Source organism: Natator depressus, chromosome 10, assembly GCF_965152275.1.
Source record: "Natator depressus isolate rNatDep1 chromosome 10, rNatDep2.hap1, whole genome shotgun sequence".
Lineage (NCBI taxonomy): Eukaryota > Metazoa > Chordata > Testudines > Cheloniidae > Natator > Natator depressus.
In genome coordinates, this window is record NC_134243.1 from 39,427,405 (window position 1) to 39,562,743 (window position 135,339).

The following is a 135,339-nucleotide window of genomic DNA, read 5'->3' on the forward strand; positions in this document are numbered from 1 at the left end:
CAGGCTGGGTTTGCGGTAGGCCAGCAGGATGGGACACAGCCTAGGCTTTGCTCTGCTGTGCTTGGCAGTCGGTGGGGTGGCCTGTTACAATCCCTGGAATTTCTCTAAGAATGACTCAGCCATCTGGAGACACCCCCCCCCCCCCCCCCAAGGCCTGAGCCCCCTCGCAGAGAAGCCCATGTGTCCTCTCTTGCCCAGCCCTACCCCTGGGCTCAGGTTGATGCTTCCTAGCTCAGGGCTGTGTCTTGGTTGCAGCCTGTCACGGTGCAGTGTGAGAAGGCTCAGATGGTGATCACTGTGCACTGGGGTCTGTTTGCGACGGAGCAACTGATCAAAGCTGCTAACCTGAGTCTTGGCCTGGTCGCGTCCCTTAATGCTGCAGAGAACATGGTGACCTTTGCAGCTGGGCTCCATGAATGTGGCAGCACCTTGCAGGTAAGGCTGTTTCATACAAACTATAAGACCACAGTGGGTCAGATGAGGGGCCATGTCCTATCTGACCCCAATACTGCCCCCTCCCCGCAATGTGTTTGATTAGCATTTACATTAGCTTTTATGTTGCCTCCATTAATCAGCTGGAGTTTGAGGGAGAAGAGATGTTTGTAATCTTATCTTACTGCAGCTAATTGTTGGGCAACAGTAGAATTCCTACGGTGAACAGTTCTTAAACCAGGAATTTTTGTGGCTTTAATTAGTGTCAATGTGACTGTTTAGATGAAGAAGAAGAAAAGGCCATTTTATTCTTATGAATGTTCCTCTCGCTTTTTGGAGAGCAATTCTAAAATATCATCATTTAACACGTCACATTATTTATATGACAGGTTTCAGAGTAGCAGCCGTGTTAGTCTGTATCCACAAAAAGAAGAGGAGTACTTGTGGCACCTTAGAGACTAACAAATTTATTTGAGCATAAGCTTTCATGAGTTACAGCTCACTTCATTGGATGCATGCAGTGGAAAATACAGTAGGGAGATTTTATATACACAGAGAACATGAAACAATGGGTGTTACCAAACACACTGTAACGAGACTGATCAGGTAAGGTGAGCTATTACTAGCAGGAGGGGGGGAGGAAAAACAAAAAACAAAACAAAACCCTTTTATTATTTATATGATACATTCAATGAAAGGTTAAGATCAAACAGCTAAAAATAGTCACAATTTAAATAAAGAAAAGTTTTTAATTTTCATTATACAAACACTTTTTTAAAAAAAGTGACTTTCAATACTTTTTAAAAAGTGTCTAGTTTCATGGTGGTAATGTACCAAAAATATGTGTTCACTTCACTGCAACAGGCCTCTTATTCCCTTTGTGTTGCATAAATATCCCTTTGTGTTCAAAGGGATATTCTGCTATCCTTTACATGAGTACTATCTCGGCCATTATCCTACAAGCATTTACACACATGCTTAATTTTATATTGATTTCAGTGTAACTACTCATGGTGCTAGAGCAAAGTGTGTAAGAGTTTGCAGATAGGGGCCCTAGTATAGACAGTGGAGTTGCACATATGTAATTGAAAGCAATATTTTGATCTTATATATTTTTTTAACCTCAAAAGACTGGCTCATGGGACCTGTTGGCCACTTCTTGTTTATATTCTGCTTCTAGCACTGGCCAACTTCTGGCTCTTCAACATAACTGAGTTAAAACTGCACAACACTTTCAAAAATCTGGAACTTGACAAAGTTTGGCCATTCTATAAAAAACTGGTCCAAAAACCAGCAACAATCTTTTGTGGCAAACATAAGAAAAAACTTTGCAATCTTTTTGGACCAGTCCTAATCTTCAAAGCAAGACAAGGGTGTACAGAAAACAAACAAACAAATTAAAATCAGATTAAATCTCTCCAACAGCGTGCTCTGTATATGGAGCAGAGAACATTCTTTCCTGACCCTCAGGCAATAAAATGCATGCTGAAGTATATTTCATTATAATCTTAGCTTGCCTTGCTATGAATGCTATCACAGTAATAAAACTTTCCAGCCCTTAAAAAAAGTCTACATTATTTGTGTTGATGGCTTCTTGAAGGGGAGTCAATTTTATGGGCTGTTTCTACACTGTTAGAATGTTTTTCTTTAATTTCCTTTTAACTTACTACTACTGTGAGTTTCCCCTTGCTCTCGTTAAGTTAGGAAGACAGATAAACTGATCAGTTTATAGTGTGCCTTTCAGAATGTTGAATACCACAATCCATCTAATTGCTTGATAGTTGTGTTGGATTCAAGGTTTGTTTGGATTTTAGCCTTATAAGAAGGCTTTGTAGTCAACCTTTGATCACATGATGCTTAAGGAAATAACTAGGCTTAGAGCATAATAAATGGCAAAATGCTCAGGTATTCAGTCTTAGGAATGTTGCTGTCTCATGATGTATCATGCAATTTAGTAGAATTCAAAAAAGCTGCAAGAGTCAGGAGAAATCAGTAATTCTCTGGGTTGTAATGGAATGGTGTCTAGATCATCCCAGTCTGCCCAGAATGTAAAAAGTAAAACCATTAATCCTATAACTAGTGAGAGGTGGCAGCTGTAAATGGTTATGCTAATTATTCCCTTTAAGTAAATCAGACTTACTGTGTCTAAATTAGAGAGAGGTCTTTTCTATTAGGTCATCTAGTCCAGTCCCCTGCTATTGCTGGATTGTTTCCTATAGGGAACTGTTCACTAACACATGCTCACTTTCTTTTTATGAGTCTCTCACTTGTTTTGGTGTATTATAGGGCTACTTACCTCCAGTAAGCTAGAGTAGCTGTCCTCTTTCTGTAAGGATGTGGATATATGGTGAGGGCACTAAAGGCCATCCTTTAGGCAGATAGATTCTGGACTGCCAGGGGCTCCAGTGCTGTGTTATCCAGTGTTCTGATGAAATCTTATCCGTCTTGAGAACAGCACCACTGCTTGGGCACAGAGAGGGTGTGTTTGTCTCCTCTCACCTCTAGAAGTCTAGCCTCTGGATTTTCTGTCAGTTTGATGGGGAATATACTGCATCACCAGCATACAACAGGAAGGAAGTGAGATGTGTTGGCCTGTGCCCCATAAGAAACTTCAGAGGGGGAACTAGAATGAATAATGGTCTGCATGTGGGTGGTGAAGGAACCATCCTAGACAGAGGATGGTTTAGACACAATTTTTATTTCTCATTGAAATGAGAGAGCCCCTTACAAACACTCCTGTGAAAGTGAAAGTGAATTGTTCACATGCAGACTGAAAAGGTACCATTTTATTTGGGGTGTCTCTGTTAAGAAGTAATCAGAATTCTCTCTCTCAACCTCAATCTACCTGAAAATTGTTGCAATCAATACACTTCTGTGAAATGTTTAGGCTTCGAAACAGCACGTTTTGAGGAAAATACTGTTCATTAATGTTCCAACCAGCTCCGCTCTCATCCCATCAAAGGGATAATGTGTGGTTCTTGCATTCTGGCCTTCCTCTGTCTCCATCTGCCCATCAATCTCACCCTACTCTGCACAGCTACACTAAACACTTGCATGGAAAATGGAGACATAATCTAAATGAATTTGTTATAATAAGAGAGAGGCAGCTCATGGCATATATTCTCATTTTTGCCCTCCACCCCCACCTCACACACCCTGCACTTCTGCTGGTAGTATTCCAAGGGTCAGGCTAATATGGTGATAGCTACTCCCTGCTAAACCACCACTCTGATACACCAATTACTCCGGTGACTCCTATATCCCTCATGGCTCTCACTAAAGAAAACACTGGGAAACTTGTCATTGTTCAAAGCCTCCCACGTCTGCTGTTGCCCAACAATTAGCTGCAGTAAGGTAAGATTACAAACAACTCTTCTCCCTCAAACTCCAGCTGGTTAATGGAGGCAAAATAAAAGCTAATGTAAATGCTAATCAAACACATTGCGGGGAGGGGGCAGTATTGGGGTCAGATAGGACATGGCCCCTCATCTGACCCACTGTGATCTTATAGTTTGTATGAAACAGCCTTACCCGCAAGGTGCTGCCACATTCATGGAGCCCAGCCACCTCTTCCACGCCACCATCACTTTTCCCTGCGTAGTAGACACCTTCAGGCCACTCAGCGTCATCTCCTCCCTGGGCTGTAAACTGATAAACCTTTAATTCTCTGGAATAAAAGGGCTTTAGAGAATTAATATGGTACACCTTAAGCTTTCAGTTTGAGGTGGGGAATGCTATGAGATAATTAATAGCTCCCAGACACTCTTGGACTGTGAATGGCCCTTCCCACGACGTTTCCATTTTATGGGCCTGGAGCGCCTTTAAGACCATGACCTAGTCCCCTACTTTGAAGGAACGCTCTCTGGCATGTTTCTCATACCAGGCTTTTTGCTCTTTTTGAGCATCCTTTAGATTTTCTTTAGCAAGGGCTAAAGAGGTTCGGAGAGTGTTTTGTAGGTTGGTTACAAAGTCCAGAATGTTAGTTCCTGGAGAAGGTGTAAACCCCTCCTATTGCTGCTTCACTAACTGTAATGGCCCCTTAACCTCGTGGGCATATTCAAGTTCAAATGGTGAAAACCCTAGACTGGGATGTGGTACAGCTCTGTAGGCAAAGAGCAACTGCTGCAACACTAGGTCCCAATCATTGAAGTGCTCATTTACAAATATACGTATCATAGCCCCCAAAGTTCCATTAAACTTCTCCACCATGCCATTTGTTTGATGGTGGTAAGGAGTGGCAACCAAGTGATTTACCCCATGAGCTTCCCAAAGGCTTTCCATAGTTCCTGCCTGGAAATTAGTCCCTGCATCTGTGAGGATGTCGGAGGGCCAACCTACCTTGGCAAAAATGTCTGTTAGTGCCTGGCACACACTTTTAGCCCTAGTGTTGCTTAGAGCTACTGCTTCCAGCCATCGGGTGGCAAAATTCATGAAAGTCAGTATGTACTGCTTTCCTCTGGGTGTCTTTTTCAGAAAAGGACCCAGAATATCCACAGCTACTCGCTGAAATGGAACCTCAATGATGGGGAGTGGCTGGAGAGGGGCTTTGACCTGGTCTTGGGGTTTTCCCACTCTTTGGCACACCTCACAAGACCGGACATAGGTAGAAACATCCTTGCTACTTTTAGGTCTGTAATTGAATGACCAGAGATATTGAAGTGTTCTCCGTCTGGTTTTTGAATGTTATAATTCTTGATGTCGGATTTATTCTTTTACATAGAGACTGTGCAGTTTGGCCAATGTACATGGCAGAGGGGCATTGCTAGCACATGATGGCATATATCACATTGGAAGATGTGCAGGTGAACGAGCCTCTGATAGTGTGGCTGATGTGATTAGGCCCTATGATGGTGTCTCCTGAATATGTGGACACAGTTGGCAACGGGCTTTGTTGCAAGGATGTTCCTGGATTAGTGGTTCTGTTGTGTGGTGTGTGGTTGCTGGTGAGTATTTGCTTCAGGTTGGGGGGGCTGTTTGTAAGCAAGGACTGGCCTGTCTCCCAAGATCTGTGAGAGTGATGGGTTGTCCTTCAGGATAGGTTGTAGATCCTTGATGATGAGCTGGAGAGGTTTTAGTTGTGGGCTGAAAGTGATGGCTAGTGGCGTTCTGTTATTTTCTTTGTTGGGCCCGTCCTGTATTTTCCCCCCCTACTGTTCCTCACACGTTCTTGTCAACTGCTGGAGATGGCTGAAGGTGACAGCTAGTGGCGTTCTGTTATTAACACCAGTGTCTGTCTCTTTCCAGATGACCCCAAACTCCCGGGTCTACAGCACAAGCCTGTCCTACAACCCCAGCCCTGCCAGCAACCCAGGGATCCTGAGAACCAGTCCAGCTGTGCTCCCTATTGAGTGTCACTATCCCAGGTGAGTGCCTGAGATGCTCTGTCCCTATTGCTCAAGCCCAGTCCCTGTTCTGGGAGCAGGTTCAGCGCCTGAGGTTTCCTCCTCTCCCATGAAGGACAATGTGAGCAGTAGAGCCATCAAGCTGACATGGGTTCCCTTCAGGACTACCCTGTCTGCAGAGGATAGGATGGGTTTCTCCCTGCACCTGATGAATGGTAGCAGCCTCTTGGAGCCAGCCTATGCAGTGGTTTGGATTCCCCAATGACTGCAAAGGGGTTATGAGGCTTTCCCCTGTAACAAATCTCTCTGCACTCTGCTTTTTCCCCACCTAGGGGCTTGCACACTGTCAGTAGATTGTGGGCCACTCTTGGGTAATTTGAACTGACTGCAGGATAGTTTGGGAGGCTGCTGTGGCTCTCAACAAGTTCTCCCTTATGGCTTTGGGGCTGGGGTAATTCCTGCTTGTCTACTAGCTGCCTCTCCATGTCCAGCAGCCCTGCTGTTTCCAGCTCCTCTATACCATGCTGGCAGCAACTGCTTCCCACCCACCCAACAGCTAGTCCTGATTGCTATGAAATAGCAAGGTGCATGGGAGCAATAGGGATCTATCAACTCTCCTCTTGCAGTGCTCTTGAAGAACTTGCGTTGCAGATGACTGGAGTGCTGAGAGATCCTTCAACGGATTCCAGCTTGGGGAGGTTGTGCATATCCAAGCTGATGTCAGCACTGGGAACCATGTGGCTTTGAAGCTCTTTGTAGACAGCTGTGTGGCCACCCTGAGCCCAGACAGGGACTCCTCTCCCCAGTATGCTGTCATTGACTTCAATGGGTAAGAGCTGTGGTGTCCCTTCCAGAGGATATTTATTACTATACCTGTTACAGACCCAGAGGCAACACGTGTGTGTGTGTGTCTGGGGGGAAGCACGTGGGGTCATGTGCCCCCCAGTGTTGCTACTTGGCTTGTACTGAGCATGCTTGGTAACAGCTGCTGAAGCTGCTGCCCTCACTCTGTCCCTGCACTGTTGGCCAGTACGAGTTGTCTCTGTGAAGACCTATGCTTCATAGGGAATCCCACTGACCCTTGACTCTTGTGTCTGGCTGCCTGGTCGATGGGAGATCAGATGACATCATCTCAGCCTTCGTATCCTCTAGGCTCAGGCAGGACCAGTACAGGATTTACCATGGCACCATGGCACCGGGCCCAGGCTCCAAAGGGGCCCCGTCCTGGCCTGCTCTTCTATGTCTCCCGCCCACCACTCTATCCTGCAGGGGCAGAAGCTTGGTCCTGCCAGCTTCTGCTGCAGTGCAGGCTCCACCAGAAGCCAAGCTCCCCCTGAGGGGACTAACATGAAGGGGAAAGGAGTCCAGGAGAGCTGGCTGTATTTCAAGGAATCCCTGTTGAGGTTACAGGGACAAACCATCCCGATGAGTCAAAAGAATAGTAAATATGGCAGGCGACCAGCTTGGCTTAACGGTGAAATCCTAGCAGATCTTAAACATAAAAAAGAAGCTTACAAGAAGTGGAAGGTTGGACATATGACCAGGGATGAGTATAAAAATATTGCTCGGGCATGTAGGAATGAAATCAGGACGGCCAAATCGCACCTGGAGCTGCAGCTAGCAAGAGATGTCAAGAGTAACAAGAAGGGTTTCTTCAGGTATGTTGGCAACAAGAAGAAAGTCAAGGAAAGTGTGGGCCCCTTACTGAATGAGGGAGGCAACCTAGTGACAGAGGATGTGGAAAAAGCTAATGTACTCAATGCTTTTTTTGCCTCTGTCTTCACGAACAAGGTCAGCTCCCAGACTGCTGCGCTGGGCATCACAATATGGGGAGTAGATGGCCAGCCCTCAGTGGAGAAAGAGGTGGTTAGGGACTATTTAGAAAAGCTGGACGTGCACAGGTCCATGGGGCCGGACGAGTTGCATCCGAGAGTGCTAAACGAATTGGCAGATGTGATTGCAGAGCCATTGGCCATTATCTTTGAAAACTCGTGGCGAACGGGGGAAGTCCCAGATGACTGGAAAAAGGCTAATGTAGTGCCAATCTTTAAAAAAGGGAAGAAGGAGGATCCTGGGAACTACAGGCCAGTCAGCCTCACCTCAGTCCCCGGAAAAATCATGGAGCAGGTCCTCAAGGAATCAATCCTGAAGCACTTAGACGAGAGTAAAGTGATCAGGAACAGTCAGCATGGATTCACCAAGGGTAGGTCATGCCTGACTAATCTAATCGCCTTCTATGATGAGATTACTGATTCTGTGGATGAAGGGAAAGCAGTGGATGTATTGTTTCTTGACTTTAGCAAAGCGTTTGACACGGTCTCCCACAGTATTCTTGTCAGCAAGTTAAAGAAGTATGGGCTGGATGAATGCACTATAAGGTGGGTAGAAAGTTGGCTAGATTGTCGGGCTCAACGGGTAGTGATCAATGGCTCCATGTCTAGTTGGCAGCCGGTGTCAAGTGGAGTGCCCCAGGGGTCGGTCCTGGGGCCGGTTTTGTTCAATGTCTTCATAAATGATCTGGAGGATGGTGTGGATTGCACTCTCAGCAAATTTGCGGATGATACTAAACTGGGAGGAGTGGTAGATACGTTGGAGGGCAGGGATAGGATACAGAGGGACCTAGACAAATTGGAGGATTGGGCCAAAAGAAACCTGATGAGGTTCAATAAGGATAAGTGCAGGGTCTTGCACTTAGGACGGAAGAACCCAATGCACCGCTACAAACTAGGGACCGAATGGCTAGGCAGCAGTTCTGTGGAAAAGGACCTAGGGGTTACAGTGGACGAGAAGCTGGATATGAGTCAGCAGTGTGCCCTTGTTGCCAAGAAGGCCAATGGCATTTTGGGATGTATAAGTAGGGGAATAGCGAGCAGATCAAGGGACGTGATCGTTCCCCTCTATTCGACATTGGTGAGGCCTCCTCTGGAGTACTGTGTCCAGTTTTGGGCCCCACACTACAAGAAGGATGTGGATAAATTGGAGAGAGTCCAGCGAAGGGCAACAAAAATGATTAGGGGTCTGGAACACATGACTTATGAGGAGAGGCTGAGGGAACTGGGACCGTTTAGTCTACGGAAGAGAAGAATGAGGGGGGATTTGATAGCTGCTTTCAACTACCTGAGAGGTGGTTCCAGAGAGGATGGTTCTAGACTATTCTCAGTGGTAGAAGAGGACAGGACAAGGAGTAATGGTCTCAAGTTGCAGTGGGGGAGGTTTAGGTTGGATATTAGGAAAAACTTTTTCACTAGGAGGGTGGTGAAACACTGGAATGCGTTACCTAGGGAGGTGATAGAATCTCCTTCCTTGGAAGTTTTTAAGGTCAGGCTTGACAAAGCCCTGGCTGGGATGATTTGATTGGGGATTGGTCCTGCTTTGAGCGGGGGGTTGGACTAGATGACCTCCTGAGGTCCCTTCCAACCCTGATATTCTATGATTCTATGACTCCCCCGCCTCTTCCCCCGAGCATTCCACATTCCTGCCCCTCTCCCTCCCCCTCCCAGCGCTTCCCCCGCCACTGAACTGCTGTTTGCCAGCGTGAGGGAGGGGGAGGAGTGGGGCTGCAGTGTGCTTGCTGCTCGGGGGAGGAGGTGGAGAAGAGGTGAGGGCAGGACCTTGGGGAAGGGAGCCGTGAGCTGCTCAGGGCAGGGGGCTGGGAGCACCCTCATGACCCCAGCCCACACCCCCAGCCCTCTGCTCTGACTCCTGCATCCCCCTCACACACACTCACAACTCCAGCCCTGACTCTTGAACCCCCCACACATACCCAGCCCCGCCACACCTCATGCCCTGAATCCTGCACCCCCCAACCCAACCTGAGCAGCAAACAGGAGCTCCTGTATCCTCCCACACATTCCCACCTGCACCCCTCACACAAAACAGGAGCTGCCTCAGGTAAGCGCTCCACACCCCAACCCCCTGTCCCAGCCCTGAGCCTCCTCCCTCACCCTAAGTCCTGGCCAGACCCTGCACCCCAACCCCCAGCCTGCTCCTGCACCCTAACTCTCTCCCAGACCCTGCACCCTCAGCCCTGAGCCCCCTCCCACACCTAAGTCCTGGCCAGACCCTGCACCCCAACGTTTTATACGTTTTTTTAATAAAGCGCTCTCACCCCAAGCACTTTGCAACAGTTAGCTAACGGCACAAGCAATATTGGGAAAGATCACTAAGTGGTCTGCCGAGACCCTTGGTGATTTTCAAGTGATCTGTGGAAAAATAAGTTAGACTACAAAAGCAATCAAGGTACTGCACTTTATTTTCATTTACTTGCTATTACTTATAGGAGGAGGATGAAGAAAAAAAGCATGAAAAACGGGGGCGAGGGGAAGATAAGAGAGACTGTTCTTTTTCTTGGCTGGGTCCCAAGGAGGGGCCCCAAAAATTAAGCTGAGCACAGGGCCTGGGGGCCCCACTAACTCTAAATCCACCACTGGCTGTCACGTCACCTGGGCTGGGGATACTGTGTCGACTGATCCCCAGAGTCTCCAACCTACCTGGGCAGTACAGCAGACATTGCCCTGCCCATAGCTCCTCTCCAGTCCCTAGTCCACCTACCACTTAAGGCTTAGCCCTCTCACTTGTAAAAATGATCGCTTGCCCCCCCGCCCCATTCAGGCTTTCTGGCACCCCTGTTGCCAGGTATTCAGCTTTAGACTGGAAACTCCAGTAGAAAACGGGACCCGAGTGTCCAGTTAGCAGTGCTGACTGGAAACTAAAAGTCCGGTTATAGGAGTAACCACATTAGCCTCCGCTCCTCCCACTCCCAATACCCAGCCCAGAGGACTGGAAAAGAACCTGTCCTGCTGCTGCTGGATGTCACAGAGTGTGGGGGAATCAGGTCCTGCACCCCCCACACACTTCCTGCGATTCACCGTGACTCTCAGCCAGCCAGTAAAACAGAAGGTTTATTAGATGACAGGAATATAGTCCAAAACTGAGCTTGTAGGTACAGAAAACAGGACCCCTCAGCCTCCCTCTGTTTCCCCAGCCAGCTCCAAACTGCAACCGCCTCCAGCCCCTCCTCTGGCTTTTGTCTCTTTCCTGGACCAGAAGGCCATCTGATCTCTTTGTTCTCCAACACCTTCAGTTGGCACCTTGCAGGGGAGGGGCCCAGGCCATCAGTTGCCAGGAGACAGAGTGTCAGCCATTCTCTGTGCAGAGAGCACCACACCTGCCCAGGGCTCTGCAACAATCACACGCCCTTATCCCACCACCTAGATACTTAAGAAATGCATAAGGGAAACTGAGGCACCCACACAGTATTCAGAGACAACATTAAGAACTTTCCCATTTCGTCACACTGGAGGAGGGGCAGCTCAGTGCAGACAGAGATGAAGAGAATGGGCTAGAACCAGGGAGAAGGTATGTACCCGCTCTATGTGGGCAGGGGCCGGGGGAGGGGGAGGGATCCTGTTTACCCCCTTCCCAGCCCTGCTGTGCTTGCAGTTTACTCCCAGCCCCTCCCTTGCTCCAGGGACCAACCCTAGCTCCCGCCCTGCTGTGCTTTTGCCCCTGGCCCCTACCTTGCTCCAGTCAGCAGGGACTAATTCTCCCCCCATGTCCCACTGTGCTTATCTTGCCCCGGCACCTGCCTTGCTCCAGCTGGGGACCAATCCTTTCCGCACCACCATGCCCCGCTGTCAGGGTGAATAAAAATCAATAATTTTTTTAAATTAAAAAAATTGGATTTTTTATTTAAATCAGATTTTTTTGATAAAATGCTTTTTTCCTCAAAAAGCATATCTAAAGATAGTTTTAATTAAGATACATTATAGCTCAAAGATATCTCATCATGGAATAGGGATTATAAATTCTAATTCTGTAGTATCAGACAACATATTCATGCAATGTTTAAGAAAAGTTTTGTAAATGAGTTCTAATAGTTCATGGATTAGGGACCCAATCTTATAGGGTTCCACAGGCTTCTGTATAGGTTATTTAGGTTAATCTTTCTGTCTACCCAGTGGGACTCAGTGCTCAGTCTAGAAGATACCATCAGAGATGCTTAGTTTTGCAGTTCTCAAACTGTGGATTTGTGTCTCCAGAGGTAACATGCTTGTTAACAGCAAAAAATGTTTTTAAATAAATTAATATATAGAGGTGAGAAATAACAGATCTCAACTCTATTGTCCCTCTGCAAATTTGTGTACACAGAGTCAATCCCTTACCTCTCTCTAAAAGTGAAAAGTTTCAAAAAGTTCAATGAATAGAAGATTGTTGAGGGCAGAATAGATCTGGACAAAGAGAAGAAGTCTGGAGATAAATGTGAGACGCGAGGGACATATGCTTTTTTGTTAAAATATTATGTTTGCTGTTGACGAAAAAAATCCAGAATACTTAATGTTTTTGTTTTAGTTAAATAAAACAATTTAAACGTCTGTCTGGTGATGTTCTCCTCCTAATACAGCGTTGCAAGAAAATCCTCCAAATATTCATGATTAACCTGTTGAACTGGAGACAGTTCACCTCCCAATGACTTCATAAATATCTGCTTCAGTTACCTTTGGTAAATGAAATAACCAAACAATCATTCATTTTCTGATATAGCTGTAAAACTCATCTGAAAAGTTTTCAAAATAAATCACTGTTTAAAAATGTATAGTGTGTACCTTCTAAAAATGAAACCTACATCCATCTCTGAGTTGTGAAGAATATGTATTAAGGTTATAACACCCAACAAGAATGCAATTTTATGTAGAAAACTATGATTAAATTGAGTCTTCCTGACTATTGATTTAAATCATGATTTAAATGGATCCTGGGAACTACAGGCCGGTCAGCCTCACCTCAGTCCCTGGAAAAATCATGGAGCAGGTCCTCAAAGAATCAATCCTGAAGCACTTACATGAGAGGAAAGTGATCAGGAACAGTCAGCATGGATTCACCAAGGGAAGGTCATGCCTGACTAATCTAATCGCCTTTTATGATGAGATTACTGGTTCTGTGGATGAAGGGAAAGCAGTGGATGTATTGTTTCTTGACTTTAGCAAAGCTTTTGACACGGTCTCCCACAGTATTCTTGTCAGCAAGTTAAAGAAGTATGGGCTGGATGAATGCACTATAAGGTGGGTAGAAAGCTGGCTAGATTGTCGGGCTCAACGGGTAGTGATAAATGGCTCCATGTCTAGTTGGCAGCCGGTGTCAAGTGGAGTGCCCCAGGGGTCGGTCCTGGGGCCGGTTTTGTTCAATATCTTCATAAATGATCTGGAGGATGGTGTGGATTGCACTCTCAGCAAATTTGCAGATGATACTAAACTGGGAGGAGTGGTAGATACGCTGGAGGGGAGGGATAGGATACAGAAGGACCTAGACAAATTGGAGGATTGGGCCAAAAGAAATCTGATGAGGTTCAATAAGGATAAGTGCAGGGTCCTGCACTTAGGATGGAAGAATCCAATGCACCGCTACAGACTAGGGACCGAATGGCTAGGCAGCAGTTCTGCGGAAAAGGACCTAGGGGTGACAGTGGACGAGAAGCTGGATATGAGTCAACAGTGTGCCCTTGTTGCCAAGAAGGCCAATGGCATTTTGGGATGTATAAGTAGGGGCATAGCCAGCAGATCGAGGGATGTGATCGTTCCCCTCTATTCGACACTGGTGAGGCCTCATCTGGAGTACTGTGTCCAGTTTTGGGCCCCACACTACAAGAAGGATGTGGATAAATTGGAGAGAGTCCAGCGAAGGGCAACAAAAATGATTAGGGGTCTAGAGCACATGACTTATGAGGAGAGGCTGAGGGAGCTGGGATTGTTTAGTCTGCAGAAGAGAAGAATGAGGGGGGATTTGATAGCTGCTTTCAACTACCTGAAAGGGGGTTCCAAAGAGGATGGCTCTAGACTGTTCTCAATGGTAGCAGATGACAGAACGAGGAGTAATGGTCTCAAGTTGCAATGGGGGAGGTTTAGATTGGATATTAGGAAAAACTTTTTCACTAAGAGGGTGGTGAAACACTGGAATGCGTTACCTAGGGAGGTGGTAGAATCTCCTTCCTTAGAGGTTTTTAAGGTCAGGCTTGACAAAGCCCTGGCTGGGATGATTTAACTGGGAATTGGTCCTGCTTCGAGCAGGGGGTTGGACTAGATGACCTTCTGGGGTCCCTTCCAACCCTGATATTCTATGATTCTAAATCACATCTACCCTGCTTGCTATGCTCTTGCCCCTGGCCCCTTCATTCCCCGGGGGGCCCACAAATATGTTTGGCGTCAGGCCCACAAAAAGTTAATCTGACACTGGGCAGGACATACTGCAGTTCATGGTGGATGTGTTCAGGTTTGCAGGAGATGCTAGAAATTTGATAAGGACTCATGGAATAAGAGGGAAGGTCCTTTTATGGATCACTGACTGGTTAAAAGATAGGAAACAAAGGGTCGGCCAGTTTTCACAGTGGAGAGAGGTAAATAGCAGGTTGCCCCATAATCTCTACTGGACCTGTGATGTTCAACACATTCATCAATTATTTGTTTGCCCATTTTTCCAATGAGGTAGCAAAGTCTGCAGATAGCTAAAGCCAAAGCAGGCTGTGAAGAGTTACACAGGGATCTCACTAAATTGGGTGACTGGGCAATAAAATGAGAGATTAAAGTCAGTGTTGACAAATGCAAAGTAATGTACATTGTTTTCCAATCAACTATGCATAAATATGGTGTCATAAATATAAAGAGAAGGGTAACCACCTTTCTGCATACAGTACTATAAAATCCGTCCTGGCCAGAGGCAAAGTCCTTTTACCTGTAAAGGGTTAAGAAGCTAAGATAACCTCACTGGCACCTGACCAAAATGACCAATGAGGAGACAAGATACTTTAAAATCTGGAGGTGGGGGGAAACAAAGGGTCTGTCTATCTGTGTGATGCTTTTGCCGGGAACAGATCAGGAATGCTCTTCAGAACTTCTGTAAAAAGTTAGTGAGCAATCTAGCTAGAAATGCGTTAGATTTCCTTTTGTTTAAATGGCTGAGAAGATAAGCTGTGCTGAATGGAATGTATATTCCTGTTTTTGTGTCTTTTTGTAACTTAAGGTTTTGCCTAGAGGGAATCTCTATGTTTTGAATCTAATTACCCTGTAAGGTATTCACCATCCTGATTACGGAGGTGATTCTTTTACCTTTTCTTTAATTAAAATTCTCCTGTTAAGAACCTGATTGCTTTTTCATTCTTCTTAAGATCCAAGGGTTTGGGTCTGTGTTCACCTATACAAATTGGTGAGGATTTTTATCAAGCCTTCCCCAGAAAAGGGGGTGTAGGGCTTGGGGGGGATATTTTGGGGGGAAAGACATTTCCAAGTGGGCTCTTTCCCTGTTCTTTGTGTAACACTTTGGTGGTGGCAGCATAACTGCCAAGGACAAAAGGTAAAATAGTTTGTACCTTGGGGAAGTTTTAGTCTAAGCTGGTAAAAATAAGCTTAGGGGGTTTTTCATGCAGGTCCCCACATCTGTATCCTAGAGTTCAGAGTGGGGAAGGAACCTTGACATATGGAGTCTAAATTAGTTCTTGCTACTCAAGAAAGAGATCTTGGGGTCATTGTGGATAGTTCGCTGAAAACATTTGCTCAATGTGCAGCAGCAGTCAAAGGAGCTAACAATGTTAGGAACCATTAAGAAAGGAATAGAAAATATCATAATGCCACAATATAAATCCATGGTATGCTGCCACCTGCATGCATGTTCTGGTTGCCCCATATCAAAAGAGTTGGGAAAAGGTACACAGAATGACAACAGTGATAAGAGGTATGGAACAGCTTCCATCTGAGGAGAGATTAAAAAGACTGAGATTGGTCACCTTAGAAAAGATGAGAAAGGGTGGGGATATGATAGAAGTTGGTAAAATGATGATTGGTGTGGAGAAAATGTTAAGGGGTGAACACTTCCCTATTCACAACGCAAGAACCAGGGGTCACCCAATGAAGTTAATAGGCAACAGGCTTAACATAAATGTAAAGTGTTTTGTCACAATACAGAGGCAGCCTGTGAAACTCCATTGTCAGGGGATGTTGTGAAGGCCAAAAGTACACCTGGCTTCAAAAAAATTAGACCAGCTCATGGAGGATGGATCCATCAATGGCTATTAGCAAAGATCAACCCCATGCTCCAGGTATCCCTAAATCTCTGCCTGCCAGAAGCTGGGACTGGATGACAGGATGGGTCACTCAAGGATTGCCCTGTTCTTTTTCCTCTTAAGCATGTGGCACTGGTCACTATTGGAAGGCAGGATTCTGGGCTAGATGGATCATTGGTCTGACCCAGTACGGCCATTCTTATGTTCTTATGAGATGCCTTCCCCCTCCCCTAATCCACATTTAAGATTGACTCTGTCCATGGGTTGATTCCTCTATTCCCACTTCCCCTCCAGATCTATATCACCTGCCATCTGAAAGTCACTGCAGCTGAGCAAGCCTCAGATCCCTTGAACAAGGCTTGTTCCCTCAACAAAGCAGGCAACATATGAGTAGCTGGCGTAGAGCCGTTGGCAGGCCAAAATCTGAACTTGTGACCCTTCCAGACACACTAGAAAAGATTTGGCTTTTCCACATCTTCAGTATCTCGGGAGTGTGGTGACTGCTGGACCAGAATGGGCAGCCTGCTTGACTGTTATCTAATGTGCTCAGACAGTAACTTCCTATAGCATGGCACGCAGAAATAGATTTCTAGGAAAATCTAAGGGTTGAAACAGAGCTGCACAATTTGCTCTCTACAGTACATGACAGTCCCTCTGTTCCAGCTGGTCTCCAGTGGAAGGCATCAGAGGGGGCACATCTCTCTGCAGCTGCTGTGAGACTGGGAACTGTGGGTTGCTTGGAGGACAGTGTGGGAGAGTGAACCCTCTGGACAGATGGCCGGGGAGGCGCTTCCAGAGAGATGTGCCCCCCCAAGCATGGTAGGTTCTCTGTACAATGCCTGCATTGCATTCTCTAGTTCATGGGGTGGACACACCGATTCCAGCTGAGTCGGGTCCATTCTGTTCCTTGTGGCATCATCCCAGTTCCAGAACTGGTAAGTTTCAATCACTACTTAATTGGGGGTATTTCTTTCCTCCCCTTCCAACATAGGTGACTCGGAGGGGGAAGCAGAGGCTGATGTTGCTGTTGGACCCTTGTTCATCCTTAATGCAGCTGAAGGCTTAAGGTTTCAAATGGAGGCAGTGAAGATGTCGTTGGAGGGTAAGGAGACTGCTGGCTGGGAACGGAGTGACCAGCTCCTGCTTCAAGTTCTAATCCACTTTCTCCTCCCCAGGTCCAGAAGAGCCCGTGATGATCCTGGGGTTATTTGCTGTGGCTCTACCTGTAGTTCTGTCCCTTGCTGCCCTGGTAACCATGATCATATGCAGAAAGCACAGACACTCCACTGCCTGAGCTGTCTGGGTTGTGTAACTGCACAATAAAGAGTGAAATCATTATGAATGGTCTATCTGGATTTGTAGAATAAAAGAGATGGGGGAGGGGGAGAAAATACCATTGCCATTCAATAGCCCTTTTTCCTGGGCTCTGGATGAAGAGTCTGAACTCACTGATGGTGATCTTTGATCCTTTCCCGGTGGGGTGGGGACTGGGGACAAGAGAGGTGGTTCCTGCCTCATTTTGGGCTCATTAGCTGGGCTTTGGACACTGTCTTCAAAGTGCCCATGGTCCAACAGCCACTTGTCTAGGAAATTCCAAACTGCTCCAATGGCCCAATTTCCACCCCACCCACCTGCCAGTGGCATTCAGAGTGCAATGTAAGCAGTAGTGTAACTGAGGATAAAATGAGTTTCTACCACTGCTTATTGGGAGCTAGAGTTCACGTTGTACCCACTCTTCTTACCAATCCACCACTGAACATAAGGATCAGAGACCCTCTGGGTGCCACCTAAGGTGAGGCAGTCCAGCTGGTGGCTCCAGCCTCCCTTCCAGCAGGGTCTGCATAAAGGTGTCAGAATGGAGCATGAGCTAAACATGAACAGCTGCAGCCCTGAGGGACTTAGGCTGAGAAGCACTGCTTACTTAGCCTATCGCCAAGACCCAAAACAGGGATCATGCCCTCCCTTGCGGGGGTCTTCAGCAGTTGGCCAGTTTTTCCTTTGTATGGCTCTGGAAAGCAGGCACATTCATCCTCCTTTGATCCAGGTAGAACTGCTCTAAATCTTTCATGGTGGGTCCCCTGTCGTGGCCATTCTTTACAAACAATAGACAGCATCCACTTCCTTTTATCTATTCCACATGTGGAAAATTTGGGCTGGTGATTTGATTCTATGCTGACCCTCTAACTCTTCCTCAGCTGGACTCTAGAAGGGGGAGGGATAGGGTTGCCAACTTCCTAATAGCACAAAACGGAATGCCCCTGCCCCACCACTTCTCTGAGGCCCCACCCCCTGCTCATTCTCCCCAACCCTCACTCACTTTCACAGGGCTGGCTTGGTGGGATGGCGTGAGGGCTCTGGGGTGGGGCCAGGGATTAAAGGTTTGGGATGCAGGAGAGGGCTCTGGGCTGGGGGGGTCGGGGTGTAGGAGGGTGTGTGGGCTCTGGCCGGGCAGTGCTTACCTCAGGCAGCTCCCAGAAGCTGCCAGTATGTCCGGCTCCTAGGCCTTACTGGGAATTCTGGGAGGGGGGCAGGCAGAGCGGCCTGATGGCTCTGTAAGCCCCTGTCCGCAAGTGCCACCCCCACAGTGCCCATTGGCCACGGTTCCCAGCCAATGGGAGCTGCAGACCAGGCACTTGGAACAGGGATAGCGTGCAGAGTCCCTGTGGCCACTCCTGTGTCTAGGAGCCGGACATATTGGCTGCTTCTGGGAGCTGCACGGAGCCAGGGCAGTCAGGGAGCCTGTGCTGTCGACCGGACTTTTAGTGGCCCAGACAGCAGTGCTGACTGGAGCCACCAGGGTCTCTTTTCCACTGGGCATTCCAGTCAAAAACCAGATGCCTGGCAACACAGGGGGAGGAGGAAAATAACCCTGGGCTTTTGCTTTCTTTCACTCAGTGACATAAAGGAAGGTAATCAAAACCCCTTTCCCAGGGAAAACATGGTGGTTTTAGCAGTTCCTACTTCAGCTGCAGCCCTCAAATACTGATTCCTGTTGCTGTCCTTGGCTGGTGACAGCCTCTAGTACCCTCTGGTGCACTCAGACATTCCCCAACTCTTAATCCAGCAGGCTCAATGGCTGTGTGGCTGGATCCCGTTGCAACAGAACAGGAGGGCAGGAAGACCAGGCAGGCTCCACTTTCAAAATAGCTTTTTTGATTGCTGCTGCACATTGAGTGCCTGTTTTCAAAGAACTATCCATGATGTCGCCAAGATCTCTTTCTTGAGAAGTAACAGCTAATTTAGATCCCACTATTTTATATGTATAGTTGGGATTATGTTTTCCAATGTGCATTACTTTACATTTATCAACATTGAATTTCATTTGCCTTTTTTTGCCCAGTCACCCAGTTTAGTGAGATCTCTTTGTAGCTCTTCACAGTCTGCTTTGGACTTAACTATCTTAACTAATTTTGTATTGTCTGCAATCTTTGTCACCTCACTGTTTATCTCTGTTTCCAGATCATTTATGAGTATCTTGAATACCACAGGTCCCAGTACAGATCGTTGGGGGAGCTGTTGTTTACCTCTTTCCACTGTAAATACTGCCCATTTTATTCCTCGGTTTATAGGACCAATAACACTGGCTGCTGTGCACTGCAATTGTCTTCCTCTCTGCACCTCTTTTCATCAGCTCCTAACACAAGGGACTAATGATTCTAGAGAAAAGCAGTGTTGCCAACTCTGATTATTTTACTGTGAATCTCACAATTTTCAAACTGGATACAATTAACTTGAATAAAGACTGGGAGTGGATGGGTCATTACACAAAATAAAACTATTTCCCCATGTTTATTCCCCCCACCACCACCACTGTTCCTCAGACATTCTTGTCAACTGCTGGAAATGGCCCACCTTGATTATCACTACAAAAGGTTTTTCCCCCCCCCCACTCTCCTGCTGGTAATAGTTCACCTTACCTGATCACTCTCGTTACAGTGTGTATGGTAACATCCATTATTTCATGTTCTCTATGTATATAAATCTCCCCACTGTATTTTCCATGAATGCATCCAATTTAGTGAGCTGTAGCTCACGAAAGCTTATGCTTAAATAAATTTGTTATTCTCTAAGGTGCCACAAGTACTCCTTTTCTTTTTGCAAATACAGACTAACACGGCTGCTACTCTGAAACCTGTCATTATGCAAGGCACTGACTTTAGCCGTATGGAGTGGAAATCTATCAACTTCATGAAAAAACTCGTACAGATACAGACAGACATCATCTTCCTTTCCAAATGCAAACAGATGGACATCATACGAAAAGGACTGAAGGTAAAAAATCCATTACAATCTACAGACCACACAGACTATGCTGACAGCTTGTGCCACATGCTCTCAAAGAAACTGCGGAACGACCTGATCAACATCCTCTATAGCAAACAGGGAAAGATTAAGAATGAGCTCTCAAAACTGGATACTCTCATAAAAAAACAACCTTCCACACAAACTTCCTTGTGGCTGGACTTTACAAAAACTAGACAAGCCATTTACAACACACACTTTGCTTCTCTACAAAAGAAAAAGGACACTAAACTACCACATGCCACAAGGGGCCACAACAGTGGTTCCATTAACCCACCCAGCAATATTGTTAATCTATCCAACTATACTCTTAGCCCAGCAGAAGAATCTGTCCTATCTCGGGGCCTCTCCTTCTGTACCTCCACCCCCACGAACATGATATAGTTCTGTGGTAACCTAGAATCCTATTTTCGACGTCTCCGACTTAAGGAATATTTCCAACACACCTCTGAACAACATACTAACCCACAGAGAGCTTCCTACCAAGACTACAAGAAGAAGGATTCTGGGTGGACTCCTCCTGAAGGTCGAAACAACAGACTGGACTTCTACATAGAGTGCTTCCGCCGACGTGCACGGGCTGAAATTGTGGAAAAGCAGCATCACTTGCCCCATAACCTCAGCCGTGCAGAACACAATGCCATCCACAGCCTTCATCCAGACCACACCACACGATTCATTGTCTACAGCCAACCTCTACAATACAACCACATTTGCTCCAACCCCTCAGACAGAGACAAACACCTACAAGATCTCTATCAAGCGTTCTTACAACTACAATACCCACCTGCTGAAGTGAAGAAACAGATTGACAGAGCCAGAAGAGTACCCAGAAGTTACTTACTACAGGACAGGCCCAACAAAGAAAATAACAGAACGCCACAAGCCATCACCTTCAGCCCCCAACTAAAACCTCTCCAACACATCATCAAGGATCTACAACCTATCCTGAAGGACGACCCATCACTCTCACAGATCTTGGAAGACAGGACAGTCCTTGCTTACAGACAGCCCCCCAAACTGAAGCAAATACTCACCAGCAACCACACACCACACAACAGAACCGCTAACCCTGGAACATCCTTGCAACAAAGCCCGTTGCCAACTGTGTCCACATATCTATTCAGGGGACACCATCATAGGGCCTAATCACATCAGCCACACTATCAGAGGCTCGTTCACCTGCACATCTTCCAATGTGATATATGCCATCATGTGCCAGCAATGCCCCTCTGCCATTTGACATTGGTCAAACTGGACAGTCTCTATGTAAAGGAATAAATGGACACAAATCAGACGTCAAGAATTATAACATTCAAAAACCAGTCGGAGAACACTTCAATCTCTTTGGTCACTCCATTACAGACCTAAAAGTGGCAGTTCTTCAACAAAAAAACTTCAAAAACAGACTCCAACGAGAGACTGCTGAATTGGAATTAATTTGCACACTGGATACAATTAACTTAGGCTTGAATAAAGACTGGGAGTGGATGGGTCATTACACAAAGTAAAACTATTTCCCCATGTTTATTCCTCCCCCACCCCACCCCCACTGTTCCTCAGACGTTCTTGTCAACTGCTGGAAATGGCCCACCTTGATTATCACTACAAAAGGTCTCCCACCACCCCGCTCTCCTGCTGGTAATAGCTCACCTTACCTGATCACTCTCGTTACAGTGTGTATGGTAACACCCAGTGTTTCATGTTCTCTGTGTATATAAATCTCCTCACTGTATTTTCCACTGAATGCATCCGATGAAGTGAGCTGTAGCTCACGAAAGCTTATGCTCAAATAAATTTGTTAGTCTCCAAGGTGCCACAAGTCCTCCTTTTTTTTTGTGGATACAGACGAACACGGCTGCTACTCTGAAACAATTTTAGGGATTTTCTTAATGCCCCCAAACATTGGAATCCCATTTTTACCAAATAATCTGTTTTATTTTTGGAAAGTAAGTTTCTAGCCCTCTTGGCTACACAGAAAAACATGGAAATGTGGATCCTAAAGTCTCATAAATGAAAAGCCAAATAAGAAAAATGCTGCCATTATTCCTTTTTCTAAATCTCATGATTTTAAGCCAATTACTAGATTTTTGGAGGCCTGACTCATGATTTTTGAATGTCTGGAGTTGGCGAAACTGGAATCGAAACTGGAAGGTTCAGGGCAGTGGTTGTGATTGGGCCCCAGCTGCCTGCAGTGTAGGGAAGGCTATTAATTACCTGGGCAGTGGGGAGCTGGCCTTAGGTTAGGGGATAAAGGGCCCCAGAGCAGCAGTTTCCCTCCAGGCTGGGTTTGCTGCAGGATGGATGGATCGATCGGGCACAGTCTGGGCTTTCCTCTCCTGTGCTTGGCAGTCGGTGGGGTGGCCTGTTACAATTCCTGGGATTTCTCTAAGAATGACTCAGCCATCTGGAGAACCACCCCTGAGCCCCCTCGCAGAGAAGCCCATGTGCCCTGTCTTGGCCAGTCCTACCCCTGGGCTCGGGTTGATGCGTTCCAGCTCAGGGCTGTGTCCCTGCTGCAGCTTGTCATGGTGCAGTATGAGGAGGCTCAGATGGTGATCACTGTATGCAGGGATCTGTTTGGGATGGGGCGACTGATCAAAGCTGCTAACCTGAGCCTTGGCCTGGCCGCCTGCTGGTACATGTCTCTTAATGCTGCAGAGAACATGGTGACCTTTGCAGCTGGGCTCCATGAATGTGGCAGCACCTTGCAGGTAAGCTATGAGATCACAGTGAGTCAGATGAGGGGCCCTGTCCTATCTGACCCCAATACTGCCCCCTCAATGGATTTGACTAACACTGCATTGACCATCTGGTGTCCCTGTATCTGTGGGGTTGACTTTGCAGCCTTGGCTGTCTATGCTTTTCTTGTAGAAGAGAGAAGCTCTGCTTACAAACAATCCCCTTCTGAGGGGATGTACCTGGAGTTGCTGCTTACCTTGTATGGAGGGGGGTGGCTGCAGAGACAAATGGCCTACCTCTATTTTGGATGGTGGGGTCTGGACTGAAGGGCACTCCAATGCTGTGCTATGTATCTTGATTCAAGTCTTGACACAAACTCTTTCTGTCTTGAGAATGGCACCACCACTTGGATGGGCTGTGTCTTGTCTTTCCCCCTTGGAGGCTTAGCTGCAGTTTCTGGGTGGTCGTTTCCTGTCTGAGTTTAGTGGCCCATATGCTGCACCACAAAACAAGCAGGAAGTCAGTGGTGTTGGGCTGTGTCTCCATAAGAATGCAGTAAGAAATGGCGCTAGAATGAGAACTCTTCCCTTACCTGCATGCAGACAAGAAATCTCAGCTAGTCCTGGATGGAGAGTGACAACTCCTGCGGTTTTGAAATGTCACCATCTTTCCGCATTGACACTAACCTTTGATTGTTGCTGTGAAATTGAATTGTCAGATGGAAAAGGCCAGACTTTGATTAATTTGTCAAGCCCCTCTCGGACCTCTGGTATCTTTCTTCTCAAAATCACTGTGCCTCTGCAAAATGCATAGGCTTTGAAACTGTGCATGTTTTGTTAATGATACTTCCTAGAAATTTTCTGACCAGAAATGTGAACACCTCTTCCCGCTCCCTCCCCCCGGCCCCTGGCTACTTCTACAGTCACCTCTCAATCCCACCCAGCCTGCAGCAACAGCACTGATGGCTTGCACAGAAGAACTAGTGCTCAGGAGCAATATGGAAACAAGCTTGTTAGTAGAGTTTCTCTTTTCCTCCCCACTCTCTATCTCTTTCTGCAGGCTGGTCTCACTGAGTGTCAGGCTACCTGTGTATTGGTCACTCTTCTATCCTAAATAATCACCCTGTGATACGAGCTCTTCCTCCTATGTCCCCCTTGGCTCTCACTAAAGAATCGTTGGAATCTTAGCACTGTCCAAAGCCTTGAACTTCTAATTTCATATGAATCAGCCCATTGAACCTTGGCAGTCTTGTTTTCATGTAATAACGCCAGTGTCTGCCTCTCTCCAGACCCCAGACTCCCTGATCTACAGCACAAGCCTGTCCTACAACCCCACCCCTGCCAGCAACCCAGGGATCCTGAGAACCAGTCCAGCTGTGCTCCCTATTGCATGTCACTATCCCAGGTTGTTAGGGGGCTTATTCCTTCACCCACTTACTTCCCTGGTCCTTCTCCCATGAACCAAGAGCAACAATACCCGAAGTCCAAAGGTGCAAACAATTCAATGTTTATTGGGGTGAACTTCCAGAAAGCATGATTCCATTTTCCTTCCTTAGTGTCCCCCTTCCCAGCTCTGACACCACAGAGCCTTACACCTGTGTCCCTGCTCCCATTCCTGCCCTTAGCCAAACATGATTCCAATTTCCCCACCCCCATTCCCTGTTTCCATTCCTTCCCTCCCCCCACTTCCTGGAGTCATGCTTTGGATGCACCAATGATTGCCAAGTGAGCCTTGTGCCTGTGGGGGAGTGTCTGTCACACAGCCCTCTCCTTCTCCCTCGGGGCTGTCAGTGGAGAGTGGTGAAGGGACACATCCCAAGTTCCCACGTTTGGGTAGTCTGACTGCAGTGTAGCTCCTCAGGCAGCTGAGGCACTCAGCAAGGTTCCCCTTATGCATCAGGGCAGTAATTCCAGCTTGTGTCAACCAGCTCCTCTCCACAGATCCATGTGGGTGCTGGGCTGTACGCTGCAAGAGGAGCTAAGCTTCCACCTACCCAACACCTAATCCTGATAACTAAATGAGAGCAGGGGGCATAAGGACTCCAGAGGGGCTACATATGCTGCCTGTGGTGCTCATGGAGAGCTTGCCTTGCCGATGACTGGAGCACTGAGACACCATCCAAAGGATTCCAGCTGGGGGAGGTGATGCATATCCAAGCCAATTTCAGCACTGGGAACCATGTGGCTTTGAGGCTTTTTGTGGACAGCTGTGTGGCCACCCTGAGCCCAGACAGGGACTCCTCTCCCAGATATGCAGTCATTGACTTCAATGGGTAAGAGCTGAGGATATTCTTCTAGAGGATATTTACTGATGTCACTGGTAAGGAATTACTCTTGCTGGGCATCTTGCTAGGCATCTTAGTGACCCTTGACTCTTGTGTCTAGCTGCCTGGTGGATAGGAGATCAGCTGACACCCCCTCAGCCTTCGTATCCCCCAGGTCCAGACAGGACACACTGCAGTTCATGGTGGATGTGTTCAGGTTTGCAGGAGATGCAAGCAATTTGGTGAGATGCCTTCCCCCACTCTCTGTCAACACCTAATAGGGCTGTTAAGACTCTGTCCCCTCGAATGACTCTATTCCTACTTCCCCTCCAGATCTATATTGTTAGAGAGCTTATTCCTTCACTCTCCCACTTCCCTGGTCCTTCTCGCATGAACAGAGAGCAACAATATCCGAAGTCCAAAGGTGCAAACAATTCAATGTTTATAGGGGTGAACTTCCAGCAAGCTTAAATCCAAGTTCCTTTTTCCTTATTTTCAAATCCCAACTTACTTTCTGTTTGCCCCTAATTTATATAGTAATATTCTTAGCTGTACCTTAACCAACCATTCTACTGAAATTTACCAAACCAATCCTAACATATTGTAACATGATTAGCTAACCAGTTGTATCCCACCACCTTAATTAGTTTACACCCAGCAAAATTAATTATACAGCAGACAGAAACAATCACAGAACCAGACAGAGACCATGCAAATAAACAATAGCAAAGTGGGAACTATAATGACAAAACAACACAGAAGTGAGGATTTCACAACTACATCTATAAAGACATAAGGGTTTCCCAGCTGTGTCTATGGATAAGTGAGTTCTTACCAGACAGAAAACTATCAAACTAAATTTCCTTTTACATTTTCTAGGCTCTTCCCTTTCTCTGGAGGTGATAGATTGGATCACCTTCCTAACAGCCCCGTATTGACTAGTTTGGAATGTGAGGTGGTGACCGTTCGCTTCCCAGCTTATGGCTGCCTCTGCTGCTTAGCCAAAGGCATTGGCCTAAGAACAGGGCCTCAGACTGTCACAGTGAGAGAAGGCCCTTACACAGATTCTTTCTTGTGTACCTCTATTACTAGCTAAATGATAAACATATACCTAAATTATAGGCCTTTACAGGCAGGCCTGAATATCTATATCCTAACATATATTACCTGTCATCTGAAAGTCACTGCAGCTGAGCAAGCCCCAGATCCCTGGAACAAGACTTGTTCCTTCAACAAAGCAGGCAACATGTGAGTCGCTGGCGTTGAACCTTTGGCTGGTCTTAATCTGTTCCCCTTCCAGATGTTGCAAAATTCAATTCTCTTGTACGCTCTCTATCTTAGAAATTGGCTGAGAAGTACTTGGATATGGGAGGGTTTAAAACTGACCAGACAAATGGGCAATGCTCGAGACAATATAGTTTCTGATAGTGACAACTTAAAACATGTATTCATGTGGAGAAGACTAGTAGGAAAAAGCTAATAAAGCATTGAAGAGCTGCACAGTAACTTGCTACAGTAAATAACTATCTTTTCTTTGTTACAGCTGGCTTCCAGTGGAAGGCACCAGAGACATCTGCAGCTGCTGTGAGACTGGGAACCGTGTCGGCTGGCTGGAGGACAGTCTGGCAGAGTGAACCGTCTGGACAGATGTGCCCCCCAGACATGGTAGGTTCTCTGTACAATGCCTGCATTGTATTCTTTAGTGCATGGGATGGACACCCCTATTCCAGCAGAGTTGCGTCAGTTCTGATCCTTGGATCATCATCCCACTTTGGAACTGGTGCATCTAAATTGTTACTAATGGGTTATGGGGTGTGTGTGTGTGGCGGGGGATTTTCAGCCCCTTTCAATACAGGTAATTCTCTGACAGAAGCAGAGGCTGATGTTGCTGTTGGATCCTTGTTCATCCTTAATGCAGCTGAAGGCTCAAGGTTTCAAACAGAGACAGCAAAGATGACACTACAGGGTATGGATGCTGCTGGGTGGGAAGCTGATAGTTCTAGTTCTAACTATCCACCCATGGTCTCCGCCCTCAGGTACATGAGAAGAGTCTGCAATTACACTGTGATGGGCTGTTGTGGCTCTGGCTGTAGTTCTGTCCCTTGCTGCCCTGCTAACCTTGACCATATGCAGGAAGTAGAAGAACTCCACTGCCTGGTCTGTGTATGATGTGCAAATCTGTACAATAAAGAGTAAAGCCAGCTTAACTGGGGTCTGTGGCTGGATTGTCTGGGCCAAAATTGGAGGGAGGAAAATGTTTGTGACTTAATAGGAGCTGGAGAAGGATCAAAAGGGTCCTGAACGCTGACTTATCAGTGCAACATTCCTTGCTCTGGGGGGATGGGGAGAGACAGATCCAGTGCCTGTCATTAGGACGAGTGAGGGAGAGACCTTCAACAGCCTCCTTGGAATGTTGACACTCTTGCAATGCTCATGGCCCAGCAGCCATGTGCTACTCTGCCTCATTCTCCAGGAAACCGTGCCAGACTGTCCCTGCTCCAGTCCCTGCCTACTAACCATACACTTGCTACACAGAAGTTAGAGGCAAATGAGATGACTGAGGCTGGGGAAGGTTTTTCCTGCCTGGGGCAACACAACGGTCAAGCGCCTGGTTGCTACTGGCAAACAGTCTGTGAAACCTTCCTGGGGGGAGGGGGTGGAGGCAGGCAATGCACCTGAGTCTGTCTCTTTCTGCCCAAATGGAGGCCTAGAAGCTCTTCCCTCGCTCCCACCCCTCTTGATTTGCTTGGGAAGGGAGTACAGCAAACTTCCATCCTCTCTAAACATATGCCCTGCTGTCTTTTTATGGGGCAGGCATGTATGCTACAGCCCCTTCCATCTACTCCAGTCAGGGGTCAAGCTCCTTCTCTTACCTGTTAATACTATCTCTATTTTGTAATACTCAGGTGCTCTCGGTCCTTCATAAATGGATCCTGAAGAGTGGGGACAGTGGCTTGCCAGGTCTCACCCCAACAGACTGGGAGGGTAGAGATAACAGCTGGTCTTGTATCACTATACTTTGGATGCAGTGCTTGCTGAATGCCCCTTGAAGACATCTCTCTCCTGGACTTCAGGCAGTACAGGCCAACAAGGAATACAATAACACCTACAACTCTCCCTAGCACTTATTCCACAGTTGCTCTAGCAGTGAGTTGCAAAAGTGGAGTTGCCTCAGCCACATAAGCCAGATTCTGATTAAATAGAGGAAAGAAGCCATAAGGTGGGGAAGGAAAAGGGCATGAGGGATGGGGTGACATCAGGAACCCCAAGTCTCATAGTTCAGGTGTTGGTGGTGATTGCCAGGAGATCCCTCTCTTGGGCCTATTTAGTCAGTGACAGGCTGGGTCACTACAAAAAATAATTTTTCCCTCTGATATTCACCCCTTCTTGTCAACTGTTGGAAATGGGCCACCTCCACCCTAATTGAATTGACCTCATTAGCACTGACCCCCCCACTCAGTTAGGCAACTCCCATCTTTTCATGTGCTGTGTATTTATACCTGCGTACTGTATTTTCCACTCCATGCATCTGATGAAATGGGTTATAGTCCACAAAAGTTTATGCCCAAATATATTTGTTAGCCTCTAAGGTGCCACAAGGACTCCTCATTGTTTTTGCTGATACAGACTAACACGGCTACCCCTCTGAAATCTAGGCAGGATGCCTCTCAGGATCAGGAAGGCCCAGGGGTGTGGTGGTGGGTCCCAGGATATGGGGGTGGGGGCTGCCATGGTGGTGAAGCTCACTCCTTCCATTCCATCCTGCTCCCAGGGTGCACCCGGCTCCCACTGCTGGAACCCTTCAGCTTGTCATATCAGGCCATGACTTCACCAGGAGCCTTGAACATTCCTTATCACCGTTCTTTTCACCCAAACAGTTCAGTGTGCACCAGCCTATTGTCTCCAACTTCCAATGCCATCTATAAACAATTGTGTGTAACAGGCAGCGTGGGACTTTTGTTACCTTGGACAGTTTAGAGAACAGGCCTCTGATGGCCAGTTGGGTCTGATTCTCACTGTTTTCCCTGCCCCAGGGTCAGGGCAGTGGCTGTGATTGGGCCCTGGTGGCCTGAAGTCTAGGGGAGGGTGTTAATTATCTGGGCAGCTGGGAGCTGGCTTTAGTTCAGGTTATAAAGGGCCCCAGAGTAGCAGTTTCCCTCCAGGATGGGTTTGCTGCAGGCAGGCAGAATGGGATACAGCCTGGGCTTTGCCCTCCTGTGCTGGGCAGTCAGTGGGGTGACCTGTTTCAATCCCTGGGATTTCTCTAGGAGTGACTCAGCCATCTGGAGACCCACCCTGAGGGCTGAGCCCCCTCGCAGACAAGCCCATGTGCCCTCTCTTGCCCAGCTCTACCCTTGGTCTTGGGTTGATGCTTCCCAGCTCAGGGCTGTGACCCCACTGCAGCCTGTCACGGTGCAGTGTGAGGAGGCTCAGATGGTGATCACTGTGCACAGGGATCTGTTTGGGACAGGGCAACTGATCAAAGCTGCTGACCTGAGCCTTGGCTCGGCTGCCTGCCAATACACGTCCCTTAATGCTGCAGAGAACACAGTGACCTTTGCAGCTGGGCTCCATGAATGTGGCAGCATCTTGCAGGTAAGCATCCCTCAGAAGCTCGAAACCCCCTCTTGCCATGTTGTGGTGGAGGAGCTGTCAAGAGCGTCCACTCCTCTGCTTTGTATGTATAATTCTACATCCAGTGTTCTAGATATATGTGAAGTGTTCTGTGCAGTGCCTGAAAGAACTGATGGCTCTGTGCTTGTGACCTGATGGCTGTGGGTGGTGTGCAGCTGTGGGTGTCTCAGGGCCTGGCTATAAGTCCTGTCTGAGAACATATGGGAACATAGCTTGTACAGAAGCATGGTAAGCTGTTCTTTTGTGCTCTCCAAAATATGGGAGGAAAGGCTGGGGGGAGGGAATCCTTCTAGAGAGAAGATGACAAAAACCCTCAGTTTTGACTGTGTAAGTGATGGCTGGAGAAACATCCAAGCCTGTCTTCAGCCTATGGGTTCAACCAGTGGCTCTTGGTTCTGCCACGCTGGGGGCGGGGGTGGGGATGGACCATTTGTTAGCAATAGGGAAGGGCAGAGTGGCTGTGACATTCTGGGTCCTGTTTATGACCCTGTTGGAAGGGGGTTGTGACTCCTGGGCTGAGAGCCCCCTGGGTTACACCTGGGGTCCTTGTGTCCCAGGAGCTTACCTGGCTTGAAAGGCTGAAGTCTAGAGACTAAACTCATCCTAGTCTGAGTATAGCTACTGCTCCCTTCCCATCCCTTGACTCTCTCTGGAGTTCCCCTCGTCCCCATGGCTGGAATGGTTTGCAGCGATTGGTTGGTACCAAATCTCTCATTGGTCTGCTTCCTGGTCTCCTTGTTGCCAGCATGGGCCTCGCACAAAGATAACATGCAAATTCATTAACCATTCCCAATCTGGAAGGCAGAGTGGTGCTGGGGTGGGATTCTGGCCTACTGGGTGATGTTGGGCAAGTCACTTCCCCTGCTCAGTGCCTCAGTTTCCCTACTTGTACACCGGGGCTAAGTTATTTCCTTTGTAAAGTGCTTTGAGATCTCTGATGAGAAGATATAGGTAAGAGGTTGTGATTGTTCCAGTTAGGAATAAAACCCCCCTTCAGAAATGCAAAATCTCTGGTGGGATGCAAATTCTAGTTCTCGCATAGCTCTGCTGGGACCATTTGCAATTTGAGCCATTGGTTAGTTACATCAGCTTTGATTTTTGTTTCTGCTCTCTCATTGAGAGCCTTAATATACTATAGTTACTAATGACTTACTGCTGGGGCAAAATTCATCCCCAGGCATGACTAAAGCCCTCAAAATAGGGTGTATCTAGTGCATGGGCCTTGCATTGGCTCAGTTCACCTCTAACAAATAACGAAGCTTAAAATTTACTGTCCTCTCAAGTCTTAGCAGCACAAAGAGACTCAAATGTCTGGGGCAGCAATTACTAAGGCTTGTAAAGGGGGGTCAGAACTTGCTGTAGGATTCAAACATGCCCTTTACCCTACCTTCCTTTCTGTCTCTGCCAATGTGTGACAGAGTCTAAGCTAGCATCAATGTATGTCCAAGAAGCCCCCGCAGTGTGAAGTCTAGCAGCTTAGATGCCTTCTAAATTCCCCTTCAGTTGCCTCTCGACTTGACCCTTCACTTCCTAATACCTGCCTCATGTGCAAAATGTTAAACATGTATCTGAGCAGGGTGGAAACGTGGGGATATTGTGAACACTTTTCATTAAACTTCTCTAAAGCAGAGGGGAAATGCCAATCTTACTGTGAGTCTTTCAACATCTGCCTCTTCCCAGATGACCCCGAACTCTCTAGTCTACAGCACAAGCCTGTTCTACAACCCTACCCCTGCCAGCAACCCAGTGATCCAGAGAACCAGTCCGGCTGTGATTCCTGTTGAGTGTCACTATCCCAGGTGAGGTGAGACTCTAATCCTGTCCTTGCACTTAGTGGCCATTCTGGGGTCTGTCTTAACCACTGGGCCTATCTCTCCCAGGAAGGACAATGTGAGCAGCAGAGCCATCAAGCCAACGTGGGTCCCCTTCAGCTCTACCCTGTCTGCAGAGGAGAGGCTGGATTTCTCCCTGCGCCTGATGAATGGTAGGTGGGAGGTCCTGTCACCCTCTCATCAGACATGCCAATATCTGTTACATTGGACCCACTCTCTAGCTTCAAAGGGGTTGGGAGCTTTCCTGGAGCACTAGGACCCAGTACAAAGCTGGGCAGCTCTCAGCACTAGCCACTGACCCCATACTGCAGGAAGGAGACTTGGATGGCAGAGCCAGAATAATCCACAGACCGTGCAGCGTTTCCCAGCCAGCTTCTCTCGTCCCTGCGGGGATATCCCACTAGCTTGCATTCCCACCTGCAGCTCTTATCTGCCTGTCTTCCATCTAGACACTCTTCATCTCCTCCTCCAAAGGCAGCGACTCCTCTCCATGCCAGCCCAGGAGCGAGGGGTCTATAGGGAACCATACCATCTGCCTGTGGTGCTCATGGTGAACTTGCCTTGCAGATGACTGGAGCGCTGAGAGACCCTCCAATGGATTCCAGCTCGGGGAGGTCATGCATATCCAAGCTGATGTCAGCACTGGGAACCATGTGGCTTTGAGGCTCTTTGTGGACAGCTGTGTGGCCACCCTGGGCCCAGATAGGGACTCCTCTCCCCGCTATACTGTCATTGACTTCAATGGGTAAGAGCTGGGGCCTTCTTCTAGAGGATATTTACTGCTGTAGCTGGAGAGGATCTATACATGGTTAGCACCTTATTGACTATGACTCTTGTGTCTAGCTGCCTGGTGGATGGGAGATCAGATGACACCACCTCAGCCTTTGTATCCCCCAGGCCCAGGCAGGACACACTACAGTTCATGGTGGATGTGTTCAGGTTTGCAGGAGATGCCAGCAACTTGGTGAGATTCTTCCTCCCTCTAAACTCAGACTAAACAGATGTTGGTGTCCCCTTGTGTGCTCCTAACCCCGCTATTCCCCTTCCCCTCCAGATCTATATCACCTGCCATCTGAAAGTCACTGCAGCTGAGCAAGCCCCAGATGCCTTGAACAAGGCTTGTTCCTTCAACAAAGCAGACAACATGTGAGTAGCTGGAGCACAAAACATGAGCATGAGATGAGACAGTGGAGATCTGACCTACTGCATGGCTTGGATCTAGAGGCAGGTCTCGTGCTTACTCTCTGAATATAGGATATTGTTTGGTCCAGGGACTGCTGGGCTGCGGCCCTGGGGTGAAGGATGCTGCTTGTTCACTAAGGATATGACTCTGATGTAGGTCAGGTGTGACATCAGTCACTGGAATTACACATCTGACACACAACATGCTCTGAGGAACTGGGTAGCTGCTCCCAGGATCAAGCTTATTTTTGTGGGGTGGTTGCAGAAGGGGCCTCCTCTATGCAGGATTTGCATTGAAAACCTTCACCTTAAGCTCCCTTCAGTGCCAGTTTTTCTGTATTAACTTAATTCAGGAAGCCATGGTGGGGAATCCTGTCTACAGCAGTTACTTGGCCTGTGGCCTGGCGGAAAAATAAACAGGTCTAACTATAGGTAATTGCACTCCTTCTATTCCAGCTGGTCTCCAGTGGAAGGCACCAGACAGATCTGCAGCTGCTGTGAGACTGGGAACTGTGGGCTGGTTGGAGGACAGTCCAGGAGAGTGAACCCTCTGGACAGATGGTCAGGGAGGCGCTTCCAGAGAGATGTGCCCCCCAGGCATGGTAAGGTCTCTAATGTGTATATACTTCAAACTGAGATGTTCAGCTCTGGCTCTTCCAATGGGGCTCTATCCCAAATCCAGTGTCTAAGGTGTTACTGGTGAGTTTCTCTTCCATTCTCCATCCAGGTGGCTCCTGGGGGAGAGAAGATCAGGCTGATGTTGTGGTTGGACCATTGTTCATCCTTAATCAAAGCTCTAAGGGTCCCTTAGAACACCAGGTGGAAGCACCACAGGGTAAGGCATCTGCAAGCTGTGACATGGCTGAAATGCCCATTGTTTCAGTTCTAATGGCCTTATTGTCTCTCCACAGGTGCTGCAGAGGAGCAGGTCACAAACTTGGGCCTGGTTTCCATGGCAGCAGCCATAGCTCTGGCCTGGTTTCCATGGCTGTGGCTGTAGCTCTAGCCTTTCTCGTCTTAATTGTTCTCCTAGGCAAAAAAAGTGACTGTTTGCTTCCTTGGCTTTACTCTTGTGACTTCTCTAATAAAACATGACAATGGGATCCTGTGCTAATGCTGAATTCCTACTGGTTGCTCTGTAGGTGGGAGGAGAATGAGCTCTGCTGTGGATTGGGCTCTGGTGGGGGAAGGCATGCTTCTCTTCTGATGAAGCTACCCCTGAGAGGGAAAAGTGGTGTGAACAGGTAATGGAGATGGGTAATGCCTGGCCATCAGGATAGGGAGAGCTGCAAATGACTCTAACTCTATAACGGAGGCTTTTTTTTTTTATCTGATAGCGATCTGGCTGTCCAACTTTCACTGAATGAGATGGGAACTGGGTACATATTCTCTGCAGTGGCTCTGAAACTTGGCCTACCATAAATACATGTAATTTATCCCAAGCATTGCCAACCGGGGCTATCTTCATACTAACGAGAACCAACTACATCAACTGCCCCAAGTCCATCCCTTCTGCACATCCATGTAGCAACAAACAAAGTCATTAGTCTCTTTTCCTTTCGCCCCCTCCACCCCCCCAAATCCTGAGGCAGAAGTAAACCTAGACCATCTCTGACAGGGGTTTGTCCAATCTGTTCCTCCAGCAATGGGAAGACAGCCTCTTGGAAGCCTGTTCCAGAGCTTAACTCCCCTTAATGCTACAAAGTCTTTCCTAATAAATAACCTAAATCTCCCTTGTTGCACATTAAGCCCATTACTTCTCTACATCCATAGAAGGTAGGACAAGAACAATTGATCCCTGTCATCTTTACAACAGCCTGTAACCGATCTGAAGACTTATCAGGTGCCCCCTTGGTCTTCTTTTTCTCAAGACTGAACATGTGTAACTCCCTAACCTTTCCTCAGTGGCCAGGTTTTCTAACCCTTTCATAGCTCTGAACTCTCTAACTTGTATACATCTTTCCAGAACTGGCTGCAGTACTCCAGCTGAGTCATCATCAAAGCTGAGCAGAGTGAGACACTTCTTGTATCTCACCTATGACACCCCTCTGGTTGCCCCACCCCCCTTTTTTTTCAACTGCATCACACTGTTGTCTCCACTTGTGATCCACCCTAAGTAGGGGAAGGAAGTGGTCTGAAACAGACAGACAGCTTCTTCCTCCCCACCCCAGCAAGCTCTCTGAAGTGCCAGTGTGTAACCACTAGAATTGCTTAAGGCTGGGGCAGCTGCAAACTGGAAGGTGCTAAAGCTGTTTTCCCTAAGCTGCAGAAAGTGAGTGTGAGCAGGGGAATCCTGTCCTCCACTGCCACCTTGTGGGGAAAGAGAGTTAGAGACTGGAGGTCGTGGAACAAAAGCACTTCATCGCTGAAAAAGTCAACCCTAGCATGACCTTGATTAGATAATAGGCCAAATTACACTCACTCTCCTACTGCCCCCTCATCACTCTATACTGAGACACGCGGCTGGTCTTTATGATCTCTTTCAGGCTGTGGGTCCACTTGTGAGGTGCGATCACTCAGACTGCCTTTGATGTGCTCTCCTGCTGTATAAGGGCATGTGCACTAGTGCCACTAATGCTGAGGAGATGCAAGAAGTTGGAAAGTCAAAATAGAGGAGGAGGCAACTTTAACAGACCACCTCTTGAATAGCCCTTAGCTCCTCTCATCTGGCCCTTCCCCATGGGAATAACATCCATTTCATAAAAAGAAAAAAGAAAAGGAGTACTTGTGGCACCTTAGAGACTAACCAGTTTATTTGAGCATGAGCTTTCATGAGCTACAGCTCACTTCATCGGATGCATAGCATATCGTGGAAACTGCAGAAGACATTATATACACACAGAGACCATGAAACAAAACTTCCTCCCACCCCACTGTCCTGCTGGTAACAGCTTATCTAAAGTGATCATCAGGGAGGGCCATTTCCAGCACAAATCCAGGTTTTCTCATCCTTCCCCCCCCACCCCCACAGACACACATACAAACTCACTCTCCTGCTGGTAATAGCCCATCCCTCTTTGAAACCTCTCTTTATAATGCACATGATAATCAAGGTGGGTCATTTCCAGCACTAATCCAGGTTTTCTCACCACCACCCCCCCCACACACACACACACCCCCCTCCAAAAACCACACACACAAACTCACTCTCCTGCTGGCAATAGCTCATCTTACAATGTGCACAGCAATAATCCAAGTTTAACCAGAACGTCTTGAGGGGGGTTTGTAGGAAAAAAACAAGGGGAGATAGGCTACCTTGCATAATGACTTAGCCACTCCCAGTCTCTATTCAAGCCCAAATTAATAGTAATCAATTTGCAAATGAATTCCAATTCAGCAGTTTCTCGCTGGAGTCTGGATTTGAAGTTTTTTTGCTTTAAGATAGCGACCCTCATGTCTGTGATTGCGTGACCAGAGAGATTGAAGTGTTCTCCGACTGGTTTATGAATGTTATAATTCTTAACATCTGATTTGTGTCCATTTATTCTTTTACGTAGAGACTGTCCAGTTTGACCAATGTACATGGCAGAGGGGCATTGCTGGCACATGATGGCATATATCACATTGGTTGGAGCCCCTCAGACAGAGACAAACACCTACAAGATCTCTATCAAGCATTCTTACAACTACAATACCCACCTGCGGAAGTGAAGAAACAGATTGATAGAGCCAGAAGAGTTCCCAGAAGTCACCTACTACAGGACAGGCCTAACAAAGAAAATAACAGAACGCCACTAGCCGTCACCTTCAGCCCCCAACTAAAACCCCTCCAACGCATTATTAAGGATCTACAACCTATCCTGAAGGATGACCCAACACTCTCACAAATCTTGGGAGAAAGGCCAGTCCTTGCTTACAGACAGCCCCCCAACCTGAAGCGAATACTCACCAACAACCACATACCACACAACAGAACCACTAACCCAGGAACCTATCCTTGCAACAAAGCCCGTTGCCAACTGTGCCCACATATCTATTCAGGGAACACCATCACAGGGCCTAACAACATCAGCCACACTATCAGAGGCTCGTTCACCTGCACATCCACCAATGTGATATATGCCATCATGTGCCAGCAATGCCCCTCTGCCATGTACATTGGTCAAACTGGACAGTCTCTACGTAAAAGAATAAATGGACACAAATCAGATGTTAAGAATTATAACATTCATAAACCAGTCGGAGAACACTTCAATCTCTCTGGTCACGCAATCACAGACATGAGGGTCGCTATCTTAAAGCAAAAAAACTTCAAATCCAGACTCCAGCGAGAAACTGCTGAATTGGAATTCATTTGCAAATTGGATACTATTAATTTGGGCTTGAATAGAGACTGGGAGTGGCTAAGTCATTATGCAAGGTAGCCTATCTCCCCTTGTTTTTTTCCTACAAACCCCCCTCAAGACGTTCTGGTTAAACTTGGATTATTGCTGTGCACATTGTAAGATGAGCAATTGCCAGCAGGAGAGTGAGTTTGTGTGTGTGGTTTTTGGAGGGGGGTGTGTGTGTGGGGGGGTGGTGGTGAGAAAACCTGGATTAGTGCTGGAAATGACCCACCTTGATTATCATGTGCATTATAAAGAGAGGTTTCAAAGAGGGATGGGCTATTACCAGCAGGAGAGTGAGTTTGTATGTGTGTCTGTGGGGGTGGGGGGGGAAGGATGAGAAAACCTGGATTTGTGCTGGAAATGGCCCTCCCTGATGATCACTTTAGATAAGCTGTTACCAGCAGGACAGTGGGGTGGGAGGAAGTTTTGTTTCATGGTCTCTGTGTGTATATAATGTCTTTTGCAGTTTCCACGATATGCTATGCATCCGATGAAGTGAGCTGTAGCTCACGAAAGCTCATGCTCGAATAAACTGGTTAGTCTCTAAGGTGCCACAAGTACTCCTTTTCTTTTTTCTTTTTACGAATACAGACTAACACGGCTGTTACTCTGAAACCATCCATTTCATAGAATCATAGAATATCAGGGTTGGAAGGGACCTCAGGAGGTCATCTAGTCCAACCCCCTGCTCAAAGCAGGACCAATCCCCAATTAAATCATCCCAGCCAGGGCTTTGTCAAGCCTGACCTTAAAAAACTTCTAAGGAAGGAGATTCCACCACCTCCCTAGGTAACGCATTCCAGTGTTCCTCTGATCCTGACCCAGCAGCAAATGAACATAAGAAGGGCCATACTGGGTCAGACGAAAGGTCCATTCAGCCCAGTATCCTGTCTACTGACAGTGGCCAATGCCAGGTGCCCCAGAGGGAGTGAACCTAACAGATAATGATCAAGTGATCTCTCTCCTGCCATCCGTCTCCACCCTCTGACAAGCAGAAGCTAGGGACACCATTCCTTACCCATCCTGGCTAATAGCCATTAATGGACTTAACCTCCATGAATTTATCCAGTTCTCTTTTAAACCCTGTTATAGTCCTAGCCTTCACAACCTCCTCAGGCAAGGAGTTCCACAGGCTGACCGTGCGCTGTGTGAAGAAGAACGTCCTTTTATTTGTTTTAAACTTGCTGCCCATTCATTTCATTTGGTGGCCCCTAGTTCTTATATTATGGGAACAAGTAAATAACTTTTCCTTATTCACTTTCTCCACACCACTCATGATTTTATATACCTCTATCATATCCCACCCCCCCAGTCTCCTCTTTTCCAAGCTGAAAAGTCGTAGCCTCTTTAATCTCTCCTCATATGGGACCCATTCCAAATCCCTAATAATTTTAGTTGCCCTTTTCTAATGCCAGTATATCTTTGTTGAGATAGGTTCCTATTTTTAAGAAAGGAGAAAAAAAGTGATCCAGGTAACTACAGGCCTGTTAGTTTGACATCTGTAGTATGCAAGGTCTTGGAAAAAAATTTTGAAGGAGAAAGTAGTTAAGGACATTGAGGTCAATGGTAAATGGGACAAAATACAACATGGTTTTATAAAAGGTAGATCGTGCCAAACCAACTGATCTCCTTCTTTGAGAAAGTAACAGATTTTTTAGACAAAGGAAATGCAGTGGATCTAATTTACCTAGATTTCAGTAAGGCATTTGATACAGTGCCACATGGAGAATTATTAGTTAAATTGGAAAAGATGAGGCTCAATATGAAAACGAAAGGTGGATAAGGAATTCGTTAAAAGGGAGACGACAGCAGGTCACAGTGAAAGGTGAACTGTCAGACTGGAGGGAGGTTACCAGTGGAGTTCCTCAGGGATCAGTTTTGGGACCAATCTTATTTAATCTTTTTATTACTGATCTTGGCACAAAAAGTGGGAGTGTGCTAATAAAGTTTGCAGATGATACAAAGCTGGGAGGTATTGCCAATTCAGAGAAGGACTGGGATATTATACAGGAGGATCTGGATGACCTTGTAAACTGGAGTAATAGTAATAGGATGAAATTTAATAGTGAGAAGTGTAAGGTCATGCATTTAGGGATTAATAACAAGAATTTTAGTTATAAGCTGGGGACGTATCAATTAGAAGTAACGGACGAGGAGAAGGACCTTGGAGTATTGGTTGACCACACTGTGATTATGAGCTTCCAATGTGATATAGCCATGAAAAAAGCTAATGCGATCTTGGGATGCATCAGACAAGGTATTTCCAGTAGAGATAAGGAGGTTTTAGTACTGTTATACAAGGCACTGGTGAGACCTCATCTGGAATACTGTGTGCAGTTCTGGTCTCCCATGTTTAAGAAGGATGAATTCAAACTGGAACAGGTACAGAGAAGGGCTATTAGGATGATCCGAGGAATGGAAAACCTGTCTTATGAAAGGAGACTCAAGGAGCTTGACTTGGTTAGCCTAACCAAAAGAAGACTGAGGGGAGATATGATTGCTCTCTATAAATATATCAGAGGGATACATACCAGAGAGGGAGAGGAATTATTTAAACTCTGTACCAATGTGGACACGAGAACAAATGGATATAAACTGGCCATCGGGAAGTTTAGACTGGAAATTAGACTAAGGTTTCTAACCATCAGAGGGGTGAAGTTCTGGAATAGCCTTCCAAGAGAAGCAGTGGGGGCAAAAGACCTATCTGGCTTCAAGATCAAACTTGATAAGTTTATGGGGGAGATGGTATGATGGGATAACATGATTTTGACAATTAATTGATCTTTAAATATTCATGGTAAATAGGCCAAATGGCCTGTGATGGGATGTTGGATGGCGTGGGATCTGAGTTACTACAGAGAATTCTTTCCTGGGTATCTGGCTGGTGAATCTTTCCCACATGCTCAGGGTTCAGCTGATTGCCATATTTGGGGTCGGGAAGGAATTTTCCTCCAGGGCAGATTGGCAGAGGCCCAGGGGTTTTTTTTGCCTTCCTCTGTAGCATGGGGAATGGGTCACTTGCTGGAGGATTCTCTGCACCTTGAAGTCTTTAAACCATGATTTGAGGACTTCAGTAGCTCAGACATAGGTGAGAGGTTTATTGCAGGAGTGGGTGAGTGAGATTCTGTGGCCTGCATTGTGCAGGAGGTCAGACTAGATGATCATAATAGTCCCTTCTGACCTTAATGTCTATGAGTCTATGAGATGAGGGGACCACATCTGTATGCAGTATTCAAGATGTGGGTGTACCATGGATTTATATAAGGGCAATAAGATATTCTCCGTCTTATTCTCTATCCCTTTTTTAATGATTCCTAACATCCCATTTGCTTTTTTGACTGCCACTGCACACTGCATGGACATCTTCAGAGAACTATCCATGATGACTCCAAGATGTTTCTCCTGATTAGTTGTAGCTAAATTAGCCCCCATCATACTGTATGTATAGTTGGGGTTATTTTTTCCAATGTGCATTACTTTACATTTATCCACATTAAATTTCATTTGCCATTTTGTTGCCCAAATGGAGTGATGATGTGAAAAGGGGAGGGGTAAATGATTGTGACTAAATTGGCCTCCTATAAGCTGGGATGGGACTGGAAGAAAGCAGAGGTTATACCAGCTAGGTTTCTCTGGAGTCTCTCCTTTTGATTCTGCTGGCATTGAAATTTGGTAATATAGACCAATCCCCCTGAGCCTTATCCAATGTTAGAAATATTTCTAAATTTAAAAAAGGTGTAAAGCCCTCCTGCTCACACTGCTACTGACTGTGGTTAGCAAAATCTTGCTGTTGCCGCTTATACACTTGTTGCACGTCTTTTTAAATAAAATCCTGCCCACCTACAACTTCAGACAGCTGCTGGTAGACTGTGGGCTTTTGAAGGACTTATTTTGCTTGTGATGGGTTGGATCACAGAAACCCCTTAGGAACTGCCAACTGATGTGCGAAGACTACCTCTGAGCTCATTTCCCCTGGCAGCTTGGGACTTCAGAACCCTGCCTGGTTGTGCCAGACACGCTAGCCTGCTGCAAACACAGACCCAGGTCTGAACTACGTCCCACAAACTGCAGGCTTAACTGAAAACAGCTTAAGAAGTGCTCCTGTCTCCAACACTCATGTACCCAGCTCCCAATGGGGTCCAAACCCCAAACAAATCCATTTTACCCTGTATAAAGCTTATACAGGGTAAACTCATAAATTGTTTGCTCTCTATAACACAGATAGAGAGATATGCACAGCTGTTTACCCCCCCTCCAGGTATTAATACATACTCTGGATTAATTAATAAGTAAAAAGTGATTTTATTAAATACAAAAGTAGCATTTAAGTGGTGCCAAGTAATAACAGACACAACAAAGTGAATTACCAAGCAAAATAAAATAAAACATGCAAGTCTAAGCCTAGCACAGTAAGAAAATGATTACAGATGAAATCTCACCCTCAGAGATGTTCCAGTAAGCTTCTTTTACAGACTTCTAGTCTGGATCCAGCAATCACTCACACCCCTGTGGTTACTGTCCTTTGATCCAGTTTCTTTCAGGTGTCCTTTAGGGGTGGAGAGGCTACCTCTTGAGCAAGCTGAAGACAAAATGGAGAAGTCTCTCAGGGGCTTAAATAGACTTTCTCTTGTGGGTGGAGACCCCCCTCCTCTCTCCTATGCAGAATCCAGCTGCAAGCTGGAGTTTTGGAGTCACAACGGCAAGTCACATGTCCATGCATGACTCAGAACTTTACAGGTGGCAGCCATTGTTCACGTGCTACCTTGAATGTCCTCAAGTAGACTTCTTATGTGGATTGGAGTCTTCCAAGGTTCCATTGTCCATTAAGTGTTTCTTGATTGGGCACTTAACTTGCAAATTCCTTTCTTAAGAAGCTGACCAAATGCCTTACTAAGGCTATTTAAAATCAAGCAAGTACAGAGCCAATATTCATAACTTCGAATACAAAAATGATACATGCATACAAATAGGATGAATAGATTTAGTAGATCATAACCTTTACAGAGATATGTTACATGGCATATGTAGCATAAAACATATTCTAGTTATGTCATATATACATGCATAAGCATATGTCCGTAAAGCATTATGGGGTGCAATGTCACATTGCTAATCTGAGGTACATGAATCCAACTCTTTCCCCCATGCTTTGATGCTCATTTGTCTAAAGTTTAGATGCTTTATTAAAAAAAAAAGTTCCAGTATCTATATTTAAATCCCTGCTTATGAAATTCACAAGTAGCTACTTGCTTTCAGCTACAGCTCCTTAGCTGGTGCAAATCTGTGTAGTTCTATTGACTTCAGTTGATCAATATTGACACCAGCTCAGCATCAGGTCCTGTTGGGACAATCAGGTTCCACCAGTAAGCTGCCAATGACAGGCTAGGCCTGCCCTCTGTTTTGGCTGCTAGCAGCCAGAGGATATTCTGCCTGGTGCCACTACCACTTGGCTGAACCACAGCCAGAGTAAAATCAATGGCTTTCATTACAGTAGCCATGAAAACCAGTGTCTTGGCCTCACTTCAACTGTGTGGGAGAACAATAATGGATGCAAGGAGAAGGTGAAAACTTAAAGTTTTCTAACATACAGCTTATTAGAAAGGCACTGCAACTTATGGGCCCAGTACTGCATGATGCAACAGCATATACCTAGGGTACTTTATGACCCCCTTGACAGCCATCTCTGACTACTTCCTATCTGTCAGGTATTGAGGTAGGACAGTGCTGCTCTCCCCTTTGTACAGGTGGGGCACAGAGCAGTTCAGTGACTTGCTGAAGGTCACTCTGGCAGCAGGGAACTCTATCTGCTGTAAGAGAGAAAGCAACATGTAGTGGGTATGGGCGTGACGTTCCCCTCTGTGTTATCTGGACCGGTGATCTGCTAGGTGACTCCAATCCTCGACTCTGGGAGCCAGGCTTACCCTGCTCTGCTGTAAGAACCCCCACTCCTGGGCTGTTCATGCACAGCCTCTGGCATGTAAGCTGCTCCTTGGATTGTGCAACTGAATGACACTAGCCAATACCTCCAGTCCCAGACACAACCCTAGGAACCTCCATCCTGCAGTGTCCAGTTATGCCTGCTGGACGCTGCAAGCTTATATGAGTTTGTCAATTTAACAAAGAAATTGATATGTACCAGGCTTGTTATCCCAAGGGGAGTCTCTGACACGCTTCAAACCAAACACACTGCTTCAGGTAGAATAAACAAACAAATGTATTAACTATAAAAGATATATTTTAAGTGATATTAAGTGATAGGCAAAAAGTCAGTTAGTTACCAAAATAAAATAAAATAAAATAAAATATAAGCACACAGTCTAAACACTCAACCCTATTAGACTGGGCAACATCTAGATTAAGCAGTTTTTCTCACCCCACTGGATATTGCAGTTCTTAATATACAGGTTGGTTCCTTAAACCTGGGCCAATCTCCTCTGTTGGAGTCTTGTCTTCTTCTCAGGGTCTTAGTTGCTTGCAGTGAAGGTGGGGGGCAGGAGAAGGGCCCAGTATGTGTTCACTCTGTATGTTTTATACCCTCAGTCCATGTGCTTGGGGAGCACAAGTCCAAGCATGTCTGGGAGGCATTGCTGAGTCTCTCCAAGCAAGGAGAGACTGGTGTGGCCTCATGCAGGTGAGTCATTGCATTGTAGCTCCCTTGCTGGACAATGGCTGTTGATGGGTTGTTTGACACCCCACCTGGGTGTTGGTTACTTTGCTTGCTGTTGCCTCTGGGGAGCTAATATCTGGCTGATTCCCCCAACTTACAGCATGTTTTAGTGACCACCATACTACATAATTCTCATAACTTCATATGCATCAATGATACACATCTATGGATAAAGAAATTACTTTCAGCAGATCATAACCTTTCCCCTGATACCTTACAAGGCATGCTTTACATGTAAGATCACAATTATATGAAAATAAGTAACATGGGGGTTACAGTATGCTCCCCCAAGGTATAGAATGTCACAGTGGGTTTAATGCAATCGAAGAGTGAGAACAGACAGCGGGGAACGGGAACTCCCTTTGTTTACCCTTGGTGATTGCTGGGTGTCTATCTTTTGGGAGGCCAGGAGGATTAATGGCAGGCAAGTGCTGTGGGCTCTTCAGCCTGAAGTGGGAGGGGATGGCTGAGGTCAGCAGGAGCGCTGCTCGGCACTGGCTATAGATCAGATGAGTCTAGTGGGGCAGCACTAGGGACTCTGACATATTGTTCTCACATAGCCCATTTATTATCCCCATTTAATGGCATGGGAAACTTTCAGCCCAGCAAGGTGAAGTGCTGCACCTCAGAATGTGGTTGGGAGCTTGGGGCAGAGCTGGCAATGGAAAGGCCCAGCTGCTGGGACAGGATATGTGGAGGTGTGTGGGTACAGGCAGAGTCAGGGCTGGGTGCCAGTTTTTTAGCATTAGCCCCAACCCCACCTTCCTCCCTGCATGGTGAGCTGGGTTCCTGCCTGTGTGGGTTCCAAATACCACGCTAACTTTGGTGTTACATGATGGGTAGTTTGCTCTTCAAGAGCAGCATTAATTCATGCTGCCACAGTTAACGGTCAGGTGCAGTCTCCTTCCAGAGCCCTACCCTCACTGAGATTTACCACGTGCCCATAAAGTTCCTCAGTAGGGTTGACACGTGGAGTGAGGGATCTCTGCTCACAATTGCCTTTTCTTTCCAACTGCCCCATTGTTGGAGGGGAGGATGGATAAATCAAACAATCCTCAGAAATGTGACCCCTTATCAACAATTCCTCAGCCCTTGCCCCTCCCTAATCCCCAGCCAACCACCAAGTCCTCCTCCACCAAGGCCCAGCCCTGATTCTGCCTGTACCCACACACCTCCACACATCCTGTCCCAGCAGCCGGGGGCTCGCAGCTGGCTTGCCTCCCTCTTGATGGGGCCAGGAAAACTGGCTGCCTGGGTTTGTGGCAGCAGGAAGAGGTGCTGCAGGGGCCTTTCCCCAAACCACAGGAGTGGCTAGCCCTCACTAGCACCATTGTGTGGCCTGCCTACAAAACCTGAAATGAGGCTGAATAGTCTAGTGGCTAGGGCCTTGCCCTGGGACTCAGCAACCCTGACATCTATTCGCAGCTGTGCTGCCTCGCTCTTGCGGTTGCTTGGGCAACAGCTTCACCTCCCTGGTTCGCCTGCTTTTTAGCCACCAGGCTAGTGGAAGCACTTTGAGGCAGGACTGTTTTCTCACTCTGTGGCTACGCAGGACCTATCCCATTCTTGACTGGGCCATCTGGGCACTCATGGACTGGCTGTGGTGAGAAAATACTCTCCGGCTGCAGTGTCAGCCTGCTGGCAGAGGGCCAGCTTTTCAAGGTTTAAATTAGTAACCTCCAGGCTTGGAGCACTCCTGTTGCATGTGCAGCTCTCCCTATCCAGCTTGGCTTGCTTTCCACCCCACCAGAGCTTGGCAAGACCGCCTTTTCCTTTGCTGAGGGGTTGGTGTGCTGCCCAAACCTTTCCCCTTTCTTTCTTTCCTTTTTTCCTTTTGATCCTGAAGACTTCACTTGGCATTTTCAACTGAAAGCTAGAGCTGGGGGCTGTGTCAGCATCTGCTGGCTGAGATCACGAGAGAGATGTTCTCTCAGACTGTCGCGAGGAGAGCAAAGCTGGCTGGCCAGCCTGGAGATTCTGGGCTGCTGAGAGCTGCCTTGCGTTATGGAAATGACACATCACTGTTTGTTCTGCTTTCCCCTTAGACCAACTCCCACTGGCCTTGCTTTTTCTGCTTCACATGGGCCACTGCTGCATGGCCCAGCAGCCCACCTGAGTTCCAAAAACAGGTGTCATAATGATTGCTTTGCTGTCACTACCTTGCTGGAGGTTAGGATTGGCTGGCCTGCCTGGGGCTAGCTCTGGAGAGGACTGTGGAATTTATATTAGAGACTGCAACTACAATTAGCATCTCACTGGGCTAGGTGCAGTCCCTGTCCCCGGGCGCTTACAATTTGCATAGCCGGGACAGACAAAGGGGAGGGGAAGTGACTTGCCCATGGTCCCTCAGCAGAGGTACCTGGATCTCAGCCGGGTGCCCTAGCCACTAGTCTGCACTGCCTCCTGCCACAGCATTGGCTGAGTATTCAGCGCTGTTGAGGGGAGAAGGGGTTTTATGTCCCTATGCACAGACCTCACTGGCCCATTAAGGAGCAGTAATGACCATTGCTGAAGCCTTTTCAAGAGTAGCCCCAATCCTGCTGGCTGCTACACCTGAACCTGGAGGCAACACAGCCACCTCCTCCCCGGGGGTTGGGCAGACAGTGGTGTTCTCTTTCCAGTCTCAGCCACCAAGGGGGCGTGGGGCAACAGCACCACAGGGCAGTGGGAAAGGGGTAAGAGGGTCAGTAATAAAAAGGGGCTGGGAGGAAAAATTGGGTGACTCCAAGTGGGTGGTCGTTGGGGTCGTGGGACATGGATTACAATGGATGGTTTGCATGGGAAGGAAGCAGGCAGCCAGCTCAAACAGCTGTTCTGGGGTGGCTGCAGGAGTCACTGGGCGAGGTTCTCTGGCTGGCGCTGCAGGAGGGTGGATGAGATGATTGCAGTGGGCCTTGCTGGTCTTAAAACCCATGACTCAGACTGGGAGGAGAGGTGCATTGTCTGGGAGCCCAGCCAAATGCTGCTACGCCCCTGCCAGCGCCTCCCAGGCAGGATGCTTATGTGATGTGAAGGCTGGGTGTTTGTCTCCACTGGGTGGGGCAAAAGGCAGGAGGGATCAGTCCTCTGCGAGGAGCGCAACAGTTAGTTACAGTCTCGTTGTCATCTCTCCTCCTCGACTGGGGCTGTGGACTCCCACAGTAGCCTGGGAGCTGGTCGCAGCCCTTGGGAGATGGACACACAAGCACTTCAGAGGGTTAATATGCCCCACCCCAAGTGGAAACACAACTTCTGGGGAGTCCCATTGCAGCTGGCACAGCACAAATGCCATAGCAATGCAGCCAGACTGGTGATCCCAGTGAGGGGACGTGGGGGCTGTGAGGAGGCCAGGAGACAGGACCCAGGGGAGCTGAAGAGCAGGGGGTGGGGTTGGTTAGGACTGAGCTAAGTAAGTTTGCTCGGCTCTATGGGGTACCAGGCTCCCTGAACTGGAATAGCAAGGGGAGATGGCAGCTGGGCTGAGGGGCACTGGCAGAGCTGTGTATGATTGGCCAGGACTGGAGGTCAGGCTGCGGGTTGGGACTGAGGGGCATCACAGGGTTGGGGAGGGCAGTCAGGAATCACTAGGGGGTGTGGGGAGGGGGACATTGCCAGGACTGTCTGCAGCAGGGCATAGCAGAGCCTGTTTGGAGCTGCATGGAGGATGTTTGCTGCTATTCCTGGCTGCAGTGCACCTCCCTCTACCAATCCAGTTACTAGTACCTGTCCAGCGAGTGCTATCAGTGCCGAGCAAGGCAGTCACTTTCCCAGGCCTCCCACAGACACAGCAGCAGCAGTGTAGGTCTGTGGCTGTGCAGCAGCAGCCCAGCTGGCCTGCACTCCTGTGCCTCCTGCAAGCGAAGAGTTAAGAGTGGGAGGAATGTGTTGAAGGGCTGCCACATACCAGTCATTCCTGTCTGACTCTGCCTTGACCTGCTTTCCCAGGCTCCCTTTGAGGGCTTTGTTTTTCAAGGATTCCATTTCCTTGGCTCCCCTCCAGGAGGTTGCTTGGGTCTCCAGTTGGGGGAGGCAGAGGAAAGACATGCTTGAGGAGTCTGTAGGAACATGGTTTGCTTGTGGCCTGTATAGCAGGGACAAGTTGGTTCTTGAAACAAGTCACCACAGGCAGCAAGTAGGTTGGGAAGGGGCAGCCTCCCAGGTGCACAGCATATCTGGGCTTCCTGTTAGTCCTAAACCTCACCATTGCTGCTGGTACCTTACATTCCAAAGAGACCTGCTCTGGCTGCTGCTGCAGCAGAGGTCTCAGAGAGGCAGGGTTTCCGGGCTTATCTCCCTCTACTGCCTGCCAAGGGCTCCAGTGACCTGACTTTACTTTCCCTAGAGACTGGGAGATAAGATGGCTTCTTTGGTATCCTCGATGTAAGGTCAGAGCTTACATTTGGAGAGGGATGTGCCCTTAAAGTGCAGTGCTACTCTGAAAAGCCAGAGGGCAAAATGGTGTCTTGGAACTAAAGCCAGGTGGGCATTTTCCAACAAAATGTTTGGCATTGAAAAATGGCAAGGTGGTGAAACTAAAACTGTTTCCAAGCAAGGGCTGGTGTTGATGAGTCTCCTGCTTTGGAGAAAAAATGTATCCAAATGGTCCTGTTTCATCTTTTTTTTTTTTTTTAAATGAAAAGCTTCATTCTTTGGTTCAAAATGATTTTTGGTTTCAAAATTGTAGTTAATTTTATACTTTAAAAAGATTTAAACAGTCAAAATGTTTCAAAACTAGCTAAAAAAAATCTGTTGATTGATCCAACCTGGAAGGTGTTTTTTTGGGGCGGTGGGGTATTGGTTTGCAGATATTTTCAAGCTCTTGATTTTTCATCCCTATGCAGCATAGTAAAACATTCAAAAATGATTGTGGGATGGGAAAAAACATTTCCTGCTCAGCACTTCTGTGATAAATTAAGTGCGGTGGTGGTGGGGGCGAGGGATAGCTCCCTTTTATGGACACCCAGCCAGCCGGTAGCTATAAAATCCCTCTTAGTAGCTGTTCTCTAATTGCTCTACCTGTAAAGGGTTAAAAAGTCTCACTGCTATGCATAGGTAAAAGGAACTGAGTGGGCACCTGGCCAAAAGAGCCAATGGGAAGACTAAAGAACTTTTTAAAATTGAAAGAAGACTCCCCTTTTGTTGATCTGTCTATGGTTGTTCTCCCGGAGATGAGAGACAGGGCTGGAGCTACGCTGTGAAAAGCTGTGGGACAGGTATGAAAATCACCAGATCATACCAAGAACAACTTATTTGAAACCCCAGGTATGTAAGTAGATCAGGAAATGTCTAGGAAGACATGATTAAGTTTCTCTCTTTTATTTCACTATGGCTTGTGGATTCCTCCGTGCTAACCCCAGGTGCTTTTGTTTTGCTTGTAACCTTTAAGCTGGATCTCAAGAAAACCATTCTTGATGCTTAATTATTATATTTGCTCTTTTTAAATCTAGCAATAGCCTAAATTCCAGATGTATTTTCTTTCTTTCTTTCTTTCTTTAATAACATTTACCCTTTTTAAGAACAGGATTGGGGTTTTTGTGTCCTAAGAGGTTTGTGCACATGTTGTTTAATTAGCTGGTGACAACAGTTGATTTCCTTTGTTTTTTCCTCAGCTCTTCCCCAGAGGGGGTGGTGAAAGGGCTTGAGAGTACCCCATAGGGAGGAATTTCCAAGTGCATCTTCCTGGGTTCAAAGGGTTTTTTGTTTGTTTTTTTTTGTTTGCATTTGGGTGGTGGCAGCATCTACCCATCCAAGGTCAGAGAGAAACTGTAGCCTTGGGAGTTTAAGACCAGCCTGGAGTGGCCAGTATTAATTTTTAGAATCCTCGTGGGCCCCCACCTTCTGCACTCGAAGTGCCAGAGTGGGGAATCAGCCTTGACATGGTGGCAGAGCAGTGGGATCATTTTGAATCAGAAGTACAGACCTCAGGATTTTAAAAGGACACATTTTCCTTTTGGCAGCCTGCAAAGCCTGGAAGGTTTTTTTTTCCCCTTTCTTTCTATTCTTTTCTTTGCTGCCTGAGGGAGAACAGGCACAAAAAAGGTTCAGACAGTCAAGCCAGGGAGTCCAACAAGCAGTTTATTTTATTTTTTTCCTTAGGTTCGTGGCAACGAAATAGCTAGGCTACAGTAGGGCAGCCCTGTGCATGAGGTTGAGGTCAGGGACCAAAACCCTAGAGAAACCAGTCTTCCCAAAACGGCACGCCACGGAGAAGACAGACCCAGATCAAACCCAGACATCCAGCTCCATGACGGAAATGCCAGGAGGGGATGGGGTAATGAAGATTTCCCAGAAGAGACGGGTCAGCCCTCCCCAAACCAAGATCCCGGTGCCAGGATGGAGGGATGCCCTTAACTCAGGCTGAGCTCTAACTGAGGATGAAAGGAACTTCTTCTTAGAGATGAAATGTTTGGAAGTGGAGGACAAGCAGAAATAGAAATGAAGTGTTTAGAGGTGGAAGCGGAGGAGAAGAGAGAGGTGAAGTGGTTGGAAGTGGAGCTGAAGCACTTAGAGCTGGAAAAGGCTAATCTGGATCAATCAGGTAGCCCTAACAATCCTTCTCCAGGTACCGCTCCCCATTTCAAAAATTCCCCACATACAAGGTAGGAAATGATACAGATGCCTTCTTAGAAAATGTTGAAAGAGCCTGCCTTGGGTACAACAACACTACGGACCAGTATATGGTGGAGCTCATTGGACCCTCAGTGGACCCTTAGCAGATGTGGCAGCTGAAATGTCTAAAGAACACATGAACGAGTCCAAACGTTTTAAACAAAAGGCCAGAATTAGGATGGAGCTAACACCTGAGCAGGCCCGTCGGATGTTCAGAGCCAAAAGGTGGAAACCAGATGTGGCATTTTCCCGACACGCCTACCAGATTGTAAAAAAAATTGGGATGCCTGGATACCAGGAGCAAGTGTTAAGACTCTGGAAGATCTGTCTCTCCTCATGCAAATGGAGCAGTTCTTAGAGGGTGTTCCTGAGGAAACAGAAAGGTACATCCTAGATGGGAAGCCTAAAACTGTAACTGAAGTGGGGAGATGGGAGCCAAATGGGTGGAGGTGCCAGGGAAGAAGAAAGCTACGAGCAGTTGGTGGGAATACCAGAAGCGGCAACCCGAGATGACACTCCGCCATCGGGGTCAGCCTGAAGCCCCACCTCGCAAGGAGGAGCCCTCCACACAGCCAGGGAGACCCCAGATGCCCTCTTGTCCTACCACCTACTCTCCAACCACCCACATTGCCCAAGCCCACAGTCAGCTGGGCGATGCTTCAAATGTAATGAGCTGGGGCATGTGAAGGCCAACTGCCCCAAGAGCAACAGCTGACTGCAACTCATCACCCCGGGGTCCCACCAAGAGTCTTCAGGCCCAGATGCCTCACAAATACCCCCAGAGCAAAGGGAAACTGTGAGTGTGGGCGGGAGGAAGATTACTGTGTGGAGGACACTGGAGCACAGGTGTCAGCTAACCACCAATCCCTGGTGGACCCCAAATTCATGGACCCAGAGGCTCAGGTGACAGTGCAACCCTTTAAGGCCAACCCTTTTAACTTCCCATCAGCCACGCTGCCTGTCCAGAACAAGGGCTGGTCAGGAATATGGACTTTTGCAGTCTATGATTATTATCCCATTCCCATGCTGCTGGGAGAAGTCTTAGTCAACCATGTGAGTCTAACAAAAAGGGTGGGGATGGTCACCCGCAGCCAAGCTAACAGGCCTCCACACCTAACTCCATTCCTGAGCCTCCTACAGGGACCCAGCCAGAGGTGGTGAAACCAGACGCCAGACCAAAGTCTATGGGAGCAGCTGTAGAGCCAGTTCCTGGGACCCAGCCAGAACCAGCCCAAGAATTGGAACTGGTGGAGCAGTCAGCACCAGAACCCATGCTTGCAACCCCACCAGAGTCAGGGGAGTCAGCCCCAAAGGGTACCACAGAGCCTGCACCTGCAGCAGCAGCTAAACCGGCAAAAGAAGCTCAACTGGAGCCTGAAATACAACGTAGTGCACCAGTGGAAAGCGGTTCACAATCGACGGAGACAATCCCATCACCTGCATCGCTTCCAGTGGGACCAAGCCCAAGTCCACAACCCAGTGAGGAACTAATGTCTCCAGAATCAAGGGAGCAGTTCCAGGCAGAGCAGGAAGCGGATGAAAGCCTCAAGGGAGCTTAGATGGCAGCACGAAACGACCCACTGCCTCTCAGCTCTTCCAATAGGTCCAGGTTTGTTGTAGAAGGAGGACTCTTATACAAGGAAACCCTTTCTGGTGGGCACAAGGAGGACTGGCATTCTCAGAGACAATTGGTAGTTCCAATTAAGTGTAGGGAAAAGCTCTTGAGCTTAGCCCACAATCATGCTGGGGTGAACAGGACCAAAGACCGTTTGGGGAAGCCATTTCACTGGGAGGGAATGGGCAAAGATGTTTCTACCTATGTCCGGTCTTGTGAGGTTTGCCAGAGGGTGGCAAAGCCCCAAGACCAGGTCAAGGCCTCTCTCCAGCCACTCCCCATCATTGAGGTTCCATTTCAGCGTGGATATTCCGGGTCCTTTCCCTAAGAAGACACCCAGAGGAAAGCTATACATACTGACCTTCATGGATTTTGCCACCCGATGTCCGGAAGCAGTAGCTCTAAGCAACACCAGGGCTAAAAGCATGAGCTAGGCATTGGCAGACATTTTTGCCAGGGTAGATTGCCGCCCCGATATCCTTATGGATTTGGGAACTAACTTCCTGGCAGGGACCATGAAATGTCTTTGGGAAGCTCACAGGGTTAACCACTTGGTTGCCACCCCTTACCACCATCAAACGAATGGCCTAGTGGAGAAGTTTAATGGGACTTTGGGGGCCATGATACGTAAATTCATGAATGAGCACTCCAACAATTGGGACCTAGTGTTGCAGCAGTTGCTCTTGCCTACAGGGCTGTACCACATCCCAGTTTGGGTTTTTCACCCTTTGAACTCGTTTATGGCCACCAAGTTAAGGTGAAGTTGCAGTTGGTGAAGCAGCAATGGGAGGGGGTTACATCTTCTCCGGGAACTAACATTTTGGACTTTGTAACCAACCTACAAAACACTCTCCGAACCTATTTAGCTCTTGCTAAAGAAAACCTAAAGGATGCTCAAAAAGAGCAAAAAGCCTGGTATGATAAACATGCCAGAGAGCGTTCCTTCAATGTAGGTGACCAAGTCATGGTCCTGAAAGCGCTCCAGGCCAATAAGATGGAAGCATTGTGGGAGGGGCCATTTATGGTCTGAGAGCACCTGGGAGCTGTTAATTACCTTATAGTGTTCCCAGACCTTACCCTAAATCCTAAAGTGTACCATGTTAATTCTCTAAAGCCCTTTTATTCCTGAGAAATCAAGGTTCTCCAGTTTACAGCCCAGGAGAGAGATGACACTGAGTGGCCTGAAGGAGTCCACTACAAAGGAAAAAGCAATGGTGGCGTGGAAGAGGTGAGCCTTTCCATAACCCTTAGGCGAAAGCATCAACAGCAAATCCAGGAGCTGTGCACCAGCTTCACACTGATGTTTTCAGCCACCCCAGGACGGACAGAACGGGCATACCACTCCATTGACACAGGTAATGATCGCCCAATTAGACCCCAACCCTACCCGATGGCTCCTCAAGCCAAAACCACAATAGAAAGGGAGATCAAGGATATGTTACAGATGGGTATAATCTGCCCCTCTGAGAGTGCATGGGCCTCTCCAGTCGTTCTGGTTCCCAAACCTGATGGGGAAATCGCTTTTGTGTGGACTACCGTAAACTAAATGCTGTAACTCGCCCAGAGAACTATCCAATGCCATGCACAGATGAGTTATTGGAGAAACTGGGATGTGCCCAGTTCATCTCCACCTTAGAATTAACTAAGGGGTACTGGCAATTGCCGCTAGATAACCCAGCCAAGGAAAGGTAAGCCTCATCACCAATGTAGGGCTGTATGAATCTAATGTGCTCCCTTTTGGACTGTGAAATGCACCCGCCACCTTCCAGAGACTGGTAGATAACCTTCTGGCTGGATTTGGGGAATTTGCAATAGCCTACCTTGATGATGTGGCCATATTCTCAGATTCATGGGCAGAACACCTGGAATACCTCCAAGCTGTCTTCCAGCGCATAAGGCAGCCAGGATTAACCGTTAAGGCCAAAAAATTTCAAATAGGCCTAAACAGGGTAATGTACGTTGGACACCAGGTGGGTCAAGGAACGATCAACCCCCTACAGGATAATGTAAATGCTATCCAAAATTGGCCTGTCCCTAAATCAAAGAAACAGGTCCAATCCTTCTTGGGCTTGGCCGGGTATTACCAACGATTTGCACCATACTATAGCCAAATTGCCACCCCACTAACAGACGTAACCAGGAAAAAATAGCCAAATGCAATTCAGTGGACTGAGAAGTGTCAGGAAGCCTTTAACCAGCTTAAGGCGGCTCTTACGTCTGACCCTGTACTAAGGGCCCCAGACTTCCACCAGCCGTTCATCGTAACCACAGATGCGTCCGAGCATGGTGTAGGAGCAGTTTTAATGCAGGAAGGACCAGATCAACAGTTCCATCCTGTCGTGTTTCTCAGCAAAAAACTTTCTGAGAGGGAAAGTCACTGGTCAGCCTCAGAAAAAGAATGTTATGCCATTGTGTATGCTCTGAAGAAGCTATGCTCATACATTTGGGGACAGCGTTTCCACCCGCAGACTGACCATGCTGCACTGAAGTGGCTTCACACAGTCAAAGACACTAACAAAAAAGTTCTTCGGTGGAGTTTAGCTCTCCAAGACTTTGATTTTAAAATACTACATATTTCAGGAGCCTCCAAGAAAGTGGCTGATGTACTCTCCCGGGAAGGTTTCCCAGAATCAGCCAGGTAAAAATGTCCCTGCATTCTAAGTCATTGTAGTCCTTGAAATGTGAAAAATACTGTTTAGCTCTTCATGTAATTATTAGTAAAGTTAGAGGTTCATGTATCTTATTAACTCTGTTTCCTAAACTTCCAGGAAGAAATCCCAGCCCAGTGGACCTGACCTGAACCAGGCTGGCCAGCACGATCTGTGATCTGGGGGGCGTCTGATAAATGAAGGGCGTGGTAGCTCCCCTTGATGGACACTCAGGCAGCCCGTTATATTTTCTTTCTTTTTGTTTTTAATAGAATTTTCCTTTTTAAATAACAGGATTGGGTTTTTGTGTCCAAAGAGGTTTGTGCATATGCTATTTAATTATCTGGTGGCAACAGTTGATTTCCTTTGTTTTTTTTCTCAGCTCTTCCCTGGAGGGAGGAGTGAAAGGGCTTGAGGGTACCCCATAGGGAGGAATTCCCAAGTGTGCCTTCCTGGGTTCTAAGGATTGGGTTTTTTGCATTTGGGTGGTGGCAGCATCTACCCATCCAAGATCAGAGAGAAGTTGTAACCTTGAGAGATTAATATAAGCCTGGAGTGGCCAGTATTAATTTTTAGAATGCCTTGACATCTTCTTCTAACACCTATGCCACATCCCTGGAGTGGTATGCAGAGGCCAGCTCTAGATTGCGGTGGTGTGGACTACACTAAGCATGTCAAGTAATGTCGTTCTCTTCCTTGTCTCCGTGGGATTTATATGCACTTTTGAGCATCCAAAGTAAAAACCTGAATGATCAAAGAGGCGTGTCAGCTGCATATTTGTCAATTTCCTTGAGCCATACCTCCATCACCAGAGCTGTTAGGCTACTTTCCTGTGGACCCTATAGTCAACCTGTTGAATCACTAGGCATTGGAAGCCACTGAGGCAAAGAGTGTTGGTTGGTTAAGAACTAGGTCATTCATACGTTGCATATCATAGAATCATAGAATATTAGGGTTGGAAGAGACCTCAGGAGGTCATCTAGTCCAATCCCCTGCTCAAAGCAGGACCAACACCCACAAAATCATCCAAGCCAAGGCTTTGTCAAGCAGGGCCTTAAAAACCAATAAGGATGTAGATTCAACCACCTCCATAAGTAATCCATTACAGTGCTTCACCACCCTCCTAGTGAAATAGTGTTTCCTAATATCCAACCTAGACATCACCCACTGCAACTTGAGACCATTGCTTCTTGTTCTGTCATCTGCCACCACTGAGAACAGCCTAGCTCCATCCTCTTTGGAACCCTCCTTCAGGTAGTTGAAGGCCGCTATCAAATCCCCCCTCACTCTTCTCCTCTGCAGAGTAAATAACCCCAGTTCCCTCAGCCTCTCCTCGTAAGTCATGTACCCCAGCCCCCTAATCATTTTCATTGCCCTCCACTAGACTCTCTCCAATTTGTCCACATCCCTTCTGTAGTGGGGGGACCAAAACTGGATGCAATACACCAGGTGTGTCCTCACCAGTGCTGAATAGAGGGGACTAATCACTTCCCTCAATCTGCTGACAATGCTCCTACTAATACAGCCCAATATGCCGTTGGCCTTTCTGGCAACAAGGGTACACTGTTGACTCATATGCAGCTTCTCATCCACTGTAATCCTCAGGTCCTTTTCTGCAGAACTGCTGTTTAGCTAGTCGGTCCCCAGCCTGTAGCGGCGCATGGGATTCTTCCGTCCTCAGTGCAGGACTCTGCACTTGTCCTTGTTGAACCTCATCAGATTTCCTCCAATTTGTCTAGGTCACTCTGGACCCTAGCCCTACCCTCCAGCATATCTACCTCTCCCCCGAGTTTAATGTCTTCTGTGAACTTGCTGAGGGTGCAATTAATCCCATCATCCGGATCATTGATAAAGATGTTGAACAATACCCGCCCCAGGACCGACCCCTGGGCACTCCGCTTGATACTGGCTGCCAACTAGACATCAAGCTGTTGATCACTACCCATTGAGCCCGACAATCTAGCCAGCTTTCTATCCACTTTATAGTCCATTCATCCAATCCATACTTTTTTAACTTGCTGGCAAGAATACTGTGGGAGACCATATCAAAAGCTTTCCTCAAGTCGAGATATATCACATCCACTGCTTTCCCCATATCCACAGAGCCAGTTATCTCATCATAGAAGGCAATCATGTTGGTCAGGCATGACTTGCCCTTGGTGAATCCAGGTTGACTATTCCTGATCACCTTCCTCTCCTCCAAGTGCTTCCTTGAGGACCTGCTCCATGATTTTGCTGGGGACTGAAGTCAGGCTGACCGGTCTGTAGTTCCCCGAGTTCTCGTTCTTCCCTTTTTTAATATGGGCACTATATTCGCCTTTTTCCAATAATCCGGGACCTCCCCCAATCGCCACGAATTTTCAAAGATAATGGTGCATTGTGCTTATCAGGCTCCTGCTCCCATTGAAGTCAATGGGATCTTTGCTTTTACCTGGAGTGGGTAAGGCCAATATCTCTTGCACTCAGAGGTAGGCCTGAGAATTCCAGATGAAGAGGCAGTATCAAAGAACAGAGAGGAAATCCAGCTGTGCACAGCTGCAAATGTGTAGCTATGCAGGCTATGGGCAATGGACTCTCCTGACTGCAGAATAAGAGTGAGGGTTGCATGGCTGGCCCGGTGCAGTGCGGTTTTTCCTTGTATTGCCTTCCCGTGATTTACTCAGCATGCTTATAACCTCTATTAGCCATGTACTATCTATGAAACCTGATCTAAAGAGCAACCAGGATTTTACTGTTTACATCTTTGAGTGTATTCCTTGGTGTTGTGTATGTGGTTGTCGTGGTAATAGCACCTTGTTGTTGCTATGGCAACTGAGTTAGATTATTAGGGGATAGCCCAGCCAGTTTTGGCTGGTTTGGTTAGTTCAGTGTGTGGAAATAAATGGCTGCTTTCATGGCTCACAGCTCTCTGTGTCTCAAGTGATTTCTTCCTAAAACTGCTGCCCCCAAGGATACAACAAAGTGGCGATGACCATGGGATCCCTGTGCTTCCCCAGCAACAGAAGGAAGTATAAGTCAAGGTAAAAGAAAAAAAACCAACCCTACCAAAATCTTTTAGCTGTTTGGAAGGGGGTGAGAACTGGCTTGTTTGCACTGACTGTGCTGGCTTGTTGGCACTGACTGTGAAACCTGAAATGAAAACCATGGCTACACTTACAGGGCCACTGGAACCTTTTGAGGAGAATATAGTGCAATGTCATGTGTATACTGAGCGTTTTGAGCTTTTTGTTATTGCAAATGACATTACAGAAGAGAAGAAGGTGCCAATATTCTTAAGTGTTGTGGGGGCTAAAACCTACTCCCTGCTACGCAGCTTACTACACCTTGTTAAGCCTGAGACCAAATCTTACAGTGACATTGTGGAAATCCTGGGGTCTCATTTTTCCCCAAAACCACTGGTAATCGCTGAAAGATATAGGTTCCACAAAAGAGACCAAAAAGAAGATGAAACAGTTGTACAATTTGTAGCAACTTTAAAAAGGCTGGCAGAACACTGTGAATTTAAGGAGATGTTAAATGATGCCCTGAGTGACAGGTTAGTGTGTGGCCTGTACAGTGAAGCTGTACAGAAGCGCCTATTGACAGAGGCTCAGCTTACCTTACAGAAGGCGGTTGATATTGTCGTCTCCATGGAACTGGCTACAAAGGAGGCGCAATACATTGGTGCATCCCCTAGGGTGCATAAAGTGTCACAAGAACCTACCCACAAAACTGTGCGGAATCAGGAATGTTACCGCTGTGGTAAGCTGGGTCACCAGGCATCAGAATGCTGGTGTAAGAACCTGGTGTGTCGACACTGTGGCAAAAAGGGACACATTGAGTGTGCCCGTAAACAAAAGAAAAAGAGGCCTGTGGTCTGGCTGACCAAAAAGGGGAACCTGCATACCCTAGAGCAGACCCAGGATGACCAAGGTGACACCTCATCGCAAGAAGAAGTGCCACTGCCGTTTTGTCTTTGGCCGTGGGCTCACATGAATACTGGGTAACCCCGCTGTTGGATGGCAAACCCATACGCATGGAGCTGGACACTGGTGCAGCAGTCTCGCTGGTCCCTGAGACTGTGTATAAAGAAAAGCTACAGCATCTTCCGCTTAAGGCAACAAAAACTGTTCTGAAGACGTATATGGGAGAAGCTGTGCCCATGTTGGGCATTATTGATGTTAAAGTGGAACTCAGTGGACAAGCTGCTAAATTGCCACTGTTTGTGGTGACAGGTAATTACCCAGCCTTAATGGATAGGTCTTGGGTTGGGAAGATGCAGCTGAACTGGGCAGAAGTGCACCGAATGACTAAAGAAGAAACCAGTCTGATCGTTATACTAAGGAAACATGCTGCTGTTTTTGGAGAGGATCTGCGAAGTATGAAGGGAATCACTGTGACATCGAACATTACACCTGACAGTCAACCAAAATATCTGAAAGCCCGAACTGTGGCATATGCCATCAGGCTGAAAGTTGAAGCGGACCTGGAGCGCCTGGTCACAAATGGAGTCCTAATACCAGTTACCCATAGGCCATGGGCCACTCCTATCATTCCAATAGTGAAGAAAGATGGCTCCCTCCGGATTTGTGGTGAATTTAAAGTCACTGTCAACCCAGTGTTGTGTGCAGAGCAATACCCGCTTCCCCGCATCGATGACCTCTTCGCGGGCCTGGCTGGGGGACAAAAGTTCAGTAAGATTGATCTGAGTCAAGCGTATTTACAGATGCACGTTGATGAAAAGTCCCAAGAGTTGTCGACTATTGTGACTCATATCGATACTGTCGCCTACCCTTCAGAATAACGTCTGCTCCCGCCCTGTTCCAGAGGGCTATGGATCAGATCCTGTGTGGCTTGCCAGGAGTTCAGTGCTATCTGGACGACATCCTGGTCACTGGAAGGAATGAAGAGGATCACTTAAAGAATTTAGAGGCTACCCTACAAAGACTGGAAGAGTATGGCCTATGAGTCCGCAAAGACAAGTGTGAATTCTTCCAGCCCTCTGTTGAATATTTGAGACACATCATTGATGCTGCAGGTCTTCATAAGGCCCCTGCAAAAGTTAAGGCTATTGTGGAGGCTCCCCCGCCTTGAAATGTTAGCCATCTGCGCTCATTTCTAGGACTATTGAACTATTATGGAAAGTTCATCTCACAGTTAGCCACACTGCTAAACCACTTCATGAACTCCTTGGGCAGAACAAGACCTGGAAGTGGACTGAAGCCTGTAATGTTGCATTTAACAAAGCTAAGGATGCATTGCTAAATTCTGAAGTTCTAACGCACTTTGATCCATCCTTACCCCTAAAATTGGCCTGCGAAGCCTCCCCTTATGGAGTGGGAGTGGTCGTGTCACACATTATGCCTTTGGGAGAAGAGAGACCTATTGCTTTTACTTCATGCACGCTAAGCAAAGCAGAAACTAACTATGCCCAAATTGAACGTGAGGCATTGGGAATCGTTTTTGGAATTCGGAAGTTTCATCAGTACCTGTTTGGGCAGAAGTTTACTCTTCTTACAGACTATCAACCTCTGACGTCAATTTTTGGACCCTACACAGGCATTCCTCCATTGGCTGCTAGTCGTATGCAACATTGGGCATTGTTACTTTCAGTGCACACATATGAAATCAAATATTGGAAATCCACTCTGCACGGCAATGCAGACGGTCTCTCAAGGTTGCCTTTGCCAGTCAAACATCAAGATACTACCCAAAAGGAAATCTTCTACTTTGAACTCGTAGAGAATACACCCATCACTGCTACTCAGATAAAGAAGGCAACTCGCGTTGACCCAGTATTGTCCCAAGTGGTGATGCATGGAAAATGCACCTGGTGATGCATGGAAAATCGCGACCAACCTCTCCTGTCTCACCCGACGTGGTTACCTACATGTCCAGGAGGACGGAGTTATCGATCCAGTCTGGTTGTTTGTTGTGGGGGAGACGTGTCATTATCCCACCACCACTGAGATCACAGATGTTAGAAGAGCTACATTCTGGTCACTGTGGAATAGTGCGCATGAAGGAAATTGCACGAAGCTATTTTTGGTGGCCTGGATTGGACAGTGCTATAGAAGAGAAGGCAAGAGCTTGTATGTCATGCCAGGGTGTCAGGAATGTACCCCAGTGGGCGCCCCCACACCCATGGGACTGGCCTGAAAACCCATGGCAATGTATTCATGTTGACTTCACTGGCCCCCTTGAAGGAAGCATGTTCTTGGTGGTGGTAGATGCCCATTCTAAATGGCCAGAAGTCTCTATAATGCAGTCCACTACTGCAGAGAGTACTATCCAAAAACTACGGGGACTCTTTAGTTGTTTTGGTCTGCCAGAACAACTTATGAGCGACAACAGACCACAGTTTGTCTCTCAGGAGTTTCAAAATTTTATGAAGGCAAATGGGATACACCACATCACTTCAGCACCATATGCACCATCCACCAATGGATTAGATGAAAGATTTGTGCAGATAATGAAACAAGCTTTGAAATCAGCAAGGGGACAACACTCTATTCAAAAGCGTCTGGACACCTTACTTTCTTACAGAAACACACCTCATGCTACGACCAAGGCATTCCCAGCCTTTCTAATGATGGGACGACAGCTGCACACTTACTTTGATCTGCTGAAACCTTCTGAACCCAGACAAATTGTGCAACATCAGCTGCAATATCAAGTCAGCAGACGTGCACCCAGAGCAAAAGACCAAACCTTTAGCTCGGGACAGCCAGTTTTGACTTGGAATTATACTTCTGGAGCTAAATGGGTCCTTGCCATGATCATCGCTCAGACAGGACCTGTTTCCTACACAGTCCGGACTGCAGAGAATCTCACCTGGAGGTGACATATATATCAGCTGTTGCCAGGTCATGCCAGTCCTCAGGATACATCTTTAGTTGAGTTGTCTGACTTCACCTCTTCTGGCGAGACACCGAATCAAGAATCACCCTGTTCCTGACTGTTCTTCTCCATTGCTGCCGGCGGCTGAGATACCCCCTTGCCCAGAACAAGCTGTTACCACCTCCTCACCCGTTCGCACTACAAACCCTGAGCCCATCGTCAGGCCTGCACCCAAGGTACTTTTGGGTGCAACAACACCAGAAGTTCGCCGTAATCCACCTAGAGACAGAAGACCTCCTCAATGGCTGGATCTTTAGCTAGGGCGAACCCGCAGTTATGGGGCAAAATAATCCCCGGGGTTTAGCCCGGAATGGAGGCAGTCTACCCTCCTTCTCTAGTTTAGCGTTTGTTTTATTTAGGGGATGTTCTTATTCAGGGGGGAGGACTATGTTGTGTATTGGTTGTCGTGGTAATAGCATCTTGTTGTTGCTATGGCAACTGAGTTAGATTATTAGGGGATAGCCCAGCCAGTTTTGGCTGGTTTGCTTAGTTCAGTATGTGGAAATAAGTGGCTGCTTTCATGGCTCACAGCTCTCTGTGTCTCAAGTGATTTCTTCCTAAAACTGCTGCCCCCAAGGATATAACACTTGGGATCCATATTTAAGTGCAAATAGAATAATGAGTAGCAAATACTCTTGTTTGCACCTGGTTAACTTTCTGACTACAGGTCTTGGGATGAAAAACAGCCAGTTCCTTAAAAAAACAAGCAATCATGAATGAAATAGCAAGATGTAGACATGGTGGGTGCAAACTGCTCTTTGGAATTCATACCAATGTTCACCAAGACTGTTTTGCAGGGTTCAATCAGCTCTACTTAAAAGGATTTGCTATAAGTTATATCCCCGCTGCCCTGCCCAAGCTGCACTGGTCTGCTTTGAGATGGACTGTGATGATGTAGTGATGGGGCACTGCCCTGCAGCAGTTTCTGGGTAGGGTTTTGTGTGTGTTTGTTGAGTGGGCAGCTTTGAGGCTGTGTTCCCATTGCCATGGAAATGCACACTGGGTAGCAAGACAGTGGACATGCTGCAAGCTCTAGTGCCCCAGGTCTAGGCCAGGAGTAGAATTCCAGTATGACCCACACCAGCCTTCTTTATGAGGCAATTCATGTGACTTGGCTGTCCGGGTGGGCCCTGAAGGTTTCTTAGATGGAAGCTAAAGTAACAATAGGCCCCAAGCCTTACCCAACACTTGACCCAACTTTTTTGAACTTGAGGTTTTACATTTTCCTTTTTACATTTCCTCTTGGCCCCTGCGCATCCTGCTTTCTGGCGGGGATCAAAAGCAAAATGAGGGCTCTGCTCACCAGATTTACGGCCTAGTGGAAACCACATCTTGGAAGAGATTCTCAGCATATTTCTAGACTGCAGTGGTTCTGCTGTACTTGTGGCTGTTTACTCATATCAGCCCTCTCAAGCTTTGCCTATCTCTGCTCTGCAGGCACGCTGAGACCAGGGGGATTGGTACCAGCTGCAAACCAAAGTAGAATAGAATGCCTATGTACACAGTGTGTCTGTGTACCACTGCCCTCTAGTGGATGGCATCAGAACTGCTTTGAGTGAGTATTATCATGGCTCTGCCTAGTGGCTGGAGGCCCAGATCTGATGAAAGCCCTACTATAGCAAATGAAGAGTCTCCTTTAGTTTAGGGAGTAGAGGCCTGTGTCTATGGCGCAGGAGAAGCTGAGTCCTCTCCCTGCTTATGGCTGTGAAGTCCAGGCATCCATGGGGTACGTCAGAGGTGACAGACCTTTGGCTGGAGGAAAGAAGAGAGGTTGACTGCACCAGTGCCGCTCAGAGGATTCAGGGAGCCTGGAGCAAAGCAATTTCGGGGGCCCCATCCATAAAAAAAGTTAGTTTTGCCGCCCCGAGCGGCGAAGAAAAAAAAAGAAAAACCCAAGTCATGCCGCCAAAGAAAGAAGAGGACAGGAGTACCCACCGCTGAATTGCCACAGAAGACTGAAGCGGAGCGATCGAGCTGCTGCCAAAGTGCCGCCGACGAGGAAGGAGAGAGACTGAAAGACCCGCCGCTGAATTGCCGCCGAAATTGCCCCTGCCCTGTCTGCGGGGCCCGGGGCTTGGAGCAAATTGCCCCACTTGCCCCCACCCTGGGTGGCCCTGGACTGCGCCCAGTGATCCATGGAGAGAGCAAAAATGAAGAAGAGTGGGGCCTCCTGATACCTTTACCCCACTCCCCTCCTCGGGAAAAGAAGCCAAGATTTCTCCCTCCTGTGTTCTGCCTAGGAGGGGAGATGGAGGGAGTGGAGAGCGCTGGGGCATGGGTGGAATCAGGAAGAGCAGCAGGATTGAATTATGGGGCAGTCTCTTTTTTCCAGGTTGGGGATTAATTTAGGTCTGGGGGAGAGTGCAGGGGGAGGGATGGGCATGGCCGGATTGGAGCCTGTTGAGATTGCACTGGGTCTGTGCAACATCTCCAGAGTGGTCCTAGAGCCATGCAAGATGCATGGTGGCACAAAGCATCCATCAGGTGACTCTGCTGCGGAAGCAGCATGGAGATCAAGCTCACATGATGCCAGCAATCAATTCCTTCTGGCTCCAGTGCTGACAGCAACGTGCAGCTCCCAGGTGGCTCTGTTCCAGTTCTCACTACTTTGCTCAAGACTACCCGGAGACAGGCCCAGAACAAAACCCAGAGCCAGACTCCCCTGAACTTTGGGAAGGTTGAGACCTAGAGCCAAACATTGCTGCTTGAACCCATCTCTAAACGTAATGCAGAGGAGCCTCTCCAGAGTCACTGATAAGTGGATTCCTCATTTTCATTCCTGATCCAGCACGGAGGGGAAGGGGGGAGTATGGAAGCGGGGGCCATCCATGTCACATCAGGCAGATGGTTAAGAAATCAGCCCAGGGTAGCTCTAGTCATTTAACAGCTCTGCTAGTCATTGCCATATATTATAGTATCAGATACAATGGCAAAGAGCACTTGGTACCTCAATAATAATGCTAATTTCCTGCATCGTAGTGATTGAAAAAGGATTTTATTTCATTGGTTGGCTCACAAATATAGCTGCACTGTATAACCTGTAATAGCTTTAAACCTTTCACTGATCACATATGGGTTCATTAGGCTACTCAGTACTGTTGTGGCGCAAGACCAGAAGCCTCGGTCCTGATTCACAAAGGCTGGGTTCAGATCCAAAGTTCAGAGGGGACAGGGTATTGTTTGGCTCCGAGGCTTCGTTCTGAGGCCCACCCTCTCCTCCGTTATGGAGCCTGGGGAAATATAACACCATATGCAGCTGCAGCTGTCCCTGCAATAGTATTACTTAGGGTATATCTACACTGCAAGAGCTGTGCACAGCCTAGCATAACCTACCTAGCTTGAATCCAGTGCAGGTAACAACAACCAGAAAGACAGTGCAGCGTGGGCTAGGAAGTTGAGTACATACCCAGGGCTCATGCTGGGGTTGTACACCTGCCCTGTGCTGTTTTCATTGCTATTGTTAGCCATTCTAGCTGGAGTCATGCTAACCCCGGTAGACTGGCCCTGCACAGCTTTTGTGGTATAGACATATCCTGGGGGTACTTAATGCAGTACCCCTTAGCGTACACTGAATTTACTCACTCCAGCCTTGGAGTGGGAAGGACCTAGCTGCCTGGGAGCACAGGGTACCTGAAGCAGAGCAATGCTGGGGAAGGGCAACAGGAGCTGGAGAGCTCCAGTTGCGGCCTTGTTAAAGGTGCAGCCCGGGGATAGGCAGAGGCAGCTGGTCCAACTCCCTTGCCAATGATGAGTGGCCATTACAGACTGAAGTTTGTCCCAGAGAAAGGGGGCTAAATGACGACTGGCAGTAGTCACTGAGACAAGGTGGGCATAGAGGGAGGGGGTTCCCCTGGGAGGGGAGACCCAGAGTGTGGGGGCACTGCTGCAGGGCAGCACCGCAAGGAAAGGGGCACCGGGGCCTGGGAGGGACACGGGTCTGGGGCAGGAGGGACACTGGCCAGCAGGAGGCACTCTGAGTGCTGGAATTGAGCTAATTCCCGGGTGACCAGCAGGAGGTGCCACGCTGGTGAGTCAGCGACTTGCTACAGGATTACTCTGGAAAACACCCACAGCCAGCCTTTCAGGTACAACAATGAAGAAGTCAGACGGGGCTGATGACCCATCAGCAAAAAAATGGACTGTGGAATGTTTAATCTTCCTGTAGGCGTTTTGACCAGCCTGTAAGCAATGGCTGCTATAACACTGCAAGGTCATGTGACCAGACTACATGTCTCTGGACTCCAGATGTTAGTATTTTTCCACAGATTGGGCTGGGAACCAAGTTTTAAAACAAAGGGTTCCCACCATATGCGAAAACTATATAAGGCAATGGAGTGACCTCATCTGTTGTTCTTCACTCCCCACACGAGAAGACTCCTGGAAACATCCGAGGAACAAAGACTGAACTGGAGGAAGTGCTGGACCCAGGCTAAAGGGATTTCTAGCCTGTGTATGAAGACCTGAGAAACCCAAGATGTAAAGCTAATGCAGCTTGTGCCTTAAGAATCTACAAGTCTGTACCATCAATTAGGGTGAGAATCTGCTATTCATATCCAGTCTCTCTAGGATAATAAGTTTATGTTGCATTTTTGTTTATTTGCTAGGTAATCCACTGTGATCTGTTTGCTATCCCTTATAATCACTTAAAATCTATCTTTTGTAATTAATAAATTTATTTTACGTTTTAATCTAAACCAGTGAGTTTGGAATGAAGTGCATAGGAATTTTAGCTCAGATAGGCTGTAGTATATTCCTCTACACACCGAGGGGGGGAAGTGGAGAAATCTATGAGCTTACGCTGTAGTTCCCTGTGCAGCACAAGACAGTATAATTTTGGGTTTATGCTCCAGAGGGGGGTGCGTGACTGGGGAGCTGAGAGTTACTTTGGCTTTAGCCTTTCTACTGTTGGTTTGTGCAGTGGCTAGTCAGAGACCCTGCATGTAACTGCAGCTGGGTGTGTTCCTACCTCTGTATATGCTGGTGGAAATGTAAGACCAGGAGCATATCTGCAGCTTGTCACAGCAATACAGTGTGAGAGGGAGCCCAGGCTTGTGGGTCAGAGGGCTCAGTGGTACCCCAGTTCCAGGTGGCACCCTGTGGGAAGCCTGTCACAATCCCCCTGCCCTGTTGGTGTTTGGATTCACAACGCTGTAGGGGAAAGTTTAACACTAATTTTTAAAAAATTATAAAACAACCTGATGTGATTATTATTTTTCTTTTAAATTATAAACTAAAATATTTCCAGTCATATTAGGTATTTTTAATCCCTTCCGGCTTTTTAAACAAAATATAAATAGTCAGTTGACAGCATCCCTTTAAACTGAATAAAAATTAAAACTCCCTGACAGATTCTGATCTCACGTTCACCAGTGTAAATCAGGAATAACCCCTCTGACTGTTTTATACGGCTAAATGCAGTGCCCTCTGACTGTGACGTCAGTACTAAGTGACGTTGCATTGCTTTACTTCAGTTGTAAATTCTTTGGACGGGGACCAGTTTGTTGTTCTGTATCTGAACAGCACCTAGCACAATGGGGCCTGGGTCCATGACTTGTAACATTACAGGTACTGAAAGAAGATTTTAGCCCTAGAGATTTGGCTAAACGTTGGGTGTCCTAAAACAGAACAATTTGGGCTTGATTTCAGAAGCCCTGAATACCCACTATTCCAGCTGAAGGCAATGGGAACCGCAGGTGCTCAGTACCTCTGACAATCAGACCCTAGAAGTCTTAGACTGGGCACTCAGGAACGTAGACAAAACCAGAGGTCGCATTTGAAACTTTTCACCTTAATTCCTATTTGGAGTGTGTTGGTGTCAGATTATACAAAATAAAATACACCCAGATTACAGCTGTATTCTTACTGTGAGGCTGGGGGTTAGGATTTGTAATGTCACTAGCAAACCTGCACAAAAATACAGCCCCATATTGTACAGCAGGGCACAGTTTAGACTATAGAGCTATCTACCGATACAGCATGTAATCTACAGATATTGGTAGTGCCTGGTACAGTAATAACCCTTGTTTTATTTAACCTAAATCATCAGCAAACTCCACGTGGAAACAGAGAAAAGCCCCAAAGATTGAAGAAAAGTTAAGTATAAAAATATTTAAAATAATCACTCTCATTTCCCTCATGTTCTTAAAATTGAGAAATACTTTTTTTGTCTCCAGGGGCTGCTGGAATGGAGAAACGTCTGATGCCCCACTGTATCATGCACCTCAGAAGCTGACATCTCAAATGCCATCTTGAAAGCATTGAATTTGGGTTGGGAGGTGGGGTCAGATGTCATGCACCCCTCCCTGTGTGGATCACGACCTGCAAGAGGAAAATAAGAGCACTCAGCAGGCAGACTGGTTGGAAAATGCTCATTATTTTTAGGAAGGGGGAAAAAAAAAAGTCCTGTGTCATCTCTGTCCCCCGACCCCTTATTATGGCAAACATGCATTTAGTAAAAATTTTCAATCTTTGAAAACCAAAAACTAAACTGAAAAACTAAAATGTTTATTGAAAGTGTGCACAGAAAATCTGCAATAATAATGACCAAAATGAATACTTTAATTTTTGGTCAAAAAGCTAATTTCCACTGAAAAAAAAGTTTCAGTGGAAAAATGGGAGTAACTTTATTGTGGCTTGTTATGTGAAGGGAGGGGTAGCCCAGCTAAGGTTCAGCTGTCAACTAGCACACCCACCATGGCCCAGATCCTGAAAGGGAGTTAGGCACCAGAGAGCTACAGAGCAATCTGGAAATCCCAGATCCCATAAAATACAGCCTGGTCTTCCCTGGGATCTGGAGGACCTATGGATGAAACCCTGGCCCCACTGAAATCAGTGGCAAAGCTCCTACTGATGTTAATGGGGCAAGGATTTCAGCCTGTGAGTTTAATTGAAATTCACAACTTGTAGAATGCCGGCAAGGCATCCTGTCCCACTGTGGCATGGAGCACTGATGAGGGAAACAGCTCCCAGGACCCATAGCAGTGCCTGGCAGGAATCCCCCCCACCCCCCACCTTTTAAAGCTACGTGATGTCTAATAGCAGTAGAGGCAGGCAGTGCCTCCCTCCCTGCTGGAGCCCACAGTCCTCCCCGCCAGTGCTTTGGCTGGCCATGGGAGTTGGTTTTTTTTTCCATTCAGGACCAAGCGTTAGCCAGTTGCAAAATATATTTTTAATGAGAAAATGTAAAGAAAAATAAATTAATTTTTTTCCCCTCTTGGTTACTGTGTCCAAACCAACTACTATCACTCGGCAATCATGGGAGAACTTCACCGCAGCAGTCCTGTTTGTGCTGGTTTCCCTAGCTGTATGCTTACGGTGTTCTCAGAGATATCACAGTGCTTCTCAAACATGCACAGAGAGCGCTGCAATGGGACCACAGCAGGAGAAGAACTCACACCGACAATAGCAACTCGCTGCATTTCGACATGGCTCCTCAGCCTGAGCCCCTCTTCCCACCTCACCTGAGTAGGGGCAACCTTGGGCTGAGGAGGGGCAAGGTGGGGGATGGTGGGCCTGCGGGCAGGATGCAACATGTTTCAGTGCTCCTGGCTTGTGAAGCAGGTTGCTTGGGAGCTGCCAGCACTGGTGGAAGTTAGAGCAGCCCTGAGGTTGCTCTAACTTGTCCCAGGGCCAAACTGACCTTCCCCAGAAGCCTCTGGAATAGGGAAAGTGGAAAGGTAGCATAATTCCCCTACGTGCACTAAGTGCTGCTTTGACTCACTTGGGTAACTAGCCCTTTTCATAGAATCATAGAATATCAGGGTTGGGAGGGACCTCAGGAGGTCATCTAGTCCAACCCCCTGCTCAAAGCAGGACCAATCCCCAATTAAATCATCCCAGCCAGGGCTTTGACAAGCCTGACGTTAAAAACCTCTAAGGAAGGAGATTCCACCACCTCCCTAGGTAACCCATTCCAGTGCTTCACCACCCTCCTAGAGAAAAAGTTTTTCCTAATATCCAACCTAAACCTCCCCCACTGTAACTTGAGACCATTACTCCTCATTCTGTCATCTGCTACCACTGAGAACAGTCTAGATCCATCCTCTTTGGAACCCCCTTTCAGCTAGTTGAAAGCAGCTATCAAATCCCTCCTCATTCTTCTCTTCCACAGACTAAACAATCCCAGTTCCCTCAGCCTCTCCTCATAAGTCATGTGTTCCAGTCCCCTAATCATTTTTGTTGCCCTCCGCTGGACTCTCTCCAATTTGTCCACATCCTTCTTGTAGTGTGGGGCCCAAAACTGGACACAGTACTCCAGATGAGGCCTCACCAATGTCGAATAGAGGGGAACGATCACGTCCCTCGATCTGCTGGCAATGCCCCTACTTATACATCCCAAAATGCCATTGGCCTTCTTGGCAACAATGGCACACTGTTGACTCATATCCAGCTTCTCGTCCACTGTAACCCCCAGGTCCTTTTCTGCAGAACTGCTGCCTGGCCATTCAGTCCCTAGTCTGTAGCCGTGCATGGGATTCTTCCATCCTCAGTGCAGGACTCTGCACTTGTCCTTGTTGAACCTCATCAGATTTCTTTTGGCCCAATCCTCTAATTTGTCTAGATCCCTCTGTATCCTATCCCTACTCTCCAGCATATCTGCCACTCCTCCCAGTTTAGTGTCATCTGCAAACTTGCTGAGGGTGCAATCCATGCCATCCTCCAGATCATTAATGAAGTTATTGAACAAAACCTTTTGGCTGAGGCTCTCCATGTGCTTCACAGACAATCCCTTAATTATCATGCCCCCCTGTGCAAAGATTCACCACACCTTACAGGTGGAGACCTAAGGAGGTTAAAGGCCTGATTTCTCGAGGTGGCAAAGTCAATGAGAGCGGCTGGTGCTCAGCACCTCTGAAAACCAAGCTGTAAGTGACTTGCCAGTGGTCACCCAGTGGGTCAGTGGCAGAGCTGGGATGAGGACCCAGAGCTCCGGGTCCCTAGTCATGTGCTTGAACTACCCTAGGCTGTGCAAAGCAGCAGAGTGTGGGGAACAAGCCTTCACAGGCCTGGCATGGGGGAACAGGTGGTGGGAGTGGAGGAAATTACCTAAGAGGCATATGGTGTTTCTTGCTTAAGAATTAGCGATGCAGACATCTCACGGGAATGGTGTTGATGAGACCACAGCCTAACACTGAATAAGGGAGCAGAGCAAGGTGTTTTTTGTTCTGTGGCAGAGGGCTGCTTGGGGAGCAGATTATTCTGAAGGTGGCAGCTGAATACAGAACAACTCCATTTCAGGTGCCAACTGTTGCTCCACTAGACCAGGGGTTCTCAAACTGTGGCTTGGGACCCCATTTTAATGGGGTTGCCAAGACTGGTGTTGGCCCTAGGCCCCAGCAAGTCTGAAGGACAAGCCCCACCACCCAGGGCTAAGGTTACATGCTCCCTGCCCAGGGCAGAAGCCATTGGGTTTCAGCTTTGCCCCCGCCCTGGGCAACGGGGCTCGGGCGGCAGGGCTCGGGTGGGCTCAGTCTTCGGTCCCCCCTCCTGGGCTCATGTAGTAATTTTTGTTGTCAGAAGGGGGTCATGATGCAATGAAGTTTGAGAACTGATGCACTAGACCCTCAGGTCTAATTCTGGAAAGACCCTTTCCCCACCCCTGATTCAAGTACCATTTCTGCATTTCCCATGCCCCTCCCCAACAGCAGCTCCCTGGCAGCTCCATCCTCACATTTCCCTTTTGATCTGTAAGTCTACACCACCAAGAAGTGATGGAGGCAGAAAAAGAAAGAGGTGAGATGCCTGGATACCACAGTAATGGAAGAACCCAGGCAAACAGACAAGGAGTGGGAGAGTTTCACCAGTGCTCTTACTGGGCAATTTTGCAGTTTGTAGTGGCAACGTAGCGTCCAGTATAGTGAATATTGCACCTCACAACATTGTTGGTGAAGTCGGACTCCAGCACCAGGTACTTGGGGTTCACTTGAACCTGAGAAAACAAGACAAAGACCATATCAGGAAACAGTTCCTCTGATAGTCAGTGGAGAGAGAGAGATGTAATTGTGTGTTAGACCCCTTGTGTCTAGCTTGTCTATTTAGCTTGTAAATTAGGACAAGGACTAGCTACTACTCTGTGGCTGTACAGCACCTAGTGCAACGGGGCCCAGTTCTTGGCGGGTCCCTGGGCTCTACTGTAAACACATGATAATGTACAACTAGAATTTTTTTCAGTGAAAAATGCACATTATTTATGGGGTTGGTGTGGGTGGTATTCCTTTTAGGGAAATAAACTATCATGGGCAGTTTTGCTTTTCTACTTTTATGGTTTCTTCTACAGGTAAAACACCTCCACTTTCTTCCAAGAAAACAGTTTGTCATCCTGATGCAACCATCTTGCTTCACTGTAGCAAATGGTCAAAAAAAGAAAGCTGTAAACAAAGAGAGTCAAATTCAGCACTGGTGTAATTGGGCTTAGCTTCCCTTGAACCGAATGGCATTGTGCCCACTTGTAGCAGGGCTTAATTTGGTCCTAAAAATGTGTTTGAGTATGAGTACACAGTGGCTTTCTTTCCATCTGTTCTTGGGGTTACCAGCTATTGTTTCATTTTCATACCTCTCCCCCACCCCCACTGTTACTTCTAATTGCCAATGTGTAGCTTGTGACTGGGCCCTCTGTGCAGCTGCTTCTGTCCTCAAACAAATGTCTGATCAGCCATATTATTCACATGCTTTGAGGATGGATGTTCACAACCAAGGGGACTAGCAATGGGGCCGTGGACACACACAAACCAAAATCCAGCACTAAATTCACCATGGATTTCATGAGTAACTGCCTAGCTCTATTCATGGCAATGGCCCGTACAGAGAAGCTCTACATACAGGGAAACCAACCTTTAGGATGTAATTTCCAGGCTGAACGTCTGTTATGTCAATCCACTGGCAATCAATGTCGGCATTGTAGGTGTCATAGCAACCGGGACTCAAGCCCTGACAGAAGGAAAGAGCAGTGCTCACAATTCATATGGCCCACACGGAGCCATCAGTTCATCTAGTCTGACCTCCTGCATAACACAGGGTATGGACTTTGCTTTTTATCTTTAGCATTTCTCATTTTTCCTTTTCTGTTGTTCCCTCTCTATCTTTATATAGAAATATGTTCAGGAATTACCCACACTGCTCAATTCTGTGCAGGTGGCCTGTCTAGTCTGCAACTTTTACTATTGCAAAACACATGTTTTTCTCCCAGGAGCTGTATTGCAGAGTCCATTCCATGTGGGCAAAGGAATCCAGTTCAGGTTTTTCTCCTTCCCAAGGGCTGCATGCAGAGTCCATTCCTGGTGGACACAATGATCCAGTTCAGGCATTTTGAATGCAAAGGGAACAAGCAGTCTGAGGACTGTCCAGCAAATGTAATGCCTGTGATGGCTATATGAAAATACTGGAGTGGATTGCTGTGCCCATCTGGAATAACTATTTTACTTCATTTCAGGAAAAACTGGTGCATCTGTGTTTTGCTCAGCCCGATATATCTGAGCATCAGAAAGATTCAAGTGTGGAGTACAGACTAATCCTATATACATATATACATAAAAAGCACTACCAAGTGCTCAGCCAAAGATGTTGCTGCCCTGGGTGCCCCTCCTTTCCCTGCACTGCGCAAGCCCAGGAAACAGAGGAGCCAGAACCAGGAAAGTGGGGCCTGGCTGGTACACTTTTCACCGGGGTGGACTCCGACCCTTCCCCTCCTCTCCCCCCCAAGCCAGCCCCCCACAGCCAGGCTAGCGTGGAGGGAGCCCGCCTGGGGAGCCCAGGCAGCAGCTGTGCGGAGACTGGGTCCCTCCATCTGCCCGGAGTGCGGGGGGCTGCTGAGGGCATCCCTGGCCCGTGTCCCCCACCCAGGGCAGGTGGAGGGACCCAGGCTCCGCACAGCTGCCCGCCTGGCTCTTATCATGGCCGGGCTACGATTCCGAGCCCCCCTCCCTCCTGGGCTGGAGCCAGGTTGGGGAGAGCTGCATGGGCAGCTGTGGGGAGCGTGGGTCCCTCTACCTGCCCTGGGCGGGGAGCCTGGGACACGGGCAGGGGGCTGCTTTCGCTCCCTGGCGCCCCTCTAGCTTCGCAGGGGGCGGGGTCGACCCCCCCTTTGGGGAGGGCTCCAGCGCCTGTGCCAGGAAATCAATAGGACATGCCCACCTGAGCCTGCTTGATATTCCAGAGGGAGGTGTAACCCCTGCACTGGCATGATGCCTTGAGTGAGGGAGATTCCTGACCAGGTCCAGACACTCACTAATCCCTTCCACAGCTCCCTTAGGTGACTCTTCCTGCCCACTCGCAGCTGGGTGTCCTGGGAGACTGGGATGGTCGGGGAAGAAAGCCCTGCACTAAATTGCAGCCAGAGGGTAGAGTGGCCCTGAATTCATTGGACACATCTCCTCCTCCTCTCACCTGGGTATGTGAAGTGCAGGCATAGCGCTTCAGGTTCCCAAAGTCGCAGGTGGTGTCCTCCAGGCAGAAACTAGCCTTGTGGCCCTCGGCCACCTTTCTCCCTGTGGCCGCATCTAGCAGGTCGTAGTGGCTGAACTCGTCCATGCTGTGGTAGTGCCTGGGGGAAACCCAGGGCAGAGGCATGTACCACAGCGATATTCACAGATGTATGCTGGGTGGGTGCAGGGGCACCAGAGCAGCCCAGGAGTGGGCAGGGGCAGGGAAAATGGCAGGATCCCAGATCCTCCCCACCCCACATTTAGAAAATGCTGGGGCTCTGAGCGATGGAGTGTGCGGCTTCTTGAAAGCCACCTGCTCCCACAATGCATAGGTCACAACATTAGAAGCCCAAACTTCTCTTTGCCCATGGCACTCAGTTCAGGGGTCCGTGATGATGTGGCCTGACCCTTTGGGATCAGCACAGGACACTCACTCTGAGCAGCATGGAGACAGGAGGAGGAGCTGGCAGGGAAATGGTTTTGGGTTTGTGCGGTGGGATAAATAAATATTGCAGAGAAAGGATGAAAGAAAAGAGGAGCAGAGGAAAAAAGAAAGAAGAAAAGGGTTGGAGTGAGGGAACGAGAAAATGGAGAGAGGAAAGTAAGGTGGGAATGGAGGAGGCAAGTCCATTGATCTATAGCCAGGGGTGGCTCTAATCCTCAGCATATTGACCTAGATCCCAGTTCAGCAAAACGCTGAAGCATGTACTCAAGCTACTTTACTGAACCAGAGCCTCGCCCTGAACCAGCCTGGGTGGCTCCCCATGGCTGGATACCAGCCTCTGCCCACCAAAGGAAGGTCCCCTTGGCAAGGCCCTGTCACCCAGAGATGGACTAGTAAGTTGCTGAGGAGTGCCAAGTTCTCCTCAACTTACTGGTGGCAGCTGTGCCACTCCCAGTTGTGGCGGGGGCGGTTGGGCAGGAAGTCTGCTGTGCCCTGGTTCTTCACCCGCTGCGGGAACCTCAGCAGCACCCGGATGTCGTAGTCGGTGGCCTCGGGGGTGTAGGCAGTGCTAAAGGGGTTAAAAGGAAGGAAATGGGGGAGATGGGTGAAAGTCACTTCACCCTGAAAACAGCTGGTGACATCTGAGCACTGGATGGGCTGAGGGATGGAGCTTCTACTTGGAGCAGAGGGAATTTTTTTCAGTGAATAGATTTTTTTACTGAAAAATGCATTTTATTTTATTTTTTAGCTCAGAAACTGTTCCTGAATTCAGGTTAAAGCTGATGTATCCCTTCTGGGTTTGATTTTAAGTCAAAACTTTTCGTTTCAGCTATTCAGTTTGAAGCAGCATTTTCTTTACCAATGTGGCTGGTTAAAAAAAACAAAGGGGTGGTGGTGGTGAAAACACACAAAGTTGGCTGAATCAGAACACAAAACTTGAAAGCAGATTACCGGTAATTTCAAAACAACTGCAACATTCCAAAATTAGATTTTCCAAGTTTTTGATTTAATGAAATGTTTTGAAAAACATGGTTTTTGTTTTAATTGAACCCGCCTTTTCCTCAGCCAAACCAAAAAATTCATTATTTGCTCAGTTCAGCTTGTCATTACCTGCCCCTGGGAGGGAGGGTGGGGAAAGGGAAGGGAAAGGCTCTGCTACCCCATTGGAGGAGAAGGGTTATACAGAGCGTGACAAGGCTGAGGCATCAATTGCTTAATTGTTGGGTTTAAGTGGTGCTAAGAGTCCAGCTGAGAACAGCTGCCCAGCTCCAAGTGGGCCCTTCACACAAAGTTCATTTTGAGCACAGGAACTGATTGCAATTCTATGTGCGCTCTAAACTTTACAGTGCAGGGAAGCTGAGATGAGTCATTGCAAGGGGAACAAAAATACATCACGTAAAATAACCCAGCCCCTCATTAAGATATGAGCCGCATCTGCTAATACTGTGCATTCCAAGGCACATCTGCTTAATTAAGGCCAGATTCTGATACCCTTACTCCTGTCGAACATCACCTTACTACACTGGTGTTAATGGCACTATGTACAGAGTAAGATACTACCCAATGTGAGCAGCAGTATCAGAATCCGGTCCTTACCAAGCAAAGGCAATGTTTCATTATATTCAGCACAGCACTGCCTTAAGCAGCTACAGAAATGCCAAGTAAATTCCAGAGACTATTAGTGATGGTGGCATCTATCTATCTATCTATCTATCTATCTATCTATCTATCTATGCATCCGATGAAGTGAGCTGTAGCTCATGAAAGCTTATGTTCAAATAAATTTGTTAGTCTCTAAGGTGCCACAAGTCCTCCTGTTCTTTTTGCGAATACAGACTAACACGGCTGCTACTCTGAAACCTCTAATTTAATAGAATATCAATCACCAATATATTCAGTGTATGAACTAGAAAGAACAGTTACACGAATCTTCACATTCCATTGTATCCACAGTGAATGAAGGTAGATTTTCATGGGCACAAATGATTTTTTCTATTAAAAACGGTTTTCATTGAAATTTTTTGTCCCTTCTCAGAAATCTGGACATGTGCAGAAAAGGGCTGTACAACAGTAAAACAACAATCCTCAGATTCATTCTCTCCTAGACTTCCTGTTTAGTGCTTTTGCTGGCCAAATTTGCGCACCTCTGAGTAAACACCGGAAGCTTTCCAAATTCAACCAGATTTTTGGCTGGCCCATCATTAATACCAAGGTAGCGACAACAGTATCATGAACTCCAAACATTCAAAAATCATGAGTTGGGCATTCTAAAATCATGAGATTGTTTAAAAATCATGACATTGAAAAAATTGGATTATTTTTCTTTGCCTTCAGGTTTCTGAGCCTTTAAGATTAATGTTTTCAAGCTTTTCTCTGCAACCACAAGGGTTAGAAACTTCTTTTGTAAAGGAAAGTTCAGATTTTCCCCTAATCTCCTGACTCCAGGAACTGGGGCTTCAGGGAGAACCCCAAATAGTACAATACTCATGATATAATCACAAGAGTTGGCAACATGGAGTCACCCATCTCCTTACCTGGCGAGGCACTTTTCCTCAGCGGCACAGCGGAGAGAATAGAGGTGAGCTCTCTGGATGTAGGTGGAGGCCTGGACATAGTTTGGATCAGGTACTAAGTCAGGGAGGCCTGTAAAAGATAGAGATGCAGCCTGAGAAAAGCCTGAAAATACATCAGCCACTTAAAGACTAACGGGAGCTGCTCGCTATGTGCGTCTGATACAGCAGTATTCTCAGACTTGGAGGCAGCTGCTCCTAATCTCATTGGGAAGGCTTGCCTTGGTGACTGCCATGTTTTTTTAATTTCAGCTAAAGATGGAAAATCCTCTTCACTTCCCCCCTCCCACCTCCGTTTCATTGGCAAATCAAACTCTTACATTTTCAAAGGCAGCCTGCTTCATCCAGCCTCCTGGAACTGATTATATGAAAGATTCCATTGGCTGGGTTACCCATCAGATTTGCAGTGGATTGTGGCTTCTTTTTCCTTCCAAACCAGCAGAGATAGCAATTACCTTAGTACCAACCTGGCTGGGAGACAGCACCAGAAATGAGTTCTTCCTATTTAATTATTTATTTTTAAAGTGAATTTAGTGGGCATGAAAGATTAACAGCCTTGGTAACATGCCAGGGAATCCACAGACAAGTGATAGCACAGAAATCAGTAATGGAAGCTTTTGATCTATTCACTCCTTTTGGCTAGACCATACCACCTCTCTGGGTGGTTTACCAGGAATCTGAAAAGGAAAAGAGGCTGCCAAGATGCTGTGCATTCTAGATCTGGGTGCTGTGATGGTTACAGGTGGTACTGACAGGGCTTTTCCAGGGAACTAATGCGCTCTGCATTAGACAATCTGATTGCTTAAATTTTCTCTCAATGTTCCACTGAACTCAGAATGTGTCATACTCAGAAAGGGGAGGGCATAATCTTGGCCCCAGGGATTTCACTAGGACATTACAAACACAAGTTTCAGGAATTCTGATAAGGGAAAGGATCTGGGGATAGGCTTGTGGTGAAACACACTTGGGCAATATACAAAACTTGGTGGCAGAATGCTAACATAACTTACACTGATTAAACTTTATAGTGTAGACATGGCCTGTGAAACCAACATCTCACAAGCTGGATACTGGGACTTAGTGAGAGGAGAATGATCATTACAACTCTACAAAAGGGCTAGTCAAGGATGTTGCTGCCTTGCTGGAGTATGGGGCACCGTAACTCTAGTTGAGATATAACGGGAGAGAGATTAATATTTGGCAAAAGTATAGAAGGTGGCAAATAGGGAGCTAATCTAGTTATGAGAAGAGGTGAAGGGCCAATATTTACCTTCCTTCGCACTGAAAGGGGTGTATGATGCAGGTAAGCAACTGATTTCATGTTCTTTCCACAGGTACTAATGCGGAGAGAGAACTAGATGATACATCTGAGGGAAGGGAACAGAAGGAGACTCTGCCGATTGGAAGGCATGAGATGCACTGTCTTAGGGATGGGGGTTCCATGACCACCGCTCCCAAGAGAAGGAGGTGGGTGGTGGTGGTCGGGGAATCTCTCCTCAGGGGGACTGAGTCATCTATCTGCCACCCCGATCGGGAAAACCGAGAAGTCTGCTGCTTGCCAGGAGCTAGGATTCACGATGAGACAGAGAGACTGCCGAGACTCATCAAGCCCTCGGATTGCTACCCCTTCCAGCTTCTCCACGTGGGCACCAATGATACTGCCAAGAATGACCTTGAGCAGATCACTGCAGACAACGTGGCTCTGGGAAGAAGGATAAAGGAGTTTGAGGGGCAAGTGGTGTTCTCGTCCATCCTCCCCGTGGAAGGAAAAGACCTGGGTAGAGACCGTCGAATCGTGGAAGTCAACGAATGGCTACGCAGGTGGTGTCAGAGAGAAGGCTTTGGATTCTTTGACCATGGGATGGTGTTCCAAGAAGGAGGAGTGCTAGGCAGAGAAGGGCTCCACCTAACAAAGAGCCGGAAGAGAATCTTGGCAAGCAGCCTGGCTAACCTAGTGAGGAGGGTTATAAACTAGGTTCACCAGGAGAAGGAGACCAAAGCCTGGAGGTAAGTGGGAACGTGGGATACCGGGAGGAAGCATGAGCAGGAGAGTGCGAGAGGGGAGGGCTCCTGCCTCATACTAAGAAAGCAGGACAAACAGCAAGTTATCTCAAGTGCCTATACACAAATGCAAGAAGCCTGGGAAACAAGCAGGGAGAACTGGAAGTCCTGGCACAGTCAAGGAATTATGATGTGATTGGAATAACAGAGACTTGGTGGGATAAGTCACATGACTGGAGTACTGTCATGGATGGATATAAACTGTTCCGGAAGGACAGGAAGGGCAGAAAAGGTGGGGGAGTTGCATTGTATGTAAGAGAGCAGTATGACTGCTCAGAACTCCGGTATGAAACTGCAGAAAAAACTGAGAGTCTCTGGATTAAGTATAGAAGTGTGAGCAACAAGGGTGATGTTGTGGTGGGAGTCTGCTATAGACCACCGGACCAGGGGGATGAGGTGGACGAGGCTTTCTTTTGGCAACTAACGGAAGTTACTAGATTGCAAGCCCCGGTTCTCATGGGAGACTTCAATCACCCTGATATCTGCTGGAAGAGCAATACAGCGGTGCACAGACAATCCAGGAAGTTTTTGGAAAGTGTAGGGGACAATGTCCTGTTGCAAGTGCTGGAGGAACCAACTAGGGGCAGAGCTCTTCTTGACCTGCTGCTCACAAACCGGGAAGAATTAGTAGGGGAAGCAAAAGTGGATGGGAACCTGGGAGGCAGTGACCATGAAATGGTCGAGTTCAGGATCCTGACACAAGGAAGAAAGGAGAGCAGCAGAATACGGACCCTGGACTTCAGAAAAGCAGACTTTGACTCCCTCAGGGAATTGATGGGCAGGATCCCCTGGGAGAATAACATGAGGGGGAAAGGAGTCCAGGAGAGCTGGCTGTATTTTAAAGAATCCTTATTGAGGTTACAGGGACAAACCATCCCGAAGTGTAGAAAGAATAGTAAATATGGCAGGTGACCAGCTTGGCTTCACAGTGAAATCCTTGCTGATCTTAAACACAAAAAGGAAGCTTACGAGAAGTGGAAGATTGGACAAATGACCAGGGAAGAGTATAAAAATATTGCTCGGGCATGCAGGAGTGAAATCAGGAATGCCAAATCACACCTGGAGTTGCAGCTAGCAAGAGATGTTAAGAGTAACAAGAAGGGTTTCTTCAGGTATGTTCGCAACAAGAAGAAAGTCAAGGAAAGTGTGAGCCCCTTACTGAATGAGGGAGGCAACCTAGTGACAGAGGATGTGGAAAAAGCGAATGTACTCAATGCTTTTTTTGCCCCTGTCTTCACGAACAAGGTCAGCTCCCAGACTACTGCACTGGGCTGCACAGCATGGGGAGGAGGTGACCAGCCCTCTGTGGAGAAAGAAGTGGTTTGGGACTATTTAGAAAAGCTGGACGAGCACAAGTCCATGGGGCCGAATGCACTGCATCCAAGAGTGCTAAAGGAGTTGGCGGATGTCATTGCAGAGCCATTGGCCATTATCTTTGAAAACTCATGGCGATCGGGGGAGGTCCCAGACGGCTGGAAAAAGGCTAATGTAGTGCCCATCTTTAAAGAAGGGAAGAAGGAGGATCCTGGGAACTACAGGCCAGTCAGCCTCACCTCAGTCCCTGGAAAAATCATGGAGCAGATCCTCAAGGAATCAATTCTGAAGCACTTAGAGGAGAGGAAAGTGATCAGGAACAGTCAGCATGGATTCACCAAGGGCAAGTCATGCTTGACTAATCTAATTGCCTTCTATGATGAGATAACTGGCTCTGTGGATGAGGGGAAAGCAGTGGACGTGTTCTTCCTTGACTTTAGCAAAGCTTTTGGCACGGTCTCCCACAGTATTCTTGCCAGCAAGTTAAAGAAGTATGGGCTGGATGAATGGACGATAAGGTGGATAGAAAGCTGGCTAGATTGTCGGACTCAACGGGTAGTGATCAATGGCTCCATGTCTAGTTGGCAGCCGGTATCAAGTGGAGTGCCCCAAGGGTCGGTCCTGGGGCTGGTTTTGTTCAATATCTTCATTAATGATCTGAAGGAATTGTGTGGATTGCACCCTCAGCAAGTTTGCAGATGACACTAAACTGGGAGGAGAGGTAGATACACTGGAGGGAGGGATAGCTCAGTGGTTTGAGCATTGGCCTGCTAAACCCCGTGTTGTGGGTTCAATCCTTGAGGGGGCCATTTAGGGATCTGGGGCAAAAATTGGGGATTGGTTCTGCTTTGAGCAGGGGGTTGGACTAGATGACCTCCTGAGGTCCCTTCCAACCCTGAGATTCTATGATTCTATGAGGGTAGGGATGGGATACAGAGGGACCTAGACAAATTGGAGGATTGGGCCAAAAGAAATCTGATGAGGTTCAACAAGGACAAGTGCAGAGTCCTGCACTTAGGACGGACGAATCCCATGCACCGCTATGGACTAGGGACCGAATGTCTAGGCAGCAGTTCTGCAGAAAAGGACCTTAGGGTTCTAAAAAGAAAAGGAGTACTTGTGGCACCTTAGAGACTAACCAATTTATTTGAGCATAAGCTTTCGTGAGCTACAGCTCACTTCATTGGATGCATACTGTGGAAAGTACAGAAGATGTTTTTATACACACAAACCATGAAAAAATGGGTGATTATCACTAGAAAAGGTTTTCTCTCCCCCCACCGCACTCTCCTGCTGGTAATAGCTTATGTAAAGTGATCACTCTCCTTACAATGTGTATGATAATCAAGGTGGGCCATTTCCAGCACAAATCCAGGTTTTCTCCCCCCCCCAACACCCCTCCCCAAAAAAACCCCACTCTCCTGTTGGTAATAGCTTATCTAAAGTGATCACTCTCCTTACAATGTGTATGATAATCAAGGTGGGCCATTTCCAGCATAAATCCAGGGTTTAACAAGAACGTCTGCGGGGAGGGGGGAGGAATAAACAAGGGGAAATAGGTTACACTGCATAATGACTTAGCCACTCCCAGTCTCTATTCAAGCCTAAGTTAACTGTGTCCAATTTGCAAATGAATTCCAATTCAGCAGTCTCTCGCTGGAGTCTGGATTTGAAGTTTTTCTGTTGTAATATCGCAACTTTCATGTCTGTAATCGCGTGACCAGAGAGATTGAAGTGTTCTCCGACTGGTTTATGAATGTTATAATTCTTGACATCTGATTTGTGTCCATTTATTCTTTTACGTAGAGACTGTCCAGTTTGACCAATGTACATGGCAGAGGGGCATTGCTGGCACATGATGGCATATATCACATTGGTAGATGTGCAGGTGAACGAGCCTCTGATAGTGTGGCTGATGTTATTAGGCCCTGTGATGGTGTCCCCTGAATAGATATGTGGGCACAGTTGACAACGGGCTTTGTTGCAAGGATAGGTTCCTGGATTAGTGGTTCTGTTGTGTGGTATGTGGTTGCTGGTGAGTATTCGCTTCAGGTTGGGGGGCTGTCTGTAGGCAAGGACTGGCCTGTCTCCCAAGATTTGTGAGAGTGATGGGTCGTCCTTCAGGATAGGTTGTAGATCCTTGATAATGCGTTGGAGGGGTTTTAGTTGGGGGCTGAAGGTGACGGCTAGTGGAGTTCTGTTATTTTCTTTGTTAGGCCTGTCCTGTAGTAGGTGACTTCTGGGAACTCTTCTGGCTCTATCCATCTGTTTCTTCACTTCCGCAGGTGGGTATTGTAGTTGTAAGAATGCTTGATAGAGATCTTGTAGGTGTTTGTCTCTGTCTGAGGGGTTGGAGCAAATGCGGTTGTATCGCAGAGCTTGGCTGTAGACGATGGATCGTGTGGTGTGGTCAGGGTGAAAGCTGGAGGCATGTAGGTAGGAATAGCGGTCAGTAGGTTTCTGGTATAGGGTGGTGTTTATGTGACCATCGTTTATTAGCACTGTAGTGTCCAGGAAGTGGATCTCTTGTGTGGACTGGACCAGGCTGAGGTTGATGGTGGGATGGAAATTGTTGAAATCATGGTGGAATTCCCCAAGAGCTTCTTTTCCATGGGTCCAGATGATGAAGATGTCATCAATATAGCGCAAGTAGGGTAGGGGCGTTAGGGGACGAGAGCTGAGGAAGCGTTGTTCTAAGTCAGCCATAAAAATGTTGGCATACTGTGGGGCCATGAGGGTACCCATAGCAGTGCCGCTGATTTGAAGGTATACATTGTCCCCAAATGTAAAATAGTTATGGGTAAGGACAAAGTTACAAAGTTCAGCCACCAGGTTAGCCGTGACATTATCGGGGATAGTGTTCTTGACGGCTTGTAGTCCATCTTTGTGTGGAATGTTGGTGTAGAGGGCTTCTACATCCATAGTGGCCAGGATGGTGTTATCAGGAAGATCACCGATGGATTGTAGTTTCCTCACGAAGTCAGTGGTGTCTCGAAGGTAGCTGGGAGTGCTGGTAGCATAGGGCCTGAGGAGGGAGTCTACATAGCCAGACAATCCTGCTGTCAGAGTGCCAATGCCTGAGATGATGGGGCACCCAGGATTTCCAGGTTTATGGATCTTGGCTATGTAGACTCCCTCCTCAGGCCCTACGCTACCAGCACTCCCCCCCCTTCCCCCCCTTCCTCAGACGTTCTTGTTAAACCCTGGATTTGTGCGGGAAATGGCCACCTTGATTATCATACACATTGTAAGGAGAGTGATCACTTTACATAAGCTATTACCAGCAGGAGAGTGGGGTTTTTTTGGGGAGGGGTGTTGGGGGGGGAGAAAACCTGGATTTGTGCTGGAAATGGCCCACCTTGATTATCATACACATTGTAAGGAGAGTGATCACTTTACATAAGCTATTACCAGCAGGAGAGTGCGGTGGGGGGAGAGAAAACCTTTTGTAGTGATAATCACCCATTTTTTCATGGTTTGTGTGTATAAAAATGTCTTCCATACTTTCCACAGTATGCATCCGATGAAGTGAGCTGTAGCTCACGAAATGCTCAAATTTATGCTCAAATAAATTGGTTAGTCTCTGAGGTGCCACAAGTACTCCTTTTCTTTTTGCAAATACAGACTAACACGGCTGTTACTCTGAAACCTAAGGGTTCTAGTGGACGAGAAGCTGGATATGAGTCAACAGTGTGCCGTTGTTGCCAAGAAGACCAATGGCATTTTGGGATGTATAAGTAGGGGCATTGCCAGCAGATCGAGGGACGTGATCGTTCTCCTCTATTCGACATTGGTGAGGCCTCATCTGGAGTACTGTGTCCAGTTTTGGGCCCCACACTACAAGAAGGATGTGGACAAATTGGAGAGAGTCCAGCGGAGGGCAACAAAAATGATTAGGGGACTGGAACACATGACTTATGAGGAGAGGCTGAGGGAACTGGGATTGTTTAGTCTGTGGAAGAGAAGAATGAGGGGGGATTTGATAGCTGCTTTCAACTAGCTGAAAGGGGGTTCCAAAGAGGATGGATCTAGACTGTTCTCAGTGGTAGCAGATGACAGAATGAGGAGTAATGGTCTCAAGTTGCAGTGGGGGAGGTTTAGGTTGGATATTAGGAAAAACTTTTTCACTAGGAGGGTGGTGAAATACTGGAATGCGTTACCTAGGGAGGTGGTGTGTCATAAATATAAAGGGAAGGGTAAACCCCTTTAAAATCCCTCCTGGCCAGAGGAAAAATCCTCTCACCTGTAAAGGGTTAAGAAGCTAGGATAAACTCGCTGGCACCTGAACCAAATGACCAATGAGGAGACAAGATACTTTCAAAAGCTGGGAGGCGGGAGAAAAACAAAGGGTCTGTGTCTGTCTGTGTGATGCTTTTGCCGGGGACAGAACAGGAATGGAGTCTTAGAATTTAGTAAGCAATCTAGCTAAATATGCGTTAGATTATGATTTCTTTAAATGGCTGAGAAATTAAGCTGTGCTGAATAGAATGGATATTCCTGTCTGTGTGTCTTTTTGTAACCTAAGATTTTGCATAGAGGGATTCTCTATGTTTTGAATCTAATTACCCTGTGAGGTATTTACCATCCTGATTTTACAGAGGTGATTCTTTTTATTGTTACTTCTTTTTTACTGTTTATTCTATTAAAATTCTTCTTGTAAGACCTGAATGCTTTTTTCATTGTTCTTAAGATCCAAGGGTTTGGGTCTGTGGTCACCTATGCAAATTGGTGAGGATTTTTACCAAACCTTCCCCAGGAAGTGGGGTGCAAGGGTTGGGAGGATTTTGGGGGGAAAGACGTTTCCAAACAATGCTTTCCTAATAAAATAAACCCAGATAAACATTTGGTGGTGGCAGTGGAAGTCCAAGGGCAAAGGGTAAAATAGTTTGTACCTTGGGGAAGTTTTAACCTAAGCTGGTAAAAGTAAGCTTAGGAGGTTTTCATGCAGGTCCCCACATCTGTACCCTAGAGTTCAGAGTGGGGAAGGAACCTTGACATGGTGGAATCTCCTTCCTTCGAAGTTTTTAAGGTCAGGCTTGACAAAGCCCTGGCTGGGATGATTTAGTTGTGGATTGGTTATGCTTTGAGCAGGGGGTTGGACTAGATGACCTCCTGAGGTTCCTTCCAACCCTGATATTCTATGATTCTATGTTTCCACAGCTAAACAGGAAAGAGAAGGTGGTGCCATAGGTGCTGACTCCGTGGGTGCTGCAGGGCTGGAGCACCCACGGAAAAAGATTAGTGGATGCTTAGCACTCAACGGCAGCTAGCTCCTCCCCTTCACCTCCCACCCAGTGCCTCCCACGTGCTGAAGATCAGCTGTTCCATGGCGTGCAGGAGGTGCTGGGCGGAGCGGGAGGAGCAGGGATGGGAAGAGGCAGTGGTCGGGTGGCAGTGGGGGCATGGGGAAAGTGGTGGAGTGGGGCGGGGCTTGGGGTGGAGCAGGGGTTGGGGTGGAGCAGGGGTTGAGCACCTCCAGGGCAAGGAGGAAGCCAGAGCCTGTGGGTGGTGCCATCAAAAGGTCAATTGCAGAAATCAGAGCTGCAAAGTCTCTAGGTGGCCAGCCAATGCAGGCTACTCCTGCATTTTTAAGTATATCAGAAGCAGGAAGCCTGCTAAACAACATGTGGGTCTACTGGATGATTGAGATGCTAAAGGAGCACTCAAGGACAATAAGGTCATTGCGGAGAAACTAAATGAATTCTTTGCTTCAGTCTTCATGGCTGAGGATGTGAGGGAGATTCCCAAACCTGAGCCATTCTTTTTAGGTGACAGAGCTGAGGAACTGTTCCATATTGAGGTGTCATTAGAGGAGATTTTGGAAGAAACTGATAAATTAAATAGTAATAAGTCACCAGGACCAGATGGCATTCACCCAAGAGTTCTGAAGGAACTCATATGTGAAATTGCAGAACTTCTAACTGTGGTATGCAAACTTTAAATCATTTAAATCAGCTTCCATACCAAATGACTGGAGGATAGATAATGTGACATCATTTTTTTAAAAGAGCTCCAGAGGTGATCCAAGCAATTACAGCCTGACTTCAGTACCGGGCAAACTGGTTGAAACTATCGTAAAGAACAAAACTGTCGGCCACATAGATGAACATAATTTGTTGTGGAAGAGTTCACATGGTTTTTGTAAAGGGAAATCATGCCTCACCAATCTATTAGAATTCTTTGAGGGGATCAACAAGCATGTGGACAGGGGGGATCCAGTGGATATAGTTTACTTAGATTTTCAGAAAGTCTTTGACAAGGTCCCTGACCAAAGGCTCTTAAGCAAAGTAAGCTGTCATGGGATAAGAGGGAAGGTCCTCTCATGGAATGGTAACTGGTTAAAAGATAGGAAACAAAGGGTAGGAATAAATAGTCAGTTTTCAGAATGGAGAGAGGTAAATAGTAGTGTCCCCCAGGGGTGTGTACTGGGACCAGTCCTATTTAACATATTCATAAATGATCTGGAAAAAGGGGTAAACATTGAAGTGGCAAAATTTGCAGATGATACAAAACTACTCAAGATAGTTAAGCCCAAAGCAGACTGAAAGAGTTACAAAAGGATCTCACAAAACTAGGTGACTGGGCAACAAAATGGCAGATGAAATTCAATGTTGATAAGTGCAAAGTAATTCATGTTGGAAAACATAATCCCAACTATACGTATAAAATGATGGGGGTCTAAATTTGTTGTTACCATTCAAGAAAGAGATCTTGGAGTTATTGTGGATAGTTCTCTAAAATGTGCAGCAGCAGTCAAAAAAGCTAACAGAATGTTGGAAATCATTTAGAAAAGGATAGATAATAAGACAGAAAATATCATATTGCCTCTATATAAATCCATGATGTGCCCACATTTTGAACACTGTGTGCAGATGTGGTCGTCCCATCTCAAAAAAGATATATTGGAATGGAAAAGGTTCAGAAAAAGGCAACAAAAATGATTAGGGGTATGGAACAGCTTCCGTATGAGGAGAGATTAATAAAACTGGGACTTTTCAGCTTGGAAAAGAGATGACTAAGGGGGATATGATAGGGGTCTATGAAATCATGACTGGTGCGGAGAAAGTAAATAAGGAAGTGTTATTTACTTCTTCTCATAACACAAGAACTAGGGGTCACCAAATGAAATTAATAGGCAGCAGGTTTAAAACAAACAAAAATAAGTATTTTTTCACACAACACACAGTCAGCCTGTGGAACTCTGCCAGAGGACGTTGTGAACGCCAAGGCTATAACAGGATTCAAAAAAGAACTAGATAAATTAATGGAGGATAGGTCCATCAATGACTAATAGCCAGGATGGGCAGGGATGGTGTCCCGACCCTATTTTTCAGAAGTTGGGAATAGGTGACAAGGAATGGATCACTTGATGATTACCTGTTCTATTAATTCCCTCTGGGGCACCTGACATTGGCCACTGTCAGAAGACAGGATACTGTGCTAGATGGACCTTTGGTCTGACATGGTATGGTTGTTCTTATGTTCCTCTAACATAGTCTCCAGTGCTTTGTGCAGCCCCCTTTGCACAGTCCAAGGGCTGGGGGGCCCACTCCTTCCCTTGTGACGTTACATCCCAGCCAAAGATTCCAAAGCAAGGGGATGCGGCTGAAGGGGAGAAAGGCTCCTTTGGGAGAATTGCTTTTACAGAGGGGGCAATTAACCCAGGGAATGGACTTCAACCAGGAGCACAACCAGGGAAAAGGCTCAGAAGAGAGTGGGAGAGACACTGAGAGCAGGGCCAAGTTCAGACCATGGGGGGCTCTAGACAAACCCCACATGGTGTTCCTGTGGCCCTATCCCTGATTCATGACCCTCCCTCCCACTCCTTCGGGAGGCTGCAGGAGTCAGAATTAAGATGAATGGGGCAGTCCATACCTCTTGGAACTATAGTTTCAGGCTGCCTGTAGACTCAGGCAGGCATCAATTACATCCAGTTCACCTCGTCAAGCTTTCTTTGCGTCCATGAGGGCTAAACACGTTTGTGTTAGCTGAGAGCTCTGCTCTCAGGCTGTGACTCCAGGAGCTGGGATGCTAGGCACGGGCCAAACTGTCCTGAGCCAGACATCAAAACACATTGCACACACATTGCAGCTAGTGAGGCAAGTGTGCAGAGCAGGAATGGGATGCCTGGGCTGCTTTCCATTCTGGATTGTTGTTATTTTGTCTCCTGGCCCTTCATGCTCCTCCAGCACATTCCCATCAGACTCTCCTGTTTCCAGGTTCCAAAGTGAGGCAAAGTAAGTGCTCAGCGCCAGCCTCCCCAACGTTGCCAAGGGATGTCTTCCCATCTTGCTTTAGAAGAGTAGATTAGCTCACAGAGGCTTAGCATCAGCTTATCCTGATTCTTATGCCGTATCCCCAGACCAACCTCACGCCTCAGGAAGGAGGCCCGTGCTGGAAGATGAAGCCTCACAGCAGAAGCAGAAGGAGGCAAAATGTTGACAATGGCCAGGAGAGGGCTGGGTTAGGAGATAGGGCTGGGGGGAGGCTGAGTCATTACAGAGCTCAGCTGGAAGTAGAGCCTCAGTCTTCAGAGCCCCTGAAGGGCAGTGGGAAGAAAATGACGTGATCCCATTACTATGAATGGGGGCGTGAGTTTGGCCTAATGGTTGGACCTGGGGGGAGCTGGGTCTCTTCCATTTGCACCTCTGCCCTCAGTTCCAGTGTGCCAATGACTGGGGAGATTGCTTCACCTTGCTGTGCTGCAGTTCCACTAACCTCCCTCATGAGGCTGGACAAGTTTGCACTTATAAAAGGCTTTTAGATCCTGCTTCAGGGTGACTATGGTCTAGAGGGCGGGGTTTCAGGGGATCTGGGTGCTATTCCTCAGCTCTGCCACTGACTCCCTGTGGGATCTTGGGCAAGTCTCATCTATGTGCTGTGCCTCAGTTTCACTCTCTGTTGAATGGGGATAATGCTGCACACCCCTGTTTGCGAACCACCATCACCCCTATGGGTGACAAGCTCCAGCTGTTATTTAAATACCTGGGTACACTGTGGTGTACAAGTGGAAGGATTACCACTTATCCCCAGCATCAGCGCTGATGCCCCAGCAGACCAATCCCCAAGCTCTACAGCCCCCGTCTCCCCCTTTCTTCTGTATTTCAGAGTGCAATCAGACCTCACGGTTATGGCATAGTCCTCCTCCTTTGACTACAATTTGTAATGGATCTGCAGCCCAGCTTCCCACAGCAGAGCAGCTCAGGTGAGCTTCAGACAATCTGGGATGCTTGTGCAAAGTGAGCTTTATATGGCTTACCCTTTGCCTGTGTTGCAACAAGCCTTCCTCTGTGCTGCCAGGGGTTTGCTGAATTCCAGAGACTTCAGCTCTGCTCCAGCTCCCGCTGGAGTCAGTGGGAACCTTTCCATTAGTTTCAACGGGAACTGGATCAGGTCCTGAGTGGTTTTTTTTCTTCCAGAGAACAATGCCTTCTTGTTTCTTGAACTGCTTTCCCTGGAGAAATCACGTCACTAGATTGGATCTTGTTTCCTGCCTCTATGCTTGGTCATTTCTGGTGATGTAATGCACAGGGGGATTTGAACACAAAGACAAGGAGAAGGCGTCAGGGGAAGCAACTGTTTTTTCGAAAGAAACTGTTCACTAAAAAGAAAAGAAAAGAAGAACACCCCAGGCTGATCAGCCATGCTTCAGGGAAGGAATTCAGAACTGGGCCCCATCCTTCTTCCTTGATGATTTGTGCCTACATTATAGAAAGGAACATTGCCAGGGGATTGGTCATTATTTATAAAAATGTTTCCTTTTCACTGATGTTTATAATAAATCTTGGGAACTTGAGACAGCAATCAGGTTCCTTTACCAACATGGATCTTTTCTTCCCACAAGTTTCTGCACTGCCTTGTTATTGTAGGGCTGCTCAAAAGCACTGGGCGGGGCACAGTGGTTTGTTATTGTAGGGTTGCTTATATGTGCAGGGCTGCACTCCCTGATTTGTTATTCTAATCACTCAATAGTGCTGTACTGTGCATGCTGGTTGGCAATGGAAGCGGGGGCTCACTAATTCTGGGTTGCGCATACTGGTTAGTTATTGTAGGGTTGCTTTCAATCACTGGGTTGCATGACCTGCTCAATCAATGGGAGTTCTGTCTGAGGAAGCACTGAGAAAGAATGGCAAGATTTGGTCTTTATGTCAAGAATCCTCAACATATTTGAATAATAACTGATTATAAAACATTCTTGATTGTGGCTTAAGCAACTATCAAGTGTACCTGCTAAAGAACCACAATTGTGCTTGAGGACAGCATTAATGGATGTACAAGTCTTACAAGGATCATTAAACTAAGTTCTTCTGTTCCTTTCCCATCAAGAAGCTAGGCTTTCTTTCTTTCTTTCTTTCTTTCTTTCTTTCTTTCTTTCTTTCTTTCTTTCTTTCTTTCTTTCTTTCTTTCTTTCATTCTTTCTTTAATTCAGTGCTGGTAAAAGGAGGCAGATTGGCAGCCTCACCACACGTAGCTCGAAGAAAGTGGAAATATTTCATGAACAATTTATCAACATTTCCCCACCCTTTTTTGAAAACTGAAATTTTGAAAATTCCTCAAAAAACAAACAAAACAATCAAACAAACAGGCCTCCGCTGCCAACCAAACCCAATCTGACCAGCCCCATAGTTAGTTGAAAAATAGGGGAAATTTTTCATCAACATTATCCAGATTTTTTTTGCTTTGAAATTTCACATCAACATCCAAAAAATGTTGACTGAAAAAACTTGTTCTTCGTCCTTTTCCTATGGCTTCATTACAACAAGAGATGGAGTTTTACATCGAGATAGTGATGAGAATGCTGTTTGGGGCGCAGAACAGAGAGCTGGGAGTCAGAACCACTGGGTTATGTTTCTGGCTCTTGCCACTGACTTGCTGTATGATGAGTTCCTTTCTTATAGTTTATCCTTCCATAAAATGGGTATGGTGGTTACCTGCACAAATGTTCGGAAAGGAGCTGTACAAGTGTAATGTGTTATTGCAAGACACCTCCAACAAGTGATGTGTTTGAAATAAAACCTGGCAGAGGATGGAAGGAGGAGACAGCAGAATATGGAACCATTTGCTTTAGATCACAAGTTCAAACCCATTTGTTAGAGGGCAAGTGAATCCATCATCAAACCACCCCTGCAATGTGAGCAGATTATTGCTCTTGTCTCAGGGGAAGGCCAAGAATTGATTGGGCCACACGAGCTGAACTGCACTCTCCCACCTTGAGCCCCAGGTCAGGCCTGAGGCACACAAGGCTGAAGGCAAAGTGAGCTGAGCTTTGCATTTCTGCTGCAGGGGCTTTGGCCAAGGAGAGCCTTCGGTCCCCAGTGGGATCCAAGTGAACTTGACTAAAACTGAGATCTTGTTGGCAATGCAGCCCCTTCCCCCTTTTAGCTCTGTAAGTCGAACCAGCTGGACTCAGGGTTGGAGGGAGCAGAGCTCATTAAGCCTGGAGCTTTATGTTCCTGTACATGTAAGTGCTTCAGTGCCCAGATACTACGGTGATGGGCATCCTTTAAGGATCCGATCCATTGCCTACTGAAGGCAGTGGAAAGACTCCAGTTTGCTTCAATAAAAGTTGGCCCTAAATTCTTGATATAAACAGACAGTCGAAAGCCGAAGGAATCAGTGAACCATGAAAGTTGGAAAGAAAGAGAGTAATGGAAAGTGACCTCGCTTCATAAGATAGGAAGGAAGTGGAGATGCAGGATTCTAGTTGGTTAAAAAATCCCAGTGATTTTTGTAGGAATTTTTGGAAAAAAACAAACCCCCTTTTTTCCCCTCCTGAAATTTCCTATGAACTTTGCCTGGGGTTTTTTCAACAAGAAGAAACCTCAAACCCCAAAACATTTGTTTTTTGAAAAATCGTTTTGGGGTTAAAAATCAGTTTCTGGTAACAATTTTTCATTGCAAAAGGGAATAATTTGATCAGAATTAATATTTTCTGCAAAAAATGTTCATTTTTGGCTAAAAAGCCTTTTTGGTTGAAAAAAAATGCCCTGCAGCATCCAGGGTCAGCCTCAGCCTCCCAGCAAACTGATCTGCCATGGAATGTTGCCGTTACCAGCAGGCAGGGTGGCCCAAGGAATGGGGACAGTCTCCCTCTCATTCCCTTCCCCTCCAGGAGCCATAAGGTGTGCCATAAGTGCCATCATTAAAAGCCATCTCAGCTGACAAAGGCAAACCGCCTGTTCTCCAGTCACTCCGGCTGCAAAGCCCCGACTTTCCACTTGTTCTTTTCTTCATCTGGGTTCATGACCATGCCCACAAGCCAGGTACCAGTGATGCTTTGATAAGTACTCAGCAGCTAACCTGAACCTTTTGCAACTGGAGCCAATGCCATCCCAAGGGCTAAATGGCTCCAGTCATAACGATCAAAGGTATTCCATGGCTGTAATGTCTGTGCACATCCCAGTCTTTCATACATTTATCCTCACAGCAGCCTGCGGAGGTGTGTTTTGATTTAAAAATAAATCTATTGTTTTTTTTCTGGCCAAAACTGCTCACCAAATTCAACCCAAATTTGCATCTAGTTTCAGGCGATCCACAATTGCATTTTTGATGAACAAACTATTAATCCAAAAACCTTCACCCAGCTCTATCAGGCAGTTTAAAACATCAAAAAGTCTGGTTCCACTGGATCAAAGGTTGCCCCAAATATGGCATGTCCTGATCTTTGCCCAGGAATAAGGCAATAGTGTCTTGTGTAAGCTCATGACTACTGGACCTTGTTTCCAACCCATCAAGCCAAGAATTTTTAATAAAAAACAAAGTCTCAGATAATCAAATTAAAAAAAACGTAAAAAACATAAGAGGACCCAAAAATGCCACCATGTCTAAGCAGCAGAGTAAAAGAGGCTGTTAGAGTTAAAACAGCAACCTTTAAAATTGGAAGTCAAATCCTACTGAGGAAAATTAAAAGGAGCATAAACTCTGGCCAGTCAAGTGTCAAAATACAATAAGGCAGACGAAGAAAGATTTGAAGAGCAACAACAAAAAAAACTAACAGATTTTTTTAAAGTACATCAGAAGCAGGAAGCTGCTAAACAATCAGTGGGGCCACTGGACGATCGAAGAGCTACAGGAGCGCTCAAGGAAGAGAAGGCCATTGCAGAGAAGCAAAATGAATTCTTTGCATCGGTCTTCACTGCCGAGGATGTGGGGAACACCCCCACATGCAAGCCATTCTTGTAGGTGACAAATCCAAGGAACTGTCCCAGACTAAGGTGTCAAAAGAGGAGCGTTTGGAACAAACTGATAAATTAAACAGTAATAAGTCACCAAGACCAGATGGTATTCACCCAAGGGTTTTTATATCTATATATTTATAGATATAGATATATACAGGCAGTCCTTGTACTTATGACACAATTGGTTCCTGAAAATTGCGTCGTAAGTTGAAACGTCGTAAGTCAGAACCGCAAGCCACTCCACTGCGAGACTGAGCATCATAAAGTTGAAACCAATTGTCATAAGTCTAATCAGGGTGTCAATTCAGAAGTATTGGAAGTGCCGTTCATTGTAAGTCGAACATTGTAAATTCAAGGACTGCCTCTGAGTGTGTGTGTGTGTCTGTGTGTGTCTGTGTGTGTGTGTGTGTATTAGGGCTGTTGATTAATTGCAGTTAACTCATGAGATTATCTCAAAAAAATTAATTGTGATTAAAAAAACTAATTGCAATTAATTGCAGTTTTAATCGCACTGTTAAAAACAGAATACCAATTGAAATGTATTAAATATTTTGGATATTTTTCTACATTTTCATATATATTGTATTCTGTGTTGTAATTGAAATCAAAGTGTATATTATTTTTATTACAAATATTTGCACTGTAAAAAACAAAAGAAATAGTAATGCACAATGGAAAAAATAATTCCAACTATACATACAAAAATGAGTTTAAATTAGCTGTTAACAGTCAAGAAAGATTGTGGCGTCGTAGACAGTTCTCTGAAAATATTTGCTCAGTGTGCATCTGCAGTCAAAAAAGCTAAGTGAATGTTAGGAACCATTAGGAAAGGGATAGATTATGGGACAGAAAATATCATGCCACTATATTAATACATGCTTTGCTCACACATGGAATAATGTGTGCAGTTCTGGTGGTCCTATCTCAAAAAACATAAAACTGGAAAAGGTACAGAGAAGGGCAACAAAAATGATTGGGATATGGAACAGCTTCTGTACGAGGCAAGAACAGGACTACTCCACTTAGAAAAGAGATGACTAAGATTGGATATGTCAGAAGTCTATAAAATCATGAATGCAGTGGAGAATGCACAGTCAATCTGTGAAGTCATCCTAGAGGATGTTGTGAGGTCAAAAGGTGTAACCGGGTTCCAAAAAGAACTAGATAATTGCATAGTCAGAACCTTGCACAAAAGTGTTAGCTCCCTCTGGACAGTGAGGGTCCCCGCAAGACCCACGCACAGCAAGTGCAACTATCACACTGCAGACACCAATCATGAGGGAGGCCTGCTGCGAAACCTGCCCACCAGCTGGCAGACACAGCATGGGGGGAATCAATCTTATCTATCGTGCCCATAGCACACACGCAGCAGTGTATTGGTGGGCAGAGTGTGGCTGGGGAGCAGTGTGCATGGAGGCAGCCAGCCATGGGAGGGGTCTCACAGGGTAGCTTGCTGAGCCACATGGACGGTGCTCACTGTGGACCAATAACAGCAGTCCCTTCATACATGCTTCAGCTGAAGTTGTGCCTGAATGAGGGCTGCAGGATTGAGCCACCCTACTGATAACTACACATGTCTAGAGCTAGAGACCAGGAAGACTGCGTTCAATTCCCAGCTCTGCCAGTGACCCATGTGTGATGTTGGGCAAGTCCCTTCACCTCCTTGTGCCTCAGTTTCCCCACCTGTAAAGGGGGATAGTGGCAGGGTCAGCCTTTGGGGTGGACCACCCAGGCAACTGCCCAGGGGCGTGATGGTCAAGGGGGTGCTGTGCAGCAGCACAGAGGTGCGCATTGCCAGTGTAAAGTCAGAAACTGCTCCCGGCTGGCAGGGGAGTGCCGTGTGGAAGGGCGCCCAGATTTCTCCCTGCTTCCGCCTGGTGGAGGACAAGCAGTGATGCACAGATACTGCTCACCCCCCACCCCCAACTTTCCTCCATGCACCCCTAGGGGGCTGTGAGTGGGGGAGCAAGGAGCAGCACCAAGTACTTATGCAGCCTAGGTGGGAAAAGTGACCTGGATGCAGGGGGCCCTGATGTCGGGCCTCATTCCCGCCCCCAAACCCCTAGGGGTGTGCGGAGGAGCAGTGTGGTGGGGGTCGAGAGAGCGAGCAGCAATGCCAGCTGCTCCATGCATCTGGGTCAGTTTCCCAACCTGGGCACAGGAGAAGGGTGCAGGACTTAGGGGCAAAAGGGGCACATGCAGGAGTTGGGGCACAAGATAGATGGGAGGATAGTGCAGGGGTTGGGGACACAGGTGAGGAGCCATGGGGGTCAGGGGCAATGGGAGGCACTGTGCCCACAGGGGTCAGGAGCCCCAAAATGCTAGTTCGCGCAGGGTGCCATTTTCCCTGAGGCCGGCCCTCGAGAAGAGTAGTGAGCACCTTTGTAAATTGATTTGAGATTACTGATGAAAAGAGCTAGGTATTATTATTAGTTTCCAAAGAGGGTTTGGAGAGTTTGGAGCGGGGGACCCCAGGATTCTATTTTCAGCACTGCTGCCATTTTACTGGGTGACCTTGGGCATGTCACTTACTCTGTCAGTGCCTCAGTTTCCCCACCTATAAAATCGGAATAGTAACATGGACCTACCTCACACCTGGTTTATTCACCAGTTTTGCAAACTGCTTTGAGATCCTCACATGGAAAGAAATTTGAAAGTCTATAAGTAATTACACACACACACACACACAGAGTGGAACACAGGTACTTCTGAACTGGAACATGGCCACTCTTCTCTATTAGGAACACTACCCAACAGTTTATAGGAGGAGACTAACTTCTCTAATTGAAGCTGCTCAGGGACTTTCAGCTCAGCCAGAATGTAATTACTTAGCCTGAAAGCTGGCCAGGACACTGGGGCTAACACCTCCTGTGAAAAGTGTCATAGGAACTTTAATGCCCACAAGCGGTCAGCCCCTGGAGTTTATGGATCAGCAGAAGGACACAGGACCCTCACCTGTGAGTGCTGAGAGAGCAGAGGAGGGAGGGGGCCTGTTATTCCACCGGTACCCTGAACTCATATGTGCTGGTAAATGTGAAGAAAAATCCCAGCCCTCCAAACCAAGCCGCCCACAGAGTGAACACAAATCCCTGTGGGAAACCAAGACAGCTATGCTGGGTTGAGTGGTTGCTAGGTGACCTGAGTACATATATGGAAAGAAACATGAAAATAAATCTAATCAGAGACATGTGGAGGCAAGGAGAGGAAAGTGGTTCTGCTGCAGAAACTGCTCAGAGCAGAATGGCCAGGCCTCTTGGAGACAGCCCTCTCCTTGGAGGGAGCTGAGGAGGCCAGGCAATGGGATGCCCCCTTCAGTATCCCGCCAGGCAGAAGGTAACATCTTCTTTAGATGTTTTATAAGGGGTGGTTGCCCCCTTGCCCTATTCTGTTCCCTAACTCGGATGGAGAGATTGGCCAGAGACACAAAGTTCAGGCCCAAACATATTCAAGCTAGCTTTACTCCAGTTACCATGGTACTGGAGCAGGGCCGTCCTTAGGATTTATGGGCCCCTACGCAGTATTATTAAACTGGTGCCCCTATGCCCAATGGCAGCCCGAGCTTGCAGCCCGGCGGGGTGGATGGGTGGGTGAGTGAGGGGACGAGGCACCAAAGGATAACAAAGACGCCCAGCCTGCCTCACGGTGGTGGAGCATCACAGTTCCACGCAGAGACCCCTGTACCATCTCCCTCACATAGAATGGATATGCAGAAGGTACCTAATTAAAAGCACTAAACTTGGGAATAAAAAATGTCAATCTCAGGTTTTTTGATATGCCCTGAAGTTTGTCAGACATTTGTTTGCAAAAACTTTGTAATAAGGGTGAGTCAGCTGTCTTGCTGAATACAACATTAAATATTATGGAATACATGATGCAGCTCTTCTCTGTTTTACATTTTCTTAATCAGTATTTCTAAGCTGATTTTATATTTTAAATGTATTCTTAAGCCTTCATAAAGTAATCATTCCAGATTACTACATATTTAACTCACTGAAACAAAGACATTATTTTAAATTAATCAGTCACAGAGGTTTAGTGTGTTCATAACAAAGTTCATTGCTTTTAGAAAAAGGGAACATTAATTTGCCTTGTGTGATCTCCATAACAATAGACATGTTTATGAAATTTCACCAACTTTAAAAAATATGTTTCCAAAGATTTGAGGCATAACAAAGGATTTTATATCTTACTAAGGTACTGATTTTGCTGGAGGGTTCTCTTAGTTCATCAGATAGTCAAAAGTAAAGAAAGGGAAACTCTTTGTCCAGCTATCTGGAAGAAAAGGGGTGTTGTCCCTTTAAGGCTCTGTTCAATGGAGATGGGGGTGGGTGGGTGAAGGGAGAAAGGGATGGACAAAAAGGACAGGAAGACTTTGGAAGCAAGTTTTTTTTACTATAGTAATTAAAATGTGTATTTTAGATAAGGGTGGTCTTTTGAAAGATTTATTTAAAAAACTATATGTCTGAAGATCCAAGTATTTAAGGCTAAAGATGATTGTGCATCTAAAAATCTATGCAAGGATTTTTTAGAGATGTGATTTTACAATCTTCACAAACACACTAATTAAATATTTTTAAAGCAAATTTTAAACTAAGGTCCTGTAGACTGACATGTTCTGAGTAAATATTATAGTAATGCACAACTGTTTTTGTCAGTAAATTCAGAAACTGACAGTATATACCTGGGGTTTGGCAAATGCTTGTTAAATGGCTTCATTACCCCTTGAATGGCTGTTCAACAGTTTCAGTGTTCTGCTAATAGGTCTGGCAGGCTGGAAGGCTTTTTCATTTTTAACTACTAGATCCCCTCCCGAGGAAGCCAGCTGTAGGAACCTGTAGGAAGGGTCAGAACAGGGATAGGAAAGTTAAGTGGGTGGATACTAAGACCCAGTGGTGCACCAAATTTTCAGGTGCCCTATGCAGCTGAGTATGTTGTGTATGCCTCAGGACAACCCTGTACTGGAGCAGGGAAGCTGCATCAGTAGCACCCAAGTGCTGCCGCAGCTTCGCTGCTCCAATGCCTGACCTAGCTAGCTCAAAACTAGTTCTGGTACTCCCACATGAGCTGCAATCACACCCCAGAATCGCACTGCTGATGTACCCTTAGAAGTTGAAATGTAATGGCCCTGGAGCGCTCTGGTCCCAGGTCCCATATGGGAGCAGATGCCAAGCACCCTGCAAGAACCACAGGGTTTTGTCTACCTGGTTTTGGGGGAAGGAGAAGGGAACTGAGGGAAGATTGGGATTGTGTTTGGCTCATGGAATAGGTGTATCTGTGACATCAAAATCAAACAATCCTGTCACCAGTGCAGTCCCCTTGGTTCTCCTGGCCAACCAGTCCACTGACAGAGAGAGTTTTCCTGGGATGACTGGTATCTTATAAAAAAAATACACTTGAGAGAGGGGGCAGTGTTGCCAATTCTCACAATTTTATCCCAAGTCTCATGATAATTGATGTTTGTTTTAAATCTCCAGCTTCTGGAATCATGTGATGATGATACTTTAATTTTTTTAAAGTAAGTTTCTAGTCCTTGTGGTTGGAGAGAGAAGCCTGAGGACAACCAGAAAGCAAAGCAAAAGAACACCAGATTTATCAAGGATTTTTTTAATCTCGCAAGTTTTAGGGCCTGACTCGCAATTTTTGAACACTCAGGGTTGACCAATGAGGATCCTCGTTATTGTTTCAATTCCCTGAGTCACATGTTCCCTGTGAATCTTTGTCTGGATTGCTTAAGTACAGAAAAGCAAAACATGGAAGTGGGTTTCCAATGAAAAGGTGTTAAACTAGATCAAGAGGAGATAAGAACAGAAGGAGGCAAGAGATAGAGACAAATGGCAGCAGATGGAGCGAAAGAGAGAGAAAGAGAAAGAGAAGACTTAAATATAACAAAATATGCAATGGAGAAAGTGAAGTAAGTGCTGGAAATAAATATTAAGGTAAAAGGAAGGAGAAAGAGAATGGATGGGGAAGAGGAAAGAATTGACGCCAGAGAGCATGTTAACAGCAGAGAGAGAGAGAGAAACAAATGGTAGTGTAAATGGAGCAAAGAGCATGGGGGTTGTGTTTATTTTAGAAAGTTCACATGTGTTTAGTATTGCAAGTTGACAAGAATATATACACACTCAGCTCCCCTTTGCCTCTGCAGCCCCTGGAGCCAGGCCAGAAGGAAATGAGGTCAAGCTCATAAAATTAGCCCTTTGTTCAGTGCTGCTTGCATGAAACATGGACTTGGAGGGATCTGATCACAAGCACATGCTCAAGGCCAGCTATGCCCGTGAACGCTGGCACTTTCCAGGCACAGAATCTCAGCTCAGAATTTCTGAGCTGAAGACACCCGCTCAAGGTGGAGTTCCACCCAGAAAGCCCCACTCCTGCCACCCAGTGAGTTCATGGCATTTTGGGAGGGAGGGAGGGAAAGGTACAGTGGAAAGACTTGCTGGGTCTCCAACACTGATATCCAATCAAATGGTTGGACGCCACAGGGGTGCTTAGAAGGTTTCTCAAACATCCATCCAATTATTTGCTGGTTGCATTGGGGTCCTTGAATTAAATGTGCTTTGGATCAGGTCCACAGCATTGCAGTATCATCACCTGACATTTGGGCCACATGACTCCTACTGTTGCATCATGCTGCTGGGGCCCTAAAGCTCTGCCCACAGGCAGAAGGAGATCGGGCTGAAGTTTAGATTTTATAACTTCAATTAACTTTGTAACCAACAGCAGAAGCCAGGCCTGAGCTTCTCAAGTTCAGCTCCTCCTGGAGCCTCTCATCTCTGTCCCAATTCTGCCTCCTCCCTCTGCCCAGTACTGACCACCCAGCTGGACTTTTAGAAGTTTACAGTAGGCCCCTGTGGAGATTTTTGGACAACATGATCAGTAGAGCTGGTTGATCGGGCCTCCTGTGACCCTTCCCCTCAGCAATAGATCACAGGTATGTTTACTCCTCATTGACTTTTGCCTTGAATGTCATGTCCCAATCACTAGAGCTGGACACAATTTATCAGCTGAGACTTTGTTTTTTGGCTGAAAAAAGCATGTTTGTGTTGACCAAAACATTTTTGCAAATTACAGTTGAATTTGCCAAGCTGGTTGTTGGGGGAAAAAAACAGAAAGAAAAAAAAATGCTGAAAAATCCTAAATGTTTTGTTTTGATATTTTTTAAATGAAACATTTTGATTTTTACACTTGGAATTCTGTTTTGTTTAGGATTTCACTGCATTTTTATTAATAGGTTAAAAAACCCCAAACCAAAACAAAATGTTTCAGGTCAAATTAAATGTTTTGTTTGATCTAAATTAAGCTTTTATTTTTTTATTTTGTTGTTTCACCGAAAATAATTATTTTGGGTTGACCCAATGATTTTTTCCCCGATTTTTTGGCTTAGCCACTGAACCAAAAATTCAGTTATTCACACAACTCTACCCTGAAGGGTCAGAGTGAATCTCAGTGACTCAGAGAGATTCACTTGCTTTATAGCTGAACCATAAACTGGCCTGGGCTCACTTGAAATCCAGATTGCATTGACTCCAAAGGTTTTTTAGACTCTCAGTGAATCTGAATGTAGTCATTGCTGTAGGAATGAAACCACAGATTTGCCCCAGTTTCACCTGGTTTCAGAATTCATTGTGAACATTTTGGACATCTCTGGCAATCATGAGTGGGAACCTTTCCTGAAACTCTTCTCTTTGAGAGACCCTTGTGTTGACTAATATATGCTGGCTAGCATATAAATATAGGTTTCAGAGTAGCAGCCGTGTTAGTCTGTATTCGGAAAAAGAAAAGGAGTACTTGTGGCACCTTAGAGACTAACAAATTTATTTGAGCATAAGCTTTCGTGAGCTACAACTTACATTCACAAATGCATCCGATGAAGTGAGCTGTAGCTCACGAAAGCTTATGCTCAAATAAATTTGTTAGTCTCTAAGGTGCCACAAGTATTCCTTTTCTTTATATCCTTTTCTTTAAAATATATCATATTAATAACATCTATTATCCACACCATATATATTAGTATCCATTAAGCACCAGTAACATTAAGCACAGTGATATAACCTAAACTGGCCCATACCATAAGCTTGTTTACTTATAAGTTTACTAAGTATCCCATAACTGCTTGTATTTGCTGAAGTAAACATATGGCATAAGCAGATAGGAAACTTGTCAAAATCAAGAGACATTCGTTTTATATCTTAGTAAACTCAGGAAGTTCCTTCATGGACCGGTACCTGGAATGCTAGTATTCACAACAAAGATAAGGAAGGAACAGAAGAACAAATTAGGGAACTGGGACAACTGATGGGTTGGATTTTAGTGATGCGTAAAGAGATGGTCTGAAGTAAATAGGATGAAATTCAATAAGGACAAATGCAAAGTACTTCACTTAGGAAGGAACAATCAGTTGCACACATACAAAATGGGAAATGACTGCGTAGGAAGGAGTACTGAGGAAGGAGATCTGGGGGTCATAAGCTAAATATGAGTCAACAGTGTAACACTCTTGCAAAAAAAGCGAACGTCATTCTGGGATGTTTTACAGGAGTGTTGTAAGCAAGACACGAGAAGTAATTCTTCTGCTTTATTCCATGCTGATTATGCCTCAACTGGAATATTGTGTCCAGTTCTGGGTGCCACATTTCAGGAAAGATGTGGACAAATCGGAGAAAGTCCAGAGAAAAGCAACAAAAATGATTAAAGGTCTAAAAAACATGACCTATGAGGGAAGATTGAAAAAACTGGGTTTGTTTAGTCTGGAAAAGAGAAGACTGAGAGAGCACATGATAATTGTTTTCAAGTACATAAAAGATTGTTATAAGGAGGAGGGAGAAGAATTTTTTTTCTTAACCTCTGAGGATAGGACAAGAAGCAATGGGCTTAAATTGCAGGAAGGGAGGATTAGGTTGGACATTAGGAAAAAATTCCTAACTGTCAGGGTGCTTAAGCACTGGAATAAATTGCCTAGGGAGGTTGTGGAATTGCCATCATTGGAGACTTTTAAGAGCAGGTTAGACAAACACCTGTCAGGAATGGTCTAGATAATACTTAGTCCATCCATGAGTGCAGGGGACCGGACTAGATGACCTCTCGAGGTCCCTTCCAGTTCTATGATTCTACGATTCTATGTGTAACTTGTAAAATTATATAAATAATACCAGCTGAAACATGTAACTTGGGAAGCACACCTTCTGTGTTAAGTGACTGTAACATCACTGCATGGGGCAGCATGGAGACTGGTATTATATAGACAGAACCTTTTTCTCATACCATATTAATAAACCTTACTGACATTGGTTATTTGGTCTTTGTATATACTTCATAATGAACCAAATCATGGTCAAGCCATTGACTACACAACTGATCAGCACTTGTCACCCTACCTTCTTTCACTTCACAGGTAAAACTATTTAGATAAGCTCCTACTTACTTTGTGATTCTAGCCAATCACTTTGCCTCCCTATGACTCAATTTCCATATCTGTAGGATGGGGCTAATAAAATGTAAACACCTTGGTTAAGGTGAGCTGCTGTGAGATCTCTGGATGAAACACACTCTTCTATAAGTACCAAAGAGTATTAACTATGAGTTGTATTTGAGCATTGTTAGCTAGAGTGCCATGCTAACGTGGATGCTATTGTGGTATTGCCAGCATGGGACTGTGATTTCCTGATGATGGAGTGAGTCATTAAGGAGTTGATTGCAAAGAGGAAAGGTTCAGTTTACGCTTAAATATCTTAGCAATCAACAAGGACTGAAAATAACAGCTGAAAGTTGAATGGTGTTTGGTTTTGGCATGAACAAGTGCCAAAGTGTGGTAGGGACAGGATCACCGAGTCTTGTCAGTTGCCTTTTAAAATGCTTTTGTTGTGTGGGTGGCAGGAGGAAGAGAGGATGTCCATACAGTGCACAAAACTCAGCTCACACAATCTAATGATCTGGCTGCTTGACTAACAGGCAATGTAACCAGCTCAGTTATGGGCTTGGAATTTCGTAAATTCCTTCCAGGCCATGAGCTGCGACTTGGGCAGATTGACTGAATGTTTAAAGAGATTAGAAATGGCAATTAACATTTGATTCTATTTTAAAGGTGATTTTACCAATTAATAAACCTGCCTCAATGACTGCCCTGTGGACTAGAGGTCTCTGTTTATAATCAAAGCACAGGGACAGCCTTGGCTCTTGGCCAACTGACCTGAAAGGGCCAGTTATAGGGGAGAAAGAGGAGAGAGCAGCTGGACTGCTAGTCCGGAGACATCAGAGTTTTATCCCGGGTTCCACCACTGAGCTGCTATGTGACCTCAGGTGAATTATTTTTCTTTTCCTCCTAGACTTTTGGGCATGGACTGTCTCTGTGTCCATACAGGACCTAGCTCAGTGGGGCTGGGATTGCAGCTGCGGCCTCTGGATCCTACACTAAGATAAATAATAACTATTATTACTATTTCTTTTGACCGATGATCTATATTTAAAAAACACCCAAGCCAGACAGTAAGCACATTTCCCAGGAACTAAAACACAGCTGCATGGAAGATAAAAACAGCAGTTTCTCTTCTGCTCCAGACCAGAAAACAGCCAACCAGAAATAACCCCAAACCCAAGCAACACCAGCCCCTCACTCCCCCAAGGCCTGGGTAATTGGACGGGTCAGCAGCATGCCCCGAAGGTCAATGGGCTGTTTTGGATCAAGTGGTGGAGATGTTACAAAGTCGAGGGCCCTTCCCCAGAGAACACTCTGCCAGCAGCTCCTTCCCTTGTATAGGGTCCAGTTGAGCCCCTCTGTTTACTGTAGCTGGGGCTCTGACACACAGAGAAAGGGGATTCAGACAGACAGGTCCCAGGCCATCTAGGGTTTTACAGCACCACCAATGCCACCGAGGGAGGCCAACAGGAAGCCAGAGTAGATCACGGAGTACAGGAGTGAAAATGAAGCCCTGTGGGCCTCCAGTGGGAGTTCAAACAGTCACCCAAATCCCCCTTGGGGAGTGCTCAGCAAGGAAAGAACAGACACCAAGAGCAGCCCCCTCCTCTCCTGCTAGAGCTTCCAAATGAACCAGCAACACCTCGTGATCAACGGCACTGATGGCAGCTGAGTTGACAGATCAATTGATCTTAGTATGGACACCTGATCCTCAGCCCTTGGCCAGAGGACTCCATATAATCTTTGGCCTCTCTGCTGAGAATGCCAATGAGAGGGCCAATTAATGCCAATTGTGAGACCAGTTTTCATGATGGAACTGGACTGAGACCCACCAATTAATTACATATAGTCCCCCAAACCACTACTGATGGCTACAGTTCTTGATCTCTACTATCCAATGGCTGGCTCCAAACAGGTGTCCTAGGTTTCTGTAGCCCATTACCAAACTCCTAGATCGTCTGCACTGAGACATCCCAGCCACATCTTGCTGCACTGCCAGCATGGAACCTGTAGCCTTGTGCTGAGCAGCAGCAGCACACACAGAGCCATCATACTCATCCAGCCTACACCAGCATGTAGGGCTCCCCAGGGGAACTGAGCGCGGAGCCTGGAGAGGTGTCTTTGTTCTTGTGTATCAGCCAGCCCATTCTGGACGTGCTTATCTCAGTAACCATTAGGGAGCTGGCCAGGCTAAAGGAGTCACAGGGGTCAGAGGGGTCTGGTGAGCTGGGGTTTCCATGGGTTCATCCAAATCATTTTTTTTGGGGGGTGGGGGGAGTTAAATTCCACAGGTTTTCTGTCACACACGCTAGCCTTTGTTTTGAGTTCCAACTCAAAACAAAATATGCAAAGCAAACTCAGCCAAAAGCTATAACACTGGCCTATTTTGGGGTCAAAATCATGTGAAACCACTGAGTGTCCCTGTTCTGACCTTGATGATGTTCATCACACCAGACCCTCCTGCACAATGCAGTGCTAAACTGTGCAACCTAGCCTGTACCCTATCTCCTGTACAACTGCAGAGCAGTCCACGGTGCAGAATACAGGCAAGAAACGGGACATAATTACGAATCGGTTCGTAGCTGGAGTGCACTGCAAATGATGTCTCACGATGCAGTGCTTCTGAGCCAAGGAGCACAGTGCACATCACCCCCGCGATGCAGTGCTGCTAGACCCCAGGAGTACAGCACAGCTCAGCCCCCGCGATGCAGTGATGCTTGGGCCCATTCTCAGGTTCGCCACCCAGTTCACCCTGATCTATATAAGGTGTTAACAGGCATAGGTGCCAACTCCATGGGTGCTCTGGGGGTGGGGAAAAATTAGTGGGTGCAGGCTCCCCGCCCTGGCCCCCCCACCCCAGCTCGCCTCCGCCTCCTCCCTAGCTCTCAGTGCTTGCTGCCACAAAACAGTTGTTTCACGGCAGCAAGCACTGGGAGGGAGGGGGGAGGAGGGGGAACGCAGCACGCTCGGGGAAGAGGCAGGGCCGGGGCCGGGATTTGGGGAAGGAGTCCAATAGGGGCAGGGAGGGGGCAGAGTTGGGGCGGGGACTTTGGGGAAGGGGTCGGAATGGGGGTGGGGCAGGGGCGGGAGGAGGCGGGGCAGGGTGGAGTTGGGGCGGAGCTGGGGTGAGGGTGGGGGTCGAGCACCCACTGGCACTGGGAAAATTTGGCGCCTATGTAAACAGGGCGTCAATCAACCTAGTGTATAATGGCACCTTCCCCACATATGTCCCCACCCACTACCTGAATACACATGAATGCCTCCCTCTGTCCATCATCTGGCTCTGCTCAGACCCTGTGGTCCCATCCTCATTACTCAGGCAGCTGAACGGCAGCAGATGCCTTGGGCCGCTGTGAGCAACTGGGCTGCTTTGTGATTCAGGGAACAGAAGGGAGTTGACGCAGGTGTAGGGGAGTCTCTGCTCCCATAGGGCTCTGCCTTCTGGCGTGTCCCTGAAAAGGCCGTGGGTAAACAGGCCATAGTGTGTGTCTAACTCAGGTACCATGCAGCACTCCAGGCTCCCCACCCACACACCCATAGCTCCCAAGGACTCACCCCGTCCGTTCTGAGGAGGTCTGTAAACACTGCCCACGCTGACCCGGGCTTGGTTGTCGGATATCACTTGTGGGGCTTCCGGGCTCCTCACAGGAAGGTAGGGTTCAGGTCGCGGAGCCCCATAGGGATCCAAGTTCCGGAAAGGTGGCTGGGGTTCCACGTTGTGGGGTGGGACATAGGGCTCCAGTGGCATGTTACCGTAAGGGGGGTATCGCCCCAATCGTGGGTCATACCCAGGGCTGGCCCCCAAAGGGGACCCCGGGCTGAGCTGTAAGTTGTCCATAGTGGGGACCCCTTGTCCCATTGGCTGCTGGTTTTGACTTGCTGAATAAGGATCTTGGAAGCCTTGCTCCGCAGTGGCGCTAGTGTCATGATACAAGCTGTGGGAGTACCTCCTATCCAGCCCATCAGCAGGCTGGGGCTGGGGGGGCACTGCGACATAGGGCCTCTCTGGAGCAGGATAGTAGCCTTGGGCTCGGTAGGGATTCTGGTCCTCCCCATATTCCTCATACCGTGCCCTGGACTGGAAGGGGTATAGGACACCGACACCAGCAGCAGCTGATGCAACAGCGCCCCCTCCGTTTCCTGTGCTGCGGTAGTACAGGTAGCCTTCGTCATAGCCCCGAGACACCTGGGCATCGTAGGGCTCATGCTGGTTCCCAAAAGGGGGCTGGGGGAAGGGGAACTGTGAGTAGGAGGGCTGCCCAAAGGAGGAGTGTGAGAATGAAGAAGAGGCCGCGACGGTGGCAGCGGAGGAGCTGGTCTGTCGTTGCCGGCTGGTGGATGGCCTGATCCGCTGGGAGCTGGTGCTGTCTCCGACGGGACCTTCCCGCCAGTTCTCCGGGACTTGGCCAAAGCCGAATGGGTGCCGTGTCTGGCCCCGGATGGTGTCAGAGCCCACCCTGACTGGCAAGGTGGGCGCTTGCCTCCTGAGGTTCCCCTGCCCCCTTCTGCTTTGACTCCTGGGGGTGTCAGCTAGCAGGACCCTGGTGCTGCCATCCGCCGGCTCCTGGCCAGCGCGCACGTACTCAGACCCTGTATTCAAGAGGCTGTACACCCTGCCATTGTTCTCCCACTGGATCATCTGCCTCCACCGATTGCCGTCTGTGTTGCTGCTCTGTGGCTGCTGCCCATGGACCAGCAGAAAGATCCCACAGCCCATCACAGCCCACCAGTCGCACAAGCCACAGGCCGTCATTGTGGCCAAAGAGGAGCGGATGATTTAATGGCTAGTATTTGCAAAACCAAACCAAAGAGGCAGCCTGAATGGCCTCTGCCAGCTGTTCCTCTCTCCAGAGCCTCTACGCTGCTTCCTGATGTGAACAGCTCTAACTCTGTCCATTCCTGGCCTGTTCTAAACTGCACAGCTCTCCCGCAGGCTGCATGGCCAGGCCAACATATGTGGAATTGACTTGGGAGATGAAAGGAGGAAAAGAGCCGCTTTTGGTCTCAAGGCTTCAGTAAAGTTTGCAGGGCTTCTCCGTGAATGGTTTTCACATTGCTGCTATGTTCCGAGCAGGGATGTTCCTCTCTCTCTCTCTCTCACTCTCTCTCTGGGCTGGATGGATTTACTCCTCCTGATCTCAATGAATAAGCAACAGGCTGTGAAAAGTTTGGAGAGGTTTGAGGACAGCTCGTGTGACGTTCCTCCACTGGGTCCTAGAGCCCATCAGTTTTCAGTAATTCAGCAGCACTACACAATTTCCCCAAGGCTATTTTATATATGGTGTTTGAGTAAAACAGTCCCAAGATGGAACACTATTTATGAGCAACAAGTGTCCGTGCAGTTCAGTGCAACCGTTGTTTCTTCCTGAAACAGCCAGTTTGAATAAAGCTGACTGTTTTAACAGCAATGCGCGCTTTTTGCCCAGAAATCTCAAAGCTCTTTACATCAGAATCCTCCTGTTACTGATGGAGTCAGTGAGATGCTCGGCCAGGTAGAGTGACCTGAAGGTCACAAGAATGAGTTAGTGACAGATCTGGAGGCAGACCCTACCTTTTCTGTCTTGCAGGACCCCATTTTTTCCCATGAAATGGGAGAAAAGTTCAGACTGCAAAAATCAGACATGGCTACTGATACCCTGCAAGTCTGGGGCTATGTAGATCCAGGGCCCATCTCAAAATGAAATGCATTCCTGGATTTCAGAGGTTTTAAGGCCAGAAAGGAACATTCTGATCTAGTCCAACCTCCTGCATAGCCCAGGCCAGAAAACCTCACTCAGTGTTTCCCACATTGAGCCTAGTTGACCATGAGTGTATATTTTAAGAAGACATCCAATCTTAATGTAATATACATGAAACATCCCTAATATAGATGGAGAATTTACCACAGCCCTTGGTAGTCTGTTCCAATGGTTAGATTCACTAGGATTTTGTACTCCAATCCTTTTCATAGTTTTGACCCTTCAGTTTGATGTCTTCTCTCTGAGATCCCCTGAATTTTTTAACCGCTGTCTTAGCCACAGAGTGTGGGTCATGTTTTCAAACTGGTTTGTATCTCTCAGATTGTGCCTGCAGGTTTTTGCATTAGAGCTGGTTGAACAAACAAAATGTCTGTCCCACAGAAAATTCTATGACATTTGAATTTGGTTTTGTCCTTGTGACGGGATGGACTAGTGTGAGGCCCCCTGCTGGAGGCCTTTTGGCCCTGCCACACCCTGCCCCAGAAAAGGGCAGTAGAGAGGCCCTCCGAGCTGCCTACAATGGCTGTGTGGGATGCAGCCAATCAGGGCCCAGCAGGCTAGTATAAGAAGAGCTGCAGGGCCAGAGTGAGTTCAGTGCCTTACTAGAACTGGAGGAGTGTGGATAGCTGAGATACCTGCAGGACTATGGCTAAGGTAATGCTGCCAGAAGCCAGGGAGAGCAAGAAGGAGCCCTGACCTGGTTGTGGGGATTCCATCAGGACAAGGCCCTGAGGTAAGGGTGAAGATGGCACAGGGCTGTGGGGAAGTGGCCCAGGTAATTGTAGCAGCAGTGCAGTATATTTAAAGCTTAAAGGAACATTGTAGATGGCTGCTATCTATAAGGTCCCTGGAGTGGAGGGTGTAGGCCCAGGTTCCCCCCCACCAGCCACTGGGAAAATGGTGTGGTCATTGAAGTACCCCAGTGTTAGAGGGCTTATTCCTTCACCCACTTACTTCCCTGGTCCTTCAGGTATTGTTGCTCTCTCTTCATGCAAGAAGTCCAAAGGTGCAAACAACTTGATGTTTATTGGGGTGAACTTCAAGCAAGCATGATTCCAGTTTCCTTCCTTAGTGTCCCCCTTCCCAGCTCTGACACCACAGAGCCTTACCTGGGTCCCTGTTCCCATTCCCCCCACTTAGCAAAACATGATTCCAATTCCCCACCCCCATTCCCTGTTCCCATTCTCTCCCCACACACTCACTTCCTGATTGACTGCAGACTATATAGTAAAACCTGAGTTCTGCTTAGCTATACCTTAACCAATCATTTTACTGAAATGTAACTAACCAATCCTAACATTGTAACATGATTATGTAACCAATTATATCCCACCTTAATTAGTTTACACCCAGCAAAATTAATTATACAGCCGACAGGAACAATCACAGAACCAGACAGATTATGCAGACAAACAATAGCAAAGTGGGAACTATAATGACAAAACAATACAGAAGTGAGGATTTCACCTCCCGGCTATTGATACGTGAGCTCTTGCCAGACAGGATGCTATCAAACTAAGTTTCCTTTTACATCTTCTATGCACTTCCCTTTCTCTGGAGGTGATTGGCATTATCAGGACAGGATTGTATTCCTAACAGCCCAATAGCACCTTATTTCAATGTGACTAGGTTGGAATGTGAGGATGTGACTGGTTGCTTCCCAGTTTATGGCTGCCTCTGCTGCTTTGCCAAAGGCCTTAGCCTAAGAACAGGGCCTCAGACTGTCACAGTAAGAGAAGGCCCTTACACTGGCAGACAGTGATTTTGATTCTTTTATACCTCTAGAACTAGCCAAGTGATGATACACCTAAATTCTTAAAGTCTGGGCCTGAATATCTTACAGATGGGCCTGAATATCTATATCCTAACACTCCACCCCCTTTTTTTTTCTTTTGGGATCCTCCTGCCCAGGTATCCCTGGAAAAGCATAGGACATATGGCGACACAAATTTCCTGATAGGGCCAGGCATCAAGGTGGAAGGTATCAATATTCCATTTGTCCCACTGCCCCTTGTGTAGTATAGTGCCCTGCACCTTCTCTCGTATGGGCATACCTATTCCAATTAGTGTTTCAGACTTCCCATTATAGTGGGCCTGAGAAGGTTGGGTCCGGGTTGCCTAGTACACTGTAGGGTTTGGAGGGCTTATTACAGTACTTATAGGTTATCTCCATATGCAATGTAACACAAGTACAGTTAACAATACAAAATCCACAGCAACACTGAGTCCTGACCACTGCAGTATGGTCCAACATCTGAGCCACCACCAAAACACTGCCTCTCCTCCTTCGACAGGGTCACGATCTTGTGTCCAGTTGCAACAAGCTTCTCCTGCAGGTTTTGTGTGCTTTTGTCCATATCATAAGTCCATTGAAGGTTCACAGAGAAATGGGATATTGTCCAAACCAGCTTGACCACTTGGTATGGAATCAGGCAGTATGCCCTGGTTTGATTATTCACAGCAATAAGATTCACAGATCCATTTGTGCACCAAAGTCCAGATAGCAGCATAGATAGCAGGGGGTTGGACTAGCTGACCTCCTGAGGTCCCTTCCAACCCTGATATTCTATGTGTGTAGTTATGGACTGGTGTAATTGTGCCCCCAGTAGTATGTACATTCCCAGCAAAACACTTATACACAGTACACCCAATTGTCCACCCCTTGCATAGGCCATTGATTCTGCTCCTCCATAGTCATAGGAGAGGGGCACATCCAAATATCTTCTGTGGATTTACACTATTTTACACACCCCTCCATTGATTCCCACTGAGCTCCTCCCCTTCTCATTATTTCCATAGGGCTTGTGGGGACCACCTTAGTTGCCATTCCATTTCCAGGTACCACAGTAGCTATTACACAGGTGCTGGCCTCCTAGTTGAGCATTTTGTATTCCCATACACATCTCCCTCCCCACCCCCAAGGTCAGCCTTTTGAAGCCATCCCCCACCCATGTCATGAAGTTTTGTTCATTAAAACAACAATGCTAGCAACCAGACAAACACAAAACACAGATCCATGGTATTCGGGGTTATTTTTCCTGCTGGCACCAGCTTGCTTGTAGAGTGTCTGAAAAACAACTTCCACCCCCTGGTGGGGACACATTATTGCTTTAATAATAATACCACTTTCTTTTACAAATTTCCTTGCTAATTGCAGGAAAAACAGAAGAATTACCTCAAGGCTGTCCTTATTTTGTTCTATAGTCAGGGTAATGAATTACCCCACTCACGGGTCATTTATGAAATTCATGAGGTGGTGTACCTCAGTTTCCCCTCCTGTACAACAAACCAAGTGAGCTGTAGCTCACGAAAGCTTATGCTCAAATAAATTGGTTAGTCTCTAAGGTGCCACAAGTACTCCTTTTCTTTTTGCGAATACAGACTAACACGGCTGTTACTCTGAAACCTGTCAAGTTTGCAATAGTTTCTCTGCTGTACCAAGCATTAAGTTTATTCTCAGGTAATAGCTGAGACATAGCTTCAGATTTTAGCACTGTACACACACCTTAAGGTTAACCTGTTCCCCTTATTTTCAGGTTTCAGAGTAACAGCCGTGTTAGTCTGTATTCGTAAAAAGAAAAGTACTTGTGGCACCTTAGAGACTAACCAGTTTATTTGAGCATGAGCTTTCGTGAGCTACAGCTCACTTCATCGGATGCTATGCATCTGATGAAGTGAGCTGTAGCTCACGAAAGCTCATGCTCAAATAAACTGGTTAGTCTCTAAGGTGCCACAAGTACTTCTTTTCTTTTTTCCTTATTTTCAGGCTTGACTTGTTTTTTCACCTCCGTTTCCTGGAGGGCCATAATCTGAGTCTTCTAGTAACTCGTTTGCTGACAAGATGTATTCGTTATTTGCAGCTCCTTTGTGCCCATCAGCTAGGTAATTTGCATTTACACAGAGGCTTACTATCTTGCTTTTGGATCCAAAGCTGTTAGCAGCTCATTAAAAGGGAAACATTTTACTTCCACCAGAGTTCTGATTACTTCCCACTTTCATCTCCTGCTCCAAATCACACAGATCTGAAAAAGAAAGCACAACCTATTGTGGCTCCTTTTGGAGCCCTAGCAGGGTTTTATTTAAGTACCATGTTTTATTTGCATTTCTTTTACCCCTTCTCCAATATACACTGCACACATCCTGGGAAAATGCACATTCCTTCCATATAGTTTAACCTCCATAACATTATATTAGGCATATTAATTTTTACACAAGGTGTAACTGCCTCCCCCATTCCCACAGAGTTTTCATACACACCCACCAAAGTGACAGTCCAATCCCCCAGAGCCACCCCGAGGCTGTGTTCCCATCATTCCTCCCCTTTTCCTTGTGCACACACAATTCTCTTTTGCCTAACATTTCTTGCACTGCGATTACTCTTTTTCACAACTGTACCTGATTACACTCCCATCTTGTACAACTAGACAGAACCAGGGGCAGCCAAGTTACGTTCCAATAGAAACCCCTTACGTTCCTTTAGTGATTTTGATTACATTACCCAATAGTCAAATCATTTGGAGCAAATTCTCTCTCCACCTGCTGCAGTCCCTTATAGACCATTTCTGTGGGAAAGGGCCCATTTTCCTTCAGACTAGCTGTAAAGGCTTCTGGGGACAGAAGCATAGTGGTGGTGGTAGCCACTCTACCTGACCCCGTTGGATAACCTAATTACCAAGCTTCCATCCAATGTAACTGTATGTGCAACTCTGTGCAGTCACATTTATATAACTGGGTTTTATCATTAAATGAGAACTTCCTTCTTGTAACACCACAACAGTTACCCTTTTAACATCTTCACAACAGTTACCTTTTACCATTTCCACAACTCGCAAATGTTTACTTTCCTGCAAACCCTGTATTATTTTTTGCAAAAGCTATTTGTAACTTTTCACTCACTTCTTTAAATCACTTACTCCTACATTTAGTTCTTTAAGGTAGTGTAAGTTGTCTGTAACAACTTAGCCACCAAGTACAATTATTGCCACACAGCTGCCTTAACCTGTGCTGTCTTTACCTTGAGACTGTTCAAAGAGGCAGTAAAACATTTGTCTCCATGGATGCCCATGGAGCTTTTACTCCAAAAATTCTAGTGGAATACAGCAGACTTCCGTCATACTTTATCCAAAATAACCAAAAACATTTCACATAAGTATCCAAAGTACCCACCATTAAAACTTCAGAAAAACAAAAGTGTGGAAAGGCAGGGGGAGAAGTGGAAAGAAACCAATTAAGCCTGTCAGGTCAGTTTAAAGTATAGGCTACCAGCAGCAAATTAAGTAAACCAAGGAAAAGGATATAGTTAGCTCTGAGCCAAGAGTAGGCTCCCTGGGCTGAAACAGTTGGGAACCCTTATCCCCAGGTTCTCATTCTGGCTCTGGGAGAAGAGTGGGGGTTGTTACCTGCTCCTGCAAACCCTGCCATTTTGCACTTTGAAAATTTTTTTTCTTCCCCCTCTTTCTCTCCACTCCCCCAGGACCAAGTCCCAGCTCCAGTCTCTAAAGGTAGTTTAACTCTGCTTTTGACTTTAAACCCTGTTGTGCCAAATCTTTAACCACCCCTAACTAATTTACAACCCTTCAGCAGCCCTTGTTGAAGCAGCACCAAACTTGAAAGATTACTGGCAGCTTCCAATAATGCTGCCCTTACTTCAAACCTCTCACATGCGGACGGAAGTACCTCCTTTCCCCAGAAGGCATTCAGTCCCCATGGGCAGGGACCTTCTTCCACTACCCATATACCAAGGAGGGTGGGCTCCTCAGCCACCCCCCATTCCTCTGGGTCCCCTAACACTTCCTCCATTTCCTTTTTAATCTCATCCCAGGTTGACCCCTGCACCTGGAATGGGCCCTGGTTCTTCCTTATTCATTTATCCAAAAAATCCTTTACCCTGGCTTGCCAGAACCCACAACTACCATCACAAGAGTTCGCTATACCCCCTCCAAGCAGCTGCACGACTGTTGGGGAGGGGGACTTACAGGCTGCCACTCACCTATCCGATGCAATGCATCCAAGTTACCAGCACCAAGATGTTAGGGGGCTTATTCCTTCACCCACTTACTTCCCTGGTCCTTCTCGCATGAACCAAGAGCAAAAATACCTGAAGTCCAAAGGTGCAAACAATTCGATGTTTATTGGGGTGAACTTCCAGCAAGCATGATTCCAGTTTCCTTCCTTAGTGTCACCCTTCCCAGCTCTGACACCACAGAGCCTTACCTGTGTCCCTGTTCCCATTCCCCCCTTAGCAAAACATGATTCCAATTCCCCACCCCTGTTCCCATTCCCCCCACTCACTTCCTGATTGACTGCAGACTATATATTGTTCTGCTTAGCTATACCTTAACCAATCATTTTACTGAAATGTAACTAACCAATCCTAACATTGTAACATGATTATTTAACCAATTATATCCCACCACCTTAATTAGTTTACACCCAGCAAAATTAATTATACAGCAGACAGGAACAATCACAGAACCAGACAGATTAAGCAGAAAAACAATAGGAAAGTGGGAACTGTAATGACAAAACAATACAGAAGTCAGTATACCAATACCTCCCAGCTATTGATAAGTGAGCTCTTGCCAGACAGGATGCTATCAAACTAAGTTTCCTTTTACATTTTCTAAGCACTTCCCTTTCTCTGGAGGCGATAGGAATACAATCCTGTCCTGATAGTGCCTAACAGCCCAATAGCACCCTATTTCAGTGTGACTAGTTTGGAATGTGAGGATGTGACCAGTCACTTCCCAGCTTATGGCTGCCTTTGTTGCTTAGCCAAAGGCCTTAGCCTAAGAACAGGGCCTCAGACTGTCACAGTAAGAGAAGGCCCTTACACCAGCAGACAGTGATTTTGATTCTTTCTTTTATACCTCTAGAACTAGCCAAGTGATGATAAGAATACACGTAAATTCTTAGAGTATAGGCCTTTACAGACAGGCCTGAATATTTATATCCTAACACCCAGAAGGGGGACTGAACTCTAATGGCATAGCTGATGAGGTGGGGCCAGAAAGGCCCGGAGAGGGTGAAGACACTGCCTCCAGGGAAGGAGCCCTGGGGCACTGCTAGATTCCGGAGCAGGGACAAACAGACATCACAGAAGGAACTGAGAGGCCCCTGTTGGACTTATACCCCAAAAGGGATTTGCTTTGCTTTTATCTCAGATTGTATATGACTTGGCTGGAGAGCTGAGTCAGTGAAGACCCACCACAAACGGGTAGAGAGTGCAGGCACTCAGCCAGGGGTGCTTATGAGAGGTTCATAGACTTTAAGGTCAGAAGGGACCATTATGATCATCTAGTCTGACCTCCTGCACAACGCAGCCTACAGAATCTCACACACCCACTCCTACAATAAACCTCTCATCTATGTCTGAGCTATTGAAATCCTCAAATCATGGTTTAAAGACATCAAGGTGCAGAGAATCCTCCAGCAAGTGACGCATCCCCCACACTGCAGGGGAAGGCAAAAAAGCCACAGTGACTCTGCCAATCTGCCCTGGAGGAAAAGTCCTTCCTGACCCCAAATATGGCAGTCAGCTGAACCCTGAGCATGTGGGCAAGATTCACCAGCCAGATACCCAGGAAAGAATTCTTTGTAGTAACTCAGATCCCACCCCATATAACATCCCATCACAGGCCATTAAGCCTATTTACCACTAATAGTCCAAGATCAATTAATTGCCAAAATCATGTTATCCTATTATACCATCTCCTGCATAAACTTATCAAGTTTAATCTTGAAGCCTGATAAGTCTCTTGCCCCCACTGCTTTCCTTGGAAGGCTGTTCCAGAACTTCACTCCTCTGATGGTTAGAAACCTTCTTCTAATGTCAAGTCTAAACTTCCTGATGGCCAGTTTATATCTATTTGTTCTTGTGTCCACATTGGTACTGAGCTTAAATAATTCCTCTCCCTCCCTGGCATTTATCCCTGTGATATATTTATAGAGAGCAATCATATCTCCCCTCAACCTTCTTTTGGTTAGGCTAAACAAGCCAAGCTCCTTGAGTCTCCTTTCAAAGACAGGTTTTTCCATTCATGGGATCATCCTAGTAGCCCTTCTCTGTACCTGTTCCAATTTGAATTCATCCTTCTTAAACATGGGAGACCAGAACTGCACACAATATTCCAGATGAGGTCTCACCAGTGCCTCGTATAACAGTACAAACACCTCCTTATCTTTACTGGAAATACCTCGCCTGATGCATCCCAAGACTGCGTTAGCTTTTTTATGGCCACATCACATTGGTGGCTCAGTCATCCTGTGGCCAACCAATACTCCAAGGTCCTTCTCCTCCTCTGTTACTTCCAATTGATGCGTCCCCAGTTTATAACTAAAATTCTTGTTAATCCCTAAATGCATGACCTTACACTTCTCGCTATTAAATTTCATCCTATTACTCCAGTTGACAAGGTCGTCCAGATCTTTCTGTATGATATCCAGGTCCTTCTCTGAATTGGCAATACCTCCCAGCTTTGTATCATCTGCAAACTTGATTAGCACACTCCCACTTTTTGTGCCAAGATCAGTAATAAAAAGATTGGTCCCAAAACTGATCCCTGAGGAACTCCACTGGTAACCTCCCTCCAGTCTGACAGTTCACCTTTCACTGTGACCTGCTGTCGTCTCCCTTTTAACCAATTCCTTATCCACTTTTCAATTTTCATATTGATCCCCATCTTTTCCAATTTAACTAATAATTCTCCATGTGGCACTGTATCAAATGTCTTACTGAAATCAAGGTAAACTAGATCCACTGCGTTTCCTGTGTCTAAAAAATCTGTTACTTTCTCAAAGAAGGAGATCAGCTTGGTTTGGCACAATCTACCTTTTATAAAACCATGTTGTATTTTTGTCCCATTTACCATTGACCTCAATGTCCTTACTACTTTCTCCTTTGAAATTATTTCCAAGACCTTGCATGCTACAGATGTCAAACAGGCCTGTTACCCAGATCACTTTTTTCCTTTCTTAAATAGGAACTGTTAGCAATTCTCCAATCATACAGTACAAACCCTGAATTTACAGAGTCATTAAAAATTCTTGCTAATGGGCTTGTAATTTTATTTGCTGGTTCCTTTAATATTCTCAGATGAGGATTATCTGGACACCCTGATTTAGTCCCATTAATCTGAGGTGAATGTGACCTGTTATAGTCCTAAATCAGGATTAAAAAGTTGAAGTCTCAGACTTTTGTTGTGACATTAAATATTTCATTTCAATCTTCTTGAAATACTTAGTTTTGATTTTATCATTTCCGCTCTTGTATTGTTTGTAACAAGGTGTTTCAAGCTAATTTTCCTCTAATTTGCCATGGAACATTCAATAAAATTTAATGTTATCAACATTTTGATTGCACTGAATCAGCATTTTTCCATTGGAAAATTAGAGCTCATTTGGAGGCTTTTTTAATGAAACTCTTTTGGCCAGAAAATACCAATTCATTGAAATTAAAATCATTTGTGGAAAATTGTTGGCTTTGTCAAATTTTGGAAACACTAGTTTTGACATTGTCCTCTTTCAGCATTTTTCTAAGTTCTGCTTTGTGTCTAAACTATTTTGTTTAGAAACTTAAGGTTATTTATAGTAAAAATGTTTGTTTTGATTTTTTAAAATTGTATTTACATAACATTTGGAAATTTATTGAAACAATGTTTCAGTTGATCAATGTTATTTCTTCCCAGACTTTCAATTTGCAAAAACTGTCAAGATTTTGATTTGTCCCTATTCAGGACAGAGAAAAAATGCTGAAATCTCAAATTCTCACAGAGCTAGGTGGGAAATTTGTTTTCCTCTCCTATGTAAAACTGTTCCATCAGAACATACTTAACCCTACTCTCCCACTCCACAATTATAAATGCAAGAGGACATGTGTGCACACAAAGAATGGCCAGCTACAAGAATGTGAAGGTAACTCTCCTCAGATTTTTGCGTCTTTCTCAAAATTTGGACCCACATTTCCCAGAGCTGCTAAAAATGTGTTCTCAAACTTTCCATGCTGAAAAGTTGTGGGGTTTTGTTTTTTTTCAAAAAGGAAACTTCACCAAAAATTGTTGGCATAATCTAAAATTTTTAGTACAAAACTAGGGTTTCAGGAAATGGAAAAAGTAGGAAACAATTTAGCAATGGATAGGAATAAGAATGTAGCAAAGATATTGATTAAAAATCATGCAAAATGGATGTTTGGAACACTGAGAAATGGGAACAACTCTGAAATCTAAAAATTTTTATCAAGATCATTTTCTCATTTTTTCAACCAGCTCTGTTCCCTAACTATTCCACTTCTGAGGGTGGGCTCAGAAATATTGTCATAACCAACTCTGGGGGATGGTTATGGGAAGGCAGTGGACACCAACACCCAGGAACCCTCCATGATGAATTCATGGCCACCTTCCCTAGTCTTAAGCCACCATTCTATTCTGCACCTTAGACTAACCAATTTGAGCATAAGCTTTCGTGAGCTATGCATCCAATGAAGTGAGCTGTAGCTCACGAAAGCTTATGCTCAAATAAATTGGTTAGTCTCTAAGGTGCCACAAGTACTCCTTTTCTTTTTGCGAATACAGACTAACATGGCTGTTACTCTGAAACCTGTCATTCTATTCTGATCTCAATACTTTTGCCATTCTCTATCATGCTTCTCAACTGCCAACTTCTTGGGGACCCTCTACAAGGTCTGGCAGCTTCAAGGGTTGCTTAATTTTTTAGTTTCCAAAGACCTGAGGTTATTTCCTCAATTTGCAGGCATCTGTCATGGAATCAAATGCCCTTCCAAATGGGCTTGTTTGTTGGAAGCTCATGTGTAGTAATGGGCAGCAGCAGCAGGCCAGTCTCTTGCTGGCAGGCTAATCACAAGACAGGAAACCGAGTATGCTTGCTAGGTCTCAAAGACCTTCTCCCTGTTATGAGTCTTTCTAGTTGCTCCTTGAGGGCCTTCAACCAAGTGTGCAATGGACACCATTAATATTTCAGAGTGTGCTGGTCTTGGTGCAACCACAGTCTCCTAAATTTCCACTGGACTCAATGGAATTTAAATACTTTTGTGATGAGCTTTGTGGTGGAAAAACAGAAAAGCAAATTTGAAGAATACCGTACTACTGTAGAGGCCAACGACAAACACAATAGACTCCTCAGCCAGTGCCCAGTCAAAGGTATAAGGTAGCACCTGCTGCAGCCAAAGTCCGAAACAAAGGTCTAAGTTGGCAGTAGCTTTGGCTGAGTTCCAAAAAGGAGGGGGAAATCCCTTGATCCCTGCTTAGCTCCAGCCTTCTGCCTAGAAACCCTGATTCAGCCCCCTTGTTCTTACAGTGGTGGTGGGGGGGGTGAACTCCCTGGCAAATCCTTGCACCCAAGATAAGTACCTGGGCTCCCTTCAGCCAGCCCAAGAGTTAATCTCTTCCCTGCCAAACTGTGGAGAGGGTCAGTGCTCCCTGACACAAGAAAGAATGTGGCTTAGTTTTGAGAGACCCAATCAGAGCTGGCAAGACCAGCAGTTAAGGGAATCTTGGTTTGTCACTGACATGAGCAAATCTGATCTGGCAGTCAATGATAGAGAATGTATGCAAGACAGACTGAAATCATTTTTCTGACTATAGCCACACTCCACTGGGTTCTTACTTAATGTGTTCCTCTCAGCAACTAAGCTGAGGTCCTAATTAAACAGTTTTCAAGAGACACTGTAAATGGAGAAGGTGTACACTGCATGGAAACATTGTACCCTTATTAACACCTTTGATTAAAACAAGGGTGGGTTTACCTAGTGGCTACAGAAGTGTTCTGGGAGTCAGGGTTCCTGAATTCTCATCCCAGAAGCTCTCCCACTGATTTAATGACTATCTGTAAATTTGGGCAAGCCACTTTTAGAGCCCAAATTCTCAGAGCTCAGTTTTCATTTAGTCACCAGAATAAGGGGTAGGTTTTTTCAAAAGAACTTGGTATGTTGGGTGCTGTGGGAAATCTAGCCCCAAATGTGGGCACTGAGCTGTTGAAAATCCAAACCTGAGTTCTTTTGAAACTCTGGCCTGCAGTCTCTGTGCCTCAGTTTATCCATTTGTAAAATGGGGATAATGCCTTTCCCAAATGGATGGTGTAGTATTGACAGTAATTGGTGCTTACAAGATCCCTTGGGATCATAGGGAAGAAAGATATAAATGGGCAAAGTGTTTCCATTAGTACTGGTCAAACACCTAAAATGCATTGTGAAAATGTTAATGTTGTATGACAAAGTTAAATTGAAATTCAAAAATATATTGCTTAGCTCTGGTTCCTCAAACAGAAATCCTGTTAAAAACCTCTTTGATTTCATATATAGAATGCAATATATTTTATTGCAAATCTTAAATTAATCTGAGAAGAAGATGGAAATATCTAGGCCATGTGTTAAGGAAGCCAGAGCATCTGCCATGGCAGGCATGCAATTGGGCAGCTTGAGGAACATGCGAAAGAGGGCAAGTGAAAGAATCCCTCCATTGAACTGTACTCTGAGAGGGACAACTTATGGAGCATAACAATGTAGGATATGCACAAAGCATCCCACAATAGAGGGATGCAGGGCCAGGCTTTATACCACAGTGAGTGTGGTATATAAGCCTATATAGAACAGAAATGAATTATGCTCTAAGCAACCTCTGGGAGCATGGCAAGGATTCAGAATTCCTCCATTAATTAGCTCTTTAGGTCTCTTTGTTCTGTTTGTACAGCACCTAGCACAATGGGGTGCTAGGCCATGCCTGGAGCTGCTGGGCACCAACATACTTCAAATAGTAAACATTATAATAATACCATTTGTTCTCCTTTCACTTGGATCGGCCACTACTGGCCAGCAGTTCCCAGTGTAACCATAAACGCTGCGAAACTATGCCCAGGGCAAAAGGCCAGGAAGGGACCATTAGATCATCTAGTCTGACCTCCAGCATAGCATGGGTCATTGAATTTCACACAACTACCCCCATATTGAGCCCAAAGACTAAAGCAGCTCAGTCCTCAGACTAAACTGTATTACAGGCAGAGAACAGGACTGAGATACCAAAGCCCCTGCCGTGGCAGGGAATTGATTAGGAGGAACATGCCAGACTATGCCAGCAGGCAGTCTGCCCCCCACATGCTGCAGAGGAAGGGGAAACCCCCCCAATATCTGCCAATTCCTTCCCAACACAATCTAGTGTCCAGTGTCACCCTGAGCATGTGAGCAAGAAGCACCAGCCAGGTATCTAGAGGATTCTCTGCACTGTCTCAGCATCACTCCACCCTCTCTGGTACTTAGGCCTGGTCTGCACTTAAAAGTTAGCTCAGCATAGCTATGCACTCAGGTGTAGGGTTGCCAATTTTGGAACAAAGTTTTATGTCACAGACAATCTTTAATTAAAGATTAATTTTTAATTCCTGGAAACTCCAGGCCAATCCTTGAGGGTTGCCAACCCTCGGGGTGTGAAAGTGCTGTAGCTATGCTAACCTAACCCCCAGGGTAGACATGGCTAGATTGAGGGAAGCATGTATCCACTAACCTAGCTACTGCTGCTTGGGGAGGTGGACTACCTATCAGTAGGGCTCTGTCTGTCACTGGTTGTGGAAGTCAGATTCCATGAGTTCCTGTGACCTCTGACTTCTGCAGTGGCCCATGTTGCTGACCCCAGGGCCGCTCAAGCAGCTGGCCCCAGAGCCAGCTGCTCAGCTGGCCTTGGACAGCCACACTGGCCAGTGCTGGAGCATCTCTACAGCCAGCCCCAGCTCCTCAGGCGGTCCCTGGGCCAGCCACACCAGCTGCTGCTCTGGTGGTCCTGGGCAGCTGGCCTCGGGGGACTGCCTGAGCAGCAGCCAATGCAGCTGGCCCAGGGACTCAATGGTCTTGGAGTGGCCAGAGCAGCCTGGGGATGGCCAGAACAGTGGCAGGTCCCCCGGGACTCCCCCATCCCAGCAGCATCCAGAGAGGCGGCAGGCCCCCTGGGGCTCCCTCCCATTCTCCCCGGCATAGCTACAGTGCAGAGCTGGAGGTGTCCTGCCATTGTGCCCACTGTTGTAGACAGGACCTGATGCACACAAGTATCTTTACACAGGTAACCAGTTCCATGGTGCACCCTAAGTACAGATACTGCATGGCGAACACCACAGGCAGGCCACTGAGATTGCATGGACCCCTGTAGACTGTATCATAAACCACTGACACAGCAGCTTCTTTAAGTATTAAATATCTTTAGTCAGGCAACATACATGTCTGCAGTGGTTCTGTGGTCTTGCATGGTGAGCAGTTGCCAACACCCAACAAGCAAATAGTAGACAGTCACACGTTTCCTTTCAGAGTGGTAGCCATGTTAGTCTGTATCTTCAAAAAGAATGAGTACTTGTGGCACCTTAGAAACTAACCAATTTATTTGAGCATAAGCTTTCGTGGGCTAAAGCCCACTTCATCAGATGCATGCAGTGGAAAATACAGTAGGAAGATAGATTTATAGTACTCCATTCTTTTTACACATTTCCTTGTTTAACAATCTGCCCACTCCATCTAGTGGATGATTTATTATACTTGTAACATCTTCTCTCCCTCCACCCCCTTAGGTATTCACTTTACAACGTACAAAACCCAGCAATAGTAATTAGCAATGCATTTCAAATTACAAATAATAAAACAGGCACTCTGTCCCTATTGCACTGTATAATGGTTCAAATATCTAGATGGATGTTTCTCCTGTATAGAATTTCCTTTTGCAAATTCTACAAGAATGGCCATACTGGGTCCATCTAGCCCAGTATCCTGTCTTCTGACAGTGGCCAGTGCTAGGTGACCCAGAGGGAATGAACAGAACAGGTAATCAAGTGATCCATCCCCTGTCACTCATTCCCAGCTTCTGGGAAACAGAGGCTAGGGACACCATTCCTGGCCAATAGCCACTGATGGACCTATCCTCCATGAATTTATCTAGTTCTTTTTTTGAACCCTGTTATGGTTTTGGCCTTCACAACATCCTCTGGCATGGAGTTCCACAGGTTGACTGTGCATTGTGTGAAAATGACATGGATTTATATAGAGGCAATATGATATATTCTGTCTTATTATCTTTTCCTTTGTTAATGACTCCCAACATGCTGGTCACTTTTTTGACTGTTGCTGCACATTTAGTGGATGTTTTCAGAGAACTGTCCCCAATGACTCCAAGATCTTTCTTGACTGGTAACAGCTAATTTAGGCCCCATTGTTTTATATGTATAGTTGGGATTGTTTTCTAATGTGCATTATTTTGCATTTATCAACATTGAGTTTCATCTGCCACTTTGTTGCCCAGCCACCCAGTTTTCAGAGATCCTTTTGTAGCTCTTCGTAGTCTGCCTGAGTAGTTTTGTATCATCTGCAAATTTTTCACCTCACTGTTTACCCCTTTTTCCAGATCATTTATGAATGTTAAATAGTACTGGTCCCAGTACAGACCCCTTGGGGACACCACTCTCCATTCTGAAAACTGACCATTTATTCCTACCCTTTGTTTCCTATCTTTTAACCAGTTACTGATCCATGAAAGGACCTTCCCTCTTATCCCATGACTACTTACTTTGCTTAAGAGCCTTTGGTGAGGGACCTTGTCAAAGACTTTCTGAAAATCTAAATACACTTCATCCACTGGATCCTCCTTGTCCACATGCTTGTTGACTCCCTCAAAGAATTCTAGTAGATTGGTGAGGCAAGATTTCCCTTAACAAAAACCATGTTGACTATTCCCCAATAAATTATGTTCATCTGTGTCTGACAATATTGTTTGTTACTATAATTTCAACCAGTTTGCCCAGTACTGAAGTCGGGCTTACCAGCCTGTAATTGTCAGGGTCACCTCTGGAGCCCTTTTTAGAAATTGGTGTTACGTTATCTATCCTCCAGTCATTTGGTACAGAAGCTGATTTAAATGATAGGTTACAGACTACAATTAGTAGTGCTACAATTTCACATTTGAGTTCCTTCAGAACTCTTGGGTGAATACCATCTGGTCCTGGTGACTTATTACTGTTTAGTTTACCAATTTGTTCCAAAACCGCCTCTAATGACACCTCAGTCTGGGATTATTTAGTCTGCAGAAGAGAAGAATGGGGGCAGGGTTTGATAGCTGCTTTCAACTACCTGAAAGGGGGTTCCAAAGAGGATGGCTCTAGACTGTTCTCAGTGGTAGCAGATGACAGAACAAGGAGTAATGGTCTCAAGTTGCAGTAGGGGAGGTTTAGGTTGGATATTAGGAAAAACTTTTTCACAAGGAGGGTGGTGAAACACTGGAATGGGTTACCTAGGGAGGAGGTGGAATCTCCTTCCTTAGAGGTTTTTTGAGCCAGGCTTGACAAAGCCCTGGCTGGGATGATTTAGTTGGGGATTGGTCCTGCTTTGAGCAGGGGGTTGGAAGGGACCTCAGGAGGTCATCTAATCCAACTCTGATATTCTATGATTTGTTACCTAAAAAGAATGGCTGAGTTGCGAATCTCCCTCACATTCTTATCCGTGAAGACCGATGCAAAGAATTCATTTAGTTTCTCTGCAATGGCCTTATCCTTGAGTGCTCCTTTAGTATCTCGATCGTCCAGTGGCCCCACTGGCTGTTTAGCAGGCTTCCTCCTTCTGATGTACTTAAATGTTTTGCTATTACTTTTTTGAGTCTTTGGCTAGCTGTACTTCAAATTCTTTTTTGGCCTTCCTAATTATATTTTTACACTTCATTTGCCAGAGTTTATGCTCCTTTCTATTTTCCTCACTAAAATTTAACTTCCACTTTTTAAAGGATGCCTTTTTGGTTCTCACTGCTTCTTGTACTTTGTTTAGCCACAGTGGCTCTTTTTTTTCCCTCTTACTATTCCACTGTTGCTGCTGCATTTTCAGGAATAACTTTTGGTTCAAACCTGTCATTCTGCGATGTGGTAACTTGAACATTTGTCCACGAGGTTTTTCCATAGTAGCTAATCTTGTTTCAGGCATAGGTGCTGACTCTGGGTGCTCTGGGGCTGGAGTACCCATGGGGAAAAATTGGTGGGTGGTCTGCACCTACTGGCAGCTCCCCACACCCCAGCTCGCCTCTGCTCCACCTCCTCCCCTGAGCATGCTGCTGGGTCCTGCTTCTCCCCGCTCCCTCTCAGCGCTTGTGCCACGAAACAGGTGTTTTGCGCGGCAAGCCGGGGAGGAGTCGGGGCCAGAGCAGGGATTTGGGGAGGGATCCAAAAGGGGCAGAGTTGGGGCAGGGGCTGGGGGGGAGGGGTGCAAGCACCCACTGGTGCCAACAAAAGTTGGCACCTGTGGTGTCAGGCTGTTGCCTCCAGACTTCCAGAAACTAGCACTGAATCTAATTGAGCATTCTCCAGTGGCAGTTCTATTCTTGCTGTATTAACATCTCCATTGTTCATCACAATCCTTTCTCAGTTGATTCACATGTCTGCATATGACCCTGCCATCCCCCAGAATTACCATGTTGGAGAATAGCATCCAGTTGGGACCAGGCCCAAAGTTTTTAGTATAGACAGCTTCTCCAACAGTAAAACTACTTTCTTTAGCATGTTTGTCATATTGCTTCTATTGGGTTTTTTCAGAATTTTTCCCATTAAGTATTGATGCATAAGGTCTAACTTTGACCTTGGTTTCCTTCCCATTAACATCTCTGCTGCAGACAGGATTGCACTTGACTGCAGGTAATGAGACACTTTTGTATCTATAGTACCTCTGGGTATTCTTTTAATACCCTTTTTAAATGACTCAGTTGCCCATTTAGAAAACCCATTTGGTGGATAGTAAGGTGCTAATGTAATGTGTTGAATGCTCTTTTGTATCATAAATCTTTGGAATTACATGCTAGGGAAAGAACATCCATTCTCTGGTACAAGCATTTCAGGTAAACCATGGATACTAAAACTGGTCCTTAATTTTTCTATGGTGGCTTCACTAGTGGATGCATTCATGGGATTAGACGTCTACTCATTTGGAACATGCATACATTTGTACTGAAAACATTTTTTTCTGTAGATGGTCCAGCATAATCACTATGTACTCTTGTCCAGGGCCTCTGGGGCCACTCCCAAGATGGAGCAGAGCCACAGTGAGCTTTTTGACTCTCTTGACAAATAGATATCAGTATCCCTCTTTGGCCACTGCAAGTAACTCTGGGCTAAAACTTGCATTTTAGTAGCACCCGGGTGTGTCTGATGCAGTTCATCCATTACTTCATGTCCTTGCTTTGGGATGACCCATGCTCCATAATACACACTCACCTTGCACACCAAGTTTATTGCATCACTTATAATAAGGGCTGCTTTGGTCAGGGACCATCCCCTTAGCACACATTTGTGAGTACTAGATCATTACCAATCCATGATTTTACCTGTCACTAGAGGTGCATCAAGAGTCCATTATTAACACTCTCTCCATTTTTTGTGTCTGGTAAAGGCAACTGGCTTAAAGCATCTGCATTTTCCATCTTACCAGCTTTGTATACAATGGTGTATTCATAGGCTGTTAATGTCACTGCCCATCTCAGGATCCTTGGCAGGGCTAGCTCCAGGCACCAGTGAACCAAGCAGGTGCCTGGGGCGGCAAATGTAAAGGGGTGGGAGGAGGTCGGGCTCTGGGGCGGCAATCAGCCCTCAGTGGCTGTGGAATTTCAGCTGCTGCACCATCTCTTCTCCGGTCGCCGGCAGCAATTCGGCCGCACCATCACTCCGCTTTTTTTGCCGCTTGGGGCAGCAAAAATGCTGGAGCCGCCCCTAATCCTGGGTGATGCTATCTATGGCACAGCTTTCAGCTCATTAAACAATGACATCAGGGCTTGTGATTGATCCAAATTCTTGGAATTGGGTACTGTTCTAATTGTGATAGTCACCACATATGTATATGGAACCATCTGCCTTCAACACTGGTGCTATTGGTGCAGCCCATTGAGAAAATTTTACAGATTCAATAATACCAGTTGTCTGTAGTCTTTTAAACTCAATTTCATTCTTTGTTTCATGGCAAAGGGTACAGATCTGGGTTTGGAATAACAAAGTATGACATTTGAGTTTATATAAATTTTAGCAGTAGCACCTTTAAAGTAAAGGAGTACTTGTGGCACCTTAGAGACTAACCAATTTATTTGGGCATAAGCTTTCGTGAGCTGTAGCTCACGAAAGCTTATGCCCAAATAAATTGGTTAGTCTCTAAGGTGCCACAAGTACTCCCTTTTCTTTTTGCGAATACAGACTAACATGGCTGTTACTCTGAAACCTTTTAAAGTGCCCAGTTCATTCTTTATTTAAAACAGTTTTTCCTGAACTAGATCATCTTCTGATTTTAAGTGATATACTTTTCCTTTCCAATCCAGTGAAAGGTCAGCCAATCGCCCTCTACTGAGTAAGTTAGAGACCATGCCTGCAACTTCTAGTGACAGTAGATGTCTTATTCAGCTCTAGTGGGAAATGTACATATTGGTGGCTTTCAGTATCTTTACTGCTTCTCCAGTGGATGTTTTTAATCTAATCTTACATTTCTGCAATGGAGACTGTCCACTATCCTTCCACAAGGTCTCATATGGTTCTGAGCTCATAAGTCACATTATTGGTAAAGCTCAAATGGACTCTGTAAAGGAAAAAAGACAGCCCAATATGAATGGGACCTACTTTAGGAATATTTGTTTCAATTATATTATAGACAGTATAAGCTACTTCCTCAGCTGCTTTTTTCACTACTTTCCTCCTCAAATACATGAAAAGTACTGACTCTGCAGCTATTTTTTATCATTTTGTGTATCTGCTTTCCTAGTTTTGTTTTGACACACTCTTCAAATGTGCCCTGTCAAATCACAGATGTGACATTTCTCATTTTTAAATCTGCAGCCCATTGGAGTGTTTGCTTCTCTAATTATACCACTCTTTGCTAGCTGACCGATCTGTTTCCCATGTTGCCATGCAATTTTGTACACCACTTCTTGTTTCCTATCTATTTCCATCTCCCCATGTTCCTGTAGCTTATGTTTGTAACTCCTGTACTTTTTTTATAGTTGCAGATTCCATAGCCTGGACCAATTTCAGAGCTGTTTCAAATGTTAACTGCAGTTCAGATAATGCTCTCCTTAACATTTTGTCATTAATGCCACAAATTAATCTGTCTCTTAGCATTTGTGTCAGTCACACCATAATTACAACCTCAAGAGTTCTGCCACATTCTCCTCCCTGTCTTTTGAGATTTCCTCAACTGAGAGTGCAACTTAAATTGTTCTATTATTTCATTGGATGATGGGTTGAAATGAAACTTTTGATGAGCTAGTAAAAAACACATCTCCCAGCTTTTCAGGGGTTAACACGTTTCTCATTAAAATGTAAGTCTTGGCCCCTACACTGCTGAGTGTGATGACTTTCTTCTTACCCTCAGTTTCCTTTTTTGACCCAGCTCCAGTGTCCTTACATAACAGCATGACCCATCACGCCCCAGATATCACTGCTCTCACAAGTGGTTCAGAGCCCAAGGACCAAAGGGGCTCCGGACCCTTGTCTCTGACCGTGCTGACATCTGTAAAGGACATGGAGAACTGGGTTCAGGGTGAGAGCTCACAGGAGGAGTCAAGCCCAATACCTTCAGAGGAAAGAATTAAGCCACACTGGCACTCTTTTCCTTATTCTTAGTAGTAGTCATAGAATTGTACAGTTTAAGGGCAGAAGAGACCACCAGATCATCTAGACTGACCTCCCGTATCTCACAGGCCACCAACACCAGCCAGCACCCACACACTAAATCCTGCAACCAAGCTGAGACTAAAGTATCTCAGCCCACAGGAGACTAGACTGTTATGTACCACAGGCAGGACAAGGTGCACCCAGGCCAGAGATCCCTGCAGTGGAGGGAAATGATAACCCAGGTCAGTGATCCTTAACCACATGCTGCAGACAAAGGTGAAACCCACCCCCCAGGATAACTGCCAATCTCAGCTGGGGGAAAATTCCTTCCTGACCCCATATAGGGTGATCAGTTAGCCCTGAGCATGTGGGCAAGAACAAGCCTGCCAAGCACTAGAGAGAGAATGCAGGATAGCCTAGAGATCCAAACTGAGATCATCCAGTGGGAGAGCAAGGAGCAGAGTCCAGCTGTCCAGAGTCCCATTCCAATGCCCTATCCACTAGAGCGGTGTTTTCTCAATGACTGGGTTATAGACTGGTGCTGGTCCCCGAGATCTCCCTGACACAGTTTAGGAAGGCAGCAAGCTGGTCCCTGGTATCAAAAAGGATGAGAAACATTGGACTAGACCATGCTCCCTTTGTCTGCCTTAGTGATTATTTTTTTTAATCTTATCAAAACAAACAAAACCCAAGAAAACTCTATGCCAAAAAACTAGCATTAATGCAATATTATAGGTGACAGATCAGTCCCTCAAAGGGCAGGAAATGTAGCTAACCCCAACAGCCCACTATTAACATTAACAAAGCCTCCAATACAAACTGGACTTTCTTACGTAGCCTCCCATGTAGTATGTTACCACTAGAGAACCAGGCTTCAGAACCAACTCTGCAAATTATTTGTTTGGTAGCAACACTTTTTCATGGGAAGGGGATCCTGGCAGGATGGGGGGTGTGTGTGAGTGAATCTTGGTATGGTAAAAGTTGAAAGCCAGCTGGGGAAAGGGTTGGAAAGGTCTGTAATCTCTAGGGCACACTCCCATTGCTTGCCTGTAGTGGAACCCATGATTCCACAATCTCACCATTCTTCTTCCATCAGCAAATATTTGTGAAACCCACTGGCAAACCATCTCTCAACCCCATCTAGTGATAGCTCTACATAGAGATAACTGCCTACTACTGCTACTGGTTATTCTATTAGTGCTAGTGGTCAAGGACTGTGTGGAGGATCAAAAAAATCCCAGCCCCGCTGATCCTTGTGGGGGGGATCAATATGGTTCCATGTAATGAAATTTTTGTTTTTTAAATTTGTAAGAAACTTGGGAAATTATATCCACCAAAACAACATTAAAAGAACATGGGGCCTGCAAAATCAAGTACCCAGAAGGTCACCTGTGTCACCTTGTGCACATGCATTATTAATTTAATTACATGATCACATACTAGTTTTTCCTCAGCAGTCAACGTATGCCCCCTGCCTTATTTATGGTACACTATCCAAAACCTGCTATGAATATAGAGTTGCTAATCTTCTCATGGGAAATTCTAAGGTGCTCTCAGTTGTAGTATTTTTAATCCTGTACAGATATTAATGAATGTATCTTCAGAACACTCCTTTGAGGTGAGAGGATGGTTTTATCCCCATTTTACACACAGGGATAAATAGATAAGTTCATGGAGGATAGGTCTATCAATGGCTATTAGCCAGGATGGGCAGGGACGGTGTCCCTAGCCTCTGTTTGCCAGAAGTTGGGAATGGGCGACTGGGAATGGATCGCTTGATGATTACCTGTTCTGTTCATTCCACCTGGGGCACCTGCCATTGGCCACTGTTGGAAGACAGGATACTGGGCTAGATGGACCATCTGTCTGACCCGCTCTGGCCATTCTTATGGGAATCGAGGCTCAGACATTAAAGCCACAATTGCCAAAAGCATCCGCCAAGTTTGGGTGCCCTCCATTCAGAGCAGAGCTGCCGCTGATGTCAGCTGCAATGGTGAGTTGTCTACACATCAGCAGATCAGGTCTCAGGTGTTTCCAGTTGGGCACCCAGAAAACAAGTACTAAACAGTAGCCACCAGTGAAAAGTCTAGTTGAAGTGACTTGCTCAGCATCACACAGGAATTCTGTGGCAGAGGCAGAGATAGAATCCAGTTCTCCAGGGCAGCATTCAACTGTTGTAACCATGACACCAATTTTTCTCTTCCTATAGCCCCCTGCCTCAGTCACTACACACTTAGGTATCTATCTGACATGCACACAAACACATATCTATCTATCACCCTTCATATCCCTCTCTCTCTCTTTCTCTCGCCGTGCTGCTGTTTCTCTCAGAAATCTGTCTGTGCCTTTTTCCAAGAGCAAAGGCAACAGCTGTCTCAGCTCTCACCCGTTCTCTCTGAGACTTGCTATTTCCCTGACATGCAATTTAAGAGATTATGGGCAGCTCAGAGAACACCAATCAATCTGTCTCCATTGCCATTTATTCCAGCCTTAGCTTTTAACCACTCAGGGTTGTTTTTATTAACAACACTGTTTTGAGGTTACCTGGGATGGGAACCACCTTATCAAATGCAGGGGGACACTCACAGACAGGTTCCTGGTGTGGTTATTGACTGGAATTTGATATTTATGCCCTTGGGAGGACACCCTGATCATATCAGATGCAAGAAAAGTTTAGCTGTGCAGAGCATTTGACTGTAACCTGAGTCCAAGTCAAGGATCTGACAACCTTAGCTTGTTAATCAGTGCTTTTCAAATATTTGCATTGAAAGAGAGAGAAGATATCCCTCCCCAAATGAGCCTTATTTTGCAAGGCCATCACTTCAATTGCACCCAGCTGATCTGTATCTGTCCCACCTGGGTGCTAGGGCACCTTTATCCTGGTAAAGTAGGTATCTAACACTATGCTTCGACTGGGGTGTCTTAGCAAAGGGGTAGCATGTTACTCAGGGTGGCCTGAGCAAGACAGGAGTTGATTCCAGGCCAGCTGGGCTACTGCAGAGGAACATGATTACACCGCAGGAAAGAGTGTGTTGCTCTCGGAGAACCGCTGTGGCTGTTTTAGGAATGGTAAACAGGCTTTCCCCCAGACTTTGGGGTTCTGATCCGAATTGAATCTCCCCTTCTTTTGAGGTTAACCCACCATTGCTTGGGAGACTCCCTCCCAATTCCAAAGGGATCTGGTACTGAAGGTTCATATCCCTGGGAAGGAAAGTGAATCTTTTTTTTTTTATCCAAATGGCAGTTGAAGTCTGGGGCAAGGCAATGCAAGCTCCCTCCATGATGCCCCCAGCCAAGCAGGACTCATCCCTGTATGGGAGGGTTGTATTCTGCATTTCCCCTCCCAGTCTTTCCAGTGTCCAGTGGCTTAGCTCTTTGAATCCCCCTGGATCACAGCTAGAGAACCGCTCGGGTAAAGCTAGGCACTGTGAGATAAACCCTGGTCCCTGTGAAGTTAAGGGGAAAAAACTCCACTTCAGTGGGGTGGGGATTTCACCTGGGGAAGCTAAGAGTTCAGGTTCCAGTCATGGACACCGAAGTGAGATGCCACAGTTGGGCACTTATTTCTCATGCTCTCTTGAGATCTCACCTCCCATCTCTGAGCAACCAGCTTCCACCTCCCACTTGTTACACTGTCAAACAAACACCTTCATGTTTTCTCCCACGCTGCACCTTTTGCCAGGGAGGTGCTGCCCAGAAACCTCACCAAACTACTTCCTTTTCCTCTTCAACTCCCTACTTTGCTTTGATGCCTACAAAACACCTGGTTAGGCCACTGGTGCGCTGAGATCACTGCATATCTCCACTGTGTACCACACTGACGAGTATCATCCCCTTATTTCTTTATATGCCCATGTCTGTCTGTGTCCATCTGATGGCTCTTGCCTCTTATTTAGATTGTAAACTTTGTTCTGTGTTTGTGCAGCACCTCACACTATGGGCTCCTGGGCCATGACAAGAGCCCAAAGGCACTACAGTAATAATGAAATAAAGATCACTTAAATTGCCATGCCAGAGCCCAGACACCTGCATTTTTACAGCACTGCCTGGGAGCATCTGAAAGGCCTTTATACACATTCACCCCCTCAGCCTCATAGTCCTCTCTGGTGGTAAGGCCTGGCTTCCTTCCTGTCTCCATTTCACTGAGACTGAGCCTCTCCCCCGGGATCGCAGAGCCTGCCATTGCAGAGCAGGCGATAGACCCCACCCCCAGTCCTATGCCTAGCTGAGCTCCAGCCTTTAAGTACCAAAAAGGGCACACTCGTGAGCTGGTTTTTCTTCAAGGGTTTCAGAAGAAACTGGTGCTTGAAACGCTGACCATGTTTTCCCCATCCCACAGCTCTCCCTTCCCAGCCCCAAAGCTGGGGACAGGGCATTCTGAAGCCAACCCAAGCCTGTTGGAAAGGGCTGGCCAGTGGTGTCCTAGCATTCAGGGGCAGGGGCTGGACAGGTCCCTGATACCGAACAGGGCTAATTCTAGGACCCTGAAGAATTCCTTGGCCTGCTGTTTCCCTGTTTGCTTTTTCTCCTTCATCTCTTCTTTGCCCCCCTTCCCCTGGGGGCTGGAAATACCAGAGTTGATGTAACAGGCAGGGCAGCGCTTGCCAGCAATGCAATCTTGGATAATGTTACAGGCTCCAGTGCCCCTCCCCCATTTTCCTACCACAATCAACATCCCATTCCCACTCCCCTGGTTTTGGGACAATACAGGCTGTTTCTCAGAGACTCCTCTTGTTTGCATTGGACTTGGGAGCCACCCTTTACTGATTCATCTGTAGCACTGCCTGACAGCACCTGCAGCCACTGCTCAACAGCTGCAGGGAACAGGAGTCCCCCAGCCCATTAAAAAGGGGCTGTTGTAGGCATGTGTGTGTCCCAGAATTTGGTGCCCTGAGGGGGGTTGCAGGAGCCATGGGGGACTGAAGGACAGGATGGAACTGCCAGGCCAGGGTTCTGTTACAAAGCCAGGGAGTCAGAACTACGGGCCTGCCTTTCTGAGATGACTGTTAGCATGGATGTACCCAAGAGAGGCATATGCCAGGGTGTGAGGCAAGGGGATCCACCGGCCAGGGAGCAGGTGTAGGGGTTCAGGTACAGTAATGTCCAGCTGCCTGGCTACCACTCATCAGATTAGCATCGGGACAGGCAGGTCAGATCAGGACACATGTCGGGTGTAGGGGGGGTAGTTTTTGAGAGAAACAGGGAAAAATCCTTCCCAGCCTGGGCTAGCTTTGGTACAAGAAGAGGACGAGGAGTCTGTTGTGAAATAGCATCCTCCTCTCCCAACCCAACTTCCCCCGTCTCTGTGAGCAGGACATCCAGACGCTGAGGATGACTTGATCCTGTGATAATGAATAGGGGCAGGAAGCTCCCTTTGCTGGAAAATTTTCAGCTGGCTGGAAAATCAGTTAGCTGGAAAATCCCTCTTGGTAGCTGTTCTCTACTTGCTTTACCTGTAAAGGGTTAAAAAGTCCCCCAGGTAAAGGAAAATAAAAAGTGAGCACCTGACCAAAAGAGCGAAGGAGAAGGCTAGAACTTTTTAAAATTGGGAAAGAAACTTTCCCTTTGTTGTTCTCTGGGCTGGAGGGACACAGAGCAGCAATGCTATAAGCAGGAATGTTGTGTAAGCTTTGAACCAGGTATGAAAAAGTATCTTCCATACCTAGAAAAAATAATTTGCATAAGGAATGTTTAGTTAGACACTATCTGGTTTATTTCTTATTTTGGCTTGTAGCTCTCCTCTATGCTAATCCCTGATGCTTTTGATTGCTTGTAATCTATAAAATGAACCCCCAAGAAAGCCAGTTTAGGTGCTTAATATTTGGAATTGCTCTTTTAAAATCATGCAAAAGCCTAAGTTCCAGATGTATTTTCTTACATTTTATTAAAAACAAAAAGGATCATTTTTAAGGAGAGGATTGGATTTTTGGTGTCCTAAGAGGTTTGTGCATATGCTGTTTGATTAGCTGATGGCTACAGCTAATTTCCTTGTGTGTGTTTTTTTTCTCAGCTCTTCCCCGGAGGGGGCATGAAAGGGCTTGCGGGTACCCCACGGGGAGGAATTTCCAAGTGTTCCTTCCTGGATCCATGGGTTTGTTTTTTTTTTTTTTCATTTGGGTGGTGGCAGTGTTTACCAAGCCAAGGTCAGAGAAAAGCGTTAA

At 46.5% G+C, this 135,339-nt stretch overlaps 2 protein-coding genes and 1 pseudogene across 2 annotated transcripts; 2 read left to right on the forward strand and 1 right to left on the reverse strand.

Moving 5' to 3' along the window:
• The first annotated feature begins 255 nt into the window (after positions 1-255).
• On the forward strand, positions 256-26,703 carry LOC141994655 (zona pellucida sperm-binding protein 3-like; annotated as a pseudogene).
• Positions 26,704-29,233: 2,530 nt separating this feature from the next.
• On the forward strand, positions 29,234-33,718 carry LOC141994467 (zona pellucida sperm-binding protein 3-like). Its single transcript, XM_074964704.1, has 9 exons — positions 29,234-29,665; positions 31,385-31,503; positions 31,585-31,688; positions 32,104-32,281; positions 32,380-32,500; positions 32,591-32,682; positions 33,175-33,320; positions 33,446-33,553; positions 33,630-33,718. The coding sequence occupies exons 1-9, from the start codon at positions 29,234-29,236 to the stop codon at positions 33,716-33,718; spliced, it is 1,389 nt and encodes a 462-aa protein (XP_074820805.1).
• A 30,739-nt stretch (positions 33,719-64,457) lies between these two features.
• Positions 64,458-107,966, reverse strand: LOXL1 (lysyl oxidase like 1). The gene is made up of 7 exons (XM_074965858.1): positions 106,398-107,966; positions 76,842-76,950; positions 74,738-74,875; positions 73,825-73,981; positions 72,274-72,369; positions 71,256-71,371; positions 64,458-67,761 (listed from the first exon to the last, which is right to left on the reverse strand). Exons 1-7 carry the CDS (start codon positions 107,593-107,595, stop codon positions 67,755-67,757), a joined length of 1,821 nt encoding a protein of 606 aa, XP_074821959.1. The 5' UTR covers positions 107,596-107,966; the 3' UTR covers positions 64,458-67,754.
• Positions 107,967-135,339: the final 27,373 nt, after the last annotated feature.

Bases quoted from the DNA above. Each gene is read 5' to 3' on its own strand.
- LOC141994467 (XM_074964704.1), top strand. From the start codon at position 29,234: ATGGGTTTGCTGCAGGCAGGCAGAATGGGATACAGCCTGGGCTTTGCC. The intron at 31,504-31,584 runs GTGAGGTGAGAC...TATCTCTCCCAG, and splicing joins GTTGAGTGTCACTATCCCAG to GAAGGACAATGTGAGCAGCA. The intron at 32,501-32,590 runs GTGAGATTCTTC...CTTCCCCTCCAG, and splicing joins CAGGAGATGCCAGCAACTTG to ATCTATATCACCTGCCATCT.
- LOXL1 (XM_074965858.1), bottom strand. From the start codon at position 107,595: ATGACGGCCTGTGGCTTGTGCGACTGGTGGGCTGTGATGGGCTGTGGG. The intron at 76,951-106,397 runs GTGAGTCCTTGG...TATCTTTTACAG, and splicing joins ACCTCCTCAGAACGGACGGG to GCCTCCCTGACTTAGTACCT. The intron at 71,372-72,273 runs GTTGGTTTCCCT...TTGTTTTCTCAG, and splicing joins CTGGAAATTACATCCTAAAG to GTTCAAGTGAACCCCAAGTA.